This window comes from Zonotrichia leucophrys, chromosome 4, assembly GCF_028769735.1.
Source record: "Zonotrichia leucophrys gambelii isolate GWCS_2022_RI chromosome 4, RI_Zleu_2.0, whole genome shotgun sequence".
NCBI classification, from domain to species: Eukaryota; Metazoa; Chordata; class Aves; order Passeriformes; family Passerellidae; genus Zonotrichia; species Zonotrichia leucophrys.
In genome coordinates this window covers 49,132,758-49,276,936 of record NC_088173.1, presented here as the reverse complement: position 1 = coordinate 49,276,936, position 144,179 = coordinate 49,132,758, and the positions used below count along the sequence as shown (strand labels likewise).

General features: G+C 43.0%; 1 protein-coding gene across 1 annotated transcript; it reads left to right on the top strand.

Annotated features, from left to right (window-relative positions):
• The first annotated feature begins 23,353 nt into the window (after positions 1 to 23,353).
• FAT4 (FAT atypical cadherin 4) lies at positions 23,354 to 143,666 on the top strand. Its single transcript, XM_064711586.1, has 17 exons — positions 23,354 to 28,621; positions 83,462 to 83,593; positions 86,236 to 86,497; positions 88,162 to 88,512; positions 92,567 to 93,489; positions 94,201 to 94,375; positions 108,089 to 108,269; positions 111,572 to 111,822; positions 114,169 to 118,518; positions 123,542 to 123,646; positions 125,213 to 125,520; positions 129,547 to 129,632; positions 130,657 to 130,836; positions 131,836 to 131,960; positions 133,046 to 133,251; positions 137,840 to 138,101; positions 140,320 to 143,666. The coding sequence occupies exons 1-17, from the start codon at positions 23,354 to 23,356 to the stop codon at positions 142,191 to 142,193; spliced, it is 15,039 nt and encodes a 5,012-aa protein (XP_064567656.1). The 3' UTR covers positions 142,194 to 143,666.
• Positions 143,667 to 144,179: the final 513 nt, after the last annotated feature.

Here is a 144,179-nt window from a genome sequence, read left to right as displayed (position 1 = left end):
ATTAATAATTATTTAATTATTTTAACTTAAGTGCTTTTCTGTAAAGCCAAAATAAGATGATGGCCTCTGAGTAAAGGCTGAAAAATCCATGTTTTCAGTCATGAAATCACAGATGTCCCTGATGTGAGATTCCCACTGACTACAGCCCACACAGGATCTGGAGAAGATCCTACCCACAGCTGCCAGCCTGGGCAGGTGAAGTTTTGCAACCCCCAGCACTCTTTGAGGCAATTTGAGGTTTATCTGGCTCTGCTGGTTTATTTTTGTTAGACTTTCTTTTTAAATACGTCTTCACAAGTCGTTCACCATTCTGCATCTGTATCAAAATGATTTGGAATTTAGAACAAGAAGAATTAGTGTCTCAAGGATCCTCTATTTTGCTTGGCACAAGTTAAAATGTTGCCTTTCTTTCCATCTCATTCTTTTGTTCATAGATATATATATATATCTAACACATGACACTTATTTTTTTTACAATTTCAGTAATACTTTGAAAAATTGAACAATAACACAAATTATATGTTGCTTCCAAATTACTTCTGAGACAGAATGAGATTGCAAAAATGTTTTAACCTCATGAAAAACATTGGCTGCTGCTCAGTATTCTGCTCAACTTTATCACAAGCAGAAATGCATGATTTCTCTTCCTTGAAGCCACTCTCATTCTCCTTGTGTGTTATAAGGTCTCCTTCCTTCAGGAAATGAATCTTTGTTTCACTTGTAAAGGAAATTTTCTCCTTCCTAGATCATACTGAAAGAATTTTAGTGGCTTTTACAGAATTTAAGGCTCCTGTCACTGCACTTTAATTCAAATTCCAGAAATTCTATGGGCTTTCCTCATTTTGTTCTAGGGCTATAATGGCTTTTCTTGTTGTTTGTGACTCTTTTTCCCCCTTTTTTAAGCTTGTTTAATTGAAATCTTGAAAACATTCTTTAAGGATCACCAGAAGAGCCTTTTTGTTATTTTCTTTTACCTTCAAGAGCACATCTCTTCAGTACAGGTCTGATTATTTCCTTTACTCTTCTAGATTGCTGAGCTCCTTCAGCCTTAATTATCTTGTTCCATTTGATTTATTTCCCCACATACCTAAATTTGCTAAACAGCCTTGTCTTAATGAACAGCTTCTGGGCCAAGCAGTCATATAATTTAATTTATTACTCTTTGTACTTCAGGACTTTTAGTCCTGCCTTTGTGTGACTTCTGAGCTGTGTGTGACTCAAAATTGGGGTGAGGATGCTCTTGGGGTTGCATTAAGGGTAAAGACATTCAGAAAACTCCAGCTGAAGCTGGGCCCCATTTCAGGCACTGCTCATTCTCTCTCTGAGGTGTGTTCTGTGAGAAGCTAAGCAGAAAAATCAGATGTGGGCACAGTGGTCAATAGAGGGGATGTGATCAGGCTCTGCTATCATCTCTGCAAGGAAGATGATGCTGTTCTCCAGGCTTCTGATTTCATATCATCCTTTTGATCCCACTTCCTCCTAATAATGTGTTTTGTTAGCAGGCAATAGTAATTATTATGGCATAGAGTTGAATGACCCAAACCAAGGAGATCAAGGTGGCAGAAAACAAACAAGAAAGCCATGGCAGCACAACTGTAAAAGTAGCGGGCTGCCCTTCAAAAGTCTTTTCAAATCTGATACTGCCATGCTGCATTCATTCAGCAGCTTAAAGGACAATCCTTTTCAGCCAAATATTATTCTGACAGGAAAACATAAGAAGTAAGCTAATAAATCTAGCAATGTCTAAGAGCCTTTTGAAGAGTATTTGCTTCCACTCATGTCTTGTTCTTATTTCTCTTGATTTAGTCTCCTGGATTCTGTTTGTCCCACGTAATGAACAGTCAGGTTAAGCAGTAGCAGGCCAGGAGTCAGAGCCTGGTGTGGCACCAGGATGGTGTGAGCTGCCAGCTCCCACACCTGCAGGGAGATGCCCCACTCAGCTGCTGGCAGCCCTTCAGAGCTGTGTGTGCCCTCTCTGGCGTGGCCATGGCAGCCCTGAGGCACACAAAACAGGGATGTTTGATCCCTCCTGTGCCCTCCAGCACGGTCTCCACTGTGGTTCCCCATCCATGCAGACATAGCTGTATCATTGTCTCATTTACTCGTGTCACATTTGATACATCCAAATTTGTCAAACGCCAGCCGCTGCCTTTGGAGTCATCCAAGGACTCAGACTCGAGCTGATGACTGAGCACGCAACAAATCAAGCAGCAGAGATGGTGAGGGCTCATTCTGGTGTCTGAATGAGGTCAGCCCAACCTGATTTATTAATGTTTTCCATTCATAAAGCTGCTGGTCTTCACCACAACTGCAGACACAAAGAGGTTCTGCTAATCTTTGGGAAGTGCATAACAATAATTGAATAGATGCGACTGCCTCAACAAATTCCAGCTTTAAAGCTGGTTTTGGACTGGCAGATATGTGACCTGTGTTTGCCCTGATGTTAATGGGGATACCCACAAGTGAGGGCTGTCAGCAGCAGGGACAGGGAGTGTGTCTGTTGGGGAAATAGCAGCTGTAACAGCAGGAATGCAGGTGGATGCTTCTGGATCTGATGGGGAGGGGAGGATGAGGAGGAAGCCTCTGCCTGGCTCACCCTGGGTGTCATTTTTACACCAGTGCTACTGAAGGGCACCAAGCTGAGCAGACTTGCTCTCACCTCCATTCTGGGTGATGGTCACTGTTTTTTATGCTCAGCAATTTCATACTGTAGTTATTTGAAGCAGAAATGATCTCAAGATTGACAGGTCTCCTTTTCACAGTTGTGATTATTCTAGAATCTTCATGAAGACAGGAGAACAGGATCATATTCTACTTCTTAACAATAAAAAAAATATTTAAACCAAAGAGAAATGAAGACTTTTTACCTTCACACCTCTTTTTCAGTGACACAGCTTTGCTGTTCCAGTCTGTTGGGTTTATTGTATTTACTTTTTTCCTCAGATCCATTCATTACCACAGATAACCTCAGCTTTACCTCTTAATGATCTCAGAACAAGTTGTCAGAATACCTGGGGAAAAGGAATGCTCTGAAACTACAGTGCTGCTGGTGAAATTGTTGCTGGTGGTGCCTTTACTATTTTGGCTATTACTGTAGTCATGGATTTTGACTTCTCTCCATCTGTCACCTTCTAAACCAACTAATGCACACCATGAAGCCAAAGCGTGGGGCAGAGCTCACTTTTTGTACTGACTTAATATCTTCTGTCCTACCTTTGACCCCAGCTAAAACACTTAGGAAGGAAGAAATTCATCATCACCCCCACATCAAAACTTCTGGCTCTGTAATATGCACTGGCAGTGTTTATTTTTCTATGCTACTCATCTTTATAAATCAGTCTTACTGTGATTTTTTTTTCCCCCTTCCTTCTTTCCCAGGCCTACAACAGTTAATTTTTTACTGCAGAAAGTGGTGAACCTAATTATGAGAGAATAGCTGTAGCTACAAAAATTATAATTTCTGATAATGACTTCTTCATTATCTTGTCTTCTGCAGCATGAATACAAGACCCATAGCTTCTGTTGCAATTAGAGAGGTGTTTTTTGATAGGCAAAGAAAAGAATATCCATAGCCTGGAAATAATAAAATCTAGGGCAATTCAACTAAACATTACACTGATAACAGACAAATAATTGATGCTTTGTCTATGACTTGCAGAATAGAAAAGTTGTATTAAAATAAGAAAAATAAGAGCTGTATTTATTCAGATGTTTTTGTTTTTCACATGTTCCTTCAATATTTGAAGCCACATCCTTAAAAAAGAAAAGCAAATTGGAAAGCTGTAAGCTTGCCAGCAACTTTGCAGACCTCAAACTTCAAATCATCTCTCTGCAACTAGGTGACAAATAATTTATTGTCTTGCTGGATTATGCAGATGTTGAAAATAACGTGAGGTTTTCTTGGTTCCGCTGTGTCCTGCTAGGCAGCTTGGGCTCGCCTCCACACTACTGGGATTTGGCTGGCCTGGCTCTCTTGGATTCTTTGATGTTCATATGCTCTGCTGGACTTCCTGGGATTTGCTCCTTCCTGATTAGGGAAAAAAAAAAAAAAAGGCACTTTCCCAAGCCCATCAATTCCTGGCACTTGTGTGAGCCATGAGTCACAGGAGGCTAATTGAATCAGTGGTGCTCAATTCCCTCCATCCCCAGACCTGTCTCTGGCAGCCCACACCAACCTCAGGGAATTGCAGCTGAGAGCTGCTGATAGGCTGGGTATATATAGGAGGAAGAAAGGAAGAAGGAGGATTTTGTGTGAAAAGGAGAGAAATGGTGACAGTTAAGTGACACCTGAGTAAATGTGGGTTTGCCACCACATTTGTGAGGTCTACTCTTTGGGATTTTTTTCAGCCTGAGACAGATTTCACACCTCCCTGATTATTTATTCTTTGCCTGAGCTTGCTGTGTTGCTGTGCCTTGCCCTGCCATCCCTTGTTTCAAACCAGAGAGGCAGGTTCAACCATGCCCCACCTCAGAGTCCAGCCAGAGCAGCCTCAGAGGGGCCTTGGGGAAGCATGGCCAGAGGATGCTTCCCATTCCAGAGATGCTCAGGGCTGTGAAAGGCAGGCTAGCTAGGTAATGCTCCCAAAAAATGAGTCACCAGCATCTTCCCACTGCAGCCTCTTTCCCCAGCTCCTCTGGTAGCTGTTACACTTCTGAGAAGGAGAAAAGGCTCAGTCTGGAGCCTGGGAGATGGAGGTGAGGCCACAAGTCTCCACCTGCCAGGCAGGGCTGCAGCCATGGGGCAGGCAGTCGTGTTCCTTCTTGCAGGCTTCCATTGAGGCAGATTTTGCAACGCCTTTGATTGCAGTTCCTAAGGTTTTCAGAGCAGCCAAAACACACAAATTATACGAAAGAACGAGAAAAGTCGAATCTTCGTGTTTAGCTTGAATTTCCAGTGGAGTCTGGAAAGAAAATGAGACCTGCAAGAGGGTTTTGCTGGGATGTGTCCCTTTAGCATGTCCTCCTCCTCGTGGAAGGACAGAAGTGCAGGCCCTCATTAGTTCTCAGGTAGTGACACTTTTTTTTTTAATGCCAGAAAAAGCCTAGAGGAGAAAAACCTGCCAGCTGTGACGATCTCAAAGAAAAGCCCTATTGATTTACATTTAAATGCAGCTGTCACTGGCTGGTTATAGCCAGCAAAGCAGAGGCAACAGGGCACAGTAGTAAAAGGAGTCTCCTGTGCCCACAAATCACCTCCCTCTGCTGCCATCCCAACAGCACAAGGTGCCAGGGAGAAAATGGGATGCAGTGAATGCCAATACGTGGTGTCCGTGAGGGGCACAAGCAAAGCCCAGCCAGCTCTAGGGGTGGCTTGGGGACTCCATTTGTGTGCAGAGCAGAGAGGGTGGGTGGAATTGGGCTGGACAGCAGGAGCTGCAGCTGCTCTCCTCCGGGCTGCCTCTCCCCATGTCCTGTGTCAGCCCCTGCACGCATAAAGCACTATTGTTCCAGCCCAGAAATTGTCAGGGGAGTGCTGGACAGCAGTGGGAGCCCCATGTGTTCCCTCTCACACCCACACAGGCACAGATGCACGCAGTCAGTGCCAGGGTCCCACCAGGAGAGCTCCCAAAAAGAGCCACTGGCTCCAGGCTGTTCCTCAGAGAACACAGAGGGTGGGAATGGATGGACATCCCCACTGGGTGTGAGCTCAGGAACTCCAGCTGGCACAGTGATCGTGAGGAAAACCTGTGTAATGACTGAATGAATATCTGGTAGCAGACTGAGTTAATTCATTGCCTTTTTGTTCCTCACTTGGGATGGAATATTTGGCTTCTACCATGCAATTCTGGGGTTTCTGGAGCCCTCTGAAACACTTGTGAGTGTAGAGTGACATGTACCAGCGATAAAAGGGACCACTTCCCCAGCACTAGGTTTTAATTCTGCATATAACAAACACTTCTTTCTTTAGTATTTCTTTCAACTCCACTTTTGAAGTTGATTTATATCTGCCTCCTGTTTTGCTCCAGTTTCAATCTCCTGGCGGCGTTCCTTGCCAAGCCAGCCTAATGCCCACATGAGCCCCATTAAGCCACATGCTTCTGTATAGGCAGCAGTACATGTTTTTTCTGGGCTGAGCTTTGTTTGCCAAATCTGGGCCTGTATTCACAGATAATGACTTCCTTTTTGTCTCCTTCTCCTTCTGTGCGCTTTTTTTTTTCCCCCACACGCAGCCTTTTCAAAATGTAATGTGACCCTCATACATCATTTTTATCAGCCTTATAAACCCAGTGTAGTACAGCATATGATGTATGTAAATTCATGCACCTAAAAGCAGTAAGGAATAAATATTCCAGTCCTCTGTCAGGAACAGAGGATACCTTGATGTCATTCAGAATCAAGATTTTTTCCTACCTGAAACTATTAGCTGCAACAGTCCTATATTTAGCATAAAAAAGTAGAAATACCTTCTTTTCAAGATGTCACAAGTCATTTTTTTCAGATGGCTTCAGATGATTCTTTTCATTTTGAAATGTACTTTTATGCTGTATTGAAAGGGATTTATACAAAAAACCCCATCAAGTCAAAATTTAAAAAAAAAGGGGACCGAACAAATAATATTTTGCAACATTATTTCACAAAATGCCTGGGAGCTTTAACCTGTTTTTCTCACTGATGAAAAAATATTCTGGGGAGATGCAAAAATATACTTTCAGCCTGGTATTCAACACAGCCATATTTGCAAGGCTGCATCTGCATGCTGGATACAGGACGGTTACCAACAAGATGTGGGTGAATGGGCCTTGGCCACAGCATGACAGGAAGTTTTGGGGTTGGAAGGGCCTTAAAGACTGCAAAGAACCTGATGCCTTGTGAAGGCTGACCTAGAAGAGAGGCTAGACAGAGCTAAATAATAAAGTAGGGATTTATTTGGAGGCCTCAATGGATCCACCTTGGGCAGCACAAGAGCCCAGCCAGGGCCACACCCCAGATGAACCAAAATGGGCACAAAATGGATGATCAGTCATGGGGATCACACTTTTATAAGTTGTAGTCCATTTGCATATTGGAGTTAATTGTCCAATTACAGCTTTAGCTTATGAAATCACATCCTTCTTGTTTTTCACTCTTCAGTCCATGTTGTTTATGCTCTTGGGCCTGAGATTTGGGTCATTTGTCCTTGGTCCCCAGCTAGAGAAGGAATTGTTTTGTCTCTGTTCTGTGAAGAGAGCTCACCATCCCCTTATATGAAACCCAGACCCACACATTAAAGCAGCACAGAATCTGAAAAATATAAACCCTAAAACCTGAGGCCTCTAACCCATCTTTGCCACGGTAGCCAAGCACAGTTTGGAGCTGGAAACTCACCTTTCAAGGGCAGAGTTAGCTTAGTTTGGGAGTGCCAGGGAAGCTTTGTCGCAGGGAAGGGCCTGGGCACAACGCGGCGCTGCATGGAGGGAGCTCAGGCCTCAGCCTCACAGAGGCACAGGGGCTATGAGGTTTCACTTTGTCACACTATAGCCCTGGCTGTGAGACTCCCTGATAGCATCTGGGATTTCTGAGCACTGCAGGGACTTCTTGTAAATGGAGTCGCCTCATGATGTTTGTCCTGGGCTGAATGCGCTGGGGCAGACAACTGATAAGGGACCTACAAGTTTGACATCAATACACGGTTGTGCTGTCATAACAATACAGCTCCAGCCTCTAGGTTACAGCTTCTCAGAAATCAGGAATGCTCATTAGGGGGACAGATAATTGGGAGTGGTTTCCTCGAAAGGAAAGCCACTCCAGGCACTGCAGCGTGGAGGGCAGGCCTTCACAATGGTGGCATTGTTTAGAAGTCATTGGCATCTGCAAACAAAAATCTGTTTAACTCACTGTAACAGTCTAAGGGGGGAAAAAACCCCCAACAAATCAGGAATCTGTTATCCTTCTGCTCCAAAAGGAGTCCACTGAGTCAGCAAATTTCCCTGCCTCTGCAGGTAGAACGGGGTGATGTTTCTGAAGGTGTTAATATGAGTGCCAGAGATTCCCTTTGAGGTATCTCCTCTCCTCTGGTAGATGTGTGATCAGGCTGTCTTGGCAAACATCAGCACTCATGGGAGCAGAGGCATAGGAATATTTTTTAGCAACTACTGTAATGCAGAATACTGTTGTGCACTTTCACTTCAAAATATTTATATTTAGGCTTAAATGCAAATATGCCTTTGAAATCTCCTAGTCACCCTATATGTCTTAAGTTCTTTAAAATGTACAAGCACAAAATAAAGCCATTTAAGAAAACAAATCAACCTACAACAGGATTAAAAGTGTTGTACAGACAAGTGCCTTCAATATACAGACAAACAGATAGTCAGTCTCTTCCCTAGAGCTCTTTATTTTGAATCTTAAAAGCAGAGTCTGAAAGACCTGCTAACCAAGCTAAAATATCTTGTATCCTTCAGTTTTATCAATAATTAAGTGCTACAGCTGAAACCACACCCATGTTCTTTGAGCTATATCCTGCTCTTGCCTAATATCCAGTGTTATGTCCATATTTGTTCTAACTTTTTTCCCCCACTTTCTCTCCCCTGCCATCAAGAGCCCTCTCCCTGAATGCCTCCTTCTCTGTGACATGCACCCATGGGCACACGAAATGGCCAAAAATGAGAAGACCATGAAATGAAAATGAGAGAATTTAAAGGAAGCTTCCTCAAGTGTCAAACTGCAGAATGAATGCCGTTCATTGCCTCTGTGGAACCAACATTATTTTCAGTTCTAAAATGATAAATTTAGAGGCATGCATATGTTTCCTTGTCATAAATAAATAAATACATAGCTGGGGAAAACATCCTTGCCAGCCACCAGTTGCACCTCAGTAGCTCCAGTTCACTTGACACTTGACAAACTGAGAGATAGAAATGAGTTATATGTTGCTATGGTTTTATGACCAAAAAAATAAGTCAAGGAGAACAGGTATTATAACATTTAGACATTTCTTTCCTCTGTGTCCCTGGGGGATTTTTTTCAATGGCAGTTTCTGCATTGAGAAACAGCAAAAAGAGAAAAGAGAGAGAAAATCCTTTAATCTCATCCTTTACTTTTAATCCGATCCCCGGGACACAGAGTTCATTATTTGGAGAAGGGGTTTGTACCTGAGATGGAACCTTTCAGTTCCTGGTTGGTGAGCAGGGTGACATTTCCCCCTGCAGTGACAGAGCACACGCTGTGTCCTTGCTTTGCCAAGCCAGCCAAAGTGGCCAAACTGCAGCCAGGGATAGCTACAGCTAGCTCTGGAAAAAAGCTTTTTTTTTTTTTTTTTTTCATCCTTGCAGCTTCTATTCTATTATTATGGAGTTTTATGAACTGCTGCAGATGAATTGAGCTCCTTTTTTGTTGAAAATTCAGCTTTTATCATCTTTTATTCCTTCTCAGGGAGTGTTAATGGGTCCAAAATGGAAGGATTGCTGTGACAGTGATGCCACACTGGGAAGCCCTCGCAGCAGAGGTTCCTGAGCCAATTTGGATGTGAAAGCAGCCCCTCTCTGCTGCTCTTTCCATCCTGACAGAATTATGATGTGCTCCTCAGCCTACCATACATTATTGAAGAGTTCTCTGGGCAAACACATGCTGCTGCAGTCTCTGGCTGTAGGAGAGACTCTACCCAGCTGAAACTGCTGTGACAGCAGCCGACTCCTTGCATTTCCACTCCCAACTCTTCCTGAACCCAAAATGTGTCCCCACCATGGCTGCTATGGACACAGAGAATGAACCCTGAAGACTCAGAAGAGGATTTTGTCAGGATTTTCCCAAATAGCCTCCAGGTGTGCCAGGGGAAGTTTAGATTAGATTGTAGGAGCAATTTCCTCCCTGAAAGGGTGGTCAGGTATTGGAGCAGGCTGCCCAGGGAGGTAATGAAATCACCATCCCTGGAATTGTTCAAAAGGAGTCTGGATGAGGCCCTTGGGGACATGATTTAGTGGTGCACGTGCCGGTGATGGGTTATTGGTTGAACTCAAAGATCTTAGAGGTCTTTCCCAACCTTAATGGTTCTATGATTCTGTGCTCTTTAATGACAGGCTTTTGCTTGTCTTCACTGGCCATAAATAAATTTAATGCATCAGTCTCTGCAAGACTGATAAAACTGGCCTAATTTTATCATTATCTCTCACTAACTCATCATGGACAGTGTGAAAATCATCACTGGTTTTAGATGACATGGACAGCTCAAAGGATCAGGGCAACTCTGATTACAAGTGCTTGATCCCATCCAAAGATAGTTCTGTCCTTCAGTGTCCCTGCTGAGGAGGTGGAGCAAGACACACTCCAGGCCACATCTCATTTCTGCCTATGGCATATGAACTAAAGTACTGCAAATTTTGTCCAGTGTTTGCATGAAAATAGGGTAAAGCATCCTTCTTGCTGATTAATTAGCAAAGAAATTTAATACTAGCTGATTTATTGGCTTACAAATATGTTTTGGCCATTACAAGAACCTACTGGACACACTTGCGAGGTGAAATCCTGGGAATTTTTCCAATAATTCAAATCAAGCCAAGATTGACTTTGATCCAGTAGACATGAGATGAACATTTTATCTCCTTAGGCATCTTTCAGTATGTTGAAACTCTCACATGCATATTTCACATATGAACATATACAGCATTTTATGGTAAGCTCCTGGCTTGATAAATCCTATCTATATATTTTTATTGTAATTTACAATACTTGGATACATAGGAAATGCTTGGAAACAGATGAATTTGCATAAAATCAGATTTTCTCCACCTAAAAAATGATAGTAGACATACCAGTGAAATTCATGCTCCAATAATCTCTGGTATTCTACTAAATTTAAAAAAAATGGAACACTCAGATTCTTATTTGCTCACAGCACAAATATTGGTTTTATTTTACCCTGACCTCCTCTATAACCAAGTATAATTTTTGTTCCAAGTTCTGGTACCAGATGCTATTATCTTGAAAAGCACTGGATATTCCTAAGTGTGTAAGAGCCAATTCTATACATTTTTTCACAGGTTTCCATGCAGCACTGACAACATCTTGTTAATTAGGAAAATCAGGTTTGCCCAAGGAGGGAGAAAACACTGTCAGTCCAAACAATGGTGAGATCTTTCTCTCATCATCTGAATCCCACATTTTGTAATAGGAACGTAAAAGGTGATCTTATTTAGAGGATTGGAAAAAATTTAGTTTTGCCAGGTATCGACTGAGCAAGGATAGAGAGATGCTCTTCTGGCCATGATGAGCAGTGTTGTCTGAAGTGGACATGCAGCAAGCTTTCAGACATCATTTCAGGCCCCAGGAGGAATGATGACAGAGCTCTGCTCTAAAACACTGGGTAACACTGAGCCAGCAGTGAATAGAACAGGGCGTTTCATTTTTGTGGTGCAGAATTCCAAAGAGTAACAGGATGCAAGGTGAATTTTGGCTCAGTAGGGTTAACCTTGAATGGGAAAGCAATGCACTGATGTCCAGTTAGCAGAAACAGAGAGAAGAGAGCTCTGTAAAAGAATGAAATGCTGCTGCACTGCTGGCACTGAAGTGAAGCTGGGAAGGACAGGGCACAGGAGCAGGGTGCTGCTCTGCACATCCAACACATAGTCCACAGGGCATGCAGTGATCATGGATGTCTGGTTTTTTTTAAAGAGCAGGCTTATCAGGTGACATCAGCAAGGCTCTAAGGAAACACACCAGCCTGGGAAACTGAAAGAAATAGAGATGTATTGAGGGTGCTGAGCACAAACTCCACAGGAAATGAGTGAACGGCGCAGGTGGAAGATAAACAGAAGGCACCTCAGTGAAAGCAATTTATAGAGCATTTGCTCGGTAGCATGAAGTGATTTTGTAATCAATGCTGATGACAGAGCAAGGATCTGGGCTGCTTTTACCTTGAGGCTCCTTTGTTCAGGAACAAAGGGATGCAGGAGCAGGCAGGCAGCATGGGGTCCCAGCGGTACCTCCCGTGAGAGCAGGGCAGGGTAAGCCTCGGCAGCATTCCCAAAAAAATATGGGCACCTGCTTCAGTGCAGGGGGTGTCTTGTTCACCTCATGCACAAAAATCCACTGCAGCAACCATCCCAGAGCAAAATACCAGCTCCATTTGCAGCATTTCATGTTTATGCCATACATTTATTTGGGGAGGAAGCAGCGCATGTGGAATTCCTTGCGAAAAAACAGTTCGTTCTACAGCAAACTGCTATAATCCAAAGATAATGGGATGATCCTAATCAAGGATTGTAGCTATTGTTCTAGGAATCAGTTAGGAATTATTATTTTTCTACATTTAGTCAGCATATCCTACAGAATATCCCATCTGACAGTGGTCAGAAAGCCGGCGTGCCTGGAATTTGCCTCCTGCAGAATTTAATTGTGCCTTATGGGGATTCCCTTCTGTCAATGATTTGTTGGATATTGATCCATATAACTGGAGGACCTTTTCCTTTTCTTTTTTTTTTTTTAAATAATTGATCTCTAAACAGGCATTTGAAAGAAAACAGACTTGCCAAGGAGAGCTTTCATCTTTCAAAATTCTGCGGTTAAAAATCCTGCTAATAATCGATCGATATCTCGGATCATGTCCTTTGCTGATGGAAAAAAAATTGAATGTTATTTCAGGGAGTGAAAACACTGGAGTTGGAACCATCTTTTAGGGTTTTTTTTTATTATTTCATAAAGCATCCTATTATTTTTGTGGTGCACAACAGGTGCAGGGAAGATTATTCAGCCAAGGGCAGAAAGACCTAAGCACATGGCTGCTGTTTAGACAGTGCCACCTTGATTATCCAAGCATCATGGGGACACTGAATATGTTTGCATAATTAAGGCCTTGGCTAATGGTAGTGCTTTTAAATGCAATTAATAGCTTTCTGGGGATGCAATTATTTTGAAAAACAAGGAGATTGTGGTAAATGATGTTCAGATAACTGTGGTAGAGCTAACAAGAGTGTTCATTTTGGACACGATCAAAACATAATAGCAGATGTCTTCCAATCACAATATGTGTTAAATTTAAGAGAAAGCATGAAAGCAAAATTACATTTGTAAAATGTTGAAAATTAAATTAAAAGGAATGTGTTAGGTAGGACAAATTGAGAGAATAATTTCATTAGCAGTTTTCATTCTTACTCATTTGAGGGGTGGTCATTCTCACTTTGTTCAAGGTACTGTCATACACGTGTAAGAGAAATAAGATACTTCCTTACAGTACAATTTGCACTTTTAAAAAATGATCAGTCATAGAACAGTTTGATTTGGAAGGAGCCTAAAAGGCCTTCTAGCTCCAAACCCCTTGGGCAGGGACACTTCCCACTATCCCAGGTTGCTCAGAGCCCCATCCAGCCAGGCCTTGAACACTTCCAGGGATGGGACATACACAACTTCTCTTAGGAAAGAGACGCAAATATCATGCAAATCCACCTAATGCAGCCCCCTCCTAGAGCAGGGAGACTACACCTGCACAAAGGCAAAGCATCCCAGAGCTGTGTTCAGCATCCCCAGGCACAGGGTTGGGGGTCAGGGGCAGCCCTGGGGCTGGGCTGGGCAGGGCAGGCAGCATGGGGGGACATGGGGGACACACAGAAGGCTGGCTTTGTGTCCAGAGCTGCTGGGAAATATAGTCCATCTTTTCTGCTCAGAGACAGCCAAAAGGGATATACATAGATGCTCCAAGAAAATACTTAGAGTATTAGTTTTCACAAAATCTTTAACTTTTTTTCTTCCCCCTTTTAAAAAATAACAGAGAGCTACTGTACCCTGCTGAGACCAACATCTGTGCAGACAATTAAACCCTTTGAGACTCTGAGCAGGGGGGAAACTCAGAGGAACTGGCCCTTTTCTACTACATCCTCTGAAGGATTACAGATAAAGAAAAGATTTTGCAAATAGCTAGGCACATACATAATTACAAAGAGATCCCGCTGATTTGTTTTTAAATAAATTTGGTTAACAATGAAATTTTATTTTCTGAAAAATACTGATATTGGCACTTGGATCTGAAATACAGCACTAACATCTTTGTTGTAAACCTCTTTTGGTAGGAAGCCAGATCTAAGACAACAGAATAAAAAGCTGAATAAGTCCTTGGGTTTTATTCTTCAAATTTCACAGGAAATGATTTATAAAACTTGATTCACAATGATATGACCCCAAGAGCTCATTATAAAAAATTCTGGTTTCTTCTTTTTTTTTTTTTTTTTCTGTTGTTTAGCAAGAGTTGGGCAAGTGGGGCAGAATATTTTTTCAAGGTATTTTCACTAATTTATTTTTTAAAGGAATAGTGTGCTGTGGGAAATATGTACCACCTTCAATTAGAGATGCTGGTGTATGACACTTCCTGCCACAGAGAAAATCTGACCTGCCAAAATGTAACCTCTTGGCATATACTTTAAAAAAAAGGAACAAAAAAGCACAATATTAGGAAATTATTTGACAACATTTCTAAACTGTCATACCCAGTACAGCTCTCTACATACAAGTCCGGGTTTACAACAGCCTGAGAAACTCTGTGGGCACAGACTGCACCTAAGAACAGCTCACCTGTGAGCAGTGATGTGCCAAACCCATTTACCCTAAACATAAACACAGCAGCTCCCTCTGACACCAACCCAGCGCAATTACTGCTGCACACTCCTGATGGAGCGTGGAAAAGGACACATATTAGGAGAAGTCAAGTCAGTTTTAGTGAATTTTAAGGAAGCCTGACCTGCAGCAGGAAGAGTTCAATGCTGAGAAACTGCAGGGCAAGGAAGGGAATTATCTCATTACCATGGCTCTGCCGCTGGTTCCCTGCCCCAGCAGACTTCCATCCCTCTCCCCAACAGCCACATTTCCATGCAGAGAAATCTGGTCAAGGCTTGGGTCACGCTGCAGCAAAGCCACAAGGTCCACAGCATGCTGGTCTCGTCCTTGGCAAGGACAAGGAAACTGCTAAACCAAAACCCTCTCTGACTTCTTTAGGTCTTCTGCATCCCTTCCAGGTTTTGCCTCCTATTTTAAGGTCAGTGCTCTGTCAGGGGAATTGTAAAGGACAATTTTAGGTAGAAGATAGGGCAATTAATGTTTGTATGTGTCCCCGTTGCTGGGGTACCAACCTGAGGTGGGCAGGCAGGGGCGCCCCCAGCAGAACAGAAATGCAGATAGGGAGAAAGGTTTGGTTATAAACACACAGAAAAACCTGCCTTTCTGAAAGCCTGATGATGCTTCTTCTTTAAACATAAACCTTCAAACCAGTCTGGTTCACAATAACACTGGGATATAAACATGATGGTTTCAAAAGACACCAAAACTGGAGCGATGGAAATGTTTATTTCAGTGTGAAAATACGAGGCTCCCTAATATTTAGTGTCTTTTTAAATATTTGCTTCAAAATGTGGCTTGGATTATAAAGACAAGAATTTTAAGAGCAAATAACTGTTTAGTTAAGGTTGCACACTGGATGAACTTCATAACAGGATTTATAGAACAGATAATTAGGAGAGTGTGGCTAATAAATGCTCTCAAGGTGAAAGAACACTCCTGTCAGAGCAGAAATAGAATAGAAATTGTCTGGAATAATCACTTTTAGAAACCTGCAGTGCCTCCCCATGGCCAAGCAGATGCTCTCCTGCTCTGAGGTCTCTGCATTCAGTGCATTTTGTGTGAGGGAATTAGTTATATTTTGTTTGTAGAGTAATACTGGTTATTTTTATTGCCGTGAGGGGGCTGAAACCTGTTGTGCCTCTTTCCTGCCATGCCCTGGAATGGTGACTAGGGAGCAGCTTTCAGCTTTCCATTAGGGTCACAAAACCAGAAACACTGACAGAAGCATTTCAAGTGCAGAGGGAGGGAGGGAAGGTGGTAAATCCCCGTTACCTCAAAATGAAATGGAAGCAGTCAGCTGTAAAACAGAGGAATGGCTCAAATGGAATGGACAGTGGCTTTTCCATAGGGATAATGACTCCTCAAGAAAGTGAAGCAGCTTAGTTTCAAATGAAGTTTGCCTAAAAATAAATAAATAAAAATAAATAAATAAAAATAAATAAATAAAAATAAATAAATAAATACTCCCCACCTCTTGCTAATATAAGTGATTGTGTACTACAGCAAAAACTTCCAGACAGAATTTGTTGGCCCAAATGATCCTGCTGGACCCTTCCAACTCAGCATATTCTTGGACTCTATTCTGAAATAATACAGAGCATACACTGCAGTCTGTAAATGAGGCATTCTCTAAGGAAAATCGTGGCAGAAATGTTAGTGGTTCCCAGTCAAAGACCATTTCAAATATTGAAGAGGTATAAAAGAAACACCTGCTGGGCTCATTCTCCCTTTTCTTTCTCTCTTCCTATTGCTATTTCATTCCCAGACAGACACACACACATAAAGATCTATGTGAAATTATGCATACCAAAGAGGTTTATTATTAAAGTTTCTAACAACCTGAAACCTGGGACATCAAAGAGTTTTGGATGGACTTTGCTCTCTGTTCTGGGGAGGGTTCAACTCTTGCTGTATTTGACCCAGGTTGCTCCAGCCCTCTAACCACCACCAAAATAAATTTCAAGAGAAAGTTCTTTGGTATTTATATATAAATTTTTGGTGGTATTTATATATAAATTTTATATATTTATATTTTGGTCACTTATATATGCATTTGTGGTCATTTTGGTATTTATATAAATTTTTTTATATTTATATATATTATTTATATTAAAATTATTTTTATATAAATATTTTCTATTTTGCTCTTTTGCTGAGGACCTAGAGTCCCCAGCATGGGGCAGTACAGATGCTTCTTCAGCCACAACTAATCATTCCTCATTTATTGTCACCTGATGTGAGCCCCAGCTCTCACTGGCAATTCCCATTCAGCACTTACTGTGCTATATTTCACCTTAGAGTAATGAAAGTACTTTTCAGGATGACATTAAGTAGTGATATAAAGTGACTGTGACTTACCCTTACCCCTTCATAATGTGTTGGAATTTTTCCATTACTGGCAATTTTGGCAAAAATAAAGTTCTACCTCAGTTCCTTAATCAGGCAAAGACTAAAAGTTTAATTAACATAAAACATGATGTATTTCAGCTTCTGCACAGCCTAAAGGCTCCAAGGTTTTTCCTAGGCATATCAAAAAGTCTTCGTAATAAATCACCGTATGCTACTAAATGTAAAGACATAATAAACTTGTTCTGTGGTACTCTGAGACTGATGAAAAGATGAGATCTCTTTAAATATGAGATCTCTTTTTTTAAATCAATCGTGAAATATAATAATTTACTTTAAGGTTATGTAGTACAAGGCCTACTTACATCTCTTACATGTGTGCCGTTTGCCCTTGAATGCTTCATAATTTTTCTTAATATTTTTTAAAAGACGTGAGGGAGATTGTTGAGCTTTTTTCCCCTTATAGAGAGTACACATTTCTGAATATTATGCAGACACTGTCTCTTAAATTCTCTCTAAGTAGACTTTTCCCCAACTTTTCTTCCTTTATCCTCTAATCTACCCATGCTGAAGCAAGCTGCCATTGTAACCACGTTCATACCAAAATTTTATTCTTCTGAGCGCCAAGTAATTTGGACATTCATGGCCTTACTTCTTCAAAAACTGCATTTGAGATGTTATGGGTACTTTGTTTCTCTTCCTTGAGCAACTGGCATCATGACAAGGGAGTCAGTAAAGCCCCACTTAGCATCAGGGTGACTACCAGTAAAGCTGCTGGGCTGCAGGGAACAGATTTAACTCCCAGATCTGTAGATTTGCTGAGCTGTTTTACTGGATAATAGGTGGTATTTCTGATCTAGAGACTTTAAGAGGTTTAGGTTTCAGAGATTTTAGGTTGCTTGGTTTAATGAAGACTGAGTAAGCGCCCGGCAGCTTCACAGTGACTGTGTGCAGTTGCATGATGATGTGTTTCAGATTTTCTGGATTCCAGACAAATAGTTTGTTTTCCCAGTGTCTTGCTTTCAGTAATTGCATCCCATTACTAAACTCCATCAAGAGTATGGAATACAGATGCTTGAAGGAGTAATGAGGTGCATTCCTTCAAAGGGAAAACAAAGACTAAGCCAGAAAATAAAAGGTTTCCAAATGTTTAAACAGATTATGAAAAAAAAAAGAAAAAGGTCAAAATTGTTTGAGTTTCTGGGACATAACAAAATTAGCACTTTTAACTAGTTAGTGACTATGAGCTCATGGTCCAGGCAAATGATTCAGGCTGGCTTCTCTCCTCAGCTAGCTGAACTCTACCATCTTGTGGGTTCCCAGGAAATTACAGCTTCAGTCTTAAAAATAATCCTAATAAACCAGCTAAAATAAAATAGCTGACAGCACTGCTTTTGGCTTTTTTAATGACTCAGTAGCATATTGTAGACAAAATACTATTAAAGCTTTTTTAAAAATTTATTTACTCTTTCAGTTTGTGGCTTTCCAAGCCATAACAATATGTGTGCATTGCACATATTTCAGTATTTCCCAGTTACTTTGCAAACTCTTGATTTGATCAGTGGAAGTTTTACTGTGACAATAGAAAAGAGAATTATACAAGTCCTTTGTTGCAATTGTGACAAGGAAATCAGAGCACTTAAAACAAAAATCAACCAAAACCAAGCACTTGTTTTGAGAGTCTGCTTCTTTCTCCTGCTCATTTAAGTTATCCTTAAGTACCAGAGATCAGTACAGTTTTGGCTTTGAACAGCAGGATTTCCACTTTTATGTGGTAGGGATTTTTACAGGAACTTTCTTTTTCTGCTCAGGAGTGATGGGATTCGTCCATTCATTTGATGGGAATCTGACTTTGAGTCAAATAATGCTGAATTTAACACTTGAACTGCAAAGGATATTTTTCAAAACCTTTTAAAATGTGGTAGCTGTGGAGTTCAGCAGGGTTTCACCAGCAGCCAGGCCGTGAGCTATTAAAAAACCCCCAAACCTTAATTTAAAGAAAAAAGAAAAAAAAAGCCACAATATGCAGTTAAAAGCACTGTGGGGTGCTCTAGCTGTTAAAGGAAAAAGAAAACATGGTGTTGTAGAGCAGGTGTTGAGAAATTAAACTACTGAGTTCAGATCAGTACATTTCTAGGCTATAAAACATGGCTGGAAAAACACTTTAATGTTCTTTTTCCAAGTGGAGTGAGTCTATTAAGTAATAAATATCAAAAGGCCAATTCAGCTCTCATTAGTGTGACTGGGATGGGAACTGAGACTTGAATGAGGCTCTAAAAGTCAGATGCTGCTGTCCCTGTCAGGGAGGATGTGAAGCCCAGTGACACATCTGAGTTGTTTAGTGTCAAAGCAAGTGAAACTTGACTGATATGCCATGTTCAGTCCTCAAAACAACAGCAGGACTCATGGTGTGTTATCTATCTAATAATGAAAAGGTAGGGTTCAACACCTATTGATTTAAATCAACATTATTCTGCCTCAAGGACTGCTAAACTGCATCCTGAGAAAGATGTTACAGTAATATTTTTACTCCTGGAGCAACACAGGAGAAAGTGCTGGAACAAAGGTGTTTTTCACTCTATCTGTCCCTGGCTGAAATACAAAGTGGTGTGAAAAATTCAAATGCAGTTAGTAAGAAGAACCAACAGAGAAAAAGTTCAGTAAGAGAAGCAAAGAAAAATAGATTTAGTCATTCATCAAACACACCCTGCACCCTTTTAAGAAAGAAATGTCTCCCATCAATGAAGACTTCAATGAAGTCTGTAGATGATCATAGAATCATTTAGGTTGGAAAAGACCTTTAAGATCATTGACTAAACTGCAATGCTGCAAGTGTGGGCAGGATTCCAGCTGCCTCCAAGGAATAATGAGAATGCCCAGTGCCCAGCCTCGCATCACTCAGGAGCACAGAGCCTTTGTGCTCTTACCTTCAGCTCATCAGACATAAAACACAGAAACCTACCTGCCAGATCTGCTGGATTCATGACCAGTTCCTGTTCTGGCTGCAGAATAAAATTCTCTCCCTGTTGTGATATTCAATTGCAACCCTGAGACCTCAGAGGGCTGTGTGAGATAATAGGTATGCATTCCATTTTCATTAGACTCACCCAAGGAACAAAAATTGCTTAGAAACTTTTTCTTCTTTTCACTTCATCCATCAGCCCTCTGCTTCTGTGCTGTCTGTGCCTTCCAGCACAACATTTCAGCAGCATCAGGGCCCACTTGAGGCAAAAACAGCACTGGAAGCACATTAAATGTGACAGCCAGATGTGTTGATCTGTTGACAATGGACACTGAGGTCGTTATTAAGACTTTGCAGTGGAGCATGAGCTGGACAGTGTTGGGATTAGATTGCTTCTCCCATATCTGGAGGTGAAAGCCTGATGAAGTGTTGGGAGGTGTTATCAACAGAGCTGGAGGCAAGACAAAAAGTGCAAGAATGACCTATTCTTCACTTTATTTCCATCCCTGCAAGTTAAGAGTGGTGGAGTGCTTCTTAGCACAGACTTAACTCTGTTGAAATGTATTTGTGTTAACATACAAGGGGTCAAAACTCAAGCCACACTTATGCTGATGAACCACCAGAGTAATTCCACTGACATCCACAGACTTTATGATAAAGGTATTGCTTAACACCTCCCAAAGCTGCTTCAATTTTAATGGGCTTTTTCTTAGCCATTAAAATAACATAAAAAAGTACAGTAGATTTTAAAGCATCTTTTAAGTTTGACTACATTTGAGACAGCTCACAGTTAAACTACAGTTGTAATGAGAAAATTTTTAAATTATTTTATGACTGAAAATTTTCTGTAAAATTTTGTATAACTTTTCATAAACATTTGGATTTAAAAAAGCAACTTTCTGAATCCTAAGGAATGGAATTTTGATATATTGAAACACTTCAGGAATTTAAAGGTTGTTCTTTTTTCTTTTGTGAATAACTCATCTAAAAAACCATTTTTACATCTACAGGTACAAAAGCCTTAAGCAAATTATGGTTTTGAAGAGGTTCTGAGATATTTACATCTATCATAAGAGATCATTGATATAATTGCAAATATTGAAATACAGGGCCTGTAAACTGGCAAATATATTTTGTTTGATTCATTCTCATGTGCTGCAAAACTTTGCAATGTAGAATTTTATTCTAACAAAATGCAAGGGGAACAGATGATATTTCTGGGATCTAATATTGACAGACATTACTTATGAGTCTCTAGAGTAGCAAAACATGGTGCTTTAAAACCTATTGTCTAGATATTCTCCTGTTTTCTGGATATTCTTTCTTGCCCAGAATTTTAGCCGTTTTGCTTACTTCTGATGTACAGTATTTAAAACACTGATGTTTTGCTTTCATATATTTAATATCCATACTTTTGCAGCAGCATTTCTTATTTTGACATTTGAGAGAAGTACCCAGAGGGATGCACAAACTTATGGGCACAGAAGAGCTTGAACAATGTCAGGACAAGGTTGTGCCTGTTCCACATGAAATATAGGTGGTTAGTAATTCTAATCAGAACTGGGGAAAGAACCAAAGCCCCTTTCAGGGGCAGAATGTTTCTCTGGGCTGTCATTTGGACTTGGAGGTCAAATTTACGTGGCAGATGTGATAAATTCCATGCAGTGAGGAAAAAACTCCAGCAATTGGGACGTGATGAATGCTCCAAGACTTGTTCAAGTGAAGATGCTATCCTATGTTCTCGATGTCGGTAATCATCCCCCTCCAGCCCATATAATCTTATTTTTTCGCGAATCGCTGTTGGATTTTGCTGGCTCATAAGCTGCGAGCAGTTTTGTGATGGAAGTTAAAGAAAGCCCCTTTCGAGGGTGCAGGCGAGGGCCGTTGCACGCCTGTAGGTGGAGTTAAATATCAAAGAACCGGAGCAGAGCGCGGATCCCGGCGGGGGCAGCACGGATGAGCTGTGCTCGGCTGTCCCATGGATTCATCCCCGCAAGAGAGGAGGAGGTGTTCACACCAAGAATAGTTAGCAGATGACTTATCTCCCGCTAGACTAGTGCAGCTAGGAAAGGCAGAGCGCTGCGAGGCACCAAAGCCCTTCTCCAGGTCGGATGCGGACGCGGAGAAATGAAAACTAAATACAGGCAGAGCATAGCAGTGCCATGCAGGGAGAGGGGCTGTGCCCATGGGGTCGGGGCTGATCGCGGGTGTGAGCATCCGTTCCTAGAGGGATTTGCAGGAATTACTGGCCCGAGGTAGCTCTTCGTGTTAGGTGACAATAGAAAACAAGAACTACCCGTTCTTTCTTACTGCTTCCAGTCAAGATTGCTGCTAATGGTCATTTGATCTCCCTTTCTTTAATCATATCCAGGGTACTAGCGTGGAACAAACTGCCTTTGACACCACGTCCTTCTACACTCTCCTACTTTTTTTTTCCACTTCTTTTCTCACTTTTCCGACTTTTCCATGCTGGAAAATACACTACCAGGTTCTTTAGCTCACAGAGATAGATAAACTCTGTAATTTGCTCATCCCTTATGCGGCTATGCTGGATTTACCTTGTCATTTTAATTGCCAGATTTACCTTTGGGACTTTAATTGCCATCAATAGATTTGAGTTTACAACCGCTGCTTGTATTTAAAGAAGAATTCGCAGAAAATTAAAACTTTTGCTGCCTCCTCGGATCTTCCTCGGTTTTTTGCAGGCTTTTTGGGATGGAGGAAGGATTTGGGCTTTTCGGTGTGCGCCGTGGGATGCTCCGGCATCCCGGTGACGCTCCCGGGCGCCGCGCCGGGCGGAGCGGCAGAGGGCGCTGCGGGCCCGCGGGAGGCGCTGCCAGCGCCGCATCTTCCCGGGATAACGGGACCCGCAAGTTTTCTCCAAAGCCGCCTCCGAAGTGCGCGGAGCGCCGTGCCCGGTTCGCGGGGAGCCCGCCCCGCTCCGCTCCGCCCGGCTCTCCCGGCTCGGCTGCCCGCTCCGGGCGGGAGCATCCCGTGGGACCCGCGCCAGCTCCCGGCGCTGCCCCCGCTCCGCGCCCGTCCCGCTCCCGCCGGGGCGGCCCCTCAGGTGCGGGGGGCGGGCCGGGGCGGGGCGGCGCGGCGCGGCGGCCAATGGGCGCCCGTGGGGGGAGCCGGCCCGGCCGTCAAGAGGGCCGGGATCCATGAGCGCCGGGCAAAGTTGGGTCCGGGCGTTCGCGGATCGCGGACCGGCTCTGCCGCCGTGTGCCCGGGCATGCCGGCGGGGCGGCGGGCACCGCGCGGGAGCGGCGGGCCGCGGGGGCCCCGGCGGTAGCGGCTGCGGCTGCTGAGCGGCGATGCGGCGCGGCGCCCCCGGCCGCCCCCCAGCCCCGGAGCGGCGGCGGGAGCAGCGGCGGCACAGCCGGAGCCGGAGCGTCCCGTGAGCGAGGCGCGCCGCCCGCTCTGCTGCCGTCCGCGTCCGGAGCGCAGCGTCCGCGGGTGCCGGGAGCGGGAGCGGGGCAAGCGGCGGCGCCGGGCCGCCCCCTCCGGGCGCTGCGCCCCCGGCTCGCCATGGGCCGCCCCCCCGCCGCCCACGGGCCGCCGCCGCCGCTGCTGCTGTCGCTGCTGCTGCCGCTGCTGCCGCCGCTGGGGAGCGCCGCCGCCGCGGAGCCGCGCCAGGTGTTCCGGGTGCTGGAGGAGCAGCCTGCCGGCACTTGGGTGGGCACCATCGCCACCCGGCCCGGCTTCACCTACCGCCTGAGCGAGCACCACGAGCTCTTCGCCATCAACGCCACCTCGGGCGCCCTGCACACCCGCGCCACCATCGACCGCGAGAGCCTGGCCAGCGACGTGGTGGACCTGGTGGTGCTCTCCAGCCAGCCCACCTACCCCAGCGAGGTGCGCGTCCTGGTGCTCGACCTCAACGACAACGCGCCCGTCTTCCCCGACCCCTCCATCGTGGTGACTTTCAAGGAGGACACGGGCAGCGGGCGCCAGCTCATCCTGGACACTGCCACCGACGCCGACAGTGGCACCAATGGCGTGGACCATGGCTCCTATCGGATCGTGGCCGGCAACGAGGAGGGCCGATTCCGCCTGAACATCACCCTCAACCCCAGCGGTGAGGGCGCTTTCCTGCACCTGGTTTCCCGCGGAGGGCTGGACCGGGAGGCCACCCCCACGTACCAGCTGTTGGTGCAGGTGGAGGACAAGGGCGAGCCCCGTCGGCGAGGGTACCTTCAGGTCAATGTCACCGTCCAGGATATCAATGACAACCCGCCCATCTTCAGCCAGACGCTTTACCAGGCTCGAGTGCCTGAGGACGCGCCCGTCGGGGCCAGCGTTCTCCAGGTGACCGCGGCCGATGCCGACGAGGGCACCAACGCTGACATCCGCTACCGCCTGGAAGGAGGCGATGGCAGCGGTGCTGGGGACGGGGCTGGCAGCCTCCCCTTCGAGGTGGACCCTGAGAGCGGGGTGATCCGCATCCGTGAGCGCCTGGACTACGAGGTGCGGCAGCAGTACTCGCTGACCGTGCAGGCCATGGACCGCGGTGTGCCGGCGCTGAGCGGCCGGGCCGAGGCCCTCATCCGCCTGCTCGATGTCAACGACAACGAGCCCAGGGTGAAGTTCCGCTACTTCCCGGCCACCTCCCGGTTCGCCTCCGTGGATGAGAACGCGGCCCCCGGCACGGTGGTGGCCCTGCTGACGGTGAGCGACGCCGACTCTCCGGCGGCCAACGGGAACATCTCCGTGTCCATCCTGGCGGGAAACGAGCAGCGGCACTTCGAGGTGCACAGCAGCAAGGTACCCAACCTCAGCCTCATCAAGGTGGCGGCCGCACTGGACCGGGAGCGCATCCCGGCCTACAACCTTACCGTGGCGGTGGCGGATAACTACGGGGCCCCGCCGCCACCTGCAGGCTCGCCCACTTCTGTCTTCTCTCCTGAGGGAGCGGTGGCAGCTCCCGTGAGCCGCTCCTCGGTGGCCAGCCTGGTGATCTTTGTGAACGACATCAACGACCACCCGCCCGTCTTTGGGCAGTCGGTGTACAGCGTGAACATCAGCGAGGACGTGCCCGCGGGCAGCTACGTGCGAGGCCTCAGCGCCACGGACCGGGACTCGGGCCTCAACGCCAACCTCAAGTACAGCATCGTCTCGGGCAACGAGCTGGGCTGGTTCTGCATCAGCGAACACAGCGGGCTGGTCACCACGGCCGTCCCCGAGGGCACGTCCAGCTCCAGCAGGCTGGACCGGGAGACTGCTTCTCAGGTGGTGCTCAACATCAGCGCCCGTGACCAGGGCGTGCAGCCCAAGTTCTCCTACGCGCAGCTGGTGGTGACCGTCCTGGATGTCAATGACAACAAGCCTCGCTTTGGTCAGCCTGAGGGTTACCAGGTGGCCCTGGCTGAAAACTCCCCGTCAGGAACTGAGCTGCTTGTCCTGAGTGCCACTGATGGGGACCTGGGGGACAATGGGACTGTCCGCTTCTCCCTGCAGGAAGCCGAGCCAGTGCTGGCAGCAGTTGGCCCCTCCTCTGTGACCCCTCGCCAAATGTTTCGTCTGGACCCGGTTTCAGGCAGGCTCAGCACCGTCTCGCAGCTGGACCGGGAGGAGCAGTCTCACTTCTCCTTGCAGGTCTTGGCCACTGATTTGGGCTCTCCTCCCCTTTCTTCGGTGGCCCGAGTTAACGTGACCATCCTGGATGTGAATGACAATAGCCCCGTGTTTTACCCCATTCAGTATTTTGCCCACATCCAAGAGAATGAGCCAGCTGGAACCTATGTGACCACCGTGTCTGCCACGGACCCCGATCTGGGCCCCAATGGGACAGTCAAGTACAGCATCTCAGCTGGAGATACCTCCAGGTTTCAGGTCCATGGGCAGACAGGAGTCATCACAACAAAAATAGCCCTGGACAGGGAGGAGAAAACTGCTTACCAGTTGCAGATCGTGGCCACTGACGGTGGCCATCTTCAGTCTCAGAACCAAGCCATTGTCACCATCACTGTCTTGGACACACAGGACAACCCCCCTGTTTTCAGCCAGGGCACGTACAGTTTTGTTGTCTTTGAAAACGTGGCCCTGGGTTACCACGTGGGTACTGTCTTTGCTTCCACCATGGACCTCAACACCAACATCAGTTACCTGATTACCACGGGTGACCAGAGGGGCGTGTTTGCTATCAACAGGGTGACGGGACAGATCACCACTGCCAGTATCATTGACAGGGAGGAGCAGGCATTTTACCAGCTGAAGGTGGTTGCCAGGGGTGGGGCGATAACTGGCGATGCCGTGGTCAATATAACTGTCAAAGATTTAAACGACAATTCCCCACACTTCGTTCAAGTGGCGGAAAGTGTAAATGTTGTTGAGAACTGGAAAGCTGGGCATACCATATTCCAGGCCAAAGCTCTTGATCCTGATGAAGGTGTTAATGGCATGGTCCTTTACAGCCTTAAGCAAAACCCAAAGGGCTTGTTCTCAATCAATGAGCAAACTGGTGCTATAAGCTTAACGGGGCCGCTTGACATAAATGCTGGGTCTTACCAGGTTGAAATCCTGGCCTCGGATATGGGGGTGCCTCAGCTGTCCTCCTCCTTTATCCTGACTGTCTCTGTCCATGATGTAAATGATAACCCGCCTGTGTTTGACCAGCTTTCCTATGAAATTACTATTTTGGAGTCAGAGCCTGTGAATTCCAGGTTCTTTAAGGTACAGGCTTCTGACAAAGACTCGGGAGTGAACGGTGAAATCGCTTACAGTATAATTGAAGGAAATGCTGGGGATGCCTTTGGCATATTCCCAGATGGCCAGCTGTATATAAAAAGTGAACTGGACCGTGAGCTTCAGGAAAGATATGTTTTACTGGTCGTTGCCTCTGATAGAGCAGTAGAACCACTCAATGCTACTGTGAACGTTACTGTGATTCTGGAGGATGTAAATGATAACAGGCCCCTGTTCAACAGTACCAACTATGTGTTTTATTTTGAAGAGGAACAGAGAGGTGGGTCGTACGTGGGTAAAATAAATGCTGTAGATAAAGACTTTGGGCCGAACGGTGAGGTCAGGTATTCATTTGAGCATATGCAGCCAGATTTTGAGCTGAACACAGTAACTGGGGAAATCAGGAGCACTCATCAGTTTGACAGAGAAGCTCTCATGAGGCAGAGGGGAGCTGCAGTGTTTAGCCTTACAGTAATAGCCACAGATCAGGGGTTGCCAAAGCCTCTGAAAGATCAGGCAACTGTACAGATCTACATGAAAGACATCAATGATAACGCACCCAAGTTTTTGAAAGATCTTTACCAAGCCACTATATCAGAATTGGCAGCAAATCTGACACAGGTGCTGCGAGTTTCTGCCTCAGATGTTGATGAAGGGGTTAATGGGTTGATTCAGTATTCTGTAATCAAGGGAAATGAAGAAAATCAGTTTGTAATAGACAGCAGCACAGGCCAAGTGACCTTAGTAGGCAGACTGGATTACGAGGCTACTGCATCGTATTCCCTTGTCATCCAAGCAGTGGACTCCGGAGCCGTTCCCCTAAGTTCAACTTGCATGTTGAGCATTGATGTGTTGGATGAAAATGACAACAGCCCTTCCTTCCCTAAATCAACCCTGTTAGTGGATGTCTTGGAAAATATGAGGGTTGGTGAGCTTGTGTCGTCTGTCACTGCCACTGATTCTGATTCAGGTGACAACGCTGACCTCCACTACAGCATTACAGGCACAAACAATCACGGGACCTTTAGCATCAGTCCCAACACCGGGAGTATTTTCCTTGCCAAGAAACTGGACTTTGAGACACAATCTCTGTATAAGCTGAACATAACGGCAAAAGACCAAGGGAGGCCTCCGCGATCCTCTACCATGTCAGTGGTCATACACGTCAGGGATTTCAATGATAACCCTCCTCATTTTCCTCCGGGAGACATCTTTAAGTCAATTGTTGAGAATGTTCCTGTGGGCAGCTCTGTCATTTCCGTGACCGCTCACGATCCGGACGCGGATATTAACGGGCAGCTAACGTATGCCATCATCCAGCAGATGCCGAGGGGGAATCACTTCCGTATCGACGAGGTGAGAGGGACGATATTTACCAACGCTGAGATCGACCGGGAGTTTGCCAACCTCTTTGAGCTGACGGTCAAAGCCACGGATCAGGCCGTTCCCGTGGAGTCCAGGCGCTTTGCCCTCAAGAACGTGACCATCCTGGTGACGGATCAGAACGACAACGTGCCTGTGTTCGTGTCGCAGAACGCCCTCGCAGCCGACCCCTCGGTGGTGATCGGCTCCATCCTGACCACCATTATCGCTGCGGATCCCGACGAGGGTGCCAACGGGGAGGTGGAGTATGAGATAGTCAATGGAGACACCGAAACCTTCATCGTGGATCGCTACAGCGGGGATCTGAGAGTGGCCTCAGCCTTGGTGCCTTCTCAGCTCATCTACAACCTCATCGTTTCTGCCACCGACCTGGGCCCCGAGAGGAGAAAATCCACCACTGAGATGACTATAATCCTGCAGGGGGTTGATGGGCCTGTTTTCACTCAGCCCAAATACATCACCATCCTGAAGGAGGGCGAGCCCATTGGGACGAACGTGATCTCCCTGGAGGCGGCGAGCCCGCGGGGCGCGGAGGTGCAGGTGGAATATTACATTGTGTCTGTTCGCTGCGAGGACAGGAGCCTGGGGCGCCTCTTCACCATCGGACGCCACACCGGCGTCATCCAGACCGCCGCCATCCTGGACAGGGAGCAGGGAGCACGCCTCTACCTGGTGGATGTTTATGCCATTGAGAAGTCGTCTCTTCTGCCCCGCACGCAGCGAGCAGAGGTAAAGGTTTATGCAGTAATTATTTGTCTTGTTGCTCCTGTGTAATTCCAGGATTAAGGTTGGGTTTTCATTGAAGTTGTGGTGACAGTGTTGGACCATGAGCATGGGGTCTGAGCAGCTCATGACATGGAAGTTCTTGCCATCCCTGCCTGGCTGAGTCCCTCCGATGACAGGTCTCCTCACACACCTCCAATTTTGGTTACTTTTCTACTTAACTCACTGATGAGTATGAAAATGGTTTTGTTTCTCTTCCTGGATGTGACAGGTGGTAAAAGTGTAACATTTTATTTGGAAACTTCCCTTATCACAAAGCCATTTGCCTTGACTGAAGGGTCTTTAAAGGTTTTCTGCCTGACTAGCTTGAAAAGCAGTGGGTGGGAACCAGGTTTGAAATGTCATCTGTGAAGTACAAGTGTTTTATTTGCTTTGTTTTCAGTCACAGAGCTGATCATTCACACTGCTCCTGCTGTCTTCTGTGGTAATACTGAGAAGCCAGGTGTGAGAATGAGTCTTGTGTTTGCTTGAAGTTGCAGCATCTCCTGGAGCTGCCTTCTGCACTTCACCATGAGCCATTGACTTGCCATTCTTGGAATTTGGGGCTGGCCCTGCTGGGTGGGCCAGCCAGGAGAGGATGGATGGTGGTAGTGTGTAGTGGTTTAACCATTTCCCTCTCTGGCTGAACATACCCCTCAGTGCTGCACAGCCCCACAGATTCCCCAGCCACACTTCTTCCTGGGAATTAAGTGTTAGTTTTGATACTGGGGTGGTTTGCAGGTTTGGGGGTTTTTTTTTGTTTGATCTTAGCAAAAGTGGTATTTTCAATTCTTACTTGACAGCTGTGGATTTTTTTCTCTTCATAGCTGCTTTTGTTGTTTCTTCTGCAGGTTAAGTATGATCTGTGTGTGGTGTTGCTCTCCCATCTGGCAGTGACATATCCTCTCTGAAGTGATTGTCAGGGATTTTGAGCACTGCTCCATCTCAGAGATGTGATCCCATCCTGCTGTGTGTGCAACGTGCTACTGATGGTCATGTGTTGACCAACAGTAGAGTATTGGAAAAAGATCTGTTTTAGCAGTGCTGCTGGTTAAGTAATCCATGCTATTTTTATGAGAATATTCCTGTTGTGTAGGGCTTTGTACCCCTGCTAACAATTCGTAAAAGAGACACCTGTATCATTTTTTCCTTACTATTGTGTCACATTTTGTCTTGGTGGACAGTTGTTTTGAGGGTCAGGCCTTTGCCATTGGGCATTTGGATCACGACCCTTCAGCTCTGAGTTTGAGCAAAGAGTTTCTTGGCTGGGGAAGGACTCATAGGAGACCCAACCCCATGGCTGAAATATTCTTACGTGTTGTAAAAGCATTTAGCATGAGTATTTGCTGAGCAGAGAAGAGAACAACCATTGAAACTTCAAACAAGTTTTACATTGCTGAATGCAAACCACTTCTGAAATCACAAGCAAATGTTTTATTCTGTAAAGAACACTGAGAGGCATAATTGGGAGTTAGAATTTCCTATTACTGGTTGTATCTTTATAGCCTCTAAAATGTGCCTTCTCCCAAATGTAATTAGCTTACTGTGCTTCTTTGTAAATGTATTATAAATTATAATCAGCTTTCAACTTTCAAAAACGTAACCATATGCAGTCTTCCTCTTAACTGATGGGATTTCTCTGGGAGGCTTTTGCTTTGCTGTCCAGCACAAGAGCTGCTACAGTGGCATTCTGTGTGCAAGCTGACTGTCAGTGGGTGCTGAATGAGCAACACAACTTTTTTTTCATATATTTATATATTTTTTTTTTCTATTTGATTTTGTTTGTTGGTTTTGGTTTTTTTTTTTTTTTGTGGGAAAAAACCCATGAGTATTGTGTATTTTCTTTCTTCTCTTATGAAGAGTGTTGGGTTTTGTGTCTCGGTATGGTTAAAGAAAAGGGAAAAATAGTAATAGGATAGTCTTAACAATATCTGCATGATTATTCTTCACTGCCTGCCATGCTCTCTGCCCTGATGCCAGAAATCATCTTAATTGCAGTGTGGCTTGTGAGAACCACTGGCACGGAGAGCAGCAGGAGTAAGGAAGTTAATGGATCTTTTGTCTGATACAGACTGCAGCTGTGGGTCTGGGTGACAGGTACCTGGTGTGAAATAGAGATATTTACAGTTTTGAAGCAGTGACTCGGCTTTGTCTGGCAGTACAAAAGAGGAGCAGGCTTGCATGAAACCACTTGCTCAAGAAGTGAATTAATCCTTGTCCTTGGAAGTGGTGTGATTCTCCCCCTCCTAAATTCTGTCACTAATTTATTTACCTTCTAAAATAATATCAAATACATGGAAAAGATCCACCTAGTGCCCTAACTGAAGAAGAAAGTATCTTTTTAATATTTATCATCCATCCCTTGTCTCTGGTCACTTTGTGACCAGAGTGTCCAAGGGCAGAACTTTGCAGTGGCAGGACTGTGGGGAATCCTTGCTGAACCCAGAGCAGCTGACGTGCCTTGAAACTGAACAGTTCTGTTATTTTCAGTAAAGTAACAACAAAAGTTTAGGAAGCAAAATGTTTGTTTACAATTTGTGGTTTGTGTTTTCATCGCTAGCTTTTTATCTTGTGTATGTTTCTGTGTTTGTTGTTACTATATGGAAAGAACAGTGGTGGTGGGGTGTGTGTCAGGAAAATGCAAGTAGTGAAGTAAAGCTTTCTTCAAATACCAAATATTTGAGATTCTAAAGGAAACTCAAGTGCTTCTTCCAGTGTATTTCACAGCTAGATGGTGTAATTTTGGATGGTAGTTGTTGAATCTGAAAGGTTGTTTTTAAATTTTATTTTGGATTTTTATCCTACTTGTAATCTACAGTGACAGACCAGTGTGAGAATGTGTTGTGATCAGTCTCAGCTTTTCTCCCTGTTGTATTAATCATTAGGTTAATACAATCATCACTCTTGATCTCATGTGAAAAAAGAATAATGTAGGTGTCTTAAAGGGGTCCCTTCAGTTTGCCATTCCAAACCTTTTTTAATGTTTCTGCTGGTGGAAAAACAGCAACTGCTAAACTCCTTTCTCGTGGCTTTCCAACATAAATCCTCTTTTAACCTTTTGGGCAGGGCTGAGGGTTTCACCACCATGATTTTATATTTAATATAGAATGGCTGATGCCTGCTGGCATCCCTTGCACACCTCGTGGCTCCCCTCAGCCCTGCCTCCCCAGAAAAGCACTGCATGCTGTGGGATATTTTGGGTGGCCCTGTGGTGTACCCTGCTTTGTGTCTGGCAGCAATAATAGGAACCCAGGGACAATACCTCATCTTCTGTGCTGTGTAACCAGGGATTAAGAGGAATTAGACAGGATCTGCAGTTTGTGTGTTTAACCCTTCAGTGGGTGGCTTCCTTGAAGGGAGTTGTGGCCCTATGTATATAACTTAGTGATTCATGTATCATCTGTGCCAGGGGGGTAACACTTTGGGAGGTGAACTCCTCAACATCTTTTATATACTTTAAAAAGGTTCATAGCTCCCAAGGAAGGGAGGAGAGGGGTGTGCATGAGGACAGTGTATAAACTTCAACTGAAAGATTTAGTGGTGGTGTTGATTTGAAAATGGAAATAGATGGAGAGGCGGATCAGCAGTCCTGTTGGTGCTTTTTGCCTGGGAATGTTCATGTCGTCTCAGAAGAGGGGGATTGTCTTCATTTGCAGGCAGGGTGAATTGAGATGCTGGGTTTTCTTTTCATAGCTTCATCCTGTGAGTGCCTCATGGTTACTGTAGGCACAGAGTTTGTGGTGATTGGGGTGGGGACTGTGGCCAAACCTCATCCCCAATGGGCGCAGCTGTGGGCAGCAGGTGAATGCTATTGAAGGTAACGAGAGAGAGCCCAGGAGCACTGCCCATCCACCAAAGGGAGCAGAGGGCACACAGGTGCAGGGCATCAGCAGGAGGGAATAAAAGGCTGGGCTGAGGGACAAGGAGGGCAGATGGTTGAAGCTTTCTGAAGTGCTGTGGTGTTGCTCTATGTGGGCTGAAGCCTTCTGGAATTGTATGGTGACACTCTGTGTGTTGTGGCTGTCTCAGCTGTGACAGATTGACACTGTTGGGGATCTTGGACTTCCAAGCTGGGGAAATGTTTCTGCCTTATTCAGGTAAGATGTGGGCATTTCAGCCAATGCTTGGTTAAAATCTGGACCTTAATGAAGAAAGGCAGGGTGAATGGCCCTGGCCTCCTGGAAAGACAGTCACAGGAGGGTTTGCCTTGACTCAGCAGGACCTGCAGCCATTGCCATAAACCTAGGATTGCATGGTGTGAGGAGCTGATGTGGAGCTTTTTGTCTCAGCCCAGGCTGTGTCCTGTGGCTCTGCTGGTTCTGTGTCACTCCTGCATCCAGGACTGTGGTGTCCCTTGCCATCCCACTGAGAGAGGAACAGGGGTCCAGACACTGAAGGTGCTGCTTCTCCAGCCAAGCTGGCTAATGCAAGGCTTTAAATTTAGTAAGGGAATTAGAAACCCACTTCAGAGAAGTCTTATCTGGCATGTCTCATAGTTACCAGCACAAAAAAGAACAATGGGGTTCTCCTTGTATTCGTGCTATTTATAAATTGGTTCATTCTTTAATGATACATGGCACATCAATTGTTGCCTGAAAAAGGAAACTGCTTATGAAATGTTGGAGTAAACAATGAAAATCTGCTGCCTTGTCCCAGCTCCAAAGACACTTTTTTTCCCCCTTCCTAAAACTGATATTGCTGGTTCTAAGAAATGTGTAATTGTTTAAGTTACTGCTGTCATTTGCATGATATGAAAAAGGATCTCTAATCTGTTCTTGAACTAGAGTGGGAGATGAATGTTCCTTATGTGGAAAACTATTCAAAACCAATTTGTGTGTTTTGGTTCAAAGTTGGCCCTTTTTTCATCCTCTCTAATTTCTTTAATGAATCTGCCTTGCTACATGTTCTTAATATCTAGAATTTCTCATTTCTTTGCTATTTTAGCAGCCTTTGGGCATTTTTGCATGTGAGGTCACCTAATAATTTTTATGTTAAAAATCACTAGACTTCTAAAAACAACATTCTTTATTATGGAAAATATTATTTTTCATGCGTCTCTAGTGCAAGCACTAGACATTATAGCCAAAAAAACAGGGCAAAATTTTCATGTGCTTATTTTTGCTAAGTGTTAAATTCTTCATACAAATCTCCAAATGCTTCTTGGGTCCTATAGATGTTAATAAGTGAGTCCTTTTCCATGTAAAATGATATTCCCAGGGCTGAGGGAGTGCAGTGCTCTTGCCATGTGTTAGGTGAAGCAATGAGTGGCTGCCCGTTTGCTCCAGGAGTTGGTCTCCAAAGCCTGCTTTGCCCTTTTGGTGTCCCCAGCCCTCACCTGTGTTTTACTGGGGCAGGGCTGTGTTGGTGGTGGTGTCTGAGACCTTTGCTGTTGTTCTTGTGCAGTTTCTCTGAGGCTGCACCTCACCAAAGGATGCTCATTCCCTTTGGACTGGCAGAAGTTTCCACATTCTGAGCCTCTCCAGGTTTGAGTTGCCGCTCCCTAACCCTCCAGGAGCAAGGTGTCCATTTAATTTATATCAAAGCAAGCCCTTGTATGACATAGTTCTGCTGGTACAGTTTGTTTTAACTGTGTCTAGACTGGGGAACAGCACTGCTGGTAACTCAGTTTGGTTTCTTGCTCTGTGGTGACAAGCCCTAGCACACTTGTGTCCCAGTTAAAAAAAAAGGAATTTATGGGGACAGAAATTGAAGTTGAAACAAAAGAGTTTTCCTCACGTGTTCCTCAAGCCTGGAAAAGCAGATCAAAATGGTGCATCAGTGCCATACTGATTTGTTTCAGTGAATTTATAGCCTGCTGGGCTTTGCCAAGAATAATAGCAGCTACGTTAGAGAAACTGTCTTTGTTTTACTGAGACATTTCTCTCTATTCTAATAAATCTTATTTTTAATTAGACCCTCAGTCTAGACTGTCAGGCAGGTTTGTTTTTACAGTGCTCTATTTTTGTTTACTTCCTCGTAGGGAAAACATTCCAAAAGGACAGTAGAACAGATGGAAACTGATAGCCATGATCACACTGTAAAAATACATCGAGCTGCATTAGTTAATGCAAAAGAATTTCAGAGGGCCTGTTATGAAGTGGTAATTTATGTGCCAACAGCTATGCAGAAAGTAATGGAAACAAGAGTTTGCCTCAGCATTTCATGTCTGTAGCCATCACACATGCATGCTGATGGTAGGTAGGCTGTGGCTTGTGTTGACACAGCCTTAGTAAGTGATCTTGGTCTTAAATGAGTGTGCAAGGGTTCTGCTGCAATTAATGCAGCCATCCAGAGCTACAGACAGAAAGGCATTCAGCAGCTCTGAGGCTCACAGGTGGAAGAAGATGCTTCTTCTTTTGGAGAACAGCATCTTGTTGCAGATGCTCCTCTCCAAAGAGCATCTTCTACCTTCTCGTCCTCTTCACTCTGTCCCAAAGGTGGCATCATCCCATGGGCAAGTTTGGGTTCCCTGCAGTGCCCCTGTGAGGATATTATGACTCCCAAGAGCCCTGTGAAGCTGGTTTGGATTCTCTAATAGAGCTGAAACATGAAGGCAGGGTTTTCCTCATGGATGTTTAAATGAAATGAATGGGAATAGGTTTGTGATGTGCCATATATTGAGCCTTGTGAATAGTCCCTCTCCAGCTCTCTTGTAGACCCTTTTAGGTGCTCTGAAGTCTCCCTGGGCTCTTCTCCAGGCTGAACAACCCAGCTCTGTCAGCCTGACCTGACACAAGAGGTGCTCCAGCCCTCATGTCATCTCCTTCTTATTAAATTGTTTATGAATGGCACTGATAAAACGGATGGGCTGGAGCCTTTGTGTTTTACAAGTTACTTCTGACTCCTTTCCAGGCCCTCAGTTGGATCTCTCTTTTATGGGGCACCTTAAGAGCACAGAGCTTGGCTGTCTCTGTTGCTGATGGGAAGCAAGAGGGGATTTATGAGCTGGGTTAGGACAGCAGCTGCTTTTGGAGCTCACAGCTCATTCCTGTGCTCTCTCCTGGTGTGTCCTGCTTTGGGAGCAGGCTGTGCCATCCTGCCAGGGCACGTGTCACCTGTGGAGCTGCTCAGCCCTGGGCCATAACTCTGCCCTGATACTGCTGCCCATGCAAGGTTATCATCTGCTGCTTAAGCAGAAATTAACAAAAGACTCCTTTCAACCCAATGAGTTATGCCAATGAGTGTTAGTTTTGGTTATAAAATCATTTAATGTTTTTCCTCAAGGATTTCTCTGGAGGTAGTTTGTTTGAATTTTAATGCTTCTGAAGCCTTTTCAAGATGTTTTCTTTGTCTAAAGCAGAAATAAGAAGAACATTAATGTAAGGTTTTAACCAAGTGCTCCATACCTAGTCCTCTTTGGGTTTTAAGGCAAACATGTAGTTTTATAATAACCCACACTTTTCAGCACTGAAATTTTGTGGGTTTTTTGACATCAGTTTGTTTTTTGGGCCAATCTAGGAGAAGACTATTAGTTCCAAGAACATGTATATGATGTTTCACCTACCTAGATGTGTAGTCCTCTTGCTGGGCTATGAACAGAATTTATATCCTACTTGTACCAAATTAATTGAAGTAGCATTCAACACCAGATAGCGTGGCTCTGTGTAATTCAGTGCTAATTGGCTTTCAAAACAAGAATTTGATCTGCAGCATCCTGAAGCATTTAGGGAGGGAAAAAATCCCAAGTTCCCATCATAGGGCACTATGTGTATTAGGACAGAAAACACTACTTTAAGCTGGAGGGGTATGTTTGCCACGGGCACTGTGCATGGGGAAATAAGTGATTCTATTTCCCTCCAAGTGTATTAGGGGAGAAATTGTTCCTGGAAGAGAGCTGGGCTGAGTGCTTTTCATGTCAACTCCTTTCTGGATCATTTTTGATAAATTAAGAGAATTCTCCTGAAGTAGTTCAGAGGAATAAATAAGATGCCAGAGCTGTGCTGCACATCTGTAGTATATGTGTTTAAAGCTTGAATTTTCCATAGGGGTTTTATTCTATAATATTACCCTTCAAGGTTCCTGGTGTTTTCCCCATTTTCATTCTTTATTCTTTTCAATACAACATTTCTTTTTAATCTATCAAAGTGTCATGCTTCCTGAAATATTGAAGACATGTTGCTATTACAAAGCTGTTTAGAAACAGAAGGCAAACTCAGTAGTTGATTGTACTCCTAATCTTTTGAGACCTGCAGTTCTGAGTGTATTTAAATGACTTTTTTTTTTTCTGAGCATGATTCTAGTCCCTTTGAAAGTTGCCTTATAAATGTTTTTATGCCTGCTTGCTTTGAGGAAAGAATTTGAGCCTTTATGATTTCAGTGAACGCATTAGTGAAAATCCAGATTTTTAACCCCAGTAGGGTCATGTCAGATTGTCTGGAAACTAATTTATGGTGGTGGTGGTGACTTTCTTACCACTGTTTTCTTCCTTTAGCAGTGCCCTTAGCTCCTGCATTTTAAACTTTTCAGGAATTAGCCTGTTTTATTTTATTTCTACCTATACATTTCTAAACTCCAGATAATTCCTATGGTCAGCACTGAAAGTTGTGCAGGGTTTTTTGACATCTGTTTGTTTTTTGGGCCAAGCTACCAAGTGGGGTTGCAGTTCCTTCAACGAGGTTAAGTGTTTGTGTTGAGATCGTAATTAATTAAACACATGCACCAATACCTTGTTATTTCAAGCCCTGGAATTAAAAAACTCAGAGCATTGCCTGGCCTGCAGCAGCAGAGAGGGGAGGAAGAGGGAGGGGACTTTTTCTTGCAGGGCAGGATGATATGGGGTAGGAGTAACCTGCCAAAACGCTTGGATCAGACTAAAGGAACACAGATGGCTGAGGCTGATAAAGGTGTCTCTTATTGTGTTGGTTTGTTGTTTTTTTTTTTTAATTCTTTCTCCTCAGCACTGTTTTGAGTTTGTGTGTGAGGGACGGGTAAGAGGGGAGGAAGACAACTGCATTGTATGATGTGTTTATTTGGATACATTTTACAGCCTAGGAAAGGAGTTGAGTGAATTCAATACTCCTCAGCAGGATGCCAGAGGCTGGAGCTAAGCCCTGCTTTTAGGTTTCTGTAACAAATGAACAATAATGGATCTTCAGGGATTTATGTCCTGCTGTCCAACCTTCAGTTCTTATCTGCTAATAGAAAAATCCCCATCCACTGCCTGGAGTACCTTCTAAAAATTGGGCTGAGAGGCCTTGGAAGCACGTGGCTGCCTCTGCTCACAACCAACTCTCCTCTCACAGGCCCCTTTGTGTCTCCTGGACCCCCAGGGGATTTATCACTGTGAAAATTTATTTATTGCCATGCTTTATGATATCTGTGTGTAAACATGAGCTGTATATACAGAAGACGCCCATGTACATACAAATAAATGACCTTCAAGAAGGAGGTGCCCAGCTCTGCCTGGTGGAAGCCAGGCCTCACCACAAGACAGGGATGTGTTAAGGAATAGCAAGTCCCACAGACTCTAAATCTGGGCAAAGCCCAGTTCTTCTTCTTAGCATTTGTTATTTATTGTTCTAGAAATTAACTGGTCACTGCTATCTGGAGATGTCATGTGTCAACTTTGAAGCTGCTTGCAGGAATAAATCACTGCCACCAGACATGGTGGCTGTTCCAAGTCTGTCAGAGCTGTTCCACCCATGAGCAGCACCATCCATCAGGGCAAGGCTGAGGAGAAGCAAGGCCTTTTTTCCCTATTTAAAGCAAAATCTTTAGAGATTTCCCTATTTAAAGCAATTTCTTTAGAGGGCCCTAAGATCCTGGCCTTGTGAATCATGGTGGTAGTGTAGCTGGAAATCTCCAAGGTGTTCTTCCCAGTGAGCATGGAAGAAAAATGGTACATGAGACACACTAGGGCAAATAAATTTAATTTTGGATATCTTTTTTTTCAATTTGCAGTCATTAAGTTGAAATATCACAGTTGTTTTTCATAAAAACTAGGATATTAAAAATCTAATTGCAAAGTCATACTCCTAATGGTGTAACTTAGCTTCATCCAAATCAGGGCTAATTTGATCTGTTGTCTGCTAGATAATCTTTTTGCCCTTCCTTGATCATCCCACGTGTATCTGTTTTTAAAACACCCATGGAAATACAATTTACAACAGTCAAACTGCTCAGAACTGATGGAGGGAGACAGTCTTACCTTCTGAGATTTAGTGCCATAGAAATGAGTGTGCTTTTCTGATACCATGGGGTCTCACATGTGCAACCAGTCTCTTCTAAAAATACACCCTTATATTATGATTATTAATTGTGGTTACCACTATACCAATAGAAAAACAAATGCAGTCCAGCTACGTTCCCTTTTCTTTAAAAAAAAAAAAAGCCCCTTTGTGTGAGTGAGAAAATGCTGCATTTTTTTTCCCTGTAAAAATATAACATTGTTATTACAGCTTTGGCTCTCTAATGGTTGTATGAGCATGAGAATCTGGAGTATGTGAAAGAAATTATTCCTAAACAGTGGACTGACTTTCCTTTGGTTATGCTAATTTTCCTTTGCTGTAACTCTTTTATTTAGTTAAATTGCTCTTAATTTACATTGGTAGAACCAAGCAGAAAATAAGGCCCTGAGTACACGAGAAGGACCTCCTATTTGTGGAAATTAAAATCTATATTGAAAGTGACACGGGGTAAACACTAAACATCTAACAAAAAGCTTGGCCCTTGCCAAGGAAATAAAGAAACCAAAACATTCTGCAGCCTGTAGTTGGGCACTTTACATGGCTGGAGCTCTGTGAAAAGGAATAGAAGGCAATGGTGGTAGCACAGTGCTCCAAGGACAAGAACTGGGGGTAAATTTTGCTGCAGGGCAGCTTGGTGGGGAGCAGTTTTGTGGGAGCCTGGGCTGAGAAGTCAAACTCCAGAATGCAATTTGTAAACAAATACACTGCTCCCTTCTCATATAATTACAAATAACTGAGTATTAATTTGGAGGCTTTCTGTTGTGGCATAGTTTTGAAAAGACAAAAAGTGGCTGTTTTGTCTGACTTATGTAGGGACTTGATGTCCACACAGGGACCTGTGTGCCTTACTTAAAGTAAGCCACTATATTTGGGATTTGGCTGAATTTCAGTAGTAGATCCCATAGTAGATGCAGGTTTCTGTTTATACAGGGAATAGCAACCAGGAAATCCTTCTGGAATGCTTGAGAGCAGGTTGGTGGTGACAGGTCCACCTTTCTGAGGCTCCAACTTCACCTGCACATGGAAGGGTGTGAAATTCAGTGGTTCATAAATACTTAATCATGTTTAGGTGGCAATCTCCTGATAAGATATTCAGTTTACTCATATATATATATTTTTAAAATTTTCATTTCAGAAAGTTGCATTGGAATGAAAGAATTGTTCTTAGTGGGCTGAAATATACCTTTCACCACCACTCCAAAATCAATTTTATTATGGTTCCAGCAAGTATCTGTGTGTGTATTTCTTCATTTGAAAACCAGAAGGCTGGTGTTTGGAATAAAGGATTCTGAAACAGAAACAGTGCATTAAATTTCCTTTGCAACTTCCTGAGACGTTGATTAATTGGAACAGTCAGCATGGCTTGCTTTTAGAAAGAAAAAGCTTAATGATTAACTAAATTCTTTTTCTGGCCCCCCACTGAGCATATAAAACGGTTATAAAGGAATGTAGAAGAGGCACAGTTGGAGTTGTTGTTGTTGTGCACAATAAAAACACAGGCAAATATTTCACAATATACTAAATGTAGCCAGAAACATTAATTTCCATGTGATAGCTATCAAGATCTTAATATACATGTGTGCTCCAGGTCATTTGATGGTTTTGGGATAGAAAAGCTGTCACAGTCTGTGGATTTTAGGTTCAGTAACACCTACCTTGAACGAATTAGCAACACTTTTTTTGTGTTTTGCAAACCAGGGATTTGATACATTTTTACCAATGCTAAGCCAAATGACATTGCTCTAGCTTGACATTTCTAAGTGCTTGGTGAAAAGTAACAGGGCTTGAAATGTGCCCTGTCCAATGTGAGATTTTTTTTTTTTGTCATCTGGGGAGATGAGAACTTTGTCCTGTAAGTAAGGGAATTGTAACCTTGTCCAACACAATTGACAATGGCTATCATATTCCACTTCTAATTCCATGTTGTTGGTTACCACCAGCAATGATTGCATCTTGCTGAAAAGTGTAATTATGTAGCTGCTGAATGAATCCTACGCAATTTCCAGGGTTTTGGAGATACCAACATGTGTGGGACACTACAATTTTTGCTCCTGTTCGATAACATCAGTCATTGAACTGATTCAATATTCTCTGCTTTTAAACCAGGGGTCTTGAGAGAATTAATTTTGGAAAATTCTGCTCTATTGGGGAAGACTTGTCTTTATGTTAGCTGATAGCATTTAGGAAAAATCCCAGCAATCTGCATTCTTTATTTCTTTCCCCCCAGAGATGTGAAGCAGAATAGTAGGATATAGCTGTGTGATTGACCACAGCTTTACAAGAGTTTATGTAATGTAGTGACAGTCTTGAATCCATTTAACAGATATTATGTATAGATTTAGGTGAAAGTTACACCAGGCTTTAATTTATATGTTTTGAAAGATATATCCTCTGTTGAACTACTTTATAAATATGCCATTGGAGGCTTACACAGTCAATGCCCATCAGCAGCTTCCAGCTCAGTGTTCTCATCTAATAAGTGCCCTAAAAGTCATTTTCCCTCTAAGATATTAAGCTCAGCTAGTGGTAGTTTCCCACTTGCCAGCTTGTGCACTCCTAAGCATTGGAAATTCCATTTTATCACGACAGAGGATGGCATTAGGTCTCTTAGAGTGTGTGAAAATCTCCTCAGAAAGATTTACAGCTCCAGTCCGAGCCTAACGTATACTTCTGAGGGATTGTTTGTGTTACAGGCTGATAGGTTTTGTCTGGCTCCCCTGGATTTTGAAAACATTGGTGGGATGGTGACATGCTGATGGGATGGTCTGGTGGTCTCTTGTCTTGAGGATTTACTGTCTTTTGAGGAATGTAAATTCTGCTCCAGGCTGGTTTGCATTAATTTTTAATGGTGACAGTGGCTCTATTTTCTGAAAACGGCCTGCACTGGACATTGGTATGAAAGCATTCAACAGGTTTGGAGCATCTGGACAGTCTCCTGGGACTGGGTTTCTCTCTTTTGTTTTGGGGTGGGAAGGGATTCCTCTGCAAGGCTGGACCTTCCCTCAATGGGAAGGGCCGCCATACTGTGTATATATCCTTGACATAACTGGAGCCAAAGAATAACCCATTTTCTTTAGAATATTCTTTATACTGAGCCTTTATCTATTCTTGTTTTTTTTTTCTATAAAATTCTGTTCTCTATCTTTTTTCATAGCTGCACATTGCAGCATTAACATTTCTCTTAAATCAAAGAGAAATTCGTGTTTTAATTTTTAACAGCACAACTTCTATGTTTAGCAGCTATTCTTTTGAAGCCAGAAATGTTGCAGTGGTTGGGTTTTACCTGTGCTTTGCAACAAACCTCCCAAAAAATAAGAAAGTTATCTAAAGATTTAATTAGTGGTGCAATACCTCTCTCATCCTGGGAGGGTAATGGATTCCAGGAATGAGTGGAATGAAGGAATGCAGCTGCATCCAGGACCAGTCAGGGTTTTCCACAGCCCCAGTGGTCATTGAGGATGAGCATTTGGCCGATTGCGAAGGGATTTTCCCCATCATGGAGGTTGAGAGCTCTGGCAGCAGAGCAGATAACCACCCTTGATTTGTGTAAATGTCCTCTTGCAGAGTGTGGAGACCTGGGGAGATGAGGTCAGGACAAGGAAATGGGATGTGTCAGCTTCCCCAGGGAAAGAGATGGAGCCTGTGATCCATTTAAATACCTTTACTGTAAAAGACAGGTACTATACTTTTTTCTTGGAATTGTAGTCTGGTTTTCTCTGTCATTGGTGGCACCCACAGGATTTACACTCCATTGCTAATTTCCAAATGTTGATTTTCCGTGTGTGTGTCTGAGTGAGTAATCATTTGTATTTATTGTTTTTGTTTAACACTTCTTCCTGCTCTGTTACTGGCAGCGGTATTTGATTTATTTCTGTGATTAATTCTTGCCCCTTTGAAATCCACAGAGCCTTTAAAAAAAGAAGAAAGAAATCCTAACAATAATAGTAGCATTCAAACTCCTTTATCTTCATTTTGTTCCAGTGCAGTGGTGGATATTCCAAATTCTCCATGGTAATAGGGAAGTATTTCAGAAGCAAATATCTTGCCAGATCTTTGCATTTTCCCTACAATTATTGCTAAGGAGAAAGAGTACTTTATCAGCCATAGGCTTTGTAGCGCCAGAACACGGACGTTTCAAGCTGATGCAAATGAGAATTCTCTTTGCATTGTGAGTTTACTGCTGAAGCAGTGCAGTTTTTTTTTTTTTTTTTTAAGAACCAGGGTTCTTTTCTTAGAGAAACTTGCCTGGCATCTCTTTGGTAGGCGGGCGGCGCGGGGCATCCCCGCGGTTCCTTCCAGGCGGAGCAGAAAGGTCTCTCCTTGCCTGGGCCGCCTCTGTTCCGCAGGGATTACGTGCTTTAGCTGCTCTCCCTTTGTGTGCTGCATTCAGGGGTCTGCTGCTGGCCCTGCACTGGCCACAGTGGGGCTGTCCTGCTGACACGGAAAGAGCAAAGGCAAAAAAGAGAGCTGAGCGTTTGGCTGCTGCAAAGACAAGGAATTAACCAAGGGTTTTTATGGGTTTGAATCATGGAATGGTTTGGGGACAAGGGATCCCAAAGACCATCTAGTTCAACTCCCACAGGGACGCTTTCTGCTAGGCCTGGGTGCTCAGAGCCCCCCCACATTCAGCCAAATCAGTTCAGCATTTATTTTTTTCTTGGGCATTTGCTGGTCTCAGGTAGACACACATAGGATTCGCCCCTGACAAGGAGAGAGAATGATGAGGAGGCATCTGACTCCATCTTATCAGAAGGATAATTGATTGCTTTATTACACTGTATTATTCTATACTATATTATACTGTATTACATTGCGTCTAAACTGAACCTGCCAAGCACTCAGCCCTGCACACCTGCACAGAATCCTGTGACTCTCAGCCCACAGTCCTGACACACACACAAAACCCCATCACTGTGGGTAAACCATCTCCATACTGCATTCTACTTTGGCACAACACAGGCACAGCAAATAAAATAAGAGTTGTTTTTCCCTTCTCTGAGGTCCAGAGAATGTGAAACTCAGAGATATTATTGGGAGGAGCTGTGCTTTGCTTTTCTCTGTGAGGAGAAATGTGGGGCTGCAGACATCTCCCACCTTTGGTGTCACATCTGGCCTCCACTGCAAGCAGGGAAATAATCTGGTGCTTCTGGAAGTTCTGCCTGATCTTCCAGTGGCATGAAAAAGGGTTTGTTCCTACACTGTAAATCTTACAAAATCAGGGGTTTGGCACTGCAGAGCTTCTCTACATTAATCAAAGGCACATTCAAGTTGCAATAGCAAGTACATTGTTTTTCCTGTGATAATGTTGTGTTTTTATTGTTTCATTCCTGTAATTTAATCCCATAACATTCTACTTTGGTCTGAATTTAGAATTAGCACTTGTATCATTAAACTGGTGTAATATCTGTTTATTTTACTTTAAGACTTTATGAGATAAACACTACCCTTTCAGAGCAAATATTTATTTACATATTTATTTATTTTAGTCTAGGCTTTTTATACTAAAAATAGCTCTTGTTGTGTAAGGGGTAGTAATGAATGCAGCACTGTCCTTGACCAGGCTAATTACCAAATATTTCAAATTAAGGATATTAATCAAGTAAACCCATGAAAGAAGTGATCTAATAAAAAAATTATGTTTAAAGAGCTTTCATCCCCAGTGAGATAACTTGCATGAGTCAGTTGAAAAGCATTCACCTTTGTTCACTGACATTTAAGAAGTAAGTAGCTTGGAGCTGCATGTTATGTTGTAGTTATTTAACACTTGTTTAACTACCAGTTCTTTTGTCTGCAATACAGAGGATTAATTCTGTATGATAGCTAATTTGATATTTAAGGCTTCCTTAATTGCTAGAGTAAAGGATTACTGACAGTGAAACTTTAAAAGAATTGCTATGCCAATTATTAGGAGTAATAAAACCACCTCAATTCCCTTTATTAATATGGATAATATCTTATTAAAAATTTGTGCACCTACCAAGTCTTGCCTGCAAGGCAATGGAGCTCTGTGAGACCTGGGCAGACACTGAATCAAGCCCCTCCAGTATAATGTAAGACAGTGTGCATGGAATTGTCTGCATTTGGATTAATGTACTAAGTGTCTTTTCTTTTGTTTTTTTTAAATTAAACTGCTCCCTTTGCAGGTTTGATGGGCATTCCTGCCAGGATAAGAACATGCATGTTGGGTGGAAGAAGGAACTAAAAAACTGTTTCATGCATTTGTGAGAGCTAAAACGTGTGTAGAGGAGAAGGGATTTTACCTTTCCTCACAGGCTTCAGTGTTGACAGGTCACTTTTTGAGACATCATTTCTTTGTGGATAAACATCTCAATCCAAATGGAGTTTGGATCAAGTGTGGAGGATCATAGGCATGGGTAGAAATGGGTATCATCATTATATCATCACATTTGAAATATTTTTATGGCTGGCACTGGAATTTGTGTTGCTGTGCCTCGAAAAAGATGGTGTATCTTCCTAAGGGTAGTGTATGGATAACTCCTGAGTGTTCCTTATGATGTGCTCCTCACAGCTTTGTGCCATAGCCCAAGAAAATTACCAGGGAAGCAGGGAAAGGCCAGTGTAGGGCAGGACAAACTTCTGGGGCAGGTCCACAATGCTGGGCTTTGGGCTCTGTCACGCTAAGGGGATTACTCAGTCTGTGCCGTGACAGCTCACCCAAAATGTGTCAGAAACGTTAGTCACCTCTTAGTTCAGATTAATGAGCTTTGCATGCTTGTGTTTGGCAGGTTGGGAATGGGTGCTGCCAGTTTTTTCCCTGTAGCTTGAGAGGTAAGTCACCTAGCAGCACAGCCTGTAGGGAAGGGATCCATACCAGCCCTTGGAACCCCTGTGTCTGCCCTATTTGCTGGGACCTGGTCTCTAAAATCACAGAGCCCCACTGTCTGCTGCCTAAAGGAAGTTTTCTATCCACTTGACTTTGAAATACTACTTTTACTTAAAGGATTGCCAAAGACAGGGACTCTGTCAGTTAAATAAGGTGCTGATTTCCTGCTCAGTGTAGCTCAAGAGCCCACATAACAAGAATATAACCCCACAGTGAAAAAGAACCATCTGTGTGGGTAGTGCTTGCACTGCAGTGTTTTGAATCATAATGAAGACACTAGAATAAGCGAAACAAATTTTGACTGCTTTCTAGATGATCTTAGTTACGAAAGCTCCCTGCTTGGCTCTGAAGCATAATGTTAACTTCTAGAACTGTTCAATCCATATTACAGGATACTTTCCTGTTACTCGTGATTGTTTCTAGCAGGTAGTTCCTACACCTAAACTGTCCTGAATGAATGCAAATGCTTGGTTGTCCACACAGACAAAAATCTCCAAAGCTTTATGCTAATATGAGCCTGCTTCTAGAGATATAGTTCAGTTGTGTTCTTGTGAGCTGCATGAGATTACTCATTTCTTAGAGGCAATCAAGTTTTTCTTACCTAGCTTGCTGTTGACAAGTGGCTTTTTTAAAATGTAATGCTCTTAGAAGGTCATTTGACTTTTGAGGGTTATTCACGTTGTTAGCCCAAACACTGAAACCTTGTGTCCTTGGGTTCTGATTAGTGACACTTTAATAAAGTCATTTGAAGTTCAGTAGACTGAATTTTCCACCTTTTCTAATGTTTCTATGGTCACAGGGAAGCGACCTGTATTCAATCTTTTAAATGCAAATCTTTTGAAAGTTACTGTGCAATTTTGTGTACCAGGCTTCTTCATGGGTTACAGAAAGCACCCCTATTTTTAAAATGGCTACAGCAGTGTCTTTTCTCTTTCTTTTCTGTTTTCCTCCTCTCTCTTTCTAGTGATGTGACAGCAATTGACTAAACTTGGGTCTTTTGGGATAACAAAGGGTAGAGAAAAATCTTAAAGGTTTTTATTGCCTCACTTGTTTTTTGGCAGGGCCAGGACAGACGAAGGCCTTTCCACTTGATTAGATAATAAGGCTAACGTAGTCTTTGAGTGAAAAATATCTTTGCATTCTGCTCTTCTCTTTTTCAGCAACCCCAGAAGAAGGGGGGTGGTGAAGGAGAAAGCTATGCCTAATCAGCAACAATTAAATCTTTCATGGGGAACTCACTTTGGAGGAATTAATGCATTTTGTATTGCCTAACAACTCGAGTGAACATTAACAACACGTGAGAACTGAGAGGAAGAAAAATTATGGCTTTTTTCTTTTTTTTTTTTTTTTTTTGATTCTTGAGGACCAGGGAAGGGCAGGTCATTGACTTTTGATTTTCATGGGAAGATTGACTCCAGAGCGCTCGCATCTCCAGGAGCGGAGCGAGGGGGTATTGACAGCTGGGCTTTGGGCAGGGGGGCTGAGGGAGCAGGGATGGCTTGGTGGGGGAAAAAACAAGGGGAGATGGAAAACAAAGCCCAGAGAGAGGGAACAGTAGCTGCAGTGTCCCGGGCTGAGGGGCTGCTGCTGCTTGGTGCTGGCTGTGTGTTGTGCTTGGACTCACTGAGGAATATCAGTATAATGAAAGTGGCTGCCCTTAAGTGAGGAATGGTCTGCTGTGGAAGGAGCTAAGAACAATAATTAAAGCTGTTTTTTTTAATTGTTATTTTCAATATTTCTTTCATCTGACACCTGCTTTGCTTGTACTCTGTGATTAGAAATACTCTGAATACTGAGGTGAGCTCATGTAAATACACCAATCCATCTATTCCCCTTCCCAGGTCCTGGATGTGGACACATGGATGTTCATCCAGTCTTGTCACCCCCTCTCCTCAGAGGCAGAAATGCACACCCTGTCCTGTGCTGCCTGTGACCCTCCTGCCTCTGCCAGCACATCCCAGGCTTTTCCCTCCTCCTCCTCCTCCTTCACCCTGCGTGCTCATTCCCAAAACGGTCACAGCCTGCGGGACCTCGACTCGCCATTTGTCTCCTTTTATCCCATTAATCCCGTGTCTTTCTCGTCCCTCCCTCTACCTCTGCCATTATTTCCTACCCTCCCTGCCTGCCAGCAGCTCTATCCCCAGCCAAGTTTCCCCCTTGCAGTGGTTTTTCCAACTTTTTCCTCTGGAAGGTTTTGGTCCCTTTTGGGCATTACTTGTGGGATACAAGATTGTTATTCAAAATAAATATTATTTTTTTTTCCTCTTAAGAAGTCCACACTTCAGGTGAAGTCGCAATTCATTAAAGCCTAATCTCATAAGCTATTACAGTAACTTCAAGGCAAATTAAATTAGTGTGTGGTTTTGCAGGTAAAGGAAGCATGGAAAGAGCCAAAAAAAACAAGTTTGGCCCTTAAATGCTTCCTAAGACAGGACTGTCTCCACTCCTTTAGGCTCCTACCTTGGCACCCAGGCTTTATTTTGGGCTCCAAAATGTTGATACCCCTTGGAGCAGCTAAACAAACCCCTCTCCTTGCTCAGGGTCCCACACCTGGCTGTGTGACCCAGTTGTGAAGGTTTCACCACCTAAAATCTCAGAACCATTTCCTTTTTTCTTTTTTTTTTTGGTTTTTTTTTTTTTTTTTTGGTTTTCAGCACTTGACCAAGTTTTGGCAGCAAAAGCCTTGTCGGCCGTGTCAGAAGTTTCTTCATTCAGTTAAGTCAGGTCATTTAGAGCTGGGAGACTGATTGGAAGCTGGAAAAAACCTGGGAAATAATAATTTCCTTACCCAAAAATAATGAAGAAGCTGTGAGGAAATGGGATCTGCTAGTTGTGTGCTCCTGGAGAGCAGGGTGACAAGAGGTGATGGCTGGACTTTTCCTTCCAGTCTCTGAGGCCAAAGGATAAGCAAGGAGGTAGGAGCTGTCTGATAGCAGCTTTTTTCTGACTCACAAACAAATTACAGGGGGTTTTTTGGGTTTTTTTATATTTTTCTGTACTTTTGAGACAATTTTGCACAGTTTCACTGAGTGTGACTTCATAGATGACAATGCAGTTAAGTACATCTTCATAGCCTGATCTTACAGGCAAATTTTCATTAATTCTTTTGAATTGCCTGTAGTGGGCTTGTGAATGTGTCAAGATATGCAATCATATCAAAGCTGTTTGTTTTGTGTAGATGTGTATGTGATGTTCCTCTGAGAAGTGCTGCCTCCTTTAATAAGCAATACTTACTGTGTATTTTTGGCTTTTTCAAAAAAATTGTTTTGTCATTAATTAGCTGATCTTGTGAAGGCATTCTTTAAGTTTTTTGAAGTCCTGTGAAGTCCATCAGCTGAATTTCCGTTTTTAGAGAGCTGGGGCTCCTTTCACACATGCAGCCCTTAATTTACAGAGTTGCTCTGAATTGGAGCTGCTCTCTGCAAAGGCACAGAGCAGCAATCCAAGGCAGAGTCCATGGTTTTTGATGCTGGCTGAAAGCAAACCGACCCACACTGCCCAGCATCCAAAAAACCCTGGGGTTAGTGCTGCACAAAGATCACTATAGGAAGTGGCTGAGTTGTTTCTTTTTTCCTTTCCTAGCGCTGCCTTTTATCTGAATCCCCGCTTTGCTTGAGCTTTAGAAGTCAAATGAGCAGAAGAAATGCAGTGGATGATTGGAGATGTGTGTGGGAAGAATGGGAGCTGAAAGATTGGCTTTCTGGGGACCTCGCTCAGTTCCTGCCATCCCAAAGAGACCACGGGGAGGTTTATTCTTCCTGACTGCATCTCTGCAGCAGAATAATTGCTTTGAGGATGGCGCTGTGGAAAAACATTTATTTGTCAGATATTGTCTTTATTTTAATGGTGGTTAAAAAAAAAAAAAACAAACAAAAAAACACCAAAAAAAGAGGAAAGGCAAGCAGCAGAGGGTAGGGAATTGGTTTGGCTAAATGAAAGCGTTTTATGGATAATTTAATAGGCGTAAATGGCATTGTGGAAATCAAACAGGAGCGAATGTTCTGTGTTTCACAAAGTGGCAGCTGTGAGTGCTGGAACATTGCTGTGCCTTGTGAGCCCCTCAGCCCGGGTGGGAGCAGGGCTCTCTGTGCTTGGGGTGTGGTGGGGATGAAAGGATGCAAAGGAAGGAGAAGGATCAGGAGGCCCTGGTGCGCTGAAAGCTCAAGGCAACTGTGTGGGCACCACAGGAACTCTGGCAGCAAGTGCCTGCTGCCTGCTGGAGCTATTTACCTTACTGGGTGTTTTCCATCTGAACACTGTGAGCCAGCCTGGATCCCATGGGATCTCCATAGCACCTGCTGATCAAATGCTGTCCTCAGCTTAGACCTAGGGTGCCTTAATCAATTAGTCCTGGGGAGCAGCTCGCAGCTGTAATTGGTCTGATCTGTAATCTTCATCACCTCGTCCAGCAGATTATCCATTTTTAGCTGATTTGTGGGCCAGCAGCCATGCCCATGCTCTCGGGTCACTCCCTCTGCTTGCAGCGTTCTACAGCTGCCTCCTTCCTTCCTGGCAGCTCAGTGCCTCTCTAAACTACGAGGAGAATTGACTGGAAAAGGAACATCAGGTCAGGAGAAGATGATGTTTGAGTGTTCAGAGAAAACTGTGTGTTATTGCTGTTCATTCAAGCAAAAAAAAAAAAAAGAAAATCTGCTTTCGTTGAATCCAGAGCTAATGTACTAAGATGACAAATTGTGGTGCTGCATGCTGTAAATAGACAAATGTAATGCAGTGATGCTTCAGAAAATATAGTAATAACTGAAAAGAACTGAAGGCACAAAAAGTGAAAAATTAATTTGTGAAGATTTTGTATTTCTGCAGGCAACTGCCATTTTCATAACAAGTTGTTTCATAACACTGTGGCTGTCACCCAGCATATTTAAGTTGTAGCCCTTTTGTCTGAAGTGGAATGAAAAGTTTCTGATCCAACCCATTGTGTATATTTAGTGAAATTATTCCAACAGGACAGTTAGGGTGGAAAGTAATTCCTAGACGTTCCTAGTTAGCATGATTTCCAATTATTTGTCATACCTTCATTTCTGTCCCACTACAAAAAGTGTTTTCATTGCCACCCCCAGGCTCCAGACCTCACTGCTGGCCTTTCTCCACCCTGTGCTTTCTGACTTTTTGAAATTCCTGGGTATTTTGTATTTCTACCCTTTTCTAACCTCTTGCACACTGAAAGGGTGGAATCTCTGATTTATCACTCCCATTGTTTGTATTATGCTAGGCCTCAAGTAGATCTATTCTCTATCTTCAGCTTTTATTACTAATAGTTTTCCCAAGTTTCCTGGCACTTTGTTTTTAGTGGTTGTGTGGTTGGCTATTGCAGAACTGTAATTTTTCTGAAGTCAGTAAAAATCCCATTGCTGTTGGTTGCAATTAGGATTTCACGATCGTGATGAACAAGCTGATTCTCTCTGTGCAGTTTCTCAACTTTTTTTTCCTCTGTGCATTATTAGAATAAAGGCACACATTGCTCCTTGCTGTTTGGGACAGGCAACTGAGCTGATGCAGTTCTTGTAAGTTAGACAGCTTTTATTTCCAATGCATGTAAGTGATTAAGTGGCTTGGCAGCTGGTCAGAGTGATTGCTTAAGGACTGCAGTATCTTTCAAATGGAAAACAGGACAGTAATTTAGTGATATCATTGAGAAACATAACATTCTTTCAAAGCAGGCAAAGATGTTATGCACAAGGGATAGACATCATCCCTGCTTTTGGCCTCTGCTGGCTCATGCATTCCTATGTGCTGCTTTGCTCCACGATAAGCAAAAATGAGTGTTGAGTATTTTCTTTAATCTAGTTCAAACTTTCCGTTCTCTAAAGCCATAGGAGGCATTAGAGCCCATCCACCCTGGAATTATAGACTCCTGCTTTGTGCTGTGTTAATTGGATTAAGCTGTGTTATCTCTTCAGGAAGAAGAGACAAACTCTCCCTGGCTGTGTTGGTTAGCATGGGACAGCCTGTTTGTGTGAGTGGCTGGGCTTTGTGGCAATCTTTGGGAAGCAAACTGGCAGGGGGGATGGATCTTTCCACCTATGAAAAATAGTACAGGTTATGATCCAGAAACCCTTATCATTCACAAGGCAAGAGAGGCAGCAGCATGGCAGGACACAGGCACACCAAAGTGACTCTTCTGAGTCTCACTCCAGTGCCATCCCCTGGGTTTGGATCATTTTAAATTCCTGCTGGCTTTTTTACTGGCAGTGCTTGCACACCAGGGGAGTGGGATTCCCCAGTATGGACAGGGGAATTTCTGTTGTAGCTGCAAAAGCCACCTCATAGGTGTACAGTGTTGCTCTAATTGCATGCTGTTCATTTTCAGGACTAGAATGAATCCCTGTAAGGCTTATATGTAATTCCATGTTTGCTCCTAGCACAGTGGTTGCAGAGCTTGTCTTTAACCACACACACTTGTTCCATGGGAAATACATTTCCTCAAAAGTGGACAAGGGAGAGCTAACAAACCATGTCTTGCTCCAGTTTCCGTCCCAGAAAGGCTGGGGTGTGTAAATTGCCTTTAGAAGGCCCAGAGCAGTGCAGGGCAGTGTGAAGCACTGTGTGCTTTGGATGGATGCTGCAGGTCTGGCCATGGCAGTGCCAAAGGCATGGGGATGGCTGGCCCGGCTGTGCTCTGTGAGCAATGTCCCACTGCGGCTTCCCTTACAAATCCAAGCAGCTTTTAGGTCTTGCCCAGCACAATTCCCATGTCTCATTATTGCTGTGAAGGTACACCAGTCTAAAATTGGCACTGGCTCCCGGGCAGGAGCGGGGCTGCTTTGTCCAAGGGCTGCAGCTGCTTCCTGCCATTGACGCCGCGGCATCCGGAGAGGAGCAGCCTGGCTGCCTGCACTCTGCAGGGCTTTGGGCTCTGCTGTGTCCCACACACCTCCTGGGTGGGTGCTGTGCTCCCCACGTGGATAGCAAGCCTCCTGGGCAGTGTATCTTTGGTTATTTGGGAGATGAGATGGATGCTGTGGCGGTGCTCCTGCCGACACGCACAGTGGTGCTGCTTCCATACCCTCTCCTCTGCATGGCTTGGAGCTTCCCTGTCTGTTTTACCCAGCAGTGAACCGAAAATGCCAATTACTGGGTAATTTGGCCTTGCTTGAGGGAATCCAAGACAAGAACTTGTATGTGTAATCTTTAGCAATGCCACGGCTTTGGGGGAGGGAAGGATGATAGCTAGAGGATCCATTTTAATGGGATTTCAGATCACGCTTGCATTCCTTGTGTGGAATGCTCCTTCCTTGGGCAGGGCAGGGCCCTCTGGGGGTGAGGGATGCTCTGTTCCCCCTGCCCATCAGGAGGTGACCCCCAGGGTGTCCCTGCATCCCTCAGGCTGGTGCCCAGCCTGGAGCACTGGGGGCAGAGAGGAGCAGCTGACCACAGGCCATTGGGCAAATCCCACAGAGGAATTCCTGTAAATTGAGCAGCTCCTTGTGGTCTGAGAGCAGGAGTCAGCCTGGAGGCTCAAGCAAGCCTGATGTTTAACAAGTCGCTGTAATCCTGCCCCTCAAGCTTTATTGAACACCACTCACTCTGCTTTTGGTCTGTGTGATGTGAGCTTCCTTAAATTATATGCAGTAAAGGCATTAAGGTAGCTTCTATTTTTTTTAACTCCCCCTAAATGAAGGTGTTTCCTGAGAGAGTGCCAGAAAAATTCCCATTTGTTTGATAGGAAGCTTGTGTGATGTTAGGAGAAATTACCGCTTTAAGTAATTTGTGGAGAGCAGCTTGCTCTTGAGGAGATTTCTTAACATTTCAAGCTGTTAAGGCACACAAATGCTCTCAGTAATGACAAATTATAAAAGAAAAAACCCCAAGTCACATAACTAGCAGACAATTTAGGCAAGAATTTGTTTCTTAAGCCTAGTACTCCCCGCTAGTAATTTGCCTGTAGTCCGGATACCAGGGAACTGCTACCAGGTTTTTTTCCCCTAGCATGGCAGATTGTATTGCTAATGTATCAGTTTTGATACATGAATTGAGCCATGAGGTAATTTGTTCTGAAGAAAAACCTATCTTGTAACTGAGTCAGAAATGGAGAAGAAGCTAGAGTTTAATAAATGGCTTTCATTCTGTCCCACAGGTAGGAAACAGTAACAGAAAAAGTGACTAAGAGTGAACAAAAAAAACCTTTTATACTTACTTATATTGCAGGGGAAAAAGTACTAAAAAGTTTATTAGCTTGATTAAAAAAAAGCCAACAAAACACTAAAAAACAAAAGAAAATACAAAACTTGTTTTCAGTCCTATCATTCTTCTTTCCATTAACAAAATAAACTCTCTAGACCCTTCCCCCAGCTAATGTTATCCTGCACACAGCGACATTCAAAAGCCCATTGACAAGCTGCAAATGATGTGTGAAGCAAACTCCAGGATTAAGTTTATAACCTTTCCCCAGGGGGAAAGAATTTGGAGGCAGGAATGAATTTGGGATGGTGAAACAAAAGGGTACAACTGAGATGGAGCAGGAAAACTAATATTCATATTTAGCCAAATGAAAAATGCCAGCCAATCCTAGTTTATTTGGTATCCCAGGGGTTTTCCACACAGGTATGTAGGACATTATTTTACAGCTCCTTCTTGTAGATTTTACTGCTTTTGCTAATGAGAAACCACATTTCTCTCTCTTCAGCTTTGCAGCTGGGGTTTGGAAGCCTGATACATAAAATATAAATGGTAGAAGACAGAGGGGTTTGTAGCCTGTGGATATTGTTTGCCTCTTGGGCTTTGAAAGGCACGTACCTTCCTCTTGGGGAGGTTGTCATTTCCCACTGAGTTTGTTGTGGGATGGGTGTGAATGGGCTCTGGGGGCCTTTAGACACTGTTAAACCTCAGCTGTTAATGGAGTGATGGAGCTGGGGACCTCCTTCCCTGCAGAAATCAAAGAAACAGCCAGCTCCTTCACCTATCCATAGGATTATTTCCTTTCATCTGCCAGTATTAGTTTCTTTCGAAGTCATTTAATCTTTGCTCCCCCCCCATATAAATAAAGTTATTTTAAGCAGCTCAATGGGGAAAAGGCAGCCTGTGACAGGCTGCTCACAAAAAGAGATCCCAGCACTGGAGTTACCCCTGTCACCCTGCTGACAGCTGGGTGCTGGGTGAGCTGTGCCCAGCCAGAAATGTGCCTTTACTGGAAATAGATAATTGAGGAGATCTACAGTGAAAGGCAGCTAAAGGCCTGCCAGAACTGCTACTTCTTCAAAAAGGAAAAAAGTCCCAACCAAACATCAAAGCTTGGGTTATAAAATCAGTAAGAGGCATAAGTGGGTTCCTGGGAGAGTTATAGGTACTCGGAAGCGAAGTAAGCCTGGTGGGGTTAAAGTGGAGTTCAGCCATTTCCATGGGATGAGCTCATGGAAGATGATGGGATGGGTTGAGTTTGAAAGGCTGTTTGGAGGTCATGTTGCCAGCCTGCCCTGCAGTGACCAGGGGCACCTTCCAGAGCACCAGGCTGCCCAAAGCCCCATAAGCCTGGCCTTGAATATTCCCAAGGATGGAATGTTTCCACCTCTCTGGGCAACCTGTGCCAGTGCCTCACCTGCCCTCATCCTGAGCAACTTCTTCCTTGTGTCTGAATCTGCCCTCCTTTAGTTTAAACCCATTGCTCCTTGTCCTGTCACAATGGGCCCTGCTGAAAGTCTGTCCCAATTTCCTTTGAGATCCCTTTAAAGGCCAGAGTGAGGTGTGGTCTGACCAGACCCAGCTTCCCACATGATGCTCCACAGCATCTGACACCTGAGCTTCTGGCTTTTTTTGTTTCCTGACAGCACACTTATGAAAATGAAAAATCAGGATGGCTTGCTAGAGGCTGCCAAAAATAGGAGTGGGGAGCTCCATCAGCAGGACAATACAACAGGACACATATTCCTCTTGCCAAGCTCAGATGTATGCTTGGAATGAGAGGTCAGGCCCCTGGTTGTTACTCCATCTGATGCTCTATTATCAAAAATATGATAAATTACTGTCCTCTTTATGCTTGTGCCAGTTCTCTCCCCCTCTAGATATCAGAGCCTTGGATCACATGTCTTCAATTTTAAGGACAATAACACCTTTCCTCTCTGTGGGTCACTGTGTGCTTTTGGCACTTCTGCCTGGGCCACTATTTTTAAGGGAGAATTGTAGTTTGGAAAGCACGGAAGTGTGTTCTTTCAAGAATTCAAGACAGAAAGTATTTGGCAAGGTTTTGTTTTTGGTGAGCTATCCTTTAGAAATATGATAGTTCAAAAGTAAATATGAAGTAATAAATTCAGATTGACAGGAAAAAATTTTTAGTAATAACCAGTCTTTTTCATAGAGGAGTGAAGTTGGTATCATCTATCTTTTTAATTGCAAAGCATGAGTTCATATTTGTGTTTCCAGCCCTCCTCGCCACTCCCAGCCCTCACCGCCTGGGTTGCAGATGTTCCTGCTGTGTCCACATCAGGCATGATGGAATGAGGCAACAAACGACCTACAGAAACCAGCCAATTGAATTATGGAAAATATGCAAACACACATTGTCTTCTGCTCTTCTCCCAAGCACAAAAGAGTTCCCTGTAAGCTGTAATGCCTCCCAGGATTGAAGGAGTGGGGTGCTGTGGCTGATCCCTGTCTCCATGTGTCAGAGGGGGTGGTTTCCAGTGTTCTGATACCTGTTTGGTGTCTCCTGGTTGTAACCTAAAGGTGAAGGGCTGTGGGCTCCTCCCCAGCTGTTGTTCTGTCTGGTCTTTCTGTCAGAGATGCCTTTTTGGGGAGAGTGGGGATAGCAGGTGACATTTTACTCAGTTACCCTGAAGCAGGAAAACAGGGGGACAGCTGAAGGCTGTGTTTGGTTTGGCACCCTGCAGCAGCCTATTCCTACACCCCAACTATTTTTCCTCTGTTCACTGTCAAGCCCTGAGTGTGATATTTTGGCTGCATTTACCAAATATCATTGTCAAAGAGCCGTATGGACTGTGTGGGGAGGAGGCTGCATGTCATCCCGTGGCTTTGGGCTGTGATATCCATCAAGCACTCACTGCTGTGCTATCACTTAAAATAAATATGAAAACATTCACATTCCACGGGCTGTCCTGTTTGTGTGCTAGTGTTGTTGCACCTGCTGCTGTTGTCCCAGCCAGAAGCTGTCCCAGAAGGTGGAGGTGATGGCAAAAGCAGAGGGAAGCCGTGGCCATCCGCAGGGAGATGTGGCAGCAGCCAGCTGGGAGAGTCCCTCAGGCTTGGATGAGGAGCTCTGGCTGCATGTCTGGCTGCCTTGTTTTCAAACAGGCCTTTTTTTGCCCTTGCTGTTCCTTTGTAGTCCTGTTTTATGAAGGAAATCAAAGAGCAGATTACAGCTCTCTGTCGGGAGAAAGGAAGGGGAGAGCGTTGCCCAGCTCTTCTTTAGAGGTTATCTCAGATGGTTTTCAGATGATGGTGGAAGGGGAGTGTGCCAAGAAGTTGAATCATAGAGTGTCATACCAGAGCCTTGAGTCTTCCAGAATACTTTTGTGTCGCACATAATGCCCACATCTTGGATGCTGAGCTCTGAAACGTTTCCTCAGTGTTCCTGTGGTGCTTTGATGAGAAAAAGTCTTTTTGAATTACAGGGATTGGTTAGCTGTCTTTTAGAAAAACAAATTCTGAGTGCTCTTTGTTAACCGCTGAATGATAGGTTTTTTTTGTGGCATAAAATAGGAGTTCACTCAGACTGCACATTTTTGTTCTGAAATCAGCAGGAGGAGGAAATGCTGATATGGGTGTATACTTGGGAGGAAGATTTATCAAAGAAGCATACATTCACACACCCTCTCTTTTTTACAGTTATGGTCAGTAAATGATAGGCTTCCTTCCCTTGTTTTTGTCTGCCAAATAGATTTCGAACGAAATTATTTATATGCACTTCCATTTCAAAAATATAAAGCATCACTGGGTCAGTGCAAGGCCACAGCATCCAGTTTAAAAACTTCAGGCACAACCTCCAGCCTTTGCTGTCAGCACAATTTCTCTCCAGGAAAGGAAGATGCATGAAGTGAATTTCACATTTTGTGGTGGATAGTTTGCATATCAGTTTCTTCCTGCTTATTTTAATGTGCATTGATTGCAGTGGATGCTCCTTAGCTCTGTAACTTGGACCATTTTTATGGCTTTTTGGCTGCTTCTACTTGAATAAGGCTCATGGTGACAGTGGCAGTAGGATTGGTTGTCATTCTCCACTCCCTTGCAGCATGAACAGGTTCTCTCCTGCCTCATCTAGCATGACAGCACCTCGTGAATTGTGAGTTATTAGTCAGAACTGTTAGAGTTAATTAAAAAAAAATACAAGTAAACATGGAAAAAATGCATGTTATCCAATCTGCAATCCTAAAATCCTAGGTACTGAGGGAAGTATTTTCCCCACACCAAGCAAAAATACATGTATAGAAATACTAGACCTGTGCTATTTATATTGTTGAGCTTGCCAAGACAGCCAGGATGTAAGTTTTGAAGCCAATGAACCTGTGTGTGTGCTTGCACAGCCTTTCTGCATCAGGGCCATGCTTCCTGTTTCCTTCTCAGCGCTCCTCCTAAAATTAGTTTCTTTATGACAGTTGACACAATTGGGCACTTCTAGATAAAATACTATGAGTGAAGGGGAAAAAAATGTTCCTGATCTTAGTCTTCCTGTGAGTCCAAGTGATGCTGGTGGTGATTAGTTAGTGCCACTGTTTTAATTGGTGGTGTTCGAGCTGTAAAACCAAGGGTGTGCTTAACCATCGATGGCCAAACCGTTTCCTTCAAGGCTTGGTTTGTACCTGGGTTAAACAAGTTGTAATTCTGGAGACATGTTTCTCATCTTATGCTTTGTTAACAGCATTTATATTTTATGGGCAGCTACAGTTGGTTTTGTGGTCACTCTTTGTCCAAGGTTTCATGCTCGCTCTTCCCTCCCTGCTGTCCCAAGATGCAGTGGCCCTGGAAGGAAGGCAGGAAGGTGTCACTGCCACCTTGTGCCATCCTGGCAGGGCAGCAGCCTGGGGGATGAGGGGTTTGTGGGTGTTGCTCCTTCACACACCCTTCAGATGGCTCTGCATGCCCCTGGCAGGAGATGCCCCAATCCTGAGCACCAGGGCCACTTTGGGATCCCAAGGGACTTGGAATCCCACCCACATCTGTCATCTCAGAGATCACTTTGTTTAAAACCCTGCATGTTGGTGCACTTCAGTACTCAGGTTTGAAATCTCCCCTGTTTAAAAAGTGCAGAAAAAGCAGTGAAATGGGACGAATCAAAGAGCAGAAGCCCCAGGGATCTTTAGGGGGGATCCAGCTGTGCTTTGCTGTGCTGCAGCAGGAGCAGCAGAGGGAGCACAAGCTAACACATCATTCCTTCACCAGGAGCTGTGCTGTCATCACTGAGGGCATTTTGCTCGATGGATGAAGATCAAGAATGAAAAAAAACAAACCCAGACTAGTGAGTTTGCCATAGGACAGGAGGATAATATCCCCTGTATTAAATGTGGAGGGGTAGCAAATGGAAATGCATCCTATTACAGCTTCTGTTTTAGATTTTATGCTGTCTGTGAAGCTCCAGGTTGCATGATGTCACTGCAGCTGAGGGGAGATTGATGCTCTGTGATTTTGGAGGGCTCTGGTGCCATCCTGCCTCGTGGTGGTGTTCTCCTGATAGACCTGAAGCAGCAGATGAATAATTTTAGGTATTGAAAAGGAAAATGATGATGGCAAACAACTGCCTGAGTTGTGTTTGGTGCGTGAGATCAGAGCCATGAGCTGGTCAGGGGCTTTCAGCACACTGGGGCCTGGCCTGGCCTCCAGGCAGGATTTAAAGCAGAACTCCATTCTCATTGAGTTTACAGTCATGCACAAAAATTAAATATCTTTTCCTTCAAGTCTGTTGTGTCCTTTCAAACCTGGGCAGTGTGGGCTCTCTTTGTCCATGCAGTCCTTGCCATCCTGCCAGGGCTTTCAGAGTGGATTGTCATCAGCAATGTCACCAACTCTTCTTTGTCACTGTTGCCTTAACCCTTAGGCGTGCAATTTTGTCAGTTGTTTTCCCCATAATCAAAACTTTGGACAGCATTGGGTTTCCTCCTGCCAGTTCCCAAAGCAAAGTCCCAAATAAGGTCAGAGAGGAGAGATATATTATCCTTTTTCCCCCCTCTGGGAGTTTTAATAAACCAAATGCAAGCTTTAGTTTTTTCCTTTAGATTAGGAATTGCCAATAGCAAATCTTTGCTGTGTTGAATTATTCAACAGAAGTAAAGGTTGCTGAAATGTTCTCAGATAGATGGCTGGAGACACAGAGCAGTAACTTCAGAAAGCCCTGGCAGTGCTGGGGGCAGGAGCCATTTTTGGTCTCAGAGAACAGAGTTGTCTTTGTGCAGATGAAATAAAAGCAGTGGTGTGCTTGGACAAATGCACCCTTTGCACCTTGCTGCTTTATTCAGCAGTCTGCTTTGTTTCTGAGGACACTGCTGAGTGTGCAGTGCAGATAGGAGTGCGCAGGTTATCTGAGCAGCTCAGGCTGCAAGGGCTTTGTTTTCCAGGAGCACTTGTCCAAAATGCATTGCACAGTGCTCAGAAGTTGGATGCCTTCATAGTATTCATTCCCTGTGAAATTAATTACCAGCTCCATAGATTTTTAATGTGTGATTTCTTTGATAGCTGCTTTTAAGTCTCTTCTGGAAGCAGCTGTTTATTCTCCTAAGTGTTGATTTTTGGATTTTGGAGAAGCTTCCCTGGTGTATCTCATTCATAGTTCTCCCATGAATCTCCACAAGGATCTGAGCATGTCAGCTGCTTTTCCTGAATTTATCTATGGTTTTCTATGGTCTGCTGCTGCCCAGGAGCCCATGGCCTTGAGGAGGGGATCAGGCAAGGAATAGCATCAGGCTGAAAGGCCAGAGAGACCACCTTGACATCTGATCCCTGCCTTTCACAGGCTACAGGGCTCCTCTGCTTATCAAAATGTGTCCCTGGGATATCTGCTCTTCTCTAACTAGCTATTTACCACCAGCACAAGTAGGAAAACCCTGCCTAGTTTTATTCATGCCAATTGTTTTCCTTATGGGCAGTCTCATAATAGATTAGAACAAGGTGAGATCCAGTTACAGACTTGTTTGTGTGAAGAATCTACTTCTAAAAACATAGAAAATCTAGTGCAAGACCTCTGGCATTGAATATCTGCTGCAAAACATGGTGACCTGTTATAGTCTGTGTTTTTACATGACTCCCTTTCATTTACCAGAAGCAGGAAACTAAAGACCAGAAGCCACAAATTGACATCACCTTTGCTTTGCCAACCACTGGCAGAAAGGTGACTTTAATACTCTTAAACACAGTAGTTTTAAGGAAAACCTCCAGATGCTGATATTGGAGAGGTAGATTTTATTTTTCTCCTTTAAAAAATGCTGTTGGTTGTATGAATATGATTTGTCATGACTGGGTTTAGCTTCGGCCAGCTGTTTTTTATTGAAAAGCTGATCTTGTTTCACCAGCAGGAGACCTCAGAAGTGAGAGAAGTAGCACCCAAAGAGCAGAATTCTAGCATCATCTATAAGCTTCCAGCACTGGCTGGTTTTGCTTTTAACCTTTCCTGTTTGTTTAATGTAGGAGCTGGAGATTAATCTGTGGCATTTTTGTGTGAGTGAGCTGTGAAGGTGGTTCTCTTCATATGTGCTTCTGTCTTACCAATATCCTGTGTGGGGAGAGAAAAATGGACATTTGCAACAGAAAACCACTGTAATTTGTGACTTAAGTTACTTTTTGAGGTAGCACAAAAAGCATTATATGAGCATACCCACCTGTGCTAGATGTTAAAGAAAACTGAGCTTTGGGGCTGGATTTACACAGATGTTTTTGCAATTGAGAGACCTCTCTGTAAATAACGAGGCAACCGCAATTGGCTTTGTCACTTCTCATTTCTGTTCCTTTTTCTGCCCTGAGGAGCAGGGTTTGGCCCTGGGGCTCTGCTCATGGGCAGTGTTTGGCACTGTGTCCCTCCTGGTGCTGCTCACTGCTGGTGGCTCTGCCCAAGCTGGATACAGGGCACCTATAGCCAGAAACAGCAAAGAGCTGTGGTACACCTGGCAGATCCATTTGTTCAATTCCTTAGATCCAGGGAGAGTTTACTTTACCCTAATCCAGTGTTCAGTTAGTAAATTCTGCTGAGGCATTGATCCTGTTTCCAAAATCCTTTTGCTGGGTCTTGAGGGAAATTAAGATGAGAGTAGGACTACTTGATCGATCAGAGCAGCGCTTGAAACAGCACATGTCATTTTAAAGGGAAAATAAGTGATCTAAGAAGCTAGAAACCCCTTTGGTCTCCAGAAGAGCTGGAAGGAGGTGGTTCTCTGCACAATTGATGGAGCTGCACAGTAGAGCTCCCTGCCAAAAAGCATTGTGTGTGCTGCGAGTCAAGGTGGGTTCAAGGGAACCTTGGACAATGTATAGAAACCACATCCTGCTCAAGAAATCCTTGAACTGAAAATGGCTGGGAGCTGGGAAGTGTGGGGGGATTTATTCTTATGTATGTCCCAGTGCTTTTTCTATTTCCATGGTTTTACACTTGCCTTTTCACTCAGAATTACAGAATCACAAAATCATTTCAGTTGAAAGAGACCTCTGAGATCACAGAGTCCAAGCATTAACACAGCACTGCCATATCCAAACCAACCCAAACCCCAGCAGTTTGATACATTTTTCTTATAAAAAACTTTTCTATGCATGCTTTTCATAAATTCTTTCATAAAATGATGTTGAATGCAAAGCAATCATTATTTATGTAGAAAGTAGAATGAATGTATGGAATTGAAGTTGGGCTCTTCTTACTGCCCTGGTGAAGGCCTGAGCAGGTGAACTTTTGGTCTGACTAAGGATGAGCATTCTCATGCTGCTGCACAGCAGAAAAAGCAATGAGGGAATGGCTTCTGCAGCTCCATCTCTTTATTGGACAGCAAAATAAATGTTATTTTGGGCTTGGAGCATCAAGGGAGGGATTGCTTAGTCAGCTGGACAACTTTTTAATGGCAAAGCTACTGATGCTTTGTAAAGACATGTCCAGGGAGTTTATAAAACAGTTCTTAGTATATATATTTCTCAGAGTGCTTACAGAAGTGCCTGGCTGGGATACCACAGGTACAGTTGATCCTCTCTTTGGGCATGGGGATGAACCAGCCAGCTGATTTCCAGATTTTTCCAGTCTAACTTCTTTTGTGTTTGTAATGCAGGACAGAAGGCCTTGGCATTGCTTTGAGGACTGCTAATCCTAGCAGGGTTGAATAACTCAGATGTACTCAAAGTTTAGGCCAAGCCATGGTATAGTACAATTAATAAATTGCAATTCAAGCTGCAGTGCCCTAAAATAGGAACAAATGATGTGTTCTAAGCTGGAAAATCAATTAAGGTGTTACAAATGAATTGCAGTCAATTGCAGGAGGTTTTTTTGTAGTGGGTTACCTTTCTCCCTGTTAATAACTGTGAGTCCTCTGAACTTTCTGGGTGGGTTTAAAACAAATAAAGGCAAGATGTTTTTTCCCCTCTTTTCCAGTAGATTGGAAAAGAAGGAATGCCTTGTTTCCAACCACTTGTGCTTCTCTAGCAAATGCTTACCTGGGTTATTCTGTTAAGGCACATGCAGCCCAGGGCACTGCATTGTTCTGGCAAGAACAGGGGCTGCCAAAAACAATACTGAGCTGAGGTTCCAGCTTCATTCCTTATCCACTGCTGCTTTCTTGATGTGCATCCCTTTTCCAGTCAGGAGGATGTGTTTCACAGGCTCAGGAAGGGCAGTGTTTTTCTGACCCCTGGGTTCATTTCTGAATTTTTTTTTTTTCTTTTGGCTGTAATGAAAGCTTCGCAAAAATATTTCTTTTGATTTGATTTCACGGTTCTTCAGCTGCTGCATCTGTGCATGGATACGAGAGGTTGGCTTGTTCAGGACTGTGGGAGGCACAGCAGAAATTCATCATTTCAAAAACCTGGGCAGAACCTGGTTAGCTGGCTGCCTTTCTCAGAGCATCTTCCTCAGTGTAAAAGACACCAAGGGTTGTTAAAATATTCATGTACCACTGTAACACTAGGGAGGAGGACACTTTGACACCCAAAGAAGTCAAAGTGGGGTTAAATAAATAAATAATGCACATGCAGAAGCTGTTGTTAAGTAAAGGCTGAGCGAGCCATAGGTTTTATTCAGGTAGCATGAAGTTTCTTATCAAATCTGTGATGTCTAAAGTGGGAGAGCTTTCATCTTTTTCTGTCTTTTTGGTATAAGAATATTTGACCAGTGTGTAGATCATAGTGTCAATATTGCTTTTAAAACACATATTTTGAAAATACCTTCAGGTATGTATGCATATATTAGGGTAAGACAGCAAATAAATTTAAACTCCAACCAAACCTGAGATATTACTATTATTAATATCAGGTTATTGTTCTTAACATTTAAAAAGTTATTATTTTAAATTTTATTTTGGTGTGTTTCTTTGATTAGAAGTTGAAGAAGCTGTCTTCCATCACATATTCTGTCACCTAAATAGGGTTAAGAATTTCAGTCTTGGGTAATGGTTTGTATTTTTGTGAATGTTTTGTCACATGATGTAACTGAAGCTTGAAATCCTAATGTCCTTTACAGGTGGCATGCCAAAACAGATGATTAATGTTCTCCGAATTTTACAGATGATAATATGTCTACCAGAGACAGATTTCATCAAGAGAGTGAAAGGGGTAATTAGAGTGAAGGACAGCCTTGCAGAAAGGGGAGACATTTGTTATTAAGAGCGCTATAAAAATATTTCCTTCTGTAAACACAGCTGCTGTATGAAATGTTATTTTAAAATATATTGTGAGTGTCACACAAACGTCTAATTGACAGCTGAGATGTTGCAGAATGTGATCTGTGCATGTGGGTCAGGAGAAGAAAGTGATAATTCACTGATGGGCCTCTTTTGACACAGTAGTCACAAATCCAAACTTTGTGTGCTTCATGCTGCAGATTTAGATAATATTTAGCTTTTCTGATGGGATTTAAGTTGTCCAGGACATGTCTTCTGCCTGCAGTGCTGGTTTGAGCTCGATCAAGAGCCTGGTTGGACCCGTGTGCAGGGCAGCAGAGCAGTGTTTCCCTGCATTTTCCCTTCCAAGCCTGGTACAGCTGCCTTCAGTGTAGATGTGTAGATGGCAGCATTTACCTACCTTGCTTTCCTCTTCAGAGCCTTCAGGTGATGGGGATGAGCAGCTCTCAGGCTGGAAAAAGCAGGCTTGCAGGAAAAAAAAAGTTGGGAAATCCAGCTTTTCAACAATTAATATACAGGTTTTGGAAAGTAAACATTGTATGGCACAGACTTTGGATGCAGCACAAAGCAGCCTTTTTCATTTTGCAGCAGTAATGCAAAATTAAGGAGAATTTTCAATTTTTATTGCTCTTTTCTTTTGACCTAGTCTCCCCTCCCACCCTGAAGGTGCTTCTAATCTGTTGAACTGTTATTATTATTCCTCCCATCACATTGCACTCAGCAGTCCATTGCAGGCAGCTCACAGGCAGCAGGTCTTGTGCTTCGGAGCAGGTGAGTTCCTGCGATGTGTCTAATGCTGTGAGAAACACTCCAAACTTGTGATCTCTTGGGAAACTTACTGAAAATGACCAGATCTCTTTTTCCTTCTGCCAGCATCCCATAATCATAAGCCATCAGAAATAGCATCCCAGTGCTGCACAGATCCACTTAATCCCTGTAAACCTCGTGGCCAGTGAGTTTGTGGAGCTGCCTTGATGATTTTCACCTTGTGGAACAACAGGTTATTTAATTTTACACAAGCTCAAACTTCTGCTGTATTACCAATGCACACACCTGGGGGAACACCTTTTAACTTTCAGATTCCAAACCAAGTGTAGTGATTGCCATGTTGGCCTGAGAGGAAGAAGCTGAATCCAAGCATTCCCTACCTTGCTGATTCAGAGTTGCTTCTTTGATTTAAATAAAGATTACAGGAACTAATGCAAACTCTGTTGCCTCTTGATAAATACAGTAAAATAAGTCTTATTTTCAGATTGTGGTTTTTAGGAACGCATTTTACAGTAGTAGGCTCAGCCTGCTGGACAACACTTGGGTCAAATGATGAGGGAAAGGTTCAGTATTTGCTAGCAGGGATCACAGTTCATCCTTCTACCTTCTGTAAATTCAGAATGTACTGCACAGACTGCCTGTGCCCCAAGGAGTTTGCAGTACAAATAAAATCAGAGCAGAGTGCACTGAGGAAAGCAGAAAGGAAATACCTAAGATTGGGAAAAAAAAAAAAAAGAAAAATCTTCAACTTACTATTGTTGACTCATATTTCTGGCTATTATATTAAATATAAAATGATATGAGAGTAAAAACAATACCTGGAAACTCCACGGTGTCCAAGAGTAGGAGAAACCTCTCTGTGCAGGGTTTTAGTATTATAAGATTTTTATAAGAGTCCATGACTTTGCAAGTTCTGTTGCCATAAGGATTGGCAGTGAAGCATAGTAAAGCAATAAAAGGGCAAGGCAGGGAGCCAAATACTTCTGTTTGTAATTGTGGTGGTGATGTGCAGAGCAGCAGGAAGAGCAAATCAAATGCAGATGGTTTCTGTAGGAAGGCCTGACTTTTACTGGTGATAGTGCTCAAGGTGGTGGTGATGTTCTTCTATACCTGGAAAAAGGCTTGCACTGGGCATCATTTAAAAGGGACCGCAGGGAAGTGTCCTGCATGTCATGGATGGTGCACTTGGGTCATCCTGCTCCATCACTGGGGTCTCTGCCAGGCCTTACCCACCACTGGCAGCCACTGTTCACCTGAACTGCTGTGGAATCAACAGAGAGAACCGTGGGAGGAACCCACACATTTTCCAGCACACAGGCAGGACCTCACGTGCCTTCAGTGCTGCCAGTGACTTCTCCTGCTTCTTCCCAGACTCTCCTTCCTCCCAGTGCTGCAGCATTCCTCCTAGGTGCTAACCCAAGTTGTTTACCAAAGTCCTTTGGTCTTTAGACAGCTTATTGCCTTTCTTTTTTGTGCTTTAGAGCTATTATAGTACAATTTATCTCCATCCTCACTTTCGAGACTGAATTTCCTCTCTTTCGATATCAGTTTGTGGGTCATGTTCAATGACTGTAGTCACCATTGCTCCTCTTTTCTGAGTGTTTTCCCTCGGTTCCAGGTAGGCACACAGTTTGTGGTGATTGGGGTGGGTCTGTGGCCAAGCCTCATCCCCAATGGGCTACAGGGATCAAGAGGAATTAGACAGGATCTGCAGTTTGTGTGTTTAACCCTTCAGTGGGTGGCTTCCTTGAAGGGAGTTGAGGCCCTTTGTATATAATTTATAGGAATTTATGTATCATCTGTGCCAGTTGAGGGGGGGTAACATTTGGGAGGTGAACTCCTCAACATCTTTCATATACTTCAAAAAGGTTCATAGCTCCCAAGGAAGGGAGGAGAGGGGTGTACATGAGAAAGGTATATAAACTTCAGCTGAAAGATTAACTGGTGGTATTGATTTGAAAATGAAAATACATGGAGAGGTGGATCAGCAGTCCTGTTGGTGCTTTTTACCTGGGAATGTTAATGTCCTCTCAGAAGAGGGGGATTGTCTTCATTTGCAGGCAGGGTGAATTGAGATGCTGGGTTTTCTTTTTGTAGCTTCATCTTGTGAGTGCCTCATAGTTACTGTAGGCACAGAGTTTGTGGTGATTGGGTGGGGACTGTGGCCAAACCTCATCCCCAATGGGCCACAGCTGTGCAGGACAGGTGAGCAGCATTGAAGGTAAGGAGAGCCCAGGGCACTGCCCAACCACCAAAGGGAGCAGAGGGCACACAGGTGCAGGACATCAACAGGAGGGGATAAAAGGCTGGGCTGAGGGACAGGAGGGCAGATGGTTCTACCCTTCTGCTGTGTCAGTTGTGCTTCCACCATCAGTTCCACACAGCTGCTGGATTCCCGCATGGCATCTGACCCAGGGTTTGTAGCCAAGATGAGCCGTGAGCAGCAGCACAGAAGGCTTTTTCCCCATGCCATACGTGTGCTGGCCTAGCCTGCATCTGGGGCATGTCACTGGCCTGTGTTCAGATGGGATGATCCCCTCTCAGAGAGGGATGTGACATCTGTGGCTCTTCCCCTGTGGCAAGGATTTGTTGCTCCCTCGCTGCAGGAAATTAGGTCTGCTGTACACAGCTGGCTGGGTTTTACCTCCTGCTTGTCTCCTAGGTGCTTGTGAGCCCTTTCCTTGGCTGACTGGGTGGTGTCTCTCTCCTTTTGTGTTCCTCTAGGAAGAAAATCATGCACAAACCCTTTGTGCTGGGATGAGCAGGTAATCCTTCCTCCTCACTTCCCTCGCTGCTCCTTGAGGAGCAATCCTGATGTGCAGCACAACTCTGGGATGTACCTGCCCTCCAGAAGGGACCTGCTAAACAGCTCAGTCTCCCCTGGCAGGGTTGGTTGCTTGTAAAAAATCAGAATGTATTCACTGTGCCTCACCCGCTGTGGTGTTTTTGGGGTCCCCTGTGGCAGGAAGGAAATGATGAATCTGACTCCGTGTTCTTAGAAGGCTCATTTATTATTTTATGGTGTTCTATTAAAGAATACTGTACTAAAACTATATTGAAGAATAGAGATAGGATACTTACAGAAGGTTTAACAAGATATTAATGAAAAACTTGTGACTCTCCAGAGTCCCAGCACAGGTGGACCATGATTGGTCATTAAGTCACAACAATTCACATGTGGGATAAGCAATCTGCAACCACATTCCAAAGCAGCCAAACACAGGAGAAGCAAATGAGATAATTATTGTTTTCCTTTTTTTTCTGAGGCTTCTCAGCTTCCCAGGAGAAGAAATCCTGGGCAAAGAGGATTTTTCAGAAAATATGGCAGTGACAACCCACAGTGCTGCCTGCCTGCTCAGGGATGTGGAAGCATGCACACAAGAGCAATAGAAGCTCTGAGAATACTGCAGGTAGAGAATAGGGCTGGTGAGGGAAGCCTGGGGGAGTTAGTTGATTTTTCAGTGGTTAGAAGACTGACACTTCCCTAGTTTGTCAACTTAGATAGAGACAGATATTAACAGCTGGGGAATCAAAGTAGCAAGGTGAAGGAAAGGAAATAAGGTTTTGGAAACCTGTTCTTTGTGGCATCACCACTCCCCCAGTAATGAGTACAGGAGGGGATGAGCTGTGGGTGATGTTGGGAATGAAAGCTCAGGTGATCTGTTCTTCTCCTCTTCCTAAGGAAGTGTCAGACCTTTCCAATCCCACAGCACTGCTAGGTGAATACTCTGCCAGGGAAACTAATTCTAGGCTCTTCGTAAATTATTCATATTCAATTCATACTTTCATGTGAATACACCCATAATCATGGTAACTCAACCCATTTGTAGCTGTTTGTGCAGCCACAGACAATGGAAGAGACCCAACAAGGGGTCTTGTTGGAAGTTGCACCCCAAATGTGTGTGTCACTGCTGCTGCAGCAGGACAATAAAGCACAAATAGACCAAATTGCTCATCTCCAAAAATATTTGGACCTCTTCCACTTGGTTCTCATGCATTTGGCAGGACTGAGACTGAAACTGAGATAAAAACCTTGTTTGCCAGGCCTGGAATAATCCCAGTGGACACTTGGAGAGGGAGCAGCCATTCCCAGAGGGTGCAGCTCTGCATGGTGCTAGAAACAGAAAATGAAGAGGTGGTCTCTATTATTATTGAATTTTTTTTTGCCTTATATTTGAAGTCATCTTTCTGAGACTTTTTAGGCTTTGAGGATATTCAGTGGCTTTGAGGTATGTCCCATTTTGAATTCCCTCTGAACTGAGTATTAGTGTGGCACCTTCAGAAACCTTCTTCCTAAACTATCAGGGAGGGTTGATGCTGGCAGCACTCTGTTTTAAAATTTAGTGCTTTGCTTGTCCTGATCATTTTGTTTTGAGGAGATTTCCACTAAAATACTTTTAACAGAACATTTTTATTAAAGTCTTTGTTTGTGAAACACAATTGCCAGACAGTGAACTCTTATGATGAAGCCTCTCCCATGGAGATTATTCCTTTTGTGAATTCCTGGAAGGCAGCTCTTCAGTTTCACACAAACCTTTTTGTATTTGAAACCATAAAACCCTACATACACAGAGTTTTAAAACTGAGCTTTTGTCCAGTGGATCATTAGCTTGGTCACATCAGTGTGTTCATATGCACTATGTGAATTTAATGTGTTTTTTTTTTTTTTTTTTTTTGCTTGGCTTGAAGTTGTGAGATGCTATCTGGCCATGGGTTTGAGGTTATTGTTGACAGTGCTGAGCAGCTGTACACAAGCAGATGCAAAGGCTTAAGAGCAGATGCCGTAATTACAGAATTACAGATGTACTCATTAATTCTTGTTTCTAAATTTACCTCTTTCTTTTTTTTTTTTTCCCTCCTTTTTAAACTGCACTCTCTAAGTGCCAAGTGTGTTTTCCAAAAGTGTCTAGTGAGGATGGCTCACTCTAAAGCACAGCCCTGCATACAATGAAACTTAAAGCTGTATCTGGTAGTAAATACAGTAATAACCTGATTTTTTTTCTCCTGTGCGTCATCTCTGTGTAAATTATCTAGGTTAGTGGAGCATTTGGCACTCAGCAAGCATTGCCTGGCCCTGTGCCAAATGAGACAACACAACTTTCGTTGCTGTGGTGCCTGAGTTGTACAAATAAGCTGCTTTTTAGGCCCACAGGAAGAAAAACATGTCAATTGGAATGGTCAGGCACCTTTCCTTGGTCACATTTGAGAGAAAAAAGATGGTATTGCAGCCATTGTGCAGGGTTACACAACTTGGAGGAGCGAGTGGTCAGAGTAACATCAATCATTTCAGTCGGCATTATTCTGTTGCGTGGTTGCTGTTTTCTGGTTTGTAGCAGATGACTCACATAATGGACCCCTTTCTGGCATAGTTACTGAAGCCAGTGGGATTTACAGCAGCAGGATTTTTGATGTAAGTTAATTATGATTTCAGTACCAGGAAATAAGCTCAAGTTCAGAAGAATTTAAAAAAAATAAAGAAATTAAAGTGCTGCTCTGTTTCCGCGCAGTCTGATGCTATTATTTGTCAAACTCATTATCAAATACGTGGTGTTAGGTAGTCTTAATAAGATGCATACATGAACGTACCCAAAAACCAGAGGAGCTGAACTGTCCTTGTACATAAATTAGAAAATTTGATGAGCTGCAATGATATAAATGTGATACAGGAAGCTTGATTAGAAAGTACTGGTGAGCTGAATGCTGTGTAGTGTAAAAATTCATGCAGAATTTCATGTTCTTTGTTGTTTTGTGGTGATTTTATTAGTTCAGCAATGTATTTATAATATTGTAGCTGTATATTTAATTGAAGAGCCACAAATACTGGTGCTCATGATTTGCAGCACACTTTCTAAACCTGCAAAGTACAAAGTTAATAAAAAAAAACAACATATGCCAAGCCCAAGAACTACAAGTTTAATGTTCATTGTGGGTGTGCTGAAAAGCAGTGAACAAATATGATTTTGAAGCTACTTTGAAGTGAACTACTTTCTTTCTGTTCAAAGAAAGTAGTGATAGTGTGCTTTGTAAGTTGCTTTTTAATGCTGTTCTGATGTCTGTTGTGCTTTACAAGGGGCTGCTAGAAACATAGGGAAATAATTTTGCCTAACATAAACGGAACAATGATGTCTCCATAAGTCTCAGACTACTTTAGGTCAGTAGAAAGTTGTTTTGGGGGTCCTGTTTGCATTTCTGCTGGTTATTAGGCACACATTCATCAGCCTGAAAGAGAAGAAATGGCTTGAGGCAGCAGGTAGAGATTTACCGGAATGGGAATGTCCATGGGACCTGAAGACCCCAAAACTCTGAAGGAATGTGTTTTGACAGATTTGAGGGGGGTTTGCATTGCTGCTCAAAGAGAGATTTCAATCAACCCTTCTAACTTGCTTGTATTGTATGCCAGTTTTAATTCACTCAGCAGTGTTTGCCAAGTACCTCAGTCCATGCAAAGAAAGGCACTATCTTGCTGGAGTTTCAGGATTTGTTTTGGGGTTACTGAAAATGTGAATCCAGCAATCAGTTAGCATTGTTACAAATATTTCCCTTTCTACTGTTGTTATTTTAACCTGAATTCCTGTACTCATAGCCTGTAACTTTCTCCCTGAGGCATATTGCAAATATTGCATTTTGCACATCATCTCATATCAGGGAGTTGCCTGCTTGGAGGGTGTCTGTGACTTACTGGGCTTCAAGAAGTTGTTTGGTGAGGCCTGTGTGAGAAATATGTTTGGGAAAATGCACAATTAATAGTTATCAGGAGATGTGTTAAATACACCAGTAGTTCATTCTTTTGAACAAATTCCATTGTTTTGAGACAAAATATGGTATGTCAGCAAATGGCACACAGCAGAGAGTGTGTCAGTGATTCATAAAGTATGAAGGAAAGGTAAATAACAGCTCCTGCTGTTCTGTACTATGGTTTGGTCATTGGAAAGGCTGAAGGAGTGAATTCAGTTTACACTTCGGTTTTTGGGGGCTGAGATTTCCTGCAAGAAGTTTCGTACCTCCCTGTGTTCTTGGTAATACCATGGTATTTTATTGTTACAAAGATGCCTTTCATCATGTTGGAGAAAGTCTGCTGGAAGTTTGTAGAAGGCAGCTGTTGATAAATGCAGAAATTGCCATTATTCATTTCTCACAAATGCTGACATTTCAAGCAGCAGGTTTCTAGATAGGTGTGGGTGTTTTCAGCTTTAGAATGCTTTTAAACAGAGCACCTGCATCTCTACTTCCTATGCCATTGCTTGTAAGTGAAACAAATGCCATGTAAAGCACACCATGATGTCTTTGGGGCATGACGCTTTCCCTGTTGCCCTATCAGCAGCTGTTCATTATGAAATTATGTTGGTAATTATGTTGTTGTCTCCATTAACATGATGAGCTAGCAGAGGCATTTCAGTTGTTGCCATTTTTAAATTATTCAGAAGTCTTTGCCATCCTCCTTTTTTTTGTGTGCTTCCTCCTTTTTTTTGTGTGCTTCCTCCTTTTTTTTGTGTGCTTCCTCCTTTTTTTTGTGTGCTTCCTCCTTTTTTTTGTGTGCTTCCTCCTTTTTTTGTGTGCTTCCTCCTTTTTTTGTGTGCTTCCTCCTTTTTTTTTGTGTGCTTCCTCCTTTTTTTTTGTGTGCTTCCTCCTTTTTTTTTGTGTGCTTCCTCCTTTTTTTTGTGTGTTTCCTCCTTTTTTTTTGTGTGTTTCCTCCTTTTTTTGTGTGTGTTTCCTCCTTTTTTTGTGCTTCCTCCTTTTTTTTTTTCCTCAATTTTTTTCCCTCTTTGTCTTTCTCAAAAACCTTTCAGATTTATTACACTTATACCTAGAAAATACTTTTCTTTTAGAAAAATTTTGCTCTACCATTTTTCTGTATCATGCTTAGGAAAATAAAATAAGGTGTCACACCTTATGGAAGGATCAAACCAGGCTGAGATTGAGGAATCTTGGCAGGGAGGGGGATGTGAATGGTACGAAAAAACAGGAAACAAAACCCCTCAGCATTGTTTTTTAGACCTCTCCGTGATGCCCAGGTTTGTTGCTGTAATTTTCTTGCTAAGAGTTAATATGCGACTTTTGTTGGTTTTTTTTTGTATTAAATTTTGCCTACTCTGTTTCTGTTTTCCTGCCCTATAATATAATATAATAGCTTAACTGTAAGCCATTCAGATTTTGTCCTCAAAATAATTTTTCCTATTTCTCAATTGTCTATAAAACTATTGAAATGCTTCAATTGTGAGCATACAATGAATGATCATTGTCTAATCTGTTCCACATGGACAGTGAGCCAGTTTGTACATTCAGTACACAGCACTCCTTAATTCAGTTAAAGCCAGAAAGACTGAGACTGTTGCAACCTACAAGATCTTTAGAAAAAATGGGCTCTAAAAAAAAAAAAAAACAATCCCATGCCACATCATAGACACCCTACTGAAGACACAAATCAAAGAAAGTAAAACAAGGGGAAAACACAAGGAAATTGAACCTAAGCTCAATCTTCAAAAGACAGAATTATATCTTTTAGTTGTGTATTTAGGGATTCTTGAACTCTGTTAAGAATTTCTGAATCTTTTATGGTTACACTTGAAAGTTTATTCTGATTTGGTTTGTTTTGTTGGGGTTTTTTTCTTTTGGTTTATTTTCTGTGTTCCTCAGAAGGGAACTGGTGATTCTCAGCCCTTGTCAAATTCCTCCCATACATTTGAAATATCCAGAGACTTGTAGTAATGACCAGTGGTGGTGAACTTCCACAAGGATCAAAGACCTGGCACAATCAGGATAATAACTGCAAAACCCAAGTGCTATAGCACGAGGAATAGCTGAGTCACTTCAGTCAGGACATCAGACAGGGACCCGAGCATGAAAAGGCTCTTTGGTTTCTCCTGGGCTGGAAATACCATGGGAACCATTCTCTTGTGGTATATCTGCTTCCTGCCACACTGAAATTAAGATGATAGGCGCAAGTGCAAGTGTATTTACTTCTTTTTTTCCCTCTAAAAGAGGTTTGCTGAGATTATCAGAACTTACAGTTTTTACTTGATTGCACGGAGGCTTTGGTTTGTTACAATTGTCAGCTGCGGGTGATGTTTCTGACCCAGTAATCAGGGCTTGCTCAGGGCTATCCACAATAAAACAAATAAATAAATACAAAAAGCCACTGAGATGTGGTGCAAAGTCAGGGTGTTGGGGGAGATAGATGCAATATAGAAATGTGTCAGGATCTGGGCTATTAAAAATTCTCATTATTGATTGTAGCAGCCAGAGAGCTTAACTTCATAGTCTGATGTAGATGCTGCATCTAGAGAAGATGGAGTGGATGTTTAGGAACCAATGAAAAGAAAATCCCTAAATTTATGCTCAAATAAAACACTTCATATTCTTTATTAAGGAAGATGACTGTAAGAACCCCACATAAGCACACTGTTCCAGCTATTTCTGTGAAAGTCTGGGGTTTTTTACTTGACTTTTCTTCAGTGAACAAGGTCATGTGTGTACTTACAGATATGCTGAAATGACATGTTTCAAAAGGTCTTTTTAAAGACCATTTAATTAGTCTTTAATTCTTGATTTTCTAAATTTGCTGTGTCAAATCCAAAGTCCAACAGCTGAGTAAGAAAATTCAAACGGTAAGTGAGGGAAACAAAAATTGTTAGCTGACATGAAGAACTGTAAGTGGAGTTTCATCCACCTTTCACATTCCTGGGCCAGAAGAAATGTGTTATTCAGCTATTTAGACTATTTTTGGAGATGAAAGCTTTTAGTTATGTGCCAACTTGAATCTTCATGGTTTGGTAAAAGACTGATATAGAGGTTTTTATTCAGCTTCAAGAAGGGCTTTATTGCAAAACCTCATCACCAGAAACAGCAATTTTTTTCAAGAAGAGATAATGTAGACATACTGAATTTAGTTGGGGGGAAAAACTAGGTTTTGGAGGCATGTAGGACTTTGATTTTTGGTCCAGGTATAGGAGTTGGTCCAACAGACATAACAGTAGGCTGATGCACTCATGTGGGATTTTCTCAATAATTGTACTAAAGGTTCCATAGCCGTGGTGGGCCAAAAAGACAAATGGGGAAAGAAGGCTATGCCTGAAGGTCCAGCTGCCTAAATAGAAATTGTGAGTAAAGCAGGGCTGGTGTGCCCGGTGGGTTGAAGTTCTTGACCGTGCCGCTGCAGCCCCGGTGTTGCCAGCTGGCTCTGCTGAGGGCAGCCACATGAAAAGGCCCAGCTGTGACCACAGCAAAAAACTGTCCTGGTCTCAAGGGGCCTGTGGCCACAGGGCAGGGCCCTCCCTGACACCAGATGTGCTGCACAAGCCTGCAGTCTGCAAAAGAGCAGGATGGTGAGGAAGGCACTTGCCTGGAATGGTGAGGAAGGCACTTGCATAGGAGGATGCAGAAATACTTGGAATTTCTAGCCCTGACACTTCCCTGCTGGCAGTGCTGTGGGGGGGAAAAGCCTTTAGCCATTTCTGTAATATGGCTTTGTACTTCTAAATGTGAATCAGGAGAGTAACACGTTGGCTTTGTGTTTTATTGGCTAAAGTCTATTTAGGGTCTTAGAGGGATTCTTCTCAGGAAGTGCCACATACGAGACCCTCAAAACTGCAAAACATCAGTCAGCATTCAGTCCTGTATCTTAAATAAACCTTAAATATATCTCAAATATCAGATTGTGCAAGAGAATATAGTGTCTCTAGTGAATATAGTGTCTTGATGTCTGTAGCAGTGCTTTTTCTGCCATGGCTCTGGGTAAAGAGGTTTTCATTTGCTGTTTGGGCAGCCTTCAGTGATGGGATGGATTTGTCACATTGTCCTGATGACTGCACGTGTCTTAAATGTCACACCTGTAAGTTTAATTAGGTGATTTATTTAATTTAGAGGTGTGACATTCCCATTCTTGAACTTCTAATGCTTGCACTTTCTGACTTTATCCTTTTTTTTTTTTTTTTAATTTTCTGGCACAGACTGAAATGTTCTTACTGATTCAATCCATTTCTTATTACATGGCAGTAGAACTCATTTAATTAAATGCAAAGTTATAAGCCAAATGGGTCCCAAATGTATACTGCTTTAAGAACAAAAATTCCAAAAAGAAAAAAATAAAACACCAAAAAAGCCTCACTAGCAAGGGTTTGCCAAGTGTTTGTGGTACTAGGTGCAGAAGAAGCAATGTCTTTAGGAGAAAGTCACCCCTTTTCTCTGGGGAAATGCTGCAGGGCCGTGTGTGTGTGCATATGCAGCATCCATGGGTGGGTGGAGGAGTTTGTCATGTCCTTAATGCCAGCCCAGCTCTGCCTTGGTGCCCCTGAGTTGCAGTTTCTGGGAATTAATTAGTCCTCTTGAAATGGAGTTCAAGGTAACTCATCCCTACAATAATTCTGGTTTTAAAGCTGTGTGAATATTGACTGAGCTATACCTGTTACTCATTAACCAGTCCTGACAAAGTAACCTGTGTTTTATTATGGTTCTGGTGGTGAGCGAAGGGAGAAAATAACTGCTGGTGGCATTTCTTATCAGTTTTATCCCTTCTACCAATTTGATGTTCATCTCTCATTTGCTGTGAAGTTGGATCCTACTGGGTTTCCATGTTTATGCTTCTCTGTGTTTTGATGTGTGTTTTAAACTCAGCATGCTGTTACTTTGTTAAATTAGCCAAGGTTTGAGTAGTGCTTTCCTTAATCCAGTTTTAATTCCCTCTGCTGCATGTGAGACCATGTCTCTTTTGAGGGAGCAGAAAATGATGTAGTGCTTAAATTACCTTAAAATACTGATTTCAGAAAAAATTAGAATTTTATCATTCTTTGCTTTGCCTTTAGGAAAACTTTTTTTTTGGAAATGTTAGTGTCCTGTCCTGGCTGGTGGCCTTCTGCTGGGACAAGATTGTTTCTTTTCAGTGTCTTTCATCTGGATTTTGGCAAAAGAAGTGAACTGTAACCACAGTAGGTAACACATTTCCAGACAATGCCTTATTGTCTGCACAGGCTGGACGCAGAGACCTTGCATACTACTCAGAATCAAGATTGAATTACCAACCTTTTGGGCATTTTTATGTAAAATGCTCTTTATTATGGTTTTCTCATAGCTCAAGTATGAGTCACTTGCAAGCCATAATAGATTTTGGCTATGCTGCGTGATGAAGTGTTCTGGATGCAGTGAAACATTTAATCAAGGCTCCAGGCAGTGCAACTCCCAGTGGTCACCTTAACAGATATGGGGGAAAAAAAAGGGAGAGAAAATGAAACAATTATATCACCCTTTTTTTTTTACAGCACTAGGATCAATATTTCTTAGGGACAACAGAAGGAAGTAGCTTCTTTTTGAATTTTTATTTTAAATGATGATGAAAGCAGATTTACACCTGATTTAGGTATAAGGATCCACGCATATTTGTTTAATGGACAAAGCAAAGCATGTTTCCAAAGTGTGTTGAGCCCTAAGTTTCCAAACAATTTCAAGGCTGATAATCAATAGTAATTCCCAATTCTGTGAGATAAAAGGAAATATTTATATAATCCCTATTCTAAATTACTGCTGTCTTGTGTACAGGGTTGATGTTTTATTTGAAGTGGGCAGTGGTGGGGCCTAGGACAGATATCACATCCTGTGTTTCATCAAGTTTGACTTCAGACATCAGAATTAAGTCTTTTAAACCTGACTTTTTAAATTTCTTTTTTTTTTTCCCCCCAAACAGTGCATTTTTAGCACTTTTCCCCCACATTTTCTCCCCTGCTGCAATCTCCCCCCCTGTTAATAGTGGGGTTCTTAACAACATTACATTTCTATTTAACAGGTTTGCTGGCCTGCAGCACAATAGACTAATGTGATTTTTATTGTGCTAGCATGCACTGGGATTGTTTGCCTCCTGGAAAATGGGATATTCAGATGCCTCATTCAGCCTCAGCTATTGCCTTGTCCCAAGATATTTCCTTTATAAATGGCCTTTCCATCTTGTTGTGAAATTGTAAATGTGCACGATCAGTAGTTCAGGTTTTTCACCTTCCTGAGCTCTGCTATTATTGGGTATTCAAGTCATTTCAAAACAGAAGTATTTATTTTTTTTTTTTTTTTACCCTCAAACTTACTGTTTCCCAGTGATTTAGAGCAGGGTGGGAAACTGGTTCAAGATGAACTGTGGGGTTTTATATTTATTTATATATATATTTATATATTTTTATTTATTTAAAGAGGTTTTTTGTTCTTTTTTTCCCTGAATATGTATTTCCAGACATGCATTGTACTCTGATCCTTTATGTCCCCATTCCCTTGCCTCTCCAGTTTGGAGGAGGAACCCTTGCACTGAGTGTCAGCACACCTTCACTGGTGTGAGTGGCCAGTCTGACTCCTCACATCAATTTAAAAAAGGAATCTACCCATGCATGTGTGTTTTCCAGGAAAATCATTGAGATTTTCATAGAGAATCATTGTTTGCTGGATGAAGAAGAAGGCTGAACTGATGAAGGCAAGGAAAAAACAAATGACTGGTGTTGGCCAGGTTCTTCAGTCAGTTACATGGATGGGGTGAATTAATAGTTGTGTTCTTTCCTTTTATCATCATGAATGATATTGCTTAGAATATTTACCAAGAGAGGGAGAAATAAAATCCTTTTATTCAGTTCAAATTAATAATTTGTGGAAGGTGTTATGATTGGTTAGAATTTGGCTCGTTGCCTTGCAGGGTATGTTTTATTTTACATACCTTTGTAGCTCATAAACCCAGCCACTAAAATAATTTCTTTTTCCAGAATAAAACTCTCATTTTAAGCTTTTCATGTTGAGCATGGAACTTGTCTAGCCTGTTCAGTAATAGTTACCTGGGGTACTGGTATTTTTGAAGTGAAATTGGTTTTTCTGCTCTGAGAAGTGAAACTTCATCTTTTAGCAGCTTAATTCAACAAATTACTTTGAATAAGCTGAAGAATACTTTGTCTTAAATGCCTTATTAGATCAGTGTGCTTTAAAATTTGAGGTTTTGATATGATTCCTACATCTTTTAACAGCTGAGGTTTATCTGAATGGAGAAAGAACTATTTTTCTAACATCTACATTCAGAGTAAATTGTAGCAGAACTGTTTTTGAGGTGAGTGCTGCCCTGCCTCAATCTGTTCTGAATTTGTTTAGGGAGAAGAAAAACCAAAAACACAAGAGGCTAATTTGAACAGCAAATAAGAATCCTAACAAGATCAAGGCAATTAATACTTCCTCTGCTTTTAAAATGTCTGTGACAACAGGCTGCAGCAATCAAATTGTCACAGATGAGGATGGGCTGGCCATCTGTAACTGTGGCAGGGAGTTAGTGTGAGAATGTTATTAAGCCTGTGAAGGAGAAATTTGATTCATGCACAGGGAAATTTGTGGTATTGTTTGGGTTTCTATATTGCAGATCTCTGTGGTTTGTTGTATGCCTCTGTATTTGCATCTTAGCTTGAGTCAAACATAAAATAAGCACACAAATAAAACTAATTAAAAAAACCCCACACAAAGATGGTTTGCATAGGAATTGATATGTAAAATTATTTTGTTTATTTTACAAGGGTTGGTAAATAAACAATGTGTTTTTGTCTGAAGAATAAGCTCTGAGGGAAAGCTTTGATCTTCAGTCTTTCTTTCTACATGTATTTAATGTGAAGGAAAAGCACTGTACTAGAATTTGTACAAAAGTAGAGTGATTTTGTGGAGATGTATGCATGTGGATTGACCAAAGTTTTCTGTTTTTTTTTTTTTCATTTTCCCTTGAACAACACAAGCAAGACAATATAATGAATCTATTAATCAGTTTTCCATCACAGTCTTAATATATTTAGGAGAGTCTGTAACTATTTGTGCTCTTACGGCTTCTGCAGAAATTCAAGGCTCTTCAGAGGAGCAAAGCCCCTGTCCATCAGTGCCTGGACCATAGGAGAGGGCAGGTTAGAGAATAAAAAAGGTGCAAAGATGCTTAACTATCTTTGCTGTTTCTGTGTTTTATTATATTTGAGTCCTCTGAGTGGCAGTAAGAACTTTTGGTCCTGTATCGAAGTTGCTGTTGATACAAATAGAATTGAGGATTTGTCAGATAGAAAGTGGCAGAAATTGTTGTTGCATGTGCAGTACTTGGAGCGCTGTGAGGTGCTTGGTCTGTGTCTGCCTTTGCATCCTAGATTTGTGCCGAGTGATGAGTTTGAGGTCAGGCAAGAATATTCCTCATTTTAGATAGATTTGGACAAGGAGGTGGCAATTATCACTTTCCATGTAGCCTGGGCACGTTGCTTCCTGCAATCCTACTGGCATGTAATGGTTCCTTCCCTTCCTTCCCTTCCTTCCCTTCCTTTATCCCTTCAGCTCCTTGTGTTCCATCCTGTGGTGTATTTGAGGTTACAAGGCCTTTGGTTTCCTGGATATTTGTTCTTGTACTCACTGCTGTCACTGGTGGGTGGTGACACACACTGATGCCTTTATGCAAATGTGAAGTGGGATTAGAAAGAAGCTGTTGGATGGGAAAAGGTTTAGTTTAGATCTTTGATTAAAGCTTTGTGGGGTTTTCTCTTTTTCTTCTCCAGTAAAGGTGTGATAAGATACTCTGCAATCTTCCAGTGCCCCGTGGCAATGCAAGGCTTTGTGGTTGTGGTCGTTCTTCTTCTCACAAATTAATTTCTCAAAGTGAAATTAATTTGTGAGCTCCTGGATATTCAGTTTACATCCCATCTCATTCAGGATGTATGAGATCCTCTCTTAAATGGAATATAGCAGATTCTTGTTTTAGGGAAAATGTGATTTTTTTCTCAAATCTTTTTTCGTAGATGTCTTAGACCAGGCTGGATGAGCCCTGTGGAACCTGGTCTAGTGAGTGGCATCCTCATCCCTGGCAGGGTGGGTGGAACTGCAGCATCTTTTAGTTCCCTTCCAGCCCACGCCATTCTGTGATTGTGTGATTATTTCAGTGAGATTTCTGCCAGTGGTTGCATCCAAGGATCTGACTCCCCAGATCTGCAGCTCTGTTTGGAAGCTGAAGTACTAAATTGTAGCAGAAGTAAAAAGATAGCTTTAGACACAGGTGCTAATTGGACTTAGCCAATGGTGAATTATGAAGCAATACACATTATCTAAGCCTTTTGGATAAGTAATAAATCATGGTGAAAATGCTCTTTAAAAATGTTGTATTCTTTTCTAGAAAAATCTGATCCTTATTTGAGAATTTCTTATTTTTCCACCATCTAAAGCACATCTTTGATATAAAATACAGTTTCTTTGTTTGCTTGTAAACTGATTTTTCAGAATAAAATTACCTCTTTTATTCTTCTTTCTTACACTTCCCTGGAATGTGACTTTATAATTAACTTATTTGTCCCCCAACCCTTAGCCATCTGTGTTCTTGGATCCGCGCTATTTCACATTATTCAAGCTGTAGGCAATGCACAGCTCCTATCCCAAACCCCCCAGAAGCTGTCACATATTTTTCACGTCATTTGTACAAAGGGCAATTTCTCATCGTGGAAATGGGTTCTGGTGGTGAAATGTCACTTGCAGCTGAAACATGAGCTGTGAATGACATGTATGGTAGGAATAGAGGAATTGCAGAGCTGTGCAGCTGCTTTACCTTGAAGCCCTGTCTGGGGAAATGCTGCACCTTGGGGAGGGAAGCAAGAGGAGTGTGCTGTGCCATTCCATGGGCAAGGAGGGCTGGCACAATCCTTCATCTGCCATTTCTACCACATCTCTCCCATTTCTATGATTGATTGTCACCCAGTCTCCTTGAAAACCAACCTAGGCTGGCTTCTTCACCCAAAGTTTGTGAGAAGGTGAGGTGGTTGTCAGTCTCTGCTCGTGATGCTCTGCTCAGCACTCCTTGTGCTTCTGCTGTCAGGGATATAAATTTAACAATAAAACCTTCTGGGTTGATCTGTCTCGGGCTGTGAATTGCTTCCTGTACCATTTTTGAGTGTCCAAAGGGATTAAATAGGGAATAAATAAATTACAGCCTTGAGTAAAAGACCCTTGTTCTGTCTCCACTTACAGCACATATAGCTATTATATTAATGTTACACTAATATTAATATAATATTTCCTCTGTGTTTGGGATCATCCTGGTGATCAAGTCAAAACAGTTTGGCAATTGGTGCTCCCTATGAAGACAGAACAGAGAAGAAAATGTTATGACAGGGGACTAGAGACAGCAGAAATCACAGATTTGGATCACCAGAAATGCCTGTGTTGGTTATATCCAGAGTAGCCCAATCCATATTTTCAACTGAATGCCTGGAGAGTCCTTGTGGATAAGGGCATAGCAGATACTGTAGCACAAATAAGATTTTGTCTGTCAGTCCAGGTACCTTCTTTAAGTCATCCATACCTTTGCCTTGCTGTGTTCCTTAGTACTTTCAGCTACTCAGTTTCTCCTCAGTAGGGTCTTCAGAGTTTGGTGACTGTTTATTATTTTGGGTCCAAAAGCATACTTTTTTTTCCATGATAAATATAAAACAGCTGTGTCTTCTTTTCCTATTTTGGAGTATTACATTCCAGACCAGCAACAAGAGAAGATGTAGCTCTGCATCTTTTTGGATTAGCATCAGCAGGGCAGCAATCTTGCTTATGAAAAACTAGGGATAATGATAACAAAACAACCTTTCAGGAACTGTCATTCTTCCTTGGAAAGGCATACAAATATGGCACGTGAAGAGAGCATTTGTTGAGTTTTGGATAGTCAAGGAGAGTAGATGCTAGTGGGTGCTCCTAAAGCAACGTTTATGTTTGCAATTAGAGGGGAGTTTTGAGAGAGAGAGAAAAGCAGATTATTTGCTATAAAATATATTAAGTGCAAGGGTGTTTTTTCCCCCCTCTCGGAACGGAGAGTTGCCAATACATAAACATTTCAGAGAGAATTTTACACCACCTCATCTTTATGTCAGGCAGCATTTAATGGTTGAACGATCTCCTGCCCCGGCACTTGGCAGTTCCTCTCCAGGGGCTGACTTTGAGGATTACAATGACAGTCTATCAGTGGATCTCTTCCAGTATAAACTAGGCTAGGACCATTTAAAATCAGTTGCTATCAACAAGTCAAATTAACTTTATTTGTGTTAGAGGTTTTCCTAGGAGTATTTTATGACAATGTGGAATTTTAATATCCGGACGAGCTTTTCCTCTTGTTGGGGTGATTTGGGAACGTGCTAATTCATGTGATTAAGAGAAATTTACCTGATTTCTTTCAGAATTATTTTATTAGTAACGTTCAGGTTCAATCCATGTCCAGTGCTCATTCCAGTTTTTTCCTATTCCTTCTTTTTTACAGGTGGAAATAACACTTCAGGATATCAATGACAACCCACCAGTATTCCCCACAGACATGCTTGACCTGACTGTAGAGGAGAACATAGGGGATGGATCTAAAATCCTGCAGCTGACAGCCATGGATGCTGATGAGGTAGGAGCAGGATTTCAGTTTTGAATGTTGGTGCTAAAAGCGCCATTCTGGTCATGATCTTATTTGTTTTCTTCATCCCTTTGTGTGAGTTTGGCCTTAGGAATCATGGCAGTCATTCACAAAGTTCTGTCCAGTACTGTGGAGCTCTAAGCTAACTTTGGAACCAAGATGTTGTAGTTGAGCCCAGTTCCAAGGCGTGCAATAAAATTAATCTGAGACAAGCCTTGGAGAACAAGTAAAACTGTGATAATGCCTGCTTGCCCTTTGACTAGACCTAACAAAGACCAATATTATACCTTCCAAAAGAAGGTTTTATTTTACCAAAAAGTGGAGAAAAGAAATAATGGTAAAATGTGTACTCTGTACATGAATTTGTTTGCAAAAGAATTTTGCCCTCTGAGAGTCATTATTATGAGAATGCTGCAAATAAGGTGCTATGAAGAAACTACCATGCTGTTGATGCATTAATTTATTTTAGAAACTTAAGTTATAAAAATGTTAATCATGTTAATTTTGTTTGCTCAAACTATTTCTTTCCATGAAGAGAACAACTAAAAAGTCAATATAATCATACAAAAAGTTTGTGTTGTCATTAAAATACAGAGTTACACTTGACAACAGCAAGCAGTTCTTGTTTTCCAATAACAGGGTGATTCAACCTCCTTAGGAGAATTTTATTGCTGGCCTTTTTTGTGTTAGCTTGGTTAATCTTCCTGTGATTGTTAATTGGTGTACTTAATCTTACTACTACAGAGGGAACCACGGGAACACCCCCGGGAATGGTGCAAATGTGTTGTAAATATTTTGGTTTTCCCTCTGTTTTCCAGTAGTAGCCTGATACACAGACAAAACCCAGGATTTTGGAAAGGTGCGCTTGTGAAACAAAAATTCTAGCTGCTTGTCTTTGTTTTAGGAAGTGGTAAATACTGAGCTACCCCTCTGTGGTGTGGTATGGCAAATATATCTAAGATTATAGCAATAGTGTTCCAGCCTCTGTAACCATTCCTGAACTCCCCCATATCTATTACCCCTTCTGAATAATCACATTCCTGCATCCAGTGGGCTTAGAGAGAAATCAGTCAGTGTTTTTACCAAAAGGAATGATTTCAGTTTCCCTGCCAGAACATTTGTAACTCCAGCTCTATACACGGAGCCCAGGTTTTCCTAGTGATGTGCAGCTTTGGGCTGAGATACCTTTTTATTCGCCCTTGCCTTTTGAAGGGGGAGGGTTTATATTGAGGGCAGAGTATAAACCAGTATCACACATGGCTGTGGCTTTAGCTGCACTGTGTTAGGAGGACTCTGGCTGGTCAAACATGAGGTGAAGAATGTGACCACTCTGAAAATTCCCATGAGATGTGGTGGCCAAGCCACACAATTGTAGGAAAGCCTGTGGCACACCTGAGCACACAGATGGAGCACTGCACCTGCTGAAGCCTGTTTTCTTTCCAAATTTCCTTTTATCAGTTAGCTCAGTCTGACTCTTTGAAAGAGAGCCCCAGAGAGAAAGTTTGGCATGGGGCACTCTGGTAAGGTCAGGTAACTAATGCTTGTCTCTCCTCTCACAAATACAAGCAGGTGTTTATCCCTGTTAATTTGCTTTTTTAGGCAGGAACATTTGAAACGGCCCTAGAATTCCTTTCCACCTTATCTCTTTGATCTGCTGTTCATTGCAGAATGTTACTGGCACATCAGCAGCACGTCTCAGCTGTCAAACCTGAGCTCTGGCGTGGCACCAGAGGAGGGCACAGTAAATATCTGCTTGCATTTCCAGGCACCATCAGCACACAGGGTTTAGAGTGCTGTGTCTGATGTTACAGGCTACCAAACCTTCAGTGTCCTTAAGCCTGTCTTGCAAAAAGAAATACATGACATTTTTCTATATAACATTACTTTTCCTTAATTTTCCTTTCAACTGAAATGCTCAAAGTCCACATGAATGCTTCTTTTTTTCCCCCAAGAATAAATGAAATTTTGTGACCCAAAAGCAAATGCTTTTGACTTGCAGCACAACCCAAGAGATCAGAACTGTGATTTTAATGATGTGTGATTTGTCACTCTGGGGTTTTTTTATTTACATGGGTAAAAAGATTTCCATGCAGAAACTGACCTTTGAGGGGCTGCTGCAAGCACAGCCTCCATGAGTTTCTCCTGACCACGAGCTGTGGCTGGAAGTGCTGCCATATGGAAGCATCCCCCTGCTTCCATGCCTCCTCCCTTCCTCCCTCTCCTGCTCCCTCCATCCCATCTCCAGACAGCAAGAAAGGCAGAGCTGATCCCACTGGCAGGGATTTAATTTAACCTTCCAAGATAATAAGGATCAATGTTTATTCTTGTTTTAAGAGGTCACACTGCTCGGTGATGCTGGTTTGAAACTAAAACAGGTAACAGAGTTTTTTGGTAGTGATTGAAGAGTGGAGCACAAAGTATCTGGGTAATCTCATCATTTCACGTCTCATAAATAAAAGCTGTGTGCATGTGGGGCTGAAGCCGGGACTGGGCAGGAAGGCTGTTTATTAAAGGAAACCATTCTGAAAAATAATCCCCGAGCGCCGTTCCTGGAACGATCCTCGTCTCGCTGCGAGTTATGATGTGGTTTTCCTGGCGAGCGAGGCGATCTGACCACTTCTGTTGTGGCTTAGGGAGCCAATGCCCTGGTGACGTACACCATCATCAGCGGGGCAGACGACAGCTTCCACATCGACCCCGAGTCGGGGGAGCTGGTGGCCACGCGGCGCCTGGACCGCGAGCGCCGCTCCAAGTACTCGCTGCTGGTGCGCGCCGATGACGGCCTGCAGTCCTCGGACGTGAGGATCAACATCACCGTCAGCGACGTCAATGACCACATCCCCAAGTTCTCCAAGCCTGTCTACTCCTTTGACATCCCAGAAGATGCCACTCCAGGTAAACAGGACGTGGAATATACTCGCGTGGTTGTTTTCTTCGTTTAAAGCTGGTTTTTGACGCAAGAGTGCTTTCTGATGCTTCAAAGGGAGGTTGTAAACTAAAAAGTATTTAGATCAAAAAAAAAAGCTTTCAAACACTGGGCTCTATTACATGTCTCCAGGTGAGAAATGAGTATTACTTCCAAGATTTTATACAGGTTGCTAGTACAAAAGCAGTATCTGCCAATAGCTTGTTAGAAACTTGTTCTAAAACATGAATAAACCAAGGAGATGCAAATTGTTTGGTGTTAGCTTTCAAGCTTTTATTAGGGTTTCTATAAGCATAGGAGTCTTCAACTAAGGTTACCCCCAAGCCTCCAACTTTTGCACTCTGCCCCACAGTCTGTGTCCCAAAATTTGGTGGTGTTTCACATTAAAGAATTTCAGTGCAATCAGCTGTGCCTCAGGAATCTGATCTGGAAGTAATTGAGATGTCTGTATAGCACAGAGTGCTTTGATTGCTGATCCCCAGCCATGCTCTTTTCTCTCAGAGCCTTGAGTCTCGGTCTGTTTCAGCAGGAATAACCCTGGAAAAGGCAAGTCTAATTCCCTCCACATTAAAATAAGATTTCTCTCATTAATTGTTTACAGGGCGTACATTAGTGTTTTATACTCGGCTCAGCAGTGATGGATGCTGAAGGAACAAATAGGCTGATTTTGTATTAAAGTACTGCATCTTCTCCTGCAGAAGTCTGGGAGCAGCTGGCAGGCTCACCCAGTGGGGAAGGACCATGAGGTTTCCCCTTTGAGGTTCCACTTTCTATCCCAGAGAGTAACTCCCATTCCCCTTGCAGTTAAAGAAACATTAAAGCTTGAGATGATCAAATGGATGTGAAAGATATCAGCATATCCAGCTGGATTAAAGGGGGTTACAGCACTCTTCTTTTTTCTGATGATTTAAGCAGTTTTCATTATCCCGTTGCTTGAAAGTAGTTAACTGTGCTGCACGTAGTTCATCTGGTTCCAGGGAAAGGAAACCTAATGATTTCTTTTCTTGGAAATGAGCTGATCTTAATTATAATTAGTGTTCGAAATACTAAAAAGTGACACTTGATTTCCAAACTCTAGTCGGATAGGTCAGCTATGCAGAAATGAAAACACTGGCACCAACTCACAGGGTGTTGAATTTCAGAAAACAGCGGAGAACAGACCCCTATAGGGTTTCTAGTTTTCTAACCACAGTTACCCTGCAAAGGCTCTTTTTCAAAAAGCAGAGCTGGGTTGTGTGGTTTGTACTCACATATTGGGTTCTGCATTTGGAAAGAAATGTCTGGAAGGTTCCAGAACTTGTGATTGTCTGCAGAAAAAGGAGTCTGAGAGTCATTATTATGAGAATGCTGCAAATAAGGTGCTATGAAGAAACTTTGAGTCCTTTGAGTCATACTAAGGCAATGCCTAGCAGGACAAAAGGTATTTTTGCCCCTGTTGATAGCTAGTCTGCATAAGGATAAAAACCATTCCTGGCCATTTCTTTGAGTAAAAGCAAGAATGTGATGTCTCTTTCAGCTTGGAAAACCTTTTTCAATAGTTATTCCGACAGTGTTGAGGTTTCAGTTTCTCTGGGAGGGCGTCTCTCATCTGTGGATCTGCTTGATGCTGAGCTGGCTCTGTTGTGCCACGCAGGGTCCTTGGTGGCAGCCATCCTTGCCACCGACGACGACTCGGGCATCAACGGGGAGATCACGTACACCATCAGCAAGGATGATGAGGAGGGAATCTTCTTCCTGAATCCCGTCACCGGGGTCTTCAACCTGACGCGGGCCCTGGACTACGAAGCCCAGCAGTACTACATCCTCACCGTGCATGCTGAGGATGGGGGAGGCCAGTCCACGGCCATCAGGGTGTACTTCAACATCCTGGACGTCAACGACAACCCGCCCGTGTTTGGCATGGCCTCCTACAGCACTTCCCTGATGGAGAACCTTCCACCTGGATCTGCCATCCTCAACTTCAGCGTCACCGACGCCGATGACGGTAGGAGCTCCCTGACATTCCATGCCTGCGCTCCTAAATCTGTGCTTCACCTCAGCAATGGGTTAGACTTACTCAAAAAAGGGAAAATAAGGGCTACCTGTAAGTTGCTGTTCTCGTGTGCTTAAATTCACATTTAAATTAGACCTCAGTCTGCCAAGCTTTTTTTCTGAAAGTTTGTTAAAAATGCTGAAGAGGGTCGTGGTAATATCAGATGTTATCTGCAGTCATCTTAAATGCACTATAACTTTTATGTCTGTCATGAAGTCTATCGTGCAAGTTGTTGATAGTGGAGGTCAAAAAACATACTGAAAGAGATCTTAGGAAAACTTCCATTGGAATAAGCTTCAATATTGAGATTATTTATGGGATCTAGTGGGTGTTAATGTGTTGAGTGTAAAAGGTACAATTTTTATAGCTTGCTTAACCATTTTGCCATACAGTTTGTGCCCAAAGAAGAAGAATTACAGAATATGACCTTAACATGCATAAACAACATTCCATCGTGTACCGCATTTTCTGAAGTGTCCACAGCCATTACCCTGTGAAATTAATGCAAAACTCTTCATAACTCACAGTGACTTTACAGGTTCAAGGTTATTTTTGTGACATGTTGAGCAGCCTTGTCTCCTCTCGACTTGACAGGGGCTCAGTGGAGCCCGTGGAAGTGTCTCACACTGAAATGTGCTTCAAGGACAAAGCACCTACGTGCTTCAGGGAATCCCTCTTTGTGCACCTAAATTGATTGTGAACCTATCCAGGTTGCTCAGCAAAGCAGTTTTTCCTCAGGAAATGCTGAGTTGTTGGACTCCAACATTTTTGTGGGGGGAGAAATTTTCTGCTGATGGATGGAACTTTCCATGGTAAAAATTTTGTAACTGGTTTTGACATTGAGCTGAGGAAGGGAGAAGAGATTCCATAGGATAAGCCAACAAATCAGAAGTCATAACTTTGTGATACTGGCTGTTTTTGCATTAATCCCTCTTTCACCACACTCATTAAGGCTTTTATTTTATGTAAACCAAACAATTTGGAGGAGGAACTTGCTTTTTTATCATGCAGACCCCCGGGGAAGGGATTGTTCCTCCAGATTTGTAGATAAATGGGTTTGTGTCTATCTCCTCTTTCCTCCTATCTTATTTTCCTGTCAGGACTACAGCACTTGGTTTCAAACCTTCCTGGAAGTTAATTTCACTTTGCTGTTATGAGTCTGTTTTCCTTTTCTCTTGCACCCCATACATTAATTTCCATCTGTGCACAGTGGATGGGAACTATATCATAGCACCGATATATCAACTCAATTCATCACACACTCAGTTATTAAGGAGGCAAATGAGTAGTTGAGAAGCAATGCAACGAGAAGTCAGATATCTTGCCTTTTATATTTTCTGGCATGCTTGCTTTCCTAGCAGGCTGGATGTAAAATTAATAGGGCAGAAATATCATTCCAAGAGCATGCCAGGTTGAGTTCTCCCATAGGACTGTAACTTAAGAAAATGTTATGATCTATTGTTGTTTCTGTTTCAAGCCCAAACTTGTTATCTTGTGTTGTCTTATGTTTATCTAGAGCACAGAAATAGCTAGTGCTAGTATTATACTCTTCTCCATGTGTTCACAGATAATGCACTCAATACAAATATAATTTCGTTGATTATTTATGTTACATGATCCTATAGTTTGAAAGAGCTCTGAAAAGACATTGTTTTATAATGAGGTATGGCTGTGGTTTTAGGATAAATACTGATAAAAGGCAGAAACCTGGTGATAGTGAAAATACTCAAATTTTCATTTTCTTGTTCAGCACACCCCTTGGGAAACAGCAGCTGTTTATCTCAGCTTAGACTGTTTCATATACAGGTCCATAGCAAATATCAGCTACAGCTCTTGGATATTTAATAATATAACAATATATATGAAAGAACTCAGTTACCTTAGACTGATTCACTTTGAAATTCAGATTTTATTTTTTCAGCAAAGAATTAACTGGAAAAATCTCAGAGGAAGGCACACACATGTTTGTCAGTTTGTTAAAATTTTGCTTAGGTATTCCTCCAGGCAAAGCTGGTGTAATTTCCCAGCTGAATTTTACAGGTATTTATAGAATGGCAGGGAGGAAGCAGTTTTGTTGGGTTTTGTTTTAGTCTTATTAGTAAATAAATAAAAACAGAAACAAAACCCTTTAGAGAAACGTTATCATGAAATTGGTGACTCCATGTCTGTCCTTTCAGTGTTTTATCAGATGAACCCTCAGATTAAATAAACCCAAGGTTCAGCAAAGAGGATGTCCCTGCATTCTCCCTAAAAAAAGCCCAACTCCAAACCTTGGAAGGGGGAATGGATGAGGTGGACAATGCCAGCTTGACATGCTGTGTTTAAATTAGAGAATAGTTCATTAAGTGCCCTTCCTGGCTCCACTGATATTTAGGCAATTCTTCTGTTTCATGGTTTAATTTGTATCAGCATTAGCAGCATGGAAACCTATGAGAATACAGGACAAAGAATGAAATGTTCATGGAGGTAAGATAAGGAATAACAAACTAAGTTTTTCTTAGGAATAAACACCATAGAAAACACTGGAGGGGAGAGGGGGAAATAGAGTGTAAAGTTATTTTCTTTTGCAGGGCCCAAACCCTTCCCATCTCCAAAAAAGTACTTTACTGAAATCAAGGCTTTCATACATATAATTGGTCATTTGAAAATACAACTGAACAAAAAGCAGAGTAGCATTAAAGTCTCACCATCCTTCACTCAATCAAAGTAATGGAGAAACACTAATATCTGGCAGATAAATGTATTAATTTCTTTAATTGCATTCAAATATTTTGTCTTTCAAGTTTGGTTCTATTCATTTTATAATTTGACTCCTACAGGAAAAAAGAGAAAGATGCCAATTACAGTAGCCACTGGGGCAAAGACATATAAGACTAGACTTCTCAAGTCTGAGCATAATAAACAGCAGAGATTAATAAATCTAATGCAGGGATAATTTTATTATCAAAGTAATTCACTCAGAGAAAAGAGCTTCTGAGTAAAATGGCAAAATGCACAGCAATCAGTGAAGTGGGCAGCATGAACAAGCTAGTTTGAGAGGTAAATGAGTAAGTAATGGTTGCTTAATTTACTAATCCTAAACATAGCCTTGAATATGCAAAGCAAGAGCAATTTTGAAATTAATTAAAATAGGGGTAAGATAGATGGAGGAGAGAACTTCTTCCACATTTGGATGTTCCCAATAATTAGTCATTTGGAGTGAACTGTGGAATTGATGCAGTAGCCCACACTATTTCCCACAAAGAATATTAAAGGATATTTCACTGCCCTGTCCCAGGTTCAGGATGCATTTCCCCTACTGGAATGATAAATCTCTCCCCTGACCATAATTGCTGGTTATGTTTTGATCATGAGATGAGTGAGGGCTGTTCATTTGATATTTTGGAATACCATGCCTTATATGGGAAGCATACCTTTCCCCACTATTCACTCTTGGCTTGCTCCAGCTAGGCTTGGTAGTTTCTGCTTGTGGCTTTTTTTAATTGAGTGGAAAAATTCATGAAATAATTACATTAATAATAACATTGCTTAGTTGAATTGGGAAGAATGGAGGAAACCAGATGTTCAGTGAGCAGAGAACGACTGAGTCTTGGTTTCTGAAGGAAAACCCTTCAAATCCTTTATTCCTAACTCTTGTAGATGGGGAAAAATTACTTGTGGTGCCACCGTGGAGCTCCTGAGTGAAAAGCGGAGATGAACCCTGCCAAGCGTTCCCTCTGTGGCCTCTCCAATTAACATCCTCCCTCTCTCTTTCATGTATATTATCTTGTCAGAAAATAACAATTTCAAGGCTTCTGCTGCACTGTGAAACTTTGGCTGAAATTAACAGATGGATTCAAAAAGTGGTGGTGAGGAGGCTGAACATTCAACATGGTTGTACAGTCCTTATTTCTGTGGGAAAATGAAGGAAAATTTCCTGTGGAAAGGAGGCCAGAAATATTGATACCAAGGGGATACCAGTGGAATGAAGTCATGTTATCTACCTTTCTTCTCCCTGCCCGACCAGGTCCCAACTCCCAGCTGTCCTTCAGCATCGCGTCCGGGGACAGCGCGGGGCAGTTCGGCATCGACAGCCGCGGGGTGCTGAGCGTCCGGCAGCCCCTGGATCGGGAGAGCCAGTCCTTCTACAGCCTCGTGGTGCAGGTCCACGACATGGCCCCCCTGCCAGCCTCCAGGTACACCAGCACGGCCCAGGTGTCCATCATCCTGCTGGACGTGAACGACAGCCCGCCGAGCTTCACCTCGCCCAGGCTCACCTACGTGCCCGAGAACACGCCCATAGACACGGTGGTGTTCAGAGCGCAGGCCACGGACCCCGACAGCGGCCCCAACAGCTACATCGAGTACAGCCTGCTCCCGCCCCCAGGAAACAAGTTCAGCATCGGCACCATTGATGGCGAGGTGAGGCTCACCGGGGAGCTCGACAGAGAGGCCGTGGCCAACTACACCTTGACCGTGGTAGCCACGGACAAGGGCCAGCCGTCGCTTTCTTCGTCTGCGGACGTGGTGGTCATCGTCCTGGACATCAATGACAACAACCCGCTCTTTGCCCAGAAGCTTTACAAAGTCGAGGTGGCGGAAAATACCTTGACAGGGACGGATTTAATCCAGGTGTTGGCTGCTGACGGAGATGAGGGGACAAACGGGCAGGTCCGCTACGCCATCGTGGGCGGGGATGCCAGCAATGAGTTCCGGATCGATTCGGTGACGGGGGTGATCACTGTGGCCAAGCCTTTGGACAGAGAGAAGAAGCCCTCCTACATGCTGACCGTTCAGTCATCTGACCGTGGGAGCAGCCCCAGGACTGATACCACCACAGTCAGTATTGTCCTGAAGGACGTCAATGATTTCATTCCCACCTTTGAGCTTTCCCCCTACTCTGTGAACGTCCCTGAGAATTTAGAGACGCTCCCAAAAGTTATCCTTCAGGTGGGTACATACATTTATTCAGCAATAAATATGTTTCTCTGACCTTTACTGGCATGCCTACATGGTATTAATACACAGTGTCCTTCCTTCAAAATTAAAAAAGGGCAAAGCAGTGCAGAAGTTGCCTCTTGGCTTTAATTGAATTTGCAGTCTTTGTTGGCTTGATTTCCTTTTTTTGTGTGTGGGTGGGTTTTTTTGTTACCAAAAGTTAATATTATTCTTTGGAGTTCTGTTTGTGTTTTCTCTGCCTATCCTCACACCTCCACTGGGACTTTGAGAGTCTGCTCTATCCTCTCATCTCATTCTCAACTTCCATGCAACAAATCTCTCAATCTGGTCGTTGCCTACATGGGATGATGCTGTGTGCCAAATATTGAGAGAGAGCTAAATGGAATCCGACAGCAGGACGTGCAGTGCTTGCTCTCATACACAGCTTAGCTTATACCAGGTTTTCACTGAGCCTCAACACAGTCTTACTGTATTTACACTTGAGAAAAATAAACAATCAACTATTAAGTGTTTTCAGGCTACACTTTTAAATCCACCACCATGGTGTTAAGTATTTTTGTTTCCAATTACAGCTAATTTATACTTGTAGCATTTGCATTAATTCATCATGTTCATTTGGATAATTACCATAGAGAACGCTTCCTCTATCCCAATATAACATTACAGTCCTTGATGCCTGTTCTGTGTGCATTGATTGTGCAGGTTGTGGCGAGGGATGACGACCAGGGGCTGAACAGCAGGCTGAGCTACGTGCTGGTGGCTGGCAATGAGGAGGGAGCCTTCACCCTGTCGGGCAGCGGAGAGCTGCGCCTGGAGCGCAGCCTGGACCGCGAGGCCAAGGAGCAGTACCTGCTGCTGGTCACGGCTGCTGACGCAGGTGAGGCAGCAGGGCTTCTCTTCTGCTGAGCTCCTGTGGGAAACATCGCCTTCTGGACAGAGAATAAATGGTTTTGTGGTGGTCTGAAACTGCAGTGGGTGGAGGTCGGGTAGTTGTGTTGAATGGGGATCTCCGCGGGGAGAGCCGGGCTTACCTGATGTCAAAGGGAATTTGGTTTCTGGGAATCGGGATTTTATTCCTAGGTCCAGTTGTCTGCTGTTGGTAATGCTCACTACAGATTTAGGTAGATGGATTTTTGCCATGCAGTAATTTGTGATCCTACCTAAGCAATAAGAATTTCATGCATGACTACAAAATTTAAACGGCAGTAGAACCCTGTATAATGCTGGCATCATGAATGTCACAAAGGTCACATCACTGGCCAGAAAACAGCTATGGACTGACTACTCAGTTAATCTTACTGAAATCTTAGCCCTGGAAAGAAATAAGAATTTGCATTTCAATATTTTAATATTCTGCTTTGCTCAGCATCTAGTTGTATCTTTGCACCACAATACCAGATGCATTCCAAGTTCTGTCATTTAAAACGGGATGTGAAATCTTGTTATGAAGATTAGTTGCCCTTTCACTTGAGGTGTCCAAGCCCAAAATGTTGGTTTCAGATTTTGGTGTGAGTATTACTAACAAAGACATCCTGCATCATACTTTGGACTGATCTCTGGTCTCCCATGGTTTGATGGATTTAATTTACTGCAGAACTTGTTCCTGCTTTCTAGCAGTAAAAATAGAAGCAGAGCCGACTTGTTGACAAGTGAATACAGTTTTGTTTTCTGCCATGCTGTGTGCAGTGTCTTGTGACAACAGCTATGGCTTGTATTTTCCTGTTGCAGCAATGCTCAGGTATTCCACTGTCTGAGCACAGCTGAAGCTGAAAAACACAATTTTAAGGCTTGAGGTATCATTTGTCTTGTACTTTGGCTAGGGGTAACTGTGTGCTTTATGTTTTTTACACTGGCTTTCTATTACTCTGTAGTCTCAAACTGCTCACTTGTGACTTGGACTCGCTTGGCCTTGTCCGGTTTATCTCGGCTGTTTGAGGGGCCCAAAAAGGCCCGGGGTGGCCTTGGGGCAGCCCGCGTATCGAAGGACGAGAAGAGGCTTCAGTTCTTCTTTTGGTTTTTATGTTTATTAATTGTTTATCTAAAAGATGTTCTTTCAGCCGAACAAAGATCTGCTCAGCAGTCAGCCATGGGCACACTGTCTCCCCCCTCCCGGGCAGCCACGTATCTTTATACCCTTTGTTACGTGTACAATATTTATCATTTTTCCCCAATACCATCTCTTCTTATAACTCGGTGTACTCTCAGTAATAACCAATAGAAAGGTGCCACCGTGGCCAAAGAAGATGGAGGAGAAGAGGAAGAAGAAGGAGGACAGGACACACCCCAATTCCTCCATCTTACTCCTCTAAACCCCCCTGTACATAAATCCTAAACCTTGTGTCTCACTCTCTAATTAACTAATCTTTTCACCCTTCACCCTGTGAAGCCCTCATCCTTGTCGTCTCCTGTGCAGGGTTGAAGTCCAGCTACCAGACACTTCTGGCAACATTCCAGGAGTCCCGAGACCCCCAAGCTGGTCTCGGAGGCTCAGCATCTCAGGGCTGAGATCTTGAGATCCGACAGATGTCCTTATGTTCCTTCAGAAGCTGAGGCTGGATTTGTCTTGATGTCTCTTTGGTCTCTCAGTCCAAGCTGGCAAAAGTCAGTGAGGACTGTACAGAGCAAAACACCCAAAGACTGAACTGATAAAAGTGGTGTCATGCAGCCAGCAATTATTGACTGTCCTTCTTGGAAGCGGGAGGGGAGCAGAACTCAGCTGTGCCCCACGCCTAGCATGGTGTGTAACCAAGAGTTTTACCAGAGTACAGGCTTTACCTAGCCTCTGGTTCCTAAAAACCCCACACAATCCAAGAGATTTAACCTGCAGTTCAATCCAGCAGTCCCAAATGAAAATATTTACCTGTGTTGGGAGATGTCTGAGTTTCAGGTAATCCAGGGAGACATTAATACATGAAGTGTGCATGGGACCTTTGCCATAAGTGGCTGACAAGAACAGCAGCATGTTTTATGAGTTCCTGTGTTTAAACATGTAGATATCGCACTGATTAAACACTTTGAAACTTCCTTTTTAAATTTGCTATGTTCTTGTAAAGCTAACTCACAAGTTCCCATGCTCTCCTGCCAGTGTTAAAATGTACTAGCAAGTGTGTTCAGCAGCAGCTGTTCAGTACTAACTTCAAGCTAAATGTAGCTGCTCTACTGTGCTTCAGTTTGCAACCTGACTAATCCACAGCTGGTGTCATTTGGGATAATTTTCAACCAGGCTGGTAAATAACATTAGCTGTCATCTTCTGGTTGCACTGAGGACTTGTTCTGAATTCATACCAGCAAAGAATACATTGAAAACTATGCTAGTCATGATGTATCTAAATCACAGAAAAGTGGAAGTCTTCTCTCAGTGGCAAAACTTAACTTGATTTCATGCAAGTGGGATGGGAACCTTAGTCATAGTAGATATCCAGGTGGTACCACACTGGCTGCTGCTAGTCAGTGCTTGTTTCATTAAATGGTGTATTTCCTGCCACACTAGCAAAAAAGGTGGCAATGACACAATCTTGAAATGGATAATACAAGCATTTGGAGTATTTATGTTCTTGAGCAGCTGCTAAATGTTTATAAAAGAAACTCTCACAGGCATGTCCAGCTCTTTGCCTAACATAACCATTTCTACTGAGTCTCTTAGTTTGTGTTTGTTTGATAATTCCTAGTAAGAAGGACTTTGCTTACAGACCATTCATCCAGAAATACTCATGCAATACAGGTAGGGAAGCAGTGCCTCACAAAGTGTTGGAAAAAGCAGATTTGTCTGAAATTGTCCACATCCATATTATATTTGAAAATGAGTCAAGGAAAAGGTAATATCCTTTGCACTTTGAGGTTGTCTTTTATTAGCTGTAACAAACAGTCTTTTCAAGTAGTCTTTAGCAGCCCACAGAAGAGTCTTGCCATATATGGTGCATCTGATTTAAGGTTTGGGGGATTTTTACAGATAAAAATCATGGTACACATCCAGATGCAGTTAACTCAGGAAAAGTCCATCAAGAGCAAAATACTGTCTGTCCAGCCCTCCTCCCATTTTTCTTAGTGTCTGGATATCAATTTTTATAGGCTACACTGACTGGTTTGAAGCATTCAGAGATGATATCCTGCTCCTAAAGAAGTCTATGCCAACTCTTCCTGTTCTTTCCAGGAAGCAGACACAATACATACTTAGAAGCACCCTTAGACATAAGAACTAATGGATTCCCAATTTAGTTTTGGCTGTCTTCCTGGTCTCCTTATCCATAATCAAGGATTTCTTGCTTTTCTTACATTTATTTTCACTTCATCAAGTTGTGACTGTGGATTCTTGCTGTGTTACCTTGGCCTGTGTAAGGGAAGCTGCTGGAAGAAGGATGACCTGTAATTTTTCATTATTTTTATCTCGAGGTGTCCATCTGATGCACCTTCACAGATTTACAGCATGTTTTGGCAGCAGGTACGCCGAGTATAACAGCAAGGGAAAGATTGGGATGTGGTAAAGTGTGGAGCCAGCGTGGCTGCACAGTGCCTGTGCCCTCAGGGATCTCTGTGCTCTTCCACTGCACACTGGAGTGCTCTCCCAGAGCAGATCTTAGCCCTGGGCCTGTGAGACTCGTGAGTGATGAAGAGCTGAACTGCTCATAAGTGCTGGGGACAGGTCAGGTGGGGATCAGTGGGACCACGTGCCCCAGCAGTGGGAATGCGGGCAGTTGTTGAAGTGCTTTCCCAAGCAAGGGCTCCCCTCAGGCCCAGGGAAGTCAGTCGTGATCTGTGCACTGTCCTGGCTCTGGCCCAGCTACTCCTTGGCCTTGGCTGCTGATCCTCCCCCTGCTCCTCAGGCTGGATCATGGGTTGGTGGAGAGTCCTCCCTGTGTGCTGGGGGAGGGAAAGGCCCAGCTACTCCTTGGCCTTGGCTGCTAATCCTCCCCCCGCTCCTCAGGCTGGATCATGGGTTGGTGGCGAGTCCTCCCTGCGTGCTGGGGGAAGGAAAGGACGGACAGAATGACTTCTGGGACTCAGCTCAGTGAGTTGTGTCTGTGCAGCCTGCCTCATGCCCAGTTCCACTAGGCAGGCTGCACAAAGGGCTGTGATTCCTACCTTGGTTTGTCATCACTCTTCCCTCACTTCTGCACTTCCACCCTGCTCTCCCTGTGGCTGGGCATTGCATGCTCGGCTGCTGCTCTAGGCTGGCGGATTTATGAGGACACGCAGAGCATCCATCACTGGGAACATTCAGCATTTTCCAGAGCTGTACACCTGTGGCTTTGGTCGAGAAATAGAACATAATTCAACCCCAAAGCTCAGCCATCCCAATTGAGAGACCCTCTTGCAGCTCAGGCTGTAAGGCCAGAGTGCATGGATTATAAATACAGCGACAGGCAAGGTGATGGACTGTGGGGTAACAGGATAGTGTTTGGATTGCAGATGCTGCCCCAGAATGTCTGCTAACATAAATGCCAAGAAACGTACACACAGCTATTTGAATATGTCTTCACGGGTCTGCTTGTACCACATAAATCTGCTCTGCTTTGCTGTACCTTTCTTCATGGCAAAATGGTTGGGAAAAGGAACTTTCTGCCTTTTTTTTTTTTCACCCCATCTGGTGGGGATGCGGCACTAGGTAAACATTCAACTCTGGCAGCATGACAAGAACTGGTGCAGCTGCTTTTATCATCCGTGTCTTTAACTCTTTGAGCAATTTTCTGGACAAATGTTAGCATTCCAACAGTCCTCCTCCTTTTATTTATTGATTGCAGGGATGTGGAGTAGCACATCTGGAAACCTGCTTACTGCCCAGGACTACTGTTTAAATAAACTGCAGCCCCCATCTTTTGATTGGGTTGGTCAGAATGGCACATTGCCACAAGAAAACCAAAATCAAATTGTGATGTTTCTAATTAGAAGCTGTGTTCCTGTGTTTTGGGTTTTTTTAATTTCATTTGCTTAAATAACCTATTTACTGATTTGGATAAATAGTCCTGAAAGAAATGAGTCGCTGAACTGGTTATTATATTTAGTTAGCTGTTCTCTGTATGCATCCCTGGCCTGGATGAAAAACAACCATATGTTTTTTCTTTAGGAAGTGTTGGTCCCCAACTTATGCATTCTTTCCTTGAAGAATGTAGGAGGGAGACCAAGCAGAGAGGTTATATTCTTCTCAGGAATTCTCTTCTGAGCTTGGCTTTTGGTTCCCTTCAATCCTAAAATCAAATGAAAGATGACAGTGCAGTTGTGTTGGTTTTTTAACACATTTCAAGATATTTCCCAACAACAAAAGGACATCTGTATTTTGTAGTAATGTTTAGAAAGTCTTAAGACTCAACATTGTGTGAGATTTAACTGGCTAGACTAAAAGATGCTTGTACTCATCCTGTTTCCTTAGCAGACACTGTATTTATACCTAACACAGAACCTGCAGTGTGAAAAGGCATTGTCTGAAAGGAATTAATTTTATTTTTAGAACAAATTTAGCTATCTTAAAATTTGCTGCTTTCAAAACATACATGCAACTCACTTATTTCAGCTAGAGATGCCCTGTTTGCCATGTTTTCTGTGCAACATCTAAATACACCCATTGCTGAGGCTTTGGGGAGCTAAATGAAGCTGATTTCTGCTCACCTTGGTGCTTAGCAGTTGACAGAAGGATTGCTCTCTTCTGTGGCCTTGTTTTATGGCACAGCTGTTTCAAAATGAATTTTGGGTTCTGTTCCAGCTCCATTTATTTCCTTGTGTTCATGGAAGCTCTTCCTTGTGTCAATGCTGTCTGCTCTAGCCTAGTTTTAGTGGTTTTCTGTTTCACTGGCTTTATTACTTTTTTAATACTGATACTAAAACTGTTGATGCAGTAGTTCTGCCTGATTTTTTAAATTTATTTCTAAATAAATAGGAAGAACTGAGATGGTGACACTCATCAATGAGTTCATAATGTTCATATTGTCTTACCATCTCTAAAATCAGAAAACAAGAGAATTGAGAGTGGCATTTTGTGGTTGTGGCAGTCTAATAGTGGGATCTTGCCCTAGCACAGACCCTAGAAACTGTTAATACTTTGACATTATTTTTGAAATAACCGGGTATAGCTCTTAAAAAAAAAATCCAGGTTAATTTATTTAAGCTGCAAAACAAGCAAGAGTATAATGTTTAATACTTTAACATTTTCAAGTTAGGAAGAATTGTCTGTTTTTCAGTTTGCAAGCTGTTGCACTCCCTCCCTTACCTCTTCATTCATCCACCTTGCTCTGATTAGTTTGGAACTTATACATCAAACTTAATTTTCAATTGTTCTTTTGCTTACATCACTTGCCTGTGAAATTCTGTTTCATATCTGCTAATGAGATCTCTGAATGTAATCTGTTTTGCAGAAGAGTACTTGGAGTAGTTGTTAAGCAGTTTATCAGCCTTTGAGAAATACTAAGATTTTTCCAGCCTTGGTGATCTTAAACAGTTTTTTAAATTACACATTACACCTTATAAATTGTAAGTCTGCTAGCTCAATCTTCAAATACAAAGCTACAATTTCAGGAAGCCTTAATTGCAAGTATAAAGCAAGTAAAACATGCACATATGGCCTGAACACTTAGCCTGCTGGTTAATCTTCTCTATTTATACAGGGTGTTTTTAAAGCGTAATTCAAAATTGTGCATTACAGGAATTTCACTGTGGGATATTCAGGAGTCACAAGCTGTCAAAAATTGCCTTAGTCAGCAGCCCCTGCAGGAGCCAGCTTCTCTGTTTTTACTGTTTACAGCAATAACTTATAACAAGGAGGAGTAATCTGGTGGTTTTAACAAAGTTGTTTTTTTTTTTTTAATGGCTCTGCCTTTTTCCTGAGTTGCAGTTCCACTTTGTTTCAATCTCACTTCTGCCACAGAGGCCTTGGGTGGGACTCATGGCCATGCCCGCTCTTTTTGCAGGCACAGGGAGATCATAAAATGATTTTGCCTGGAAGGGACCTTAAATCTCTTTGAATTCCAACCTGCTGCCACAGTCAGGGGCACCTTCCATTAGCCCAGGTCACTCCAAGCCCCATCCAAACTGACCTGGGACACTGCCAGGGCTGGGGCAGCCACAGCTTCCCTGTGCCAGGGCCCTGCCACCCTTGCAGGGAACAGTTTCTTCTTTGCACCCTTACAACCTGTCATGTGCCACCGTTTTTATGAACATTAAGTTCAGAATTTTCTTTAATTGTTCTTATTTTGAAACATTTGGTAAAGGCAGCTTCTTGCTCTGCAAATAAATGCATTTCTGGCTAAGAAATGTGCAGTATGTACGTGTGAGATTGTTGAATATCTTGGAGCTGTGCTATATGTATATATATTATACTTTATTGCATGAGTTTTGTTCTCAGTCTGTGTTCCTGTAGGTCTGTAACAGTGCTCCAGCTTTTTTTTGTTTTTACCTCTCTGGGTTAACAGCTGCAGGAAACTGCTTCTGATCAGAGGAAGAAAACAGGGGTAGGGAAATATGTATATGCACTAGAGGCTTTAAAATTGTCTCTGTGTGCCTGCAACTCCTGTTCTTTCAACAGCACATTACATTCCTTGAATGTGAAGTTGCCCCTGTCCTGAAGCTCCAAAGCTTAATGAATTCATGGGATGCAGTCAGTCAGGAATTTTGGTATCCAAATTTCAAACCCGCGTGGATAAGAGCAGATGAGAGATCCCATTGTGTTATCCCTGTTTTGGGACAGAGTTTTCTTTTGCCCTCTCAGAACAGATGTGAGTTTCTGGGTTCATGCACATGCACCAGCCTAAGTGTGGCTGGATGTGCTGTTGCTTGAACAAGGTTGGGCTCTGGTCTAGTCAATAATTTATTATTTTGTTTTCACTTTTTATGTTCTCAGATTTAGTTCTGTTTTCTCCCAGCTTATTTAGGTTGCTGGATAGGGGTTGATACTCTCTTTTCTAATAACTGATGTAGTACAGAAAGTTCCTGTGGTGTTTTTTTTTTCTTATTAAATAATCGTTGCAAAAGTACAGATCTGCCCCAACTATCAGTCTATTCCCTTGGTTTTTGAAGTTCAAGTTCTGTTAAATCAGCTTTGGGTGTCAACTACTACTTTGTACCTAACTATGAGATAAACTCAAATTTGACATACTCAGAAATTTTGAAAATCTGAGTTTCCTGCATGTCTCATTCAGTCACCCACTGAACTGATTGAGAGTACGGATTGCTTCTAACTGTTTAATATCTTTTATGAGCTACTTATTTTAGCTTTTGTCTCAAAATAATCTAGGTTCACCAGTTTTTTTAAGACTTAGCATGACAGCCTGTGGTGAAAAATTGAGTAAGAAGAAAACAAAGCACAGTCAACATACCCAGCCAGGACAAATATTTGTGGTACAATCTTGTAGAAAGGACTTTTTCTCATTTCACAGACACAGTTTCTTCTGTGTTCTTGGAAAATTAGTTAAAGTCATCCATGTTCCAAATCAAGCCTCGTGTGCACTGGAAATGCAAAGTGTAATGCAGGCTTGTTGCATTTTCATTTAATGTAGCTCTGTGTTTATTTTAAAACTCACCAGCTGAGTGAGGCTCAGCACACTCTTGTCTGCATTTAAATGCAATTAGAAAGATTGGCCACTTTATTGTGAGAAAGGCCTTGTTTACTTGAGTGAAAAAGTTAATTCTCTGTGATAACACATACAACTCCTAGCCCTGGGACTCATTCACTGAGTGTTTGACTGGAGAAGTGAAATCCGCTTTGTTGCAAAGCAACACGTTTCACTGAGGCAAAAATTCCATTTCTGTTAAATTGCTTTCCAATTTTCAGGATAATGATGTGTTTAATTTACCACAAAACATGGTAAACTGCTTGCAGGATGAGTCTTGATTAGTCATTTAGATTCATTTTATTTAATTTTAATACTTTTTTTTTTTCATTTTAGTGAAATGTATCTGTGGAGGTTTTGCTTAAGTTTATTGTTAGTTTTCTAGCATGTGATTTTGATATTTTAATGCTGGCAAAAACTTCTGAGTTCCTGGTTTCTGAAAGGAATGATGGTTTTACTATCTGCTGTGCTAAGCATGGTGCAGACAGGACCTAGAAGCCATTAAGGCTTCAAACAATATGTGGATGGTGTGCTGGACACATTCTCCTATTTCTAATTTTTGCTGTGAGCCAAGCAGCACCACGCAGCCGAGATAATTTCCAATAGCATCATCTTTTCCTGAGCTTTCTTGAAGCACCTAAATGGCTTTGCAAGTTTCCTTTCGTGGCTTTTTCTTGCTGCTGCGGTGCATTAAGTGCTCTGATCACTCCCCAGTCACCCAGGTGCGGTGTGGAGAGCTGAACGTGTACCAGAGCAGACACTGCCACGTATTTTGGGGAGCCCCAGGGAGCCCAAAGAACTCGCCTTCCCCATTCCCCAGAACAAGAGACAAACTCGTGGGGCATGGTGCTCTCTTCTTCCAAGGCTGCATGGATAGGCAGAAGTGAAAAGAGTCTTTAGGTGCATCCCTTGTGGGTGACCTGCTGTCTTTGAAGCATCAGCACAAGTGAGGGCAATAAGTGGCTTATGATGAGTTCATCCATCATAAGAATTGACCTCTCTTTGCTGGTTATGCAGCATTTGAAAAGCAAAGATTGCCAGGTTAAATGGTATTTCTCCCCACCATCACCTTCCTGTATTCTGTTTCCTTTATTCTGTTTGAATTACTGCACAGAGCCAATATATTTCATCCCACCTCTCCTGGACAGGGAGAGGAAAAAATTGAGAGTGCTTGTTACAACTTTTAAAGTAAAAAATTACAAATACCATATTTTTTGGTGGTGATCGGCCTCAAGCAAGCATGGGTGAATGGAGCAGAAAACCTGTTTGTAGCTGTTTGCCAGTGCCAATCCCATCTTGCTGGGCCAAGAGCCATCCTGTCCCATGCTGCCCCACATTCCCCAGGGCTGTTTTTGTGTCACTTCCCCAGTGTCCCATGCAGAGAGGGGAGCACAGCCCAGTGCTGGCCCAGCCCAATGTGGCCTCTCATACCCTCTCTCTCTCTGTAACTCATCCTCCACCACAGGCTCCCAAGGTCTGCTCCTTCTCTTCGTCCCCAGACACATGTTTACTTGCAGATGTAAGCAAAAAAGCTGAAATTTTTGGAAGAGCATCCGTGGGAAGAAGTTTTCCCCCTGAACTCAGCGTTGCTGTTTTGACACCACCCCAGGTTAATCTCTATTTCAACAATGACGTGTGTGGACGTTTGTGGGACTGTCTGCTTAGTGTATATGTACAGCTGCCACCTAGGAAATAAACTGTGCAGTTCACAGAAACAGACCTCAGCACACAGAGATGGGAAATCCACAACTATAATCACAATAATATATGAATGGCACCATCTTATAAATTTTAAAGATGTGATACTCACTGGACAGGAACAGACAATTCAGTCTCTCCCATTTAATTCACATAGTCAATTTTATGTTCTTTCATTATTCATCATTTGGTTCCTTCACTCCTCCATCCTTCTAGAAAACTCTTTTTCCAACTTGGATACTCTAAGACTGTGAGATGTAGTATTTTGGGATTTGGGAAAAAAAAACACTAGAGAAATACTCTAAATGAGGAGTGTCTGACAAAGAAATACTTGCTGCTTCTGCTGAGAAAATAGACTGAACTATTATGAAAAATCATAGAAAATTTTAATGCAAGTTCACTAAGGGAAAAGTGTATGTTTCTTTGTGGCTTTAGCCCTCAGGGCTGTTTTTAAAAGTACTCAGAGGCTTGTGCGGCTGTGTACAGCAATTTTAGATAGGTTGTAACATGGCTGGTTTATTAAGAATGGTTTGGGGTCATCTTGTGTGCTTGGCTAATATTGCAGAACTTACACTAAATTTACTGCAGTTATTTATGCAAAATATTAAAATAGGGGTGATGCTCTACCCTAATAAGTATTAAGTGACTTGGGGAAGATTTGCTATTGGAGCAAAACTAAGAAATCTGGGAACTCAGCCTGACTGTGGAAACTACTTCTCTCACCACAAATATGACATGTACATTTTATGAAACCTGCTTATTACCAAGGGCCAAATTCTGTGGTCCTTATGCAATCACAGCTTTCACTGGAAGTTCACTGAGGACGGTAGAAGTTGGCCCTGAGCTATTTCTTTTCCATATGAAATTACTTCATTTGTAATTTCCTCTTCTTATATTTCTCAGTAACTGCAGAAATGTGAGCTAGTCATTTAATTTCGACTGAGTAAAAGCTTTGAGGACTCTCTGTGAAATTGCAACTTTGTCTTTTGGTGTAATAGAATAAAGGATTAAATTTGTGGATGTGATATTTTACTTAGAGGGGAAAAAAACCCCATATCTGGGTAACTACACAGACAGGAAACCAATGTAAATATGTGAGTTTTTCCATCCGAGTAAGATGAGAAAGGTTTGGGGTTTAGAACCGAGGACCAGTGACTTGGGATGTTTCAAACAGCTGAATTAAAGTGGGACTTCTGGGATGTGTGAATTTTCTGGCCTTGGCTTTGTCTTAGCAAATACATTTGAAACAGCGAGTTTCAGGTTTTAGCTGTGAGTTAGCTTTCTTTTCCAGGCTGAATTGCATTACTGATGCTCTTTGAATGTGACTTACCCAAGATTAATTTCTGAATTATATATAAATTGTTTAATCAGCTGCGAAACTTTACAACTTTCAACCTTTCATTTCATTAGCTGCAAGATGAATGTCAATAAAATGCGTTTGGAAGGCCAGAGCTTGATGACACACGCAGCAAACGCCACTGAGGACTCTCTTTCCTTTAATGCAGTAATAATAAACACTTCACAGGCAATATTTCAGCAATCAAGAGCACTTTTGCAGGCTTTTCTATCTATATGTGTTTGGCTAAATGACAAAATCGTGAGTTGAAAAAAAAAAAGGCTAAAAAATGAGTCAGACTTATTGCCTTAATGTAACCTTCCTGGCTGAAAGCCTATTAATTGGCAGAGTGAATTACCTCAGAGCAGAGCAGAGAAAGGCCTCTATTGTGTGATGTGAAATCTACACTCCTTGGCTTGCACGTTCTTTCCTCGGCCTTGTGATCCTTCCCCTCTGATCAGCAGCCTCCAAGCCCAGCCTTGTGAGGTTTATAACACCTTTCAATTGGAAGCTCTGTCATTCAGCCGTTTGGGCACTAAACCACGTTGCTGCCAAGCATTTTGTGGTGAAAAATCCTCCTGCCCATGCTGAGGCTGCTCCCAGCTTCTCCCCGCCTCGCTTCCTCATCCTTCAAGGGTTAACATGTGGGAAAATGGGTTGCTGTTTTCCCTTTTATGTGAGAACTGTGTGTTTGGAGCCCTTGCCAGGAGCAGATGAGGCCCGAGAGCAGAGCCAGCCTCCTGGCCAGCCCCGGGGCTGAGCTGCAGCAGTAACCTTGGGTAGCAGTGACCCGTCCTCGGCCGGGCTGGAAGGACTGGGGCGGTCACGCGGGGCTGCCTGTGTTCCATCAAGTGACAGCTCCGTGTAATATGCCTGCCTTGCAGCAAGGACTCCACCAATCTCCAGCCCAAAGCCTTTCATTATCCTTGCTTTATCCCACTCCAGCAAATGCTGAATTGGAGAATCTGAGATGGAAGGGGAAAGCAATGCAGTCTTGGGTAAAAGAGGCATGGTCATCATCTGTCTTTTGAGTAAAAGCAGCCATAACTGAAGTGTTTCATGCTCTGCTATCACTTTTTCCTTCTCCTTCCTATGTACTCAAAGAAAGAAATGATGCCTTTCCTCCAGGGGAAGAATTTGGTTAGCAGGAGATGTCTTGCTGATTCTTGGCTGAAAAGAAGTGTAATGAATGGACTGACAAAACTAACATGAACTTGTAAAAGTCTTCATTGTCTTTTTCTTGGATTTGACAAAGGCAAAGCTGTAGAGGACAAACACTGAGAGATTGCACATGAATAAACATGCTATTTCATGCTCCTTGGTGCTCATCAGAGTTAAGTTTAGAATAGCAAGGAGGATGAAAGCCCTGGGTTAAATAAGTTCAGCCTGATTTCCTGTAAGCCAGTATCCCATTGGAGCGAGCATTATTTGCTGCTATAGATGGTTGCTTCTGTGGAGAGAATGAGTCTTAACAGGGCTGGAGACTCGCTGCAGCCTTTTCACCCGCTCCCAGAAGGTCTCCCCAGGTCAGGGTGCAACCGGCAGTGGAAAAGCCACGCGGAAAGCTGGGTTTTGCCACTGTTTCCACTCCATTTGTTCTGTGGGTGAATAAATTGAGGGCTGGAGTCTTCACGTCTGTCAGCGTGCCACCTTCGAAGGTCTTCTTGCAGAGGAATAGGAAAGTCAACCACATCTTCAAATTGGTCCTAATTGTTACAGGAAGGCTTTCTGAGCAGTTCCAAGACCATCTTTTTCCACTGAGCTTGTATTACAAAATATTTCTGGAATTAGATGGAGCAAGAAAAATAATAACTTTTTTATTTTTTTGTGTCTTTCACAACTTGTACTTTATGTCAAGATGACTTTGAAACAGACCTGACCCTGTTGTCTGTGTTGAGCTGGCTTCCTTGCTCTGTGAGCTGTGACACGCTCAAGCGCTCGGCTCCAAATCGGGGCTGGCAGGGCTCCAATCAGCATGCTGGTGTTTGTAACCTCTAGCACTTTGTACCCCCCTTTCCCACAGGATCTCCTGCCCTCACTGGCACTGGAACCATCGCTGTCACAGTGGATGATGTCAATGACAATGTCCCCACGTTTGCCTTTAACATGTATTTTGCCACTGTTCCGGAGGATGCTCCCACGGGGACAGATATTTTGCTGGTAAACTCCTCGGATGCTGATGCTTCTACAAATGCTGTTATTAGGTAGGTCGATCACTGTTGCTCCCTGTAACACTGCCTCATATCCTGCCTGAAGATTTCTTTTTCCCCAGTGTCCATCACCAGCGTGCCCTAAAGCTGTAAGACAAAAAATAGAACAGCTTTGTGTGTGTAACTAAATTACTTGGGCAAATCTGTCTTTTTGTTGCTTGTAGGCTTTTAGAGTTATGTTGAGAACAAATAGAGTTGTGGAGTTATTTTTTTACTGAGTGAAAAGCACTCTAGTTTAATTTATAGTTTCACCCACTACCTGCCTTGCTGCTGCATTCACGCCTTTTAATGCAGTGAGGAATTTTCACTGAAAGCAAATGTGCTCCTTGAGTAAAGCTTTGGTCAGTTAATGCCTTCAGTTTAGCATGAAAATTACCCAAGGTAAATCATAAAGCTTATGCCATTCAGAAAACCAGTAAAAAGTTGGAATGTGGCAGTTCTGCACAGGGCTCAGTTGATGAAACTTAACTGGGCACTGGTCTGCACACTGGCCATTCCCAGTTCCACAGACAAGAGTAACGAAGATGCTGAGTGGCAGTGACAAGCTCAAGTTATCCACTGAGGACAGATACGTTGCCAAAGGAATGCAAAGCGAATTTATATTAGTTCTTAATCTTACCACGTTTTACTTTTGTGACTGCAAACATCACTGTTTCCATGCTCACAAAGCAGGATATAAAAGTAGCTTCCTTGTTTACCTTTGTTAGTTCACCTCAGTTCCTTCTTCAAAGAGCATAAGAATACCACTGTGTCACTTTTTTTAAAAGGAAGTAATATAAAACAGAACTATGTTGTTGCAAAACACTGTCTACAAAATACTGAAATATTTTCTTTCCAACTAGCTACAAGCCAGAAATAGAAGCTTGACATCTAGACATCTTTAGATATTTGAAAATCATCCAAAATTACCATTTATTAAATTGTGAAACAATCAAGCTTTTAATTCTGTTCGCTCATAGTCTAAGAAACTATTTCTGGCAAGCTCCTTTAGAAAAAAGAATTCCATGCAGAGCATGAATGACTGTAATGATTGTGTCCCGTAATCAGAAATTATCAGAGTGCTCTTGGATTTCTGTAGTGTGGTTAAATCGTTTTAATATCTCTGTCATTAGTCTTTGTCATTCACTCAGTACCGCATCATAGAATTAGTTGATAACAATATTTTTTCCCTTCATAAGTAGCTATTAAAACATTGTTTTCAGGTTTTGCTTTACACTCTTCAGGCTCGGGAACAGACTTTGTTTTTCTTGGACAGAATTTGTCCAGATTCAGCGTTTAAAGTGGATCTTAAAGTATGGCTGGTATTACAAAAGTGGTGAAAGCCAGAAAGAGCAGAACATGTATGGCTGTCGTGTCAGGGGTGCTGAGCACTCAGAACTCTTTTTCTGTCTGGTTAGAATCGGTTCAAAATTAAACCTTTGCTTTCCAGTAGGGATATGTAAAATCCTTGGCTAACATTTTCATGCAAAGTCAAAAATTGTGCTGTGTTTTGAAAGAAGTGTTTAAGTTTCTGCAAAGCTGTCACCTGTCCGTGTGCGCCAACTCTTGCTCTCCTGTTTCTGGTGATAACCTGTGAAGTCATTAAAGGAGGGTGATGGGTTGGAAATGGCAATGCACACTTGAGCAGTCCTGTTAAAGACAGTAGACATAAGAGTCAAAAGCTCACATTTTAAGTGTTTGGATCAAATTCCTTTTATGCCACTTGCCACTATTAGAATTTCAAGGGTTTTTTGGTTTTGCTTAGTTTTTTTGGGGTTGAGTTTGGATTTTTTTGCAGTTCTGTTGAGACACGTACACTGTCCAGTTGGTTTGCATGCAGGTACAATTCAGAATATGGTATGACAAATCTAATATGTCTTTATTATTTCCTTGAAAAAAAATTAATCATGATATCTTTCCAGTGCTAGCATGTGGAAACACAGAAAAGAAAGTTTGTCTCTCTGCAGTACCCCACTCAGGGTTAAATCACTGCAAATTACAGATGAAATGTGCCTGGTGCTGCTGTTTAGGGACATCTAAGTGGTGCTTTAGGCTTTGTGCACATTCTTTCTATTCTAGGTGCACATTGCTGTGGCTGGAGAATAATTGCATATGGCCATCACATTATATCATAATTAAGCAATTAAAGCATGCTCGTGGCGTTGTGCAGCGATTAATGACTGAGCAGGAGAAGTTGCCACAGCTTATTACACAGGCTGGCTCTCAACCCTCTCAGTGCAGCTTCTGGACTGTTATTGCTGCTGTCATAACCTGTTCTGGTCTTAAAGAGGTGAAGATAGGAATATTAATCTCTTTCATTAAAACCACTTTATTCTGAGTCTTTCATAGAATCATACCTCAGGAAAGCTGCTGCTGTGCTGTAGCAGAGCAGTGCTAACCACAGCTGTGTTGGGTTATGATATTGAAAATGAGAATTGTTCATTTGAGCCAGTTTTTGTTTCCATTGTTTTTCTCAAAAGTCCATTATCTGAATTATTGAAAATGTAATATTAGCCAAGTACCTTTAAAATACATCTTTGAGATTCCTGCTGTATGAACAGAAGCTGGATAAGCATTCCAAGAGAGGGAACAAACTCAGTGTGGTAGGAAGGCAGAGGTAGCCCCTACAACACACCTGCAGTGAGCACACAGTTCTTATCAGATCCTATGGGGATGTGTGCACACACAAACACACCCACCAGTCTGAGGGTTAAACTCTGGTCCCAGTTAGTCTCTGTTAACAGAGCTCTGTGGTTACTAATTTGCTATGAGTTGCTGTAAATTCACATTGAAATCTTGAATGGCAAAACTAAGTATCAGGGAACAATATGGATATTAAATGTTCATTTTATTTTGTAAAGCTGTCATCATTTTACTTCAAAAAGTACTTTTGTATTTTCTAACTATATTCTGCAGGTTCATTTAAGAGGTACGTGAGCCTTTTGGAGTAACAGCTAATGCATTAGCCCAGGGAAATCAGCACTAGAGGATGCCTCTAGTTGGCAGTTTTGAGAGTATGTCCAGTGGTATCTTTCAAATATCCAAAGGCTCAGTCAGCTCATGTGTTGGAAATCTATGTTAAACAGCTATGCTTGGAAATCCCCAGAAATGTGATTAGGACAGGCCTTGAAATTTGAAAAAGTCAAACAGTGAAGACAGATGGAGAGTCAGATGAAAATGTGACAGTCTGTGTTGATACCCCTCAGTGTGGTGGTCTGAAGAGTATAGAAAATGGTTATAGAAAAGAATATAGAAAAAGCAGGCTGCCTTTTGAAGTACTAACCCAATTTTTCTCCCTTGCTTTTCCTGTCCAACAGCTACAGGCTTAGGGGCGGCAATTCCCAATTCACCATCAACCCTTCCACGGGCCAGATCATCACCAGTGCTCTCCTGGACCGGGAGGCGAGGCAGAACTACACCCTGGTGGTGGTGGCCAGCGACGGGGGCGTCCCCAGGGCTCTGTCCAGCTCCACCAGCGTGCTGGTGGCTGTGGCTGACGTGAACGACAACCCGCCCCGGTTCCAGCACCACCCCTACGTCACCCACGTGCCGTCGCCCACCGCTTCAGGTAACCCTGGCGCCTCCGTAGGCAGGGAATCGTGGAGTGGCTTCAGTTGGAAGGGACCTTAAACATCATCGAGTAGTAACCCACTTGTCATGGGCAGGGACATCTTCCTCTAAATCAGGTTGCTCCAAGTTCCCACTCAGCCTGGCCTTCAGAATTCAGGGATTCTGAATGCGGGGATTTCAGGGATTCAGGAATTCACGGCTTCTCTGGGCAACATCTTAATGAGATGCTCAGCTGTGCCACAGAAATGTTTCTGAGATGTTTCTCTGCAGCTGTTTTCCTGGGATTGTCTTTGTGCTGCATGGGAATGAGGAATAACAAACCTCAAGTTACCATCCACAGTTTAGCTGATTTTTTCTATTGGGTTCCTCCCATCCAAATTCAATTATGTTTGTGTAGTTACATAAAGTACATATACTGTAAATGATCAGCCACTCAAAAAAGTTATTATTTTGCTAGAGTTAGGAAGACAATGGCCTGTTTTTATTTTTGAAAGTCTCCTCTGAGCAATTCCTAAACAGGATTTTGACAACCTCTTCCAAAAATGCTGTGTCTATGTCAGATGTTAATTATGTTGTCTTTCCTTAAGCCAAGTGGTGAAGTAAAATAAAATAAAAGTAATCAAGAAGCAGTCTTCCTTTGAGCCTACACCCAAATTAAAGTTACTTCACTCAACACAGGAGTTAATTTCTGGTTCAGCTCATATTCCATGTTTTCACATACACACACATACATGGGTATGTGATGCCTACGGAGAGGATTCCATGACAAATGGTTTGCAAAACAAATTTTCTTTTAACAGAAAAAAAAGATTATTTCCATGTCTCAGATTTTGTCTCTTAATTTTAAACAATTGCAAATACTTCTCCTTTTTATGGAAGAATGAATTTGTTTACAATTCTTCTCTGTTTCCAGAACAACATTATGAAATTGTTTTATTATTGCATTGGTGAAACATCATGTAATCAGACTAGTGCCTTTGCCTGGTTGTTTTTGGGATGTTTCTTCAAATTCTTTTCACAAGGGGTACACATAGGTTGAACTGATGTTTTCTGGTAATATCGTTTTGGGTGCTTTTTGTATGAAATCTTTTATGACTAGAAACCTAAGCTATGTTTACTCTGTTTTAAACTTAGCAAAAAACCTAGGGATGTATCCACTTTTCTTATTTAAAGCTTCCTTTTCTTTTTGGTATTTTTTAATCGAGTTTAAAAAGAGGAACTTGTAATAATATTAATATTTTTTGAATAACTGAAGCACAAAAAAAAATCTTAATTTCTTCCTGCCCCATTTCTCACAAGGGTTTGAATACTGTTCTTGTCTAAATATTCCTGCCCCTGGAGTACAAATCACTGCACATGACAAATAGTGACATGAAGTATAGTTTTAAGGGATGCTGTCAAAGTCATTCCTGCCTCTAAATGATTTTCCCTTAAGAGGTTGAAAACAGCATGATTTTTATACAAAACTGGATGTTTTCTAAATTTTATTAAGAGTAAAACATCAACAGTGTTCTGCAAATTGGTTGGACAGTGTCAAATTTGAAAGGCATATCACGCTTTAGATCTGTAATATCTGGTGAGGAAGAACACTCTGGGTTCTCCTTGCAAATGTGCAAATGTAGAGGGTAATACAAATGGTGCACATACAGTCAAGCATAAATTCAAAAGACCTGAAAAGTCTGAGTGTAATCATGTTATTGTACTAGTGTGCAATAGTTTTGTATTCCTATTTTACCAATGTGTTTTTAAAAATGCAGTCCTCTTAGTACCTGTCCTTGGAATACTCTTAGAAAATTAGAAGTAAGGGGCTAGAGGGGAGAAAGAAGGAGCACCTGGGGAGCAGGAAGAGAAGGGATTGCAAGGGACAGTGGTGTAGGGTAAATATCCGTGGATGCTGCCTTATGTAACCTTAATAGTCCTTGAATTCCAGGGTGAAGTTTTTTCGTGGATAAACAAGCTAAGAGTAATTTTAAAAACCAAAATAGCGTTCAGTCTTACTGGGTTTATGATTTTTACTGTGGGAATGTTCTAGAAGCAGGATGCTAGGCCTCCAAAGGCTGCCGGTCTGTTTCCCAGTTTCTGTGATCTGTGTGTCCATCTCTCTAAATGCAGTGTCCTGTTTTTCGACTCAACATTTTTTGGCTCCATGCATGTCTTGTGGACTCACAGACCCACCTGCCCCTTGCTGAACTCACTTTTTTGTGACAAAAGCAGTTTCATTTCCAGGGCAGTGTGAGGACGAGCATGCTGCTCCAGGATGTGCTTCAGACTGAAAGGCTGCCATGACGTTTTCACAGTGAGTGCATTCATTAAAGGACTGACCTAGCTTTGTTCTCCATTTCAGGCTCATTCGTGTTTGCGGTGACTGTCACTGACGCAGATGCCGGCTCCAACGCCGAGCTCCATTATTCCCTCGTGGGGAAGAACTCTGAGAAGTTCCACATTGATCCAGCAAGGGGGGCAATCCTGGCTGCAAAACCACTGGCGGGAGAGTCCGAAGTCACCATTTCTGTTCACGTGAGGGATGGCGGCCGGTACCCCAAGACCGACTCTACCACTGTCACTGTGAGGTTTGTGGACAAAGCCCAATTTCCTCGCGTTCAGGCAGAGCAGGAGACCTTCACGTTCCCTGAAAACCAAGCAGTCGGGACACTTGTCACCACCATCTCTGGGTCTTCAGCCAGAGGAGGCTCCTTGTCCTACTACATTGCCAGTGGTAACGTGGGCAGCACCTTCCTGGTGGACCAGGTGACGGGACAGCTTTCTGTCGGGCGGGCTTTGGATTTCGAGGCCGTGCAGAAGTACGTGGTGTGGATTGAGGCCAGGGACACGGGCTTTCCCCCCTTTTCCTCCTACAAGAAATTGGAAGTATCGGTGATTGACGTCAACGACAACGTGCCGGAGTTTGAGCAAGATCCCTTCATTGCAGAAATAGCAGAGAACCTGTCCCCACGGAAGATACTGACGGTGGCTGCTGTTGATAGGGACAGTGGTCTGAATGGACAGCTCAATTATGAAATAATTGAGGGCAATACCGAAAACAGTTTCAGTATCAATCGAGCCACTGGTGAGATCAGAAGCATCCGGCCCTTGGACAGGGAGAAACTGTCTCAGTACACGCTAACCATAAAAGCTTCAGATAAAGGCACTCCGCTCCAGAGCACGACTGTCAAAGTTATCATTAATATTTTAGATGAAAATGACAATGCTCCGAGGTTTTCACAGATATTCAGTGCTTCTGTGCCTGAAAATGCTCCTCTGGGTTTTACAGTAACACGAGTCACAACGTCAGATGAGGACATCGGGGTGAATGCAGTCAGCAGGTACTCCATAAGGGATACAAGTCTCCCGTTTGCCATAAATCCCAGCACTGGGGACATCACCATCAGCAGACCACTGAACAGGGAGGACACTGACCGCTACAGGATCAGGGTCTCTGCACATGACTCGGGGTGGACGGTGAGCACAGACGTCACCATATTTGTCACGGATGTCAATGACAATGCCCCACGATTTACAAAACCATCCTATTACCTGGAGTGTCCCGAGCTTCCTGGGATTGGGCTAAAGGTCACCCAGGTTTCAGCCACCGATCCAGATGAAGGCTCCAATGGTCAAGTCTTCTACTTCATAAAATCCCAGTCCGAGTTTTTCCGCATTAACGCAACCACGGGAGAGATTTTCAACAAGCAGTACTTAAGGTACCAAAACTCCAGCGGTTCCAGCAATGTCAACATCAACAGGCACAGCTTCATAGTGACATCGTCAGACCGGGGCAGTCCCCCGTTGGTGAGTGAGACCACCGTCACCATAAACGTGGTAGACAGCAATGACAACGCACCGCTCTTCCTCACCCCTAAATATTTCACTCCTGTCACTAAGAATGTGAGGGTTGGCACAAATTTGATTAAAGTTACTGCGGTGGATGACAAGGACTTTGGCTTGAATTCTGAAGTGGAGTACTTCATCTCTGATGAGAGCAAAACTAATAAATTCAGACTGGACAGGAGTACAGGCTGGATTTCTGTGTCATCTTCACTGATGGCTGATTTGAACAAAAACTTCCTGTTTAAAGTGAAAGCCAAGGACAAGGGTAATCCCCCGCTCTCATCTGAGGTAGCTGTTGAAATAGTAGTGACAGAAGAAAATTACCACACACCGGAGTTTTCCCAGAGCCGCATGAGCGTTACTATCCCGGAGAGCTACTCTGTTGGAGCGGTGGTCAGGACGGTTTCAGCACGGGACAGAGATGCTGCCATGAATGGATTAATCAGCTACAATATTTCCTCTGGTAATGAAGCTGGAGTCTTTGCTATTAATACCACCACTGGTACACTGACACTAGCCGAACCACTTGATTTTGAGTTACACCAAAAGCACGAGCTGGTTGTTACTGCCACGGATGGAGGATGGGTGTCCCGAACAGGCTACTGCAGTGTCACTGTTAATGTCATTGATGTCAATGACAACTCCCCAGCATTCAGTCCTGAGGAGTACTTTCCCACCGTGCTAGAAAATGCCCCCAGTGGGACAACTGTTATTTGTTTAAATGCCACTGATGCTGACTCTGGGTCTAACGCTGTGATTGCGTATGCCATCCAGTCCTCAGACAGTGACCTCTTTGTCATCGACCCCAACACGGGAACCATCACCACCCAGGGGTTTCTAGACTATGAAACAAAGCAGAGTTACCATCTAACAGTAAAGGCTTTTAATGTTCCAGATGAAGAGAGGTGCAGCTTTGCTACTGTCAACATCCAGTTAGAAGGGACAAATGAATACGTGCCTCGTTTTGTGTCCAAGCTTTATTATTTTGAGGTTTCAGAGGCAGCCCCCAAAGGTACTGTTGTAGGTGAAGTTTTTGCAAGTGATCGTGATTTGGGCATTGATGGAGAAGTCCACTACCTCATCTTTGGCAACAGCAGAAAAAAGGGCTTCCAGGTAGATGAGAAAAGCGGCCAGATCTACGTTTCAGGACCTCTTGACAGAGAAAAAGAAGAACGAATCTCTTTGAAAGTCCTTGCAAAAAATCTGGGGAGCATTCGTGGCGCAGATATAGATGAAGTAACTGTTAATATCACAATCCTAGATGCCAATGATCCTCCCGTTTTTACCTTGGGAGCCTACAATATACGGATCAGCGAGGGTGTTCCTCCAGGCACCCACGTCACGTTCGTCAGTGCCTTTGATTCAGATTCTGTCCCTAGCTGGAGCAGGTTTTCCTATTTCATCGGGTCTGGCAACGAGAACAGCGCCTTTTCCATCAACCCACAGACGGGACAGGTGACAGTCACTGCCGAGCTGGATCGAGAAACGCTGCCTGTCTACAACCTCTCTGTGCTGGCCATCGATTCAGGAACACCATCGGCGACAGGAAGTGCCTCCCTGGTGGTAACTTTGGAAGACATCAACGACAACGGGCCTACCTTGTCCACCAGCCAAGGAGAAGTCCTGGAGAACAACCGCGCAGGAACTCTGGTGATGACGCTGCAGTCGTCGGATCCCGATCTCCCTCCCAACCAAGGCCCTTTCACGTATTACTTGCTCAGCACGGGCCCTGCCACCAGCTACTTCAGCCTCAGCACTGCTGGAGTCCTGACAACGACGAGGGAGATTGACAGGGAGCAAATCAGCGATTTCTACCTCTCGGTGATTACCAGAGACTCTGGCATTCCTCAGATGTCTTCCACAGGAACTGTGCAGATCAAGGTAATAGACCAAAACGACAACCCGTCGCAGCCCAGAACAGTAGAAATCTTTGTTCATTATTATGGCAACCTCTTCCCAGGTGGAATTTTGGGCAACGTAAAGCCGCAGGATCCGGATGTGCTGGACAGCTTCCAGTGCTCCCTCACCTCAGGAGTCACCAGCCTTTTCAGCATTCCCGGGGGCACCTGTGAGCTGCACTCGCAGGCGAGGTCCACAGATGGCACGTTTGACCTGGGTGTCCTCAGCAACGATGGGCTGCACGGAGCCGTCACCAGCAGCGTCCGCGTCTTCTTTGCGGGCTTCAGCAACGCCACCATCGACAACAGCGTCCTGCTCCGCCTCAGCGCCCACAGCGTGCGCGACTTCCTCACCAACCACTACCTGCCCTTCCTGCGCATCGCCAGCTCCCAGCTGACGGGGCTGGGCACGGCCGTCCAGCTCTACGGCCTCTCTGAGGACAGCAACCACACCTTCCTGATGGCGGCCGTCAAGCGCGGCAACAACCAGTACGTGAGCCCCAGCGGCGTGGCCACCTTCTTCGAGAGCATCAGGGACGTGCTCTTCCGCCAGAGCGGCGTGCGCGTCGAGGCCGTGGACCACGACTGGTGCCTGCAGAGCCCCTGCCAGAACGGGGGGAGCTGCCTGAGGAGGCTGGCGGTGAGCCCCACCCTGAGGACCCACGAGAGCGTCCCCGTCATCGTGGTGGCCAACGAGCCGCTGCGGCCCTTCGTGTGCCGCTGCCTGCCGGGCTACGAGGGGAGCCTGTGCGAGAGCGACATCGACGAGTGCCTGCCGTCACCCTGCCACAACGATGGCACCTGCCACAACCTGGTGGGGGGCTTCTCCTGCAGCTGCCCCGAGGGCTTCACTGGCATGGCCTGCGAGAGGGACGTCAACGAGTGCCTTTCCAACCCCTGCAAAAACGGTGCTGCCTGCCAGAACTTCCCAGGGAGCTTCAACTGTGTTTGTAAAACCGGGTACACAGGTACGCGTTTGCTCCTCTATGTTCCTTACAGTCCAGAAAAGATGGCAAGAGTGCCTTCTTAGCCCAAAACTGGCTGAATACAAGCATCCCCCTAGATGAAGAGATCATGCAAAATGAGGTATTAATAGTGTGAAAGCTCAGAATACCCAGGTGCCTGCAATATTATTTTATTTTAGCTCTCTCCCAAGGTAAATCTCACTTACCTGATCTGCATTAGAACAGAAAGATTTTTGCAAGGGCTATTCAATTTTTTTTAAGCGTGTGAGAACCATTTCCAATGCTTCAGTATGATTTTGCTGTACATGTTATTGTTATGCATATTGTGGGAGCATTTCAAGTCTGCTAGAAGTGTGCCAAGCAAGAAAATCAGCCTCTGCCCCAAATTACTTGCAGGACAGAAAACAGATGAAGAATATGGGAAAAAAACAGAATTCAGGCAAAATGGTCAACCCCTCTGTTCTGTATTTTGTTCCTTTGTAATTTATTTTTTTCATTAAGCGCAGAAATGTCTGCAGCATTTCTACCCCTTCTGAGTATTTTTTCTCTGATATTCATTACACATTGAAACACAGCAGTGTTGTAACCCAGTAAAGCAAACTAATCTGTGCTTCTGCTGTGAGTAGGATATTTGAGGTCTGAGCAATTTTATCCAGTGCTTATAGCCGCTTTTCTTAGAAATCAGGTAAAAAAAAATCTAACTAGAGGAGATTTAGGTAAGATTTTCAGTGCCTTTTCTAAGGAGCATTTCTGCATTGAGGAAGCCCCAGGGCAGCCCAGCTGAGCCCAGCTCTGTCCATTCTGGTGTGGGACTTTCCACCACCACAGCTCACCTGTAACCCACAGAGGGATCCAGGGATCCTCTGTTCCTTTGGGTGAAGTGGGTCTGTGCGGGAGAAAATGAGGAGAAGTTAATTTCAAAGTAAAGGTTTAATTACTTAATTTAAATCACAGCTGCAGCAGCGGATACATATTCAGTGCAGTATCAAGGACACTGATGAGATCTTCTGCATGAACCTCACTAATGTGCTCCTGAGCCTCAGGTCAGGAGCAATTGCTGTTAATTGACAAGCAGCTCTAATTAAGTTACTAATCCAGGATTTTATTTCATGTTGTATTAGCATATCAGATTATTTTGCCAGGAGCATGGCAAAATGATTCTAGAGCACTTATGCCCTGTAACTCTTGAGGTCATTAGCACCAGAGAGTACATGGGCATGTGTTTGCTGCTGCAGTGAAGCGAAACACTTCATTAACTCTAGCAGCAAACTACAGTGTATGCTTCTAGACTGTAATTTGAAACATTTATGAAGCATCCAGCTGATTTCTTCTGGTATTAAATTTGTATATTAATGCTCAACCCTTATGTCAGCTAAATATCAAGCCGTGCATGTGACAAGTTTAAAAAAAAAAAGATGAGTATTTTTGCTAAGAGAATGTGATGAGAGACTCTTAGAGTTTGAAGTGTTGGATTTCTTTCATGCCAAGAATTAAATGTGGCATCTGATAGAAGCTTTCTTAAACTCCTTGTCAACACAAATAACCTTAAAATAGACTGCCACTGTGGCAGACATTTCTATTTGGGAGTCAGATGTTGTTTAATCAGTTGGCCATTGCAGAATCAAGAGTTATTAAAGTGTCCTGAGATTAATTGATCAAGACAGAAAACAAATGGCACCAGTGTAATTAAAAGACAAAATATCTTTGGAGTTTAATATCAACAGAGCTTATTAGATAAGATCACAGTTATCACACAGTATATTTAGACATTTTATGTCTGCAAAAGCATATTTGAAATCCTTCAAATTAAATATTCAATAGGTTCTGCAAACAAATGTCAGTGTACTGATTGTTTGAGAATGCTTGACATAGAGGCTATTATGTCATTATTATACTGCCAACAGAAAGAGAGCACAGCTGCTTGAGCTCTTAATTTGCATTCATATGTGATTAAAGATAGCCACAGTAGATGTAAAAATAAAGCCTTAAACTGTTTCTTCATGGATATAGGCCTTGAGTGCCTCAACAGCAACAAAACAGAGGCATCCAAAATAGTGGATTTCTAATTCAGTTCCCCATATACATAGTTTTGCTTCTCTATGCTGGAATGAAAATACAGTCTCATAATTGAATTTACACGCCTGGTAAAAAAAATAACATTTACATGGTAGTGCATGCAAGTAGAAATTAGAACTTTCTGGGACAGACTCTCTGTTCACTGTAAATTAGAATACATGAGCTGTAGACCTTTATAATGGCGTACCTGAAAACTGAATGTCTTACTTTTCCTTGATTTATTGTATTTTGTCAGCTGCATTTCACTTCATCATACTGCAAAAGGTAATGTCATTTTTTTCACTGGATAGGATTATAAAGACTGATTACCTCAGAGCAACATCATTAGGGTTTGAACAATCTGTTATAATTATATCTCTTAATGATGAACAGATTTTGTTTTTAAAATAATCACTTTCTGGAGGGAATATGCTTGGTGATTTACAGTAGTTGTCTGCCCTTCCTTTGAACCCTTCATTTCCTGTTTTCCAGGATTCATTAAGATGAAGGAATGTATGGTTGTGAAGTTGTTTCAAATGCAAGATTAGAATGCTAGAACAACCACTTTAAAACATGGACACAGAGAACCACAAAAACTAAAACTCCCAAATCAGCTGAAATCTTAACTGAAGAACATTCAGCTGGTATCTGTTCCTGTTACATTTTTCAATTAACAAAAAAAAAATAAGTCTGAGGAACTTAGATTTTTGCATAAGCCCCTGCCTGTGATAACATCAGCTGGAGGTGATGGATGATAAATGTTGAATGCTGTCTGTTACCAATTATCCAGCATTCTCCTCATTTTCACGGTCTTCAGAAAAAGATTTTTCTGATGCAGAAATGAATACCTTGCATCTTTCAGAATTTCAGCCTAGAATTGAGCTATAAACTCAACTAAATTCAGTTTTCAACTAGACCAATCTGGATGGGATTGTGAGCAGTTTAGTCTCATGGAAGATATCCCTGTCCTTGATAGAGGGGTTGGAAAAAGATGGTTTTTAAGTCCCTTTCCAACCCAAACTGTTCTATGATTCCATAATTCTGTTATTTTAAACATGCCTCTATTGGTTTCAAGAGCTCTTCAAACAACAGTTAAGCATAAAGAGGATGCTGTTATTCATGGGTTAAAGTAAGTGCAGCTGAAATAAAGATCCATATTCTCTTGCTGACTCAGCAAATGCGCCAGCTTTAGTGTTAGCTGGGAAAAAGAAGACTATTTAGCTAGATTGAACTGCAAAAATCTGAGTAAGCCTTTTTAGCTGCACTTGATTTTGTGAAAACTGAGCAGCATCACTGAGCTATTTTAAGCATATCTGTCTCACTCCTCCTATGTGCTCTCCTCCATGAGTCAAAGACCTCTACTACAGACCATAAATTGAAAACAAAGAAAATAGCAAAATCTCACATAAAAAAGTTAGCTCATCCTTCAGTCATGCCCATTAGAGAATAAAACATAAATAAATACCCCCAAAGCATAATTAGATTCAGGCACTGGAAAAGTTTCCTGGATTTATGGTGCATCTACAAGTGACGTATTAACCGCAGGAATCCTCCAGCGCTCCATTTCCACCCTGCTTGCAGTCACACATGGGGAGCTGCTGCTCACATGCAAGAGCTGCTTGCAAACTGTAGGTTAAACAAAAGAAAAAGTAAAACAGGCGTGAAAAACAAGAGGTTTTCATGAGTCTTAGGTGACACAAACTGTTAAACTCCAAAGTTTGTAAAGCCAAGTCCTGGCTTGCTACAGTTTTAAATTGCACCAGTAACCTCTAAGGATTGGTGCATTCCTGTCCTGGGAGATGTAAAATTACAAGATATATGTGACATGCAAGAATGGACACCCTCTGTGCAAGCTCATGTTGTACTTTTAACTTAAACGTACACATATGGTGTAAGAAGTAAAACAATTAATTTTTGATGCAGAAAGAAGCATTAAGACAATATCAGCCCTTGCTTTGTGCATACAGCCTGGCTGAGATGAAGTTCAGGAGAAGTCTGGGAGACTGTGGCTGCTTTTGTGAGTTTTTGCAGTGAAACAGGGAGGATCAACATAGCAACACTCTGAAGTTTTTGCTGAGCACAGGCAGTGAAGGCTGGCACTGCTGCCGAGAGGAAGACAGGTTCCAAGAGTGGGATGTAGTGGAAGTGTTGCTAAACTCATCAAAGCCAAGCATTGGAAACCTTAGAAATGAAGACCAATATTTTTGTAGTTAATGTTTCCATGCAAAGAAAATTTCAGCTTCATGCATAGAATATGTGTGTCTGTATTTGGTGTCTGTTAAAATCTTCACTTTTTCTCTTGGTTCCCTTCCTTGCTGAAATTAATTATGTGATTTCAGTTTGTTCTCTGGGGAATAATATTTACCACATGTGACAATGTCTGCTTAGAAAAGGTCTGTATCCAGGGTAGCTTGTTTTAGCTCCAGAGGACTGTGGTCTCTCCAAGTCAGGAAGGAGGCTGTAATTGATGAGGAAAAATAAGAAAAATCATATAATGTACAATAGCAGCCTCTGTTCAGCATGACCTGCCTGTGCAGGGTCCAGCAAGGGCTGTCTCTATCTCCTTTGCACTCCTGAGTATATTGCACTCAACAGGGAGGAAAAAAGATTCATTTTTACAGTTCTTTATTTCAACATTGCCTTTAATTGCATCATCTTTCTTTTATAGACACCAGCTAATAAAATAATTCAATTAAAACAACATTCCACCAGTACCTATGATCACAATGAGAGGCTTGGAAAGTTGAGTTTTCTTCTCTGGGCCACAGATTATGCCTGTGGCAGGGCTGGGAGCAGCCCAGCATCCTGTCTGTGATTGCTCTCTCCATCCCAGAGCTGGTCCCTGGCACGCTCTCTCTCCTGGCCATGTGTTCAGCATTGGTTCATAACCTCATTACCTACAACACCAGCCTGACTTTCCTATTTCCCGGAACAGTCTGACCTGGAAATTGCTTTTGTTCCCTCCTCACAGGGAAAACGTGTGACTCCACTGTCAACTACTGTGAGTGCAACCCCTGTTTCAATGGTGGGTCCTGCCAAAGTGGGCTGGAGGGGTATTTCTGCCACTGTCCCTTTGGTGAGTACCCTTCTCTCCTCTTCATCTCCCCTTTCCCTGCTCATATTTCTATTTATTTTTACTTGCATAAATAATTTCTGGCTTGAAATTATTGACCTGGCTTGATTCCACATCTGGAAAAAATGCATGCATTTAGAGGTTCAAGTAACTCATTTTTCTTCAGAAGAAAATTAAAAAGTGATGTGGTCACTACAAGTACATATTTGTCATTCCTAGTAGCAGGTCCTTTATCTCTCATAGAAAACATAAGACCCAGCCAAACAACTCAGTGCCTAAAAATTAGAAAGAATATTTCTGAACAGATAGAGAAATAGAGATAACTGTCCAAAAGTAAGAATGGATGCTTGAAATACTTAAATCAAGACTATTGGCTTCCTAAAGATGAAACTTAAACACAGCTGGATCAGGGCTGAAGTACCTTCCCCACCCAGAATACCCAAAGTTCAGTCTGAAGGAGGAAGTATGATGATAACAAAGCTCTCCTGATGAATAACAGGGCCTTTTAGTGGAGCTGAACAGTAAGACCACTGTAAATAACATCAGTATTTTACATCAGAGAAGCATATAGTAGTGCCAAAATAGTTTCATAATTGTTAGAATTTAATTATCCCAGATTTGGTCTGTGGAATGGACCCAATAAAAACATAGAACAACATGGATATTTTAAGGCATCGTGACACGATTGTAGCAGGATTGATTCTGAATGCAGATTAATCCAGAATTGCCATTTTTGATATGGAAAAGAATGAAAGTAAATGTAACAAATTAATAAAAGAAAAACAGAAATGTCCAGAAATCATCTACAGTGTTTCAAGGCTGCTGAAAAACCCTCTCACAAAAGTATAGTTCTCAACATGCATTTGTTACTAGTGCTGAATATGTATTTCTATTAGCATGTGGAATAATTTGTCTATTCCCTTTTATTTCCTTTATTGTACATTTCCTCAGGGTTAATTAATTTCCCATTGTAAATGTAACAAATATTCATAAATTAAATCAGGAGTTTTTTCCCATTGTTGATGCAGTAAAAGAAAAATCAAGGGAAATTATGTGACAGAACTCTGAAAAGAAGTATGTAGAATGCACCAAAATATGAATATCAATTTTTACTGACATGAGGAGACATAATATTTTAATCACACATATAGTTATTTAATAAGTATAAAAAATGAACCACCCAGTGAGAAACAGTTCAGATAACAGCCGCAGAGCAAAAAATAAACTCAACTTGCAGATTTGTTTCCATAGCTGGATTAATAAATGCCTGATGATAATTAACAGCCATGTCCTGACAGAGCTGTCAAGCTGGCTTGGTTTGGCATTTTCTGAAGAAGCCACAGAGCTCAACAAAGTGCTTTTCAATAGATGCATCTGTCCTTTGTAATTCAATTTTTAAGTTTAAATATAATGTACCTCAGCCCCCAGCTGTGGGTAATAGCATTCCTCTGTTGGTTGTGTGATTTTAATTGTACATTAGGGGTTCCATAGCCATGTGGAGAGCACATCCATGCTTCACACGGTGAGGAAAAATCTCCGCGATTCCAGACTTTGCTTTTCCTTTTTCAGGTGTTTTTGGGAATCACTGCGAGCTCAACAGTTACGGGTTTGAGGAGCTGTCCTACATGGAGTTCCCCAGCCTGGATCCCAACAACAACTACATCTACATCAAGTTTGCCACCATCCAGAGCAGCGCCCTGCTGCTGTACAACCACGACAACCAGACGGGGGAGCGGGCGGAGTTCCTGGCACTGGAGGTCGCGGAAGGCCGGCTCAGGTTCTCCTACAACCTGGGCAGCGGCACCTACAGGCTCACCACAGCCAAGAGGGTGTCTGATGGACACTTCCACACCGCCATCGCACGCAGGGCTGGAATGGTGAGAAGTGCTAAAAATGGGGATCTTAAGGGGAATTCGGTGAAATCACCCTGGCTTCCAGGCGAACTCAGAGGAACATGAAATTAGCGATGTCGCGTTTGCTAGCAGAAACTCCGACTTTGGGAAAAACTTCCTTCATTTCTGCCTCGCTCCAACTGACTCAGAGCCCTGTGGTGGTTTGTTTAGTGTGATGATGATAAAGTGTAATGAAAAAAACATGTGCAAAGTGCCCCCAAACTCTCAATGTGCAAAATGGGAGCCAGAAATAATTAATGACATAGATGACTACGCACGGGGCTAATTAACTGCTGTAGATTGCAGGGATGATTATCAGGGAATGCTAATTAACCGCAGTAATTGCAAAAAGACTCAAAATAATTTTTCTCAAAATTTAGAAAATAGAAGTGGACAGACTTAAAATTCTAGGCATCCATGACCTCCTTGAGCTAATTCAGTGAATTTTCCAATCTCATCCGACTGGGAGCCTGGTTTTCCTCTGTAGCATACATGTAAAGAGTTAAAAGGTTACATTCTGCATCAAGAGAGTTTTTTGAGAGGAAGGAGGGAAGTTACTTCTCTCTCTGTCCCCCAGAATGCATCTGAGGTGAGGAATTCTGCCAAAACTGGGACAACTGATTACCATATGCCTGGCACTCTGACCCCTCTCCTGCCTTCATTTTTTTCTCCAGTAAATGTTTTCTATTCCTCTTCTCTCATTTTTAATAATATTTCCAAAGCAGAACATAAACCAAATGCTCTTTGAATCCAAGCCAAGTTTTTTGACTCCACAGTATTTGAGCTAGAAATGAAACCAAATCTATTTGCCATCCATAATCAGTAACTATTGCCCAACAGTTCCCTTTTCAGGCAGACATGGCCAGCATACGTGGAATTCGTGTTTGGAATTAAAGTCATAGAGCAGTAATATACAGTGGGGTTCCCCATTTTGGTTTGTATTTGTCAAACTGGAAGTGATGGAGGGAATAAAAGCAGTAAATTCTTCTACCCAGTGTGGCTCCCTTCTAGTCCTTGCTCTTGAGCCCTTAGCTCCATTTCCATTTGTAGTGCAATACCTGATATCTCCATTTATTCTGGGTCTTGCTCTCTCCTCCCAAGCTACAAGCAGCAGGAGAAGAGGAAATGGCCTCGAGTTGCAGCAGGAGAGGTTTAGATTGAATATTACTAAAGAGTTCTCCCCCAAAAGGGCTGTCAGTGCCTGGAAAAGGCTGCCCAGGGAAGTGGTGGAGTCACCATCCCTGGAGGTATTAAAAAGATGTGTAGATGTGGCACCTGGGGACATGGTTGAGTGGTGGCCTTGACAGTGCTGGCTTAGTGGTTAGACTCTTGCAGATCTTTTCCAACATTAAGGATTCTATGGTTCTGTGAAATCCAGCCTTCAGCTGGATTTGCAAATCCAATCTGTGTGTGTTTTTATGACTTATGTATCCAAATAAGATGAAGGTTAATTGTGAAGCTGAGCAATGACTTTGGTTTAATGTGCTTTAATACCAGATATTCAATTTGCATCTTGCAAATTTAATAATTTACATCACAGCTTCCTAATGGTAAAGCCTGAAGGTGCACTTCAATCTTGACATGCACCAGGTTCCCATTTTAGAAACTAAAGTAGAATGTTACTTCCATAAATGAGATGTAAATGGCAAAGTATAAAGACACAGAGTAAAAGTTGCAACAAATAAATGAAGTACACTGAAGAAAGAAAAAGCAGAGAAAGAAAATGTTTTACTTGTCAGTGTGCCAGAAGACTATAGAAGAAGAGAGAACATAAAAAGGGCTATTTTTAGAAATTTCAGCCATGAATGCTTCAGGCTAAAAGCAGATATTTAAGACAACCTATACCTTTGTATGATTGTTTGTTTGTTTGTTTTTAATGTTTAAACCTATTCAGTAATTTCAGCTGTTTACAAACAGCATGTGAAGAGAATCGCCTTTGTCTTAGGTATTTCTGCTGCAGGAAAAATGTCTCCCAGGTGTCCAAAACTGTATAAAATAGGCCCCCTTTAGGATTCCAAATCTGTCATTTCCTACAGCACAGTGGGATTTTATCGGAAACTGGTAAAATCATTAAGTTGTCAGTCCTGAGCTATTGCAAAGTGACAGGATAGAAAGGCTCATAATGTGGCAAGGTAACTGTAGAGTAATGCTTAAGTAACAAGCAGGAACATTTGACTAACATTAGAAAATAAATTGTATGAACTCTGTTCCAAGTAAAATATATTCTCAAATATCCAGCCCTTCAGCTGGGGCTGGAGCTTGGCTTGCAGAGCACATAGCAATGTAAGTTAGGGAGATTATGCTGATTGAGCTAAGAACAAAAAAACTCATTTCAGTTTTTGTTGTTGATGTTCTGAAGGAAAAATATGTATGCATGTGGTGGCATACAGAGCATCCAGCGTATTATTCTTTCTCTGAATTGTTTCATTTACACAAGGCTATAATCTGCTTTGGAACTGCAGACTGACATTTCTTGGGAGAAGCACTTTGCTCATTTGTATGGAAAGAAATTCAAGATAAGCTTCCATTAAAAATAGCAGATTGAACAATTCAGTCGTACTGTAGGGCATGATTTAGGGCTAAGAGCTCTGAATTTATTTGGTCAATGCAGTGTGTCAGCTTGCAGCATGTATTTGGAGCTAGCATGGCCAATCTGTGGGGATTTCAACAGGCTGTTGTTACCAAACTTATTTGCAGGCAGTAGAAAAAATCTCTGCAGAGTAATGATGTACTGATAGCCAGTGCTGCTTGCTCAGCTCCCATAGAGCAATCTAAATCAAAATATAAACCCAGGCGTTTTTAAAGGTGGCATTTGATTTAAATTTGCTGTAAAACTCTACCACACATCTAGCTGAAACATGAGGAGATGTACAGCGTGGAGATTATGTTTATTTTTCTGAAAATTTGTTTTAAGGAATAACTAACCTTCAGGGTTGGTTGGGGTTTCTTTTTTTCAGCGCATCTGTTATTAATAAATCACTGTAGGGACAATTCTTTGCTAAATAAGGAATAAAATAAAAACTCCTTTTCAAATAAGCAGGAGTTGTTTCATGATTTTAGTGACAGCTTTGGTTAGACTTTTATAGATTACAAATAGAAGGGCCATGAGTAACTTTAGTGTAAATAAGTTAGATGGGTAGTCTCAGAATCACAGAATGGTTTGGGTTGGAAAGAACCTTAAAGATCATCTGGTTCCAACCCCCCTGTCGTGGGCACAGACACCTTCCACTAGACCAGGCTGAGGCAACAGTGTTGTCTAGGGGGTAAAAATACTACTAATAATAACAATAATTAAAGAGCAAGACTGCTGTGACTAGTGGTACTTCTCTAAAGATCAGCTTGGTCCCACTCTAGGTGTCCAGATGCTCCTCCATTTTCAAAGTTGAGATCCCTCATGACCTCTAAGTCAAGGTGTTACCTTAAGCAGGTCCATTTGGTTACGTTTTGAGCTTTATTGAGTGGTTGGTTATTATTTCTAACTAGTAATCTCAGTGTTTCTAATCCCAGGGTCATTTTTTTAACTGGTAATCTCAATGTATGTACTCCCAGCTTTTGTAACATGCTTTTTATCAATTCCAATATGTTTAATATCATAGTAAAGTCCCTGGAGGAACTCCCTTTGTGATTGGAAGGGGCAGCTTTTTGCTGACATTATCTGAACCATGTCAGGAGTAGGATATGGTATGAGCCAAAATAAAGGAGTCAAGCAAACAAATATGAAAGGAACCCCGCCCAAATGTGAAAAATTGGTGTTTAACTCCATGTCTGTATGAAGGAGACAATTGGCTCCCCTCTCCGTATCCACACCTTGGTGGTGTCCACGCTGTGCTGGCAGAGTGTGGAGCTGAGCAGTGGCTCTGGAGCACTCTGCAATCCCAAGTGACATCGTGACATACAAGTGCTCCTTTGTGGCCAAGTCCTTGATATAATACACCTAAACATAAATAATTTATGTAGTTGGGGACTAAAGCCTTGCCATGCTCAGCATGTTTGTGTGTGTGTCTTTTGCAGGCAGCATCCCTGACGGTGGATTCCTGCTCTGAGGACCAGGAGCCAGGCTACTGCACTGTTAGCAACGTTGCTGTTTCCACTGACTGGTAAATATTGTTTCATTTTGTGGGGTTAGCTTGGGGTTTGGGTGGGAGTTTTTTTTTTAAATAAGTTAAGAAGAAATCTCCCTGTAAAGTCAGAGAAAGTTGGAATAATGATAAGGCCCCCAAGGGTCATTTTCGTCCATCTTTGCGGAAGCAAATTAAATTTTCTGCGTGTGTTGCTGCTTGCTAGGTCAGGCTATATTTCTGCATGGAACTGGATCATAACAAGGAGTTTGCTCAGAAAGCCCCAGTTCTCTACACCATCTCTGTCCCCAGGCTCTGGTGGCAGTCAGGAAATGCATGGCCATGAATAATTAGCACTGTGGTACAAATGGGAATAACATCTATTGCCTAATGATTTGGGGTCATGTATTTATTTAAACTGCACCTGTCACTGTTCATAGAGACATAGGAAATAAAATCACCTGATTAGTGCTGTCATTACAAAAATATTAACAGTAATTACTTTGACATTGTTTTCAGGTGTTTTCTGTTACAGTTTTGAGTTCATAAACAGTATCCAGTAAAGAAATCAAACTTTATTTCTGGTGTTTACTGTAACTAGCTCAGTAGTCTTGGGCGCAAATTTTTGGAGATAACAGTAACTTTAATCCCAATCACTTTGGCTAATTTCTTAAAATAATCACATTGTTTCCTGCCACACAGGGTTTCCCTGCTAGCAGATGTGTTACATCTTTGTAAAACAATGAGTCCATCTTCCTGCTGTTTAAGTATCATCTAAAATCTCAATTATAGTTGGGTAAAAAGCCTTATTTGTTGTGATCTCAAGCACACTGCTCAGTCAAGTGAATAGAAATTCTGACATGCAGACTGAGTGTGAATTTAGAGTCGTGCCCACTATAACTGTTAGTTGAAGTGATGTTAATCTCTGTGTCCCCTTCTAAATGTGAAATACCAATTTGGGAAGAGGAATTTTAGCCAGAGGCTGTAACTAATGGTTGCAGTTCCTGTGCTGTCATCACCATCCTGATGCCTGGTACTGATTAGTCATTTTTCTCTTTCACAGGACTCTTGATGTACAACCAAATCGAGTTACTGTTGGTGGCATCAGGTCCATAGAGCCCATCCTTCAGAGGAGAGGACAGGTGGAAAGCCATGATTTTGTGGGCTGCATAATGGAGTTTGCAGTCAATGGACGTCCCCTGGAGCCCAGCCAGGCTTTGGCAGCCCAAGGAATCCTAGATCAGTACGTCTGCTATATATGGGATCAAATGGACCCCGTTTGCAATAAAGGAAACTATCGTGAATGCTATTCCATTCAGACACCAACAGATATTTCTTGTCAGGAGAAAAAGAATGTAGAACCCACTGTAAAAAGTAGGAAGGAAGTGAATTTGGATTAAAGGTTCACTAAAGATTACAGAGTCTTAAAAACAAAAGCAGCATAATTACATTTCTATTGTTAGTGATAATTCAAGTAGCTTTGTGGGCTGAAATTGAGTCGCCCTTGTTCTTGGATTTCTTTATAAATTCCACCTGGTTTTGACTGTATTCATACTGTTTGCTAGCCCTCTACTCCCTTTTATTTCCTCTTAATCCACCATGTCTGTTCTCTCACTTTGCCTCTCAAGTATCACAGAATTTCCCTCATATCCTCTTTCAGAAATGATGAACTATCCCATTCTATTGTTTTTTCCATCTCAGTATTTGAAGTCGCAGTTGCAGCAATAATGTCAGTCTTCCATCCAGATTTCCTCATTCACACTTCCTCTCTCAACCCCCATGTTTGCACTGATCATTGTAATACAAAGACCCTGGCAGTCTGCAGCATGAAAAAAAGCCTGAAAAGGTTTCTTCTCTCTTGCATCACAGATAGTAGGAGTTTGGCTGTCTCTGAATTCCTTCCTCTTTTGTAAGACTGCTATAAATTGATGCTGAAAATTGGGATCTGCTTAGAAACTTGGGCTGTCTACAGAGATCCTTAGAATTACAGCATGCTTTGGATTGGAAGGGACCTTAAAGGTCATCCAGTTCCAACGACCCTGCCATGGGGCTTCTGCTAGACCAGGTTGCTCCGAGCCATCCAACCTGGCCTTGGACACTTCCAGGGATGGGGGGAAAGCCATTTTAGCATCTCTGAGGGGAAGAAAGGGAGCACCATTTAAACAGATGATAATTCCCAGCGCATTTGCTCTGCTTATTTGTGTGCACTTTTTTCAGCATCTGCTTTTCTGGTTTCTTTCAGGTGTCCCAGGCTGGAAGGAGCTTGCACGACCAGCCCCTGCCAGCACGGTGGCACTTGTGTCGATCAGTGGTCGTGGCAGCAGTGTCTCTGCAAGGATGGACTGACAGGAAGGCACTGTGAAAAATGTGAGGATGTCTTTATGTCTAAATGTCTTTAACATACACCTGACTGTGGCTCAACCAAAGGCCGTTAAGGGGTTTCAGGGCCATGTGATAATGAATTTTATAAAATAATGAAAACAAGCAGCACATTGCCTCTTAAGTAGTTTAAAAGTCCACAATGGACTGTTGCCCTTTCGTGGGCTAAAAATGGCAACAACCTGAATACATAATGTTTTCTGGTCTGTATATCACATTTCAGGTAACTTGCACTCATTTAAAGTCCTGCTTCCCAATAACATATAATCTGTAACTAAAATAAAGGGATCCCATAGGAGGGATTTGCCTGCTATGGGGAGGTAAGAGGGTAAGCAAAAACCCCTTCACGTAAAGAGTGAGTTCATGTGCTTATGGCTTCTCCAAACTAAAGTCCTTTTCATCAAATTGACTGTGGATTATATGCAAGAAAATATTGTAAATGTAAATGAAAACAAGGCATTTACGCTCGGGGGTGATTAACTCTCATAGGAGTAGCCCTGTAAATCAATATGGGATTGTTCAGGAGAGCAAAGTGATTTATTTCTGTGTATTTGTAGTATAATGACTGGGCTTTGTTTTTTTTCATGTCCCGTTATTGTTTAGCTGATTTATATGCTTTTATTGCACCAGTTTACAAAAGAATTTAGCCATAATTTTAGCAGCATTTGGTAGTCAGTGCTCTGCCTTTTTTATTCACTTTTTTTTTATGCCATAACAAATAAAAAGTCATTATCTCTGCCCTGAAGAGCTTAGAGTTCAATATATCATGAAACCCCGATGCAGTAATGGAAACAGTAACATCCCTGGGAAGGAATTACAGTTCTGAGAGCCAAATTTTTTTTCCCTACTCCCTCACTTGTTCCCTAGCGAGTTTTAATTTACTCTTGACTGATAGCAGCAGTAAATTACTTGCACACTCCCACTTTCAAGCACACATTCTGGTGGAAGCCAAAGAATAGAGGGGCTGCAGTTGCCATTCACTCCTGCTCCCCCTGCCCTTGACCCGCTCTGACCTCGATCTCTGCTCCGATGGCTGGGGCTGTGTGCTCATCGCTTCCCTGTGCTTGTCGCAGATATCACAGCGGACACAGCCCTGTCCCTGGAAGGCAAGGGCCGGCTCGACTACCACCTGAGCCCCAACAAGAAGCGGGACTACCTGCTGAGGCTGGGGGCTCGCGGCCGGCCGGGCGTGGAGCGCCTGGAGGTGAAGTTCATGACGAGGAGCGAGAGCGGCGTCCTGCTCCACGTCCAGGAGAGCAGCAACTTCACCACCCTGAAGGTGAGATTGCACCCAAGGCCCACTTTGGTTTGGTTGGGCTGCCTCGTGTGCAGCGATCAAAATCGAGTTTTTCCATTACTCTTTCTGTTTCCTGTATGAAATATTAGGTCTTTAGCTGAGACTAGGCACTGCTCCAGTGTCATTCATCTTCTCAACAATTCCTTTCCTATTTGCCAAGGTATCAGAAGATCTTGATGGTTTTATATCTAATCAGTTCTGTCTAGACTCCAAATAGTGACTGTTTTAAGGCGACGAGAACAGTGCTCATTGCCATGGTTATTATCATCATTACACTTTACAGAACAAATCATTTTGTTATTGGCCTTTTATCTTCTGATTTTTTGAGCCTTGAACCCAGACCCTCCTTAAGCTAGCAAAGGATTGCCAAAAAGTTTTCATTAATTCCTACCAACATGGCTCAAGCTTATCAAACTAGGAAGTGAGGGATAACTCAAATTTATGAGGTTACTCACAGACCAATGTCAATATCAAATTATTTTGGCATACATAGCTGAATTAGTGCTTCAAATGCCACACTGTTTTGGGGCTTTTTTGCTGGTTTTTTTTTTTTTTACTCGAAGAGCTTATTGCTGCAGAAGTTACCTTTCTCAGGAGAAAGCGATGGTTTGGTTCCTGGCGGTGACTCAGTCCATTTACTCATAACTCTAAATGAGTACAGCAGTGATGTTGGCAAGCCCCTTTATTGGGTTGGTGTAAGCTCCAAGTTTCCTTGACTGCTGCAAGGCTTTCCAACTTTTTTTTTCCCTGACTTTTAGAGAAATTCATACAGAAATTCACACTTTCTAAGCTTCAGCCCCGTAGATATCCTCCACCTGCCTGCTCAGAAGCTTTCCTGACACACTGGCTGCATTTAAGAAGCAAGTCTGCACTACTTCCCTGGCATATACTTTTACCACATCATTTCATAGGAAGTTTCTGCCTAGCTCATATTAGCAGATAAGATCTCATTATTTTTGACTTCTGGAGAGAAAAAACCTTTTTCTCCCCCCTAGCAGAATTTGCTAGGTGAGTTCTCCAAGCTTTATTAAAAAAAAGAGAGAGAGAGAGTTGCCTTTCCTGGCTAAAGCACTGCGCTGTGTTTATGCAAACACTCTTGTTATTGTTAATATCGGTGAAGTTATACAAGCAAGCAGAGGGTGTCAAGTCCCAGCCCCAGCTGTGCAGGGGAAGAGAGCAGAGGTTTACCTAGGACCAGATGCAGAAGTTTGAGGAAGGAGAGCCGTGCCGGTTGCCAGGCAGTTCTCAGGTGATGCTAGTTAGTAAAACTGCAGTAATTTAACTGTAGCTAGTGCAGTATGGCCTCTGCACTGCTCTTCATTCCCAGAGTAGGTGTCACCATGAGTATTCCCCTCAGTGGTAGCCTGAGATGCCAATGTAGCCAACCCAGCAAAAGTCTCCATGTCATCTCCATCCACTCCTGGTGCAGAAGTTGGGCTTTAGGGACCTGTCTTGACAATTCTTGTCAGTCTTCAGAACAGACAATTTTATAACTTGATTTTTGTGTATTTTAATATGCCTGTGTTTTTAATATTAAAGCATGCTAGGGAAAAGCTGAGAGTCCTGTGGCTACTTCCATGCCTTCACATTTTTCCTCTTGTAGCCAATTGGTTTTGGTGTGGCTGGGATTGGGGTAAAACTAGAGAAGTGGTAATAAATCAGACCCACTGAGATTGTGAGCAGTTGGTTCACTAAATGATGGATGTAAACTCCCTGCTAAGGACCCAGGAGGGGACTTTATCATTTAAAGAGATCCTCAATCCAGGAAAGAGGCAAGTGTTTCCAGATTACATTAAATAATTGTCAAATTCGGTTGGAAAATGCTTCCTCCAAAATCCACTACAACAAAGAGGGTGGGGCATTCCTTATTACTAGCACTCTTTGTCACAGCTTATTTTCCTACAAGTGCACATTGCAAGTAATTCAGTTAGAGGTAATGGGATAAATAGAGCAGGTTAAAGGTGAAATTGCCTGTCTTGTCCTGCTTTATCTAGAAATCTCATCTGCAGTCAGATTAAATTAGCATAAACAGAGCTTTACAATCTCTGAATTGTATGGGTAGAGAATGTGGATTACATTCTACCTATTTCAGCTAAAATACTCCTGTGTGAGGGGTGGTTGGGCACTGGCATGGGTTGCCCAAAGAAATTGTGGCTGCCCCATCCCTGGAAGTGCTCAAGGCCAGGTTGGATGGGTCTCTGAGCAACCTGGGATAGAGAAAAGTGTCCTGCTCATGGCAGAGGGATTGGTACTGGATGATCTTTAAGGTCACTTCCAATGCAAACCATTCTGTGGTTCTATGCATATGTCATGTTATAGGAACTTGACAGATCATAACCCTTTTAAATGAACTCCCATTCAAGAGCTAGTTTTAAGACAAAACCCAATTTGTTCAGCAAATGAGACTTGGAATACTAGTAAAGTAGAATCAGGCCTGTAGTTAGGAATATGCTTGCTTTAGTGGTTCATTCTTTTCATTACATTCTGCTTTTCATTCTTTCAGCCATTTAAATCAAACCCAGAAATTTGTGTTACTCAATGCTGTCAACTTCAGCCTTTGTTTCAAATTTAGAAACATGTTGTGCTTCAAGGCACCATTCCATATCTTTTCCTAGTCGAAGCAGTCATGGACCAGTCTTGTCTCTGGAAATTTTCTTTTCCAAATGCCCCTAGTGTGTTATTTATGAGTCTTTTAGCATTAGTTACATGCAGTTTTAAAGATATAGAAATAGGGTTAAAGAATCATGAATTATAATGGAAAATATCAGTTGCTGACAGGTAAATAATTCTACAGGTCTTTTCTAAGGTGAAATTAAAAATTTTACTTCTCTGCTCAGTCTCCCCTTAAGTTTGGAGAGTATTGTCTGGCATGGTGTATCCCTTTCTCTTTGCATAAAAACTAAAATACAAGGCAGTGTTTTTATAGGGCATAAAAGACAGAATAAGACATAACAAGCCAATACAGGTTGCAGACATAAATATATGTATACATTCAGCTCAGTCAAGCTTTTTATAAGTTATTGTGAGAAATGGTGTTTAATATATTTTAAAAATCTGCATTTGTAACAGTGGGATTTTCCTTGGTCTGTGTGATAGTTTAGACACATGCCACTTGTTCTTTATCAGTAACAAAAGCATCCTGTCTGTGAGGTGAGCCTTATCAAACAATACATTTTCAAGTAGTCTAAATTACTGCCTTTGAAAATGAAGTGGATGCACATATTAACCATTCTTGTGTCCTCCATCCAAATGGAAAACGTGCTAGATGCATTCATTCAGGCAGCTGCCAAGACATGAGCGTGGTCTTAGAGCCTTATTAAAGCTGGAGTGTCTGAGCAAAGTCCTCAGCTTGCATCAGCGGAGAAGCAAATCCAGAACATTTAACGGTTTCTGGAAAGGAGAGCAGCATTCTTGTAGCCAGTGTGTCACCTCACAGTTCTTCCCAGGTGAACCTTGTTTTTCCTGGAACAAAGGAAGCAGGGCTTTGAGAGCTTCCAGCAAACCTGGGGCTGTGACCTTTCCTGGGCTCTGCCTGCGCACGTCCCACACGCGCGGGGTACGGATCTCGGGCTGACCGAGCCGGGACAGAGAGGAGCTGTTCCATTCAATCTGTGTGACCAAGCATGCAGGAATATGTGACCAAAGAGCACCAAAGGAAACTTGCAGCGAGTCCCAGAGCCATCCTCCATGAGTCTGCGCAGTTCTGCACGCCCCTAGGAGGTCAGCCAGCGTACCCAAATTCATGCAATATCTGAGAAACTGGCAGGGCTGGATGTTGGGGATTCTTTTTAAGCTCCTGCATCTTAAGTGCAGAATTTGCACTGATCTCATTTTGGGATCATGGTAAGAGGTTTGAAATCCCGCATCTCATGATTCAGTAGAATTGTGAGGCATCATTATTAAGAGAAAAAGCAGTAATATTATTCCTTTTTTCCCTGGCTGTTCACAAGTTTTAAAGTGGTTTGCTCAAGAAAGCACTACTTGAAAATTCTCAGAAAATCACGCGCTTTGCAGCTCTTCAGAAAGCTTTCTGAAATACCACAAAAGTTTCCTGCAAAATAGCAATTAGCAGAAAAAGCAGATATGAAATGGGGCTCTTGCTCAAGCCCTGCCATGCCTTATGCATTCCTACTGTGTCGTAATAAAAACTGGATGCAATTTTCTTGGGCGAGGACAACATCTGTTCACTCTGCTAAGCATTTTCCACACTTGCCTTGAAGAAAGAGAAAGAAATATTCTTTCTCTGGTTAAAATGTGTGTCATGTGCATGACCTATAGCTGGCTGCTCAGTAGGATTAGCCAGGGGTTGAATGGGTGGCAGGTCTAAGACGCACATTTTCTGCTGAAGTTTCTACAATGTGGTATATTTAATTCTGGCCAAATTTTTCATGGTAAATAATTAATGCCTTTTTAGTGCAAAGCAATTGTTTGGGGGAAAATAGACCCACCCCAGCTTTCTATTACACCAAAGCCACATGTTACTGTAGCTGTGAGTATACATCAGAGGGGTTATGTGTGCGTGTTATGCGACACCAGTTTAAAATTACGTGTCATGTGTTCTTCTGAGCAGATCAAAGGTGGGAAGGTGCACTACATCTCTGATGCTGGAGTTGCTGGCAAGGTGGAGAGGAACATCCCTGAGGTGTATGCTGCAGATGGCCAGTGGCACTTGGTGCTCCTGGAGAAGAACGGCTCTGCCACCACCCTGTCGGTGGACAGGACCCACAGCCGGGACATCCTCCATGCCACCCAGGACTTTGGTGGCCTCAACGTCCTCACCATTTCTCTGGGAGGAATTCCGTCCAGCCAGCCTTTCAAGAGCACAGCTGCAGGTAATTTTTTTTCTCCCCAAGTACTGTAATTCTTTATTAGTAATTAGTGTACGTCCATCCTTTGCCAGAAAAAATGTGAATTGAATGAGTAAGGATTACAGATTTTGTTCCTTTAGTACACACTGCAGGCTTTTTGTTTCCACAAGCAGACACTCCATCTGCAGGGCTTTTTTGAGACAGGGGAGTTGCTTGTCTGTACCTCAATTGCTGTATTTTTGTTACCCCTATGGAGAAGAAAAGATGTATTCTTCACCTGAATCATAACCTGGAAAATCAAGGCAAATCTTTCATTTGGGCAAAAATGCTAAACAAAAACTTTGTAGGGATTTTATAAGTACCGCAGGATTTACCCTGTTATTTATATGATTTTAATATTTTCTGCAACTCCAAGGTCCTGCTGCTTTATCCTGCTGTCAAATGAAAAACAGGAGTTATTTCTGAGCAAGGACAATAAGGGAACACCCTCTGACTGATGTCTAGCTGTTAAGGAGCAAATCAGTCTCCCTTAAGAGTTAAAGTAACTGTTTCAAACCCTGGCAAAAGAAGTAGATAACACATATTTGATATCATTTCCCAAGTGCTAGGTAAAGATGGAAGTGATTTTTAGCTGCAAAACATGAGATTCTCCAGACAATACAGATGTATTTTTCACATATTTCTATATTGAAGAATCTTCCTGGCTTCATGAATTGTGACTAGATAAAGTATTTTTGAGTGGAGTAGATTCACACTTTACACTTGTGTATTGTGAATATGTATGAAATGGGGTGTAAAAGCTTGTGGATGCTGTGCTGACCTTTACCCTTTTTACATGTATGTTTTATGAGCAGCATGTGCATGGAAAAAGCAGAGGCTTTAGGAAAGCTGGAACAAGGAAAATTGAGGACACTAACCTCTCACCACTGCCCAATGCTGTGGCAGACAAATAAGTAATGTCTGGCTTCCATTAAGCAGACACACAGTCCAAAATCCCTTATTCATATGATTTTATTTTATTTTAATATTGGATTACATTGGGTACGACATACCAAGGATTTACAAGGCTCTGGTATAAAACTCTGCATGAACTCAGAGTCAAAAATATCTGCAGTGCTGTTAAAGGCAGACAACACACGAGGTGACAGGCTGTGAAGCTGCTGTGTCCAGTACCATTTCCAAATCCAGGTAGATGTGACAAATTGTTTATCACATCAGTACTACAAGGAACCTCCATGCATGCAGCAAGGTGATCATCACTTTTGCTTGGGCTCCCAACTGAACCTACATCTTCAACCGTGAGGATTCTAAACCTTTAACAGCATCTCATACCACTCAAGTGTATTTGCTGTCTCATGACAGAGTGCTGGTATCCATCTCTGTGTACCATTTTGCCACAGCTCCAAGCAGAGATTCCCATAAGGTTGCACTACCTCAAGACCCTTCCAGAAAGGATTTAGTCAGGGGAACACAGAGGATTATGAGGCTGGCAAAAGGCTGGATTTTCCTGTGGCCTCACTCAGCCGCTGCACACAGCCTGGGGATAATTCCATCTCCTGGGCTCTCACAGCACTAAAATTTGTTGTAGGGTAGCACTGCAACCAAAGTATGGGAAGTTTGGGGAAAGGCCCCTCAAGATTCAGAGAAACAAAAGCAATGCCATGAATTTAAGGGACAGGAGGCTTAGCTGAAGCACGTTGGGCAAACTCAAATAATGCCTGGTGCTAGCACAGCCAAGCCAGCTGCCCTCAGGATTCTCTGTGGGAAATGATAAGAAGTTTTAGAGATAGGGGAAAATTGGGAGACAAAAGCATTTCAGTATATTGAATACACTGAAATAGATTGAATATACTGAATATATTGAATATGCTATATTTCAGTCATCAGACATCGCATTTATTCAAACTCAATTTAAAGACATTAAGTGCTGTTAGAATGGATGTTTCCCTGTGGTAACCATGTGAATTCTTGGCTTATTCAGTGAACAGTGTAGTACATACTGTGTATGTACAGTGAGTATGTACCACGCTGTTGATAGTCCATCGTGGTTATTCATACTCAATTTAAAGTCATTAAGTGCTGTTAGAATAGATGTTTCTCTATGATAATGTCAATTCTTGGCTTATTTAGTGAACAGTGGTGTATGTACTGAGTCTGTACAGTGAGTATGTACTGCGCTGTTGACAGTACATGCTCAACCTTCAGCTCCCAACACCTCTGTCCCTTTTTTCCCCTCTCTCAGGCTTCAGCGGCTGCATTTCCTACATCAAGTATGGCGGGGAGACCCTTCCCTTCTCCGGCAAGCACAGCCTGGCCACGCTCTCCAGAACAGACCCCTCAGTGAAGACGGGCTGCCGCGGCCCCGACGTGTGCGCCAGCAATCCCTGCTGGGGCGAGCTGATGTGCATCAACCGCTGGTTCGCGTACCAGTGCGTGCCACCGGGCGCCTGTGCCTCCAGCCCCTGCCTCAACGGGGGCAGCTGCGAGCCGGGGCCCCAGGCCGGCTTCACCTGCAGCTGCCCCGAGGCCTACGCGGGACGGACGTGTGAGACCGTGGTGGCCTGCCTGGGCGTGCTGTGCGCCCCCGGCCACGAGTGCAGGGCGGGCGTCAACGGTGGCCACGCGTGCCTGCCGTCCCCACACCCTGCGGAACTGTCCCTGCCGCTCTGGGCCGTGCCGGCCATCGTGGGCAGCTGCGCCACCGTCCTGGCACTGCTGGTGCTCAGCCTCATCCTCTGCAACCAGTGCCGGGGCAAGAAGTCAAAGGGGCCCAAAGAGGAGAAGAAAACGAAGCAGAAGAAGAAGAAGAAAGGGAGCGAGAACGTGGCGTTCGATGACCCTGACAACATCCCGCCCTACGGTGATGACATGACCGTCAGGAAGCAGCCTGAGGGGAACCCAAAACCCGACATCATCGAAAGGGAAAACCCTTATCTTATCTACGACGAGACGGACATCCCGCACGCCACGGAGGCCATCCCCAGTGCCCCGCTGGCCTCCCCCGAGCCCGAGATCGAGCACTACGACATTGACAACGCCAGCAGCATCGCCCCCTCCGACGCCGACATCATCCAGCACTACAAGCAGTTCCGCAGCCACACGCCCAAGTTCTCCATCCAGAGGCACAGCCCGCTGGGCTTCGCCCGGCAGTCCCCCATGCCCCTGGGAGCCAGCAGCCTGACCTACCAGCCCGCCTACGGGCAGGGCTTGAGGACATCGTCCCTGAGCCACTCGGCGTGCCCCACTCCCAACCCCCTGTCTCGGCACAGCCCCGCACCCTTCTCCAAATCCTCGACGTTCTACAGGCACAGCCCAGCCAGGGAGCTGCACCTCGCCATCAGGGAAGGGAGCCCGCTGGAGATGCATGGCGACGTCTGCCAGACCGGCATCTTCAACTACGCCACTCGACTGGGCAGGAGAAGCAAGAGCCCCCAGACCATGGCAGGCCACAGCTCCCGCCCGGGAAGCCGCCTGAAGCAGCCCATCGGGCAGATCCCGCTGGAGACGTCTCCCCCGGTGGGGCTGTCCATCGAAGAGGTGGAGAGACTGAACACCCCCCGCCCCAGGAACCCCAGCATCTGCAGCGCGGACCACGGCCGCTCCTCTTCCGAGGAGGACTGCAGGAGGCCTCTGTCCCGCACCAGGAACCCGGCCGATGGCATTCCCGCGCCCGAGTCCTCCTCCGACAGCGACTCGCACGAGTCCTTCACCTGCTCCGAGATGGAGTACGACCGCGACAAGCCCATGGCCTACACCTCCAGGATGCCCAAGTTGTCGCAGGTGAACGAGTCGGACGCGGACGACGAGGACAACTACGGCTCGAGGCTGAAGCCGCGGCGGTACCCGGGGCGGCGCGGCGAGGGCGGGCCCGTGGGCGCACAGGCGGCGGGCGCCGCGCCCGGGGACAGCTCCCTGCCCGCCAAGCTGGGCCAGCCCGCGGCAAGCTTCAACTGGGACAGCCTCTTGAACTGGGGCCCGGGCTTTGGGCATTACGTGGATGTTTTCAAAGATTTGGCATCGCTTCCTGAAAAAGCAGCAGCAGCAGTGAGTGAAGAGAGCAAAGGTGGTACGGCCAAGGCTGTTTCCAAGGAGGGGGAAGCAGAACAGTATGTATAGGCTTTGTCCCCTGGTACTGCCACAGTGCAAAGCCACGGGGACTGCTCAAACCATTATATGGTTGCAGAAAAGCCAAGGTCAGCATCTGATCCCCAGGCCAGTCTGGTTGGAGGAGACTTTAAAAATAATAACCATTATGCTGCTGAAAGAGAGACTTGAGACATTTTTAATTTAATTATGCTTGGATGAATTTATTTCTCCTGCATGCATTGTATTTGCAAACCAGATATTCGGCATGCAGCCTTTGGAAAGGGTTTTCCTATTTACCATTGTTTCGTTCGTGGTTCTTAAATTAATAACGCTTTGTTCTGAAAATGAACTAATTTTTTGTTTCAATTGTGAAGGATGTGCATATTGTCTCCAGCTACTAACATGTTCTACGATGCAAGAGTACTGAGGATTCCATTTTCCTTAAGAAGTGCATGGAAGTAAGAGGGTGAATGAAGGAACTACAGTAGTGAGGTGTCTCAGAAAATGTAGTTACCATATCCTGCAGTTGCTCACATGTGACTTTATGGAATAAATCAGCTTGAATAATTGCTGGCAACAGTGCTTGCTGTAAGTCTTATTCCATACAAGAGGTGCTAGAAGCAGCTCAAGCCAGTCAGCACTTTAGGAGTTTGGGTTTTTTTCTCCTTTTCAGTTTGTTTATTTTTTCATTTCAGGTTTCTTTTGTTTTGTTTGTTTGCTCCTGTTTGTTTTTTTTTTTTTTTTTTTTTGGACAAAGTTGTGTGAGAGCTTCTGAATCTCTATGAAATTTTTTTTATTGGGGATGCTTACTTAATCCTGGTCCCTTCCTGCCCCTTCTCATTGATTCCTGATGGTCATTTGTCAGCCCAGGCCCCTTGCTCACAGCAGCAAGGGACAAACCTGTCCATTCCCACATCTCTTCTCTGCTGCAGCCTGTGCTTCTCCCCTGATCCCATTTTCCCACCTGTACCATGGAAAGGTAGGAATAACACTCAGTTCCCTAATTAGTGAACTCTTCTGAAGTGCTTCGACATTATAAAGCACTATAATAACTATTATCATAATTATCATTAAAGCACTGCCTAGCCTCTGTGACCTTGGAGCGGCATTTTCTGCATTCTATGATTTTCTATGGTGGAAACTTTGAAGAATTATTTATTGTATAGAAAATTACTGCACTCTAGCATTTTGGAGCAGATATGAGGGAAAACTACTTGTAGATTCATTAATGTAGCTTACCAGTTGCCCCCAGTTCCCTAAAGTTGTAGGTGAAATAGAATCTCACAAAGTCCTTACATCTTCAGATCTGATGAACCTGTTGTACTGTGTAAAAACTTCAATTTTTTTTTTTTTTTACCTAAGCTGTGTTTTTTATATCAATATTTTCCTATGCTGAATAGTTTTCTTACTTTCAGGGAAGGTAAGAAAAATACTTTTTTTACATTTGTTACTTATGTAACATCCATATTTTTCACATTTTGATAAAATTGTAACATACTGTATGCTTTCTACCTGTAAATGCCAATAATAGAATTAAAATATTTATTTAAAATCTTTAGTGTGTGTTATTGGAAACCTTTTGTCTTTTCTCTCTAATCTCCGCTCCTTGATCTTCACTTTTGGGGTTTAAGTTATAAGGTTTTTAAGCTATATAAACTTCTTAATCAGAAAACAGGCTTTAAGAAGCAAGTACATACCTCAGAAACATGGAGAAGGGTATTATGAGGTTGTTGAGCATAAGATAATGTCAAAAAGTGCCAAATCTGCTTTCATATTTCTAATAAAACAATAAAACCAGTATTTTAGTCCGCAATGGTTTCACATTTGTTAACCACGATTTCCACCTCTGCTCCAAGCTGGAGCTTTCCAGTGCACAGACAGTGAGGAGTGTGAGAACAAGGTCTTTCTGTCATAAAGCAGCAGCTGAACAATAAATAACTGCATTCTTTTATACTTACAAAGGGATAAATCAGACTTGGACAACTTCTTGGAGAATGCAGAGAGTGAAAAAGTTTA

Excerpts from the sequence above, each read along its gene's own strand:
- FAT4 (XM_064711586.1), top strand. The coding sequence starts at position 23,354 with ATGGGCCGCCCCCCCGCCGCCCACGGGCCGCCGCCGCCGCTGCTGCTG. Across the intron at positions 123,647-125,212 it reads TTTCTGCCACTGTCCCTTTG|GTGTTTTTGGGAATCACTGC; the intron begins GTGAGTACCCTT and ends TTCCTTTTTCAG. Across the intron at positions 125,521-129,546 it reads TCGCACGCAGGGCTGGAATG|GCAGCATCCCTGACGGTGGA; the intron begins GTGAGAAGTGCT and ends TGTCTTTTGCAG.